Source organism: Cupressus sempervirens, chromosome 3 (assembly GCF_028749045.1).
Source record: "Cupressus sempervirens isolate cs-2001-9-10 chromosome 3, ASM2874904v1, whole genome shotgun sequence".
In the NCBI taxonomy this organism is placed as follows: Eukaryota; Viridiplantae; Streptophyta; class Pinopsida; order Cupressales; family Cupressaceae; genus Cupressus; species Cupressus sempervirens.
In genome coordinates this window covers 1,080,732,561-1,080,876,739 of record NC_143120.1, presented here as the reverse complement: position 1 = coordinate 1,080,876,739, position 144,179 = coordinate 1,080,732,561, and the positions used below count along the sequence as shown (strand labels likewise).

At 35.7% G+C, this 144,179-nt stretch overlaps 1 protein-coding gene and 1 pseudogene across 1 annotated transcript; both read right to left on the bottom strand.

The window, feature by feature from the left end:
- Nucleotides 1-44,578: 44,578 nt before the first annotated feature.
- Nucleotides 44,579-103,821, bottom strand: LOC149570514 (mitotic checkpoint protein BUB3.1-like). Its single transcript, XM_089823112.1, has 9 exons — nucleotides 103,389-103,821; nucleotides 103,121-103,251; nucleotides 77,858-77,940; nucleotides 66,678-66,944; nucleotides 47,370-47,445; nucleotides 46,829-46,909; nucleotides 46,657-46,735; nucleotides 45,438-45,538; nucleotides 44,579-45,202 (listed from the first exon to the last, which is right to left on the bottom strand). Exons 1-9 carry the CDS (start codon nucleotides 103,527-103,529, stop codon nucleotides 45,118-45,120), a joined length of 1,044 nt encoding a protein of 347 aa, XP_089679238.1. The 5' UTR covers nucleotides 103,530-103,821; the 3' UTR covers nucleotides 44,579-45,117.
- Nucleotides 103,822-107,964: 4,143 nt separating this feature from the next.
- LOC149570513 (cellulose synthase-like protein H1) lies at nucleotides 107,965-142,424 on the bottom strand (annotated as a pseudogene).
- Nucleotides 142,425-144,179: the final 1,755 nt, after the last annotated feature.

Below are 144,179 nucleotides of genomic sequence, written 5' to 3'. Positions count from 1 at the left end.
TTTGTTCTATATCTGGTGATGATTAAATATTGAGGCTTGGTAACCAGACCTAGGGTTGCATTTAACATAGTCTCGCATTGCATACTTCACTTGTATAAGCATGCGATTCAATTACGAATCTACTTTCACCTTCTTTGATGAGGGATTGTTGATCTCTTCAAAGTATCATGTTCTTCACGACTGCACAAATGATCGATTAATCACTCTTTTGGCTACTTTGGCTACTTAGAAGCCATTTTTTTCGGGATCGAATTCGAAATCTGACACACTTAAGTGGCTCAAAAATGCATTGTAGAATTTTGGGCAATCCAAATTCTTTTGATACTTTGCAATTCTTGGAATATTTTCAAATCAAACTTGGACTTTTGGACCTCAAAATCACTTCGGATCAACTTCCACATTTCTTCAGATCATTCTGATCTCTTCAATTTCTTCTGATCATTCTGATCTCCTCATCTTTTCTTTAGATCGTTCTAATTTCTTCTACATTCTGTTGAATCTGAAAATTGATATACTGTTTCACATCATATTTTTGGTGTGTCATCTTTCAATTTCGCTCCTGAGGGGGCAAGATGATTACATCATTGAATACTTATTGCTCAGGGCATCTCGTTCCCATCTTATGTCCTCGTCACTTGGGGCATCTCATCACTCGGGGCATCTTGTTCCCTTCTATCTAGCATCTTTGCTATCTATCTTATTTTTTTCATCAATTGATCAACCTTATAATAGCTCCTCTCAGAGTTTGAAGGACAGGTATTGGGATAGTCTAAACCCTGACTCCTAAGGATCAAGCCTCGTTCTGGGGATGATCCTATGACTCATGATTGGACTTTGTTATCTTTTAGCAATCTCGGGTATCTAGGTGTTCTATCTAGATCCTTGAAGGTTAAGCTTCGTTCTAGAGATAATCTTCTAAATGCTTTCAATCTCAGGTATCTAGGTGTTCTATCTGGATCTTTGAAGGTTAAGCTCCGTTTTGGAGATAATCTTCTAAATGCTTTCAATCTTAGGTATCTAGGTGTTCTATCTGGATCCTTAAAGGTTAAGCTCCGTTCTGGAGATATTCTTCTAAATGCTTTCAATCTCAGGTATCTAGGTGTTCTATCTGGATCCTTGAAGGTTAACCTCCATTCTGGAGATAATCTTCTAAATGCTTTCAATCTCAAGTATCTAGGTGTTCTATCTGGATCCTTGAAGGTTAAGCTCCGTTCGAGAGATAATCTTCTAAATGGTTTCAATCTCAGGTATCTAGGTGTTCTATCTAGATCCTTGAAGGTTAAGCTCCATTCTGGAGATAATCTTCTAAATGCTTTCAATCTCAGGTATCTAGGTGTTCTATCTGGATCCTTGAAGGTTAAGCTCCGTTCTGGAGATAATCTTCTAAATGCTTTCAATCTTAGGTATCTAGGTGCTCTGCCTAGATTCCTTGGGATTAAACTCTGTTCTAGAGATAGTCCTTAAAAGCTTAGCAATTGGTCTTCGTATCATCAACTTCAAAACCAATCCTTAAATTAAATCACTTTTAATAAATACGCCTATCTTGATTAATTAAATGTAATTATTTAATTAAATGAGAAAGGTATCTTTATAGTTGCACTTGTGACTAGTGATGATTGTGTGATTTTTTTGATGTCCGTTAATAATGGCCCAATGATGAAAATAAGTTCTTTACATTCTCTAATGAATGATGAACACAAAATCCTATGTTATAGTTGCTCTTTTGCAATAATTATTAACTTCAATCTTTGATTCAATTTATTCCTTTGACTACATGTGTTCCCAAATCGATCACAAATTGGTCAAAGAGGGGAAAATGTATACACCCTAAAATGGTCACCTAGACTATGGGCCCCCATTATTCAATTTATCAATTTATCAAATTTCTTGAATCAATGGTTTGCAATATTTTATTAAATCAATTCAAATCAATCAAATTCGATTATTTTATTTTTAAGGTTGATCATTTTATCCTAAGTCTTATTTAATTAAAAGAAATCTCCTCTTTTAATTAAATAAAATAAGTCCCCATTTAATCAAAAGGAAACCTCTCTTTTAATTAAATAATTCATCCGCATTTAATTAATTAAGAGAAAAACCCCTCTTTTAATTTAATTAAATATCTCCTATTTAATTAAAAGAACTTGCTCCCTTTTAATTAAATAAAAATCCCACTTAAATATCTCTTGTTGATGAAAGGGAAATAAAATAAATTCTTTTATTTAATTTCTACACTTAAATGCACATATTTCTAAGTGGGACTTATCTTTTCACTTTCTTCTCAACCACTCCTCTTTTCTCATTGGTGGAATTTCGTCTCACATGGATCAAACTCTATTATCTCATATTGGTTGTGAGAAGCCTCTCACCTCCATAATTTCCTTTATAAGGGAGAGCCCTCTCCTCATTTTAGACACGGATGATGTTATTGTTATGTTGCAGGTTTGGAGAGCAATTTTTGAAGGATTTTTTGAATGCTAAAGCTTTTTGTGGAGAACTTCTATCTTCTTGTCTCATTCTCTCTTGAACCCATGGCTTTCATCATGGACTTTTATCATTGCATTTGCATGTTAGTTTAGAGTCATATTTGCTTTCATAAGATTAGATCTTGCTTTCATAGATTTGATTTTGCATTGTTATCATATAGATTAGTTTTCATCTCCATTTGCATGCATTTTGGATCTTTGAATCTCTCATTTCATGGTGTACTTGCATGGGCATGAACTAGGTCAAACTGAGGGCCTCCATTGCAAAACTCTTGCACTCCATGACTAGAGAGCTATGAGTCACCATTTGAGACCTCATTCTTGAGTAATCTTGAATATAATGATTCATAGAAGTGTGCTCACATTTTAGGCATACAAAAGGCACCAAGTTGTAAGTTCAACAAAGGAAAAGGAAAGGCATATATTTAAAATGTCAAAGATGAGATTAACAATACATGGAAGAGAAAGGAAGATTGTAGACATCAAGTGTAGATGGGATCACTTCACCCAAAGGGTCAAGTGATCACACCTCATAAAATTAAGCAATCAAGAGGTATGTGGGACTAATATTTAAAATATATACCATACATTAGCTGCAAGGGTTTAGTTTTGAAAATATTACATATGCATCAACAAAGATGCAAAGTGTTGTTAGAAATCAAGGATAAAAAAATTTGTCAATTTTTCGTGTTATTGTCGAGCATGAAAAAGTTGTATATGGTTACCGATTCAAATGTTAGGGGATGTCAAGCTAGAAAATTTGTTAGTTAATATCAAGCTCGTAGTGATTGTCAAGCATATGGAAATACACATGGATGCCAAGTGAGCCATAAATTCAATTGATGTTGAGCTTACGGATGTATAAGCACTTAGCATTAAATACAGTGTTTTAAGGGCTATTTGATTGATTTCTTGTTTATTTGACATGATTCAAATTTGAAGAACATGAAGAGCTAAAGGAAATCTGGAAAATTTGATTTGAACATTTTTAGGAAATTTAAATGGTTGTTTGACAACATTTTAGCTGAATTTATAAGGTATTTACCATGTGCCGAGCTACACAATTTCAATTTTTGCAAACCCTAGGTACATGAAATGGTGTCTAGTTCTTCTAAAGAAAAATATGTAGAGGGAAAAGAGGTTTTAAATGTCTAATTTATTAGCAATGAAATCAAACAACCTATTTTCAAGGCTATCCTAGATATAGCTTATAAGCAGGATCCCTCTGATATGTTGTCTATGATACCACCACAAGTCTTGATGATTCAAGATATTAGGAATTGTTAGACATGCAAGATTGGAAGCATAGGAGACATGGAAATCAGAGCAGTATATGGGAAACTATGCAAAAATGGAGTGTTGAAGGAATAATTAAAAATTGTCGAGAAGAAAGGGTTAACTCTTGCCCTAGATTTCCCCAACGTCTTCAAAACATAGTGGATTAAGATTGTTTTAAGAAAAATTCATGATAGGTCTATATGGTTAGAAAATAGGCCAGCAAAAATCACAAAGAAGATTGTTCACAGGGTAATAGGGTATCCAACCCTAGATCGGCCAAAGACTATGAGAAGTGAATCAAAGGAAATCATTTAAAAGAACACAGGAGTTGTATGGAGTAAAACGCGAATGACAATTGATACTATCATAGATCCTTTGATAGTTTTTGCAATGAGAGTAATAGCACACAAGTTTTATCAATCTAGCAGATTAAACAATGTACCTTGCATTGTAGTAGATATGGGCTACAAAATTGTGAAGAAGGATCATACTTATGATCTTATCGAGTTGTAGTTGTAATAATTGATTGAGAATTTGGGAGCCATAAGGAAAACCAAGATTGCACAGTGTAAACTTGGATCTATTTTGGTATGTATTTTCTTTTATGTGCAAAATACATTTCCTACATTTGGTAAGGTTACATGGAAGGTGAATAGATAAATTGTAGTTCAAATAGGAGAATTTATTGAGCAATTAGGTGATAACTTTGAGTCAATGATGACTAGTTATTTTGAAAATTTTAAGCAATCAATGAAGAGATTAAGGATACCAATCTCACTAGTGGAGGAACATTTTGATTATGTCTGCTTCCTAGTTGATACTAATTTCACTTATGTAGAAGTATCAATTCCCAGGGTGAGATGGCTAATGGGTTATGAAATCAATGTTGATGAGACCTCAACAATAATCACAACATTACTTGCAGAAGAAGTGGATAAGGAAGCCAAAGTATTTGGTAATTATGACTTGGTAAAATCAAAGATCACTATAGAATTGAAGATTGCTTCTATGATTAGAAAGAAGAACAAATTGGTGAAGAAATTAAAAGAAAAATTTGGTGAAGGAGCCAAGGAAGAAGAAGAGGAAGATGGTGAAGAAGGAGAGGACACATAGGCTCAAGCACCATTGGCACTAACACAAGGTCAGAGAAAAGATCAACAAGAGGAGGAAGTAGAAACTGTAGAAGGTGCCAAGGAAGAAAAAGCCGGTGAAGCACCTATAATTATTGATAAGAAGAAAAGAAAGGAAAATACTCAATCAGTGAGCAACTCAAAGTAGGTTGCAAAACCTAATCAGCCCAAACCAACAGCACCTACCACAAGGGCTAGTACAAGAGTCACTGCACAAAAGGCTAAAGGAGTAGCCAAGCCTAAATAGAAGGAAGCTAGAGTACAGAAGAGACCAAGGAGAAAGTATGTTGCCCAAGATGAATCTGATGAGGAGATGACTTAATTAGATGACAACAGCCAATTCCAAGTGGTGACTCACAATCCCTCAGATCTAGAAAATTTAATTGAGAATGTTAGAAACAATGTTGATTTATTAGGTTTTTCTCACATTGAGTTTGATAACCTTGGAAAGATTTAGACGAACCAAGTAGAAGAGGCATTATATGCCATGATGGCTATATTTAAAAAGACTCCTCTAGAACTTGCCAACTCCATACGTAAAAATTTATATGATAGAGTTGAGCAGAAATAGCATTATTGTTTAGACACTAAGAGACAAATTAGAGAGACAACACTTGCTCAAGTTATGCTAGAAATTAGTAAGGTTGAAATGTCTAAAGCCATTAAGAAATATGTTCTAAGATATTATACCAAAGTATAGGGCATTTAGCATATTGCAAAACAATATAGAGGATGTTGTACATAAGTCCAAACAAATGTGGAAGATAACATATGGACTGCCAACATCAAAAGAAGATGACCAGATACATATTGAGGTAGGAGAAGATGAAGAAGATGTTAATGAACAAGGCACAATTGAGAGAGGCATTGATATGAATTTTGATAACTAGGAATTTTTATAATTAGACACCAATTGAGGAAGAACAGCAAATAGAACATAGTGTACAAGATACACAAATTCTAAGTGTCAACCCTCCATAGGTGACAAGTGTAAACACTGAAACTATCAAAGTAAACGATGTTTATGATATTACTGCTCAGAATATCAATCCTCTTATAGAGGAATATTTGAAAAAGATACTTATCCAATTCACTTTCTAGGCTAAATTATGTGACAACCCTATACTGGCTAGTGTGGATGAAATTTAGAAGATAGAGATTATAACTATAGGAGAGGAACTAAAAACACAAGAAACACCTATAATCACTCCTCAAGTCACAAGTGTACAACCTTCACAACCCATAGTTGTATATCAAAGGAAGTAGATAGCAGGTTTCACTATCAATACACTCATGCAAGACACTCTAGTCTCAAGAAATGAACAAGAAACTAAAAAAGATAAGGTTGAGATAGTTGGAGAAGACAAGGTGGAAACACCAGAAAATGATGGGACTCAAAGCCAAATAGGTCAAGTAGATACACTTGCACCTCCAACACAAGATCAAGGTGTAATTGAAACCATAGAGGCAGAAAAGGACAAGTCAAAAGAGACAAATTTGACACCCAAGCCGAAGGACCTACTAGCAATCCAAGCACTGGTGACATTACCAAAATATGGTACTCCTTCCAGTCAAGCTCTTCAAAGGCCAACCGCAGATGCTACACCATTGCAATTCTCAAGGCTGAGTCCTAGCTCATCTAAGGTAGAAGAGGTAACTACTTATGGAGATGTTAGCTTAGATGAAGATATTGTATTGCCTAAATTTGATTATGTGGAAATCATAATTGAATAGATGGTTATATTACAAGAGGCCCTAGAAAAGAAGAAAAATCAAGAACTACTCAGAAGGGAGCATAGGCAGAAGCAAGCTTTGATTGACATCAAAGAGATTTTCTTAGATGCATTTAGTCTACCTACTCTAGATGAAACAAAGCCTATAATTGAACGATTGACCAATATAGTAGAAAGAGATAGTGACACAAACTTGGATAGTAATGTCAAACTATTAGAATGGTCTTGTAATGTCCCCTTTTAGGACAATCGATAATTTCCTCTTGAATTGTGTAAATCTGATAATATTTTGTATGATATATTCCTCATTGTTTGAAATTATAAATATTATTTATATCCAATATTTCAAAGGGTCGTGTCTTTTTATTAATATTAATTATATATGATTATATATTATATATTAATATTAATTGTATACGATTATTATAATAATATATGATTATATATTATATATTGTATTAATTATATATGATTTTATAATATATATGAGTCATTTTAATTAATTATAATTATTTAATATAGATATAATTGTCATATACTATAGTACATAAAATAGTTTATACATACATACATATATATATATAATTAATATTTATAATTATATAATAAATAACGATTTATATTTGTAACTTAGTATAATTATAATTTATTTTATATAAATTATCAATTATTATTATTATTATACTCTTTATGTATAATACTTATGTTAGAATTCTTTAGAATAACTAAGAGGGGGGGTGAATCAGTTATCCAAGGTCCAATAATGTCCAATACAACTTTTTCTACAAATCCTTAATGGTACATAACTGAAAGTATCATGCATCCAATTGAACATTAAACAATCATGAAAAGTAAACATGCATCACACCATAACACTAAGGATTTGATAACCCAGAAACCCTCCAGGAATAAGAAGGTAAAACTAGAGTGGGGATGATACCCACAAAATAACTGCGCAATTGCTTTCAACCACTTCTGATGGTCTGCCCTGTTAAAGGCTACAGCACATTCTTAAATGTGACCTTGTTAAAGGATTTAAGAACATTCAACTTGGAATGTCACCTTGTTAAAGGATTTACATAGAGCTATTAGGCTCACTCAAGTCCATGGGATTTACAGTCACCTAGTCAAAAGAATATTTCATCACTCACTAAGGATCTCCTATCCTCCTCCTAAGGATCTCTTTATCCTTCTCCTGAGGATCTCTTTGTCCTTCTCCTGGGGATCTCTTTATCATTTTTCTGAGGCTTATCCACTTAGCTATTAAGCTAACCTAGCAATGTAGGGTTTTCAATATCTAATACAATGGTAAGAAAGTATTAGAAGGGTTTTGACCTGATATAGTTTTGCAAACCTCACTGTGCAAATTTTAGATCACTTCTTCAGTTCTCTTCTTTGCTTGGCTTTCCTCCTTTGCAGTGCAGACAGCTTGTTCACCCTTCAAGATCTATCTCCTTGAGTTCTTCCACTCGTTATGCCAATGCTCTCCCTGGTCACTCGATCATTTCAAAGTCTTGATGCTCTGTTCTTACTCCTCTAGGCTTCTTCGCATGATTACACTTATGACCAACTCCCTCTTATGCATGTGCATTTGATCTCTGACCTGTAACTCCTTATATAGAAGTTCTATTCTTGATTTCCCACTCAAATATCCCTTTCCAACTTTAGGGTTTCAATATATTAGGTAGGATACAATGTATCTATCCCATATCTTGTTTCTATCTAGAAACTTCATGATAAATCCATTAGCATTCGCCAAAAAAATGTTTTACATAGTGTTCTGTGCCACCAGCTCATCATTCTTATCTTCTATCTAGTTCACAAAATTCTAGATAACTACCATTTCGGCTTAGATCTGGAAAATCTTTGACTTTTCAAAATAATGCAATAACTCGGCACTATTGGTTTACTGATGCTCGGCACCTTCTATGTTACTCGGCATCTTAATAGTATTTACTGGTGCTCGGCACCTAATCTTCACTCGGCACGCACTAAGTTGAACTTGCTCGGCTTCAACTAAGAATCTGTTCAGTACTGACTAGAACATAGTTAATCCTTACATCATGTGTCTCAGTGTGTCCATCCTTTGTGTCTTAGAGTATGTCATCAATACACTATTTCATCAATGGCTTAGCTAATCCTTGTACTTCATTACAACATCATAACTTCAACCTTTCTCTAGGTATTCTAGTTACATCTTATTGATTACCACCTCCTTGTCAATCAACTAATTGATAGTATTTGGATCACTAAAGCAATTGTCATTCCTGCAAATAGAAAGTTTGACATCAATGAAAAAACAATGATTGAAACATTCTTTACCAATTTCATTTTTCTTCATTCATGATCTTTTCAATCATTTTCAACAATCTCCCTCTTTAGCATTGATGGCAAACCAAACCGATCAAATTATTAAGCTAATCAACTTAGTTACCACAAAATCTAAATCCTTTATTTTGCTTCTCCCTCTGGGTTGTTGCATCCTTCCTCTGTATTCTTGATCCTTCATATATATCTTCCTCTTACTTTTTATTGATCAGTATTGATCAGTTTCTCCTATATCTCCCTCTTTCACATAAATGCCAAAGATGTAGCATTTTTAACATGCTAAATAGAGGCTTTGCATCTTCATGGTTTTCTCCCTCTGTCACCATGCTTGTGACTGATCTAGAGTTTCTATTCCCGTTGTCATCCTCTACATCACACTTCTGATATTTCAATGATCTACTTCTGTTGATGTAGGGCAGCTTCTATGTTTCTTTAGACTGCTTGGGTTAGGGGCATTACCCCCAACTTGCCTCTAAGATATTCATAAGCATCCTTGGGCAATGGTTTGGTGAAGATGTCTGCAATTTGTTCATTTGTTTGAATGTACTCCATCTTCACTTGTTTGTCTTCCACCAATTCTCTGACATAGTGATACTTGATTGCAATATGCTTGATTTTTGCATTCATTACTGGATTCTTGGATATGTTTATAGCACTTGTATTATCACAATACAGTATCACAGGTTTGGTTACCTCTTCTTTCATTCCTTTCAATAGATGTTTAAGCCACACATTGTTTGTGCAATTGATTGCTGCTGCCACATATTCTGCTTCTGCAGTGGACTGAGATGTGCATGTTTGTTTCCTTCTAGTCCAAGTAACTAGCTTTTTACCTAAGAATAATGCTCCTCCACTTGTACTTTTCCTATCATCAATGTTTTCTCCACAATCTGCATATGTGTATGCATTGAGCTCAAAATTCTCATTCTTTTTGTAATATAGGCCAAAATCATCAGTCCCTTTGAGATATCGCATTATCCTTTTTACTACCATGAGATGATTTTCTCTAGGATTGGCAGAGAATCTAGCCACTATTCCAACTGCTAGTGCTATGTCTGATCTACTATGTACAACATATTGTAGTTTTCCAATCATGGATCTATACATTGTTTGATTGACTTCAACTGATTCATCATTTTTAGATAGCTTATGTCATATTGCCATTGGTGTGCTGACAGGTTTGGAGTCTTCTAATCCAAACTTCTTGAGTATCTCCTTGATGTATTTTGATTGTGTCAAAAATATACCATGTTTTAGTTGATGCACCTGCAATCCTACAAAGAACTTGATTTCTCCAAACATAGACATCTCAAACTCATGTTTCATTTTGTCAGCAAAACTTTTGCACAATACTTCCTTTCCTCCAAAAACTATATCATCCACAAATATTTTAGATATAATAATATCCTTACCTTCTTCTGATTTGATGTACATGTTGTTGTTATCATCAGTTCTTTCAAATCCTATTTGCACCAAATACTTGTGAAGTCTCTCATACCAAGCTCTAGGAGCTTGCTTCAATCCATATAGAGCCTTATGTAGTTTACATACCTTATTTTTGTTCTTTTCATCAACAAAACCTTCTACTTTCTCTATGTAGACTTCCTCTTCAAGTATACCATTCAGAAATGCGGACTTATCATCCATTTGATAGACTTTAAATCCTTTGAAGGCTGAATATTCCAGTAAGGTCCGAGCGAAAGTTTCTCCATAATCTAGTCCTTCTTCTTGTGCATATCCTTTGCAGACTAATCTTGCCTTGTTCTTTGTGATTTCACCATTCTCATCTAACTTGTTTCTGAACACCCACTTGGTTCCAATCACATTCTTATCAACTAGTCTTGAGATTAAAGTCCATGTCTTGTTCTTCTCAATTTGTTCTATTTCTTCTTTCATAGCATTATACCAGTCATCATCTGTTATGGCTTCACTTATTATTTTTGGTTCCATTTTGCTGAGTAGACATGTTTCACTTCTGAGTCTATTCTTTTTCATTGGTCCTACCTCTTTGTTTCCAATAATTTGATCTGTAGGATGATGTCTTTTCACATACTTTGCCAATACAAGTTATTTCCTTGTTTGCATGTTGCCTCTTTCAAAATCTGTATCCTCATGCATATTGTCATTAGGTATTTGTTCATTTTCTTCTTGTTGGCTATTCTCAAAATCTAAATGAACATTTTTTGTATTCTGCAGCTCGGCTTCTGAATGTGTTTGTTGTTCAGCATTCACTATCTGTGACTTGGCAGATACTGGATTATATTGCTGATTGTCATTCTAAGTTGCAACTTCACCATTATCAGGTATTCCTTCATAAAAGTATACAAAGGTCTTGTATTCTTCTGCTTTCTTGGTGTTCTCAACACTTTGAACTTCTGCAAGCTCATCAAATTTCACATTTGTGCTTTCTACTACTTTGTTAGTGTTACCATTCAAGCACTTATAAGCTTTGCTTCTAGTAGAATAACCAAGAAATGTGCCTTCCTCACTCTTTGCATCAAACTTTCCATTCCTAAACTCTTTATATATATATAGCATTTGCATCCAAATATTTTGAAATGTTTTACATTAGGAGAATTCCCATACCATAATTCAAAAGGTGTTGCATTTGTACCTTTCTTGACTTGAACTCTGTTGAGTGTGTAGACTGCAGTACTTATAGCTTCTCTCCAGTATTTGAGTGCAACATTTTTCTACATCATTAAGGTCTGGGCATAGTCAATAATTGATCTATTCCTTCTCTCTATTATACCATTCTGAGGTGGAGTTCTGGGTGTTGATGTCTTCTTTTTAATTCCTCTATCATTGCAGAACTCTTCAAATTCTCTTGATGTGAATTCACCTCCTCTATCAGATCTGAGACATTTTAGGCTCTTTTCAGTTTCTTTCTCAACTCTAGCCAACTACCATTTGAACATTTGGAATGCATCTGATTTTTTTTTCAGGAACATGACTGTCATCATTCTTGAATAGTCATCTACAAATAGCATTATGTATTTGTCACCTTTGTAGATTTGTACTTCAATAGGACCACACAAGTCAGTATGAACTAGCTCTAATACTTCTTTTGAAGTATAAGTCTTTCTTTTGAAAGTTGACTTGGTCATCTTTCCTAATTGGCATTGTTTGCACATAGTGTTATCAAGCTTCTTCGACTTTGGTAGACCTCTGACTTTCTTCATTTTGCTGATGCTTATCAGATTGTCAAAATTTGCATGACATAGCCTCTTGTGCCATAACCATACATCATCAGTTTGAACAATAAGACAAGAAGCATCTTCCATGTCTAGACAAAACAAATTACTCTTAGTCTGATCACCTTTTCCTAATAGTCTTCCTTGGGAATCATAAATCTTAGCAACTCCTTTTTCAAATTCAACCTTACACCCTATGTTGCCTAACTGTGAGACACTTAACAAGTTATAATTCAGTCCTTCAACATAGTATGCATTATCACATGATATATTTTCAGTAAGCTTGATACTACCTTTCCCTTTGATCTGACATGGTGCATTGTTACCAAATCTAACACTATTTCTTTCATATAGAATAAAGGTAATGAATTTACTTTTGTCTCTAGTCATGTGATGAGAGCATCCGTTGTCTATGATCCATCTATCATTCTTGTTCATGTAGGTTACCAGGGCAGTTGCTTCATCTTCATCTGATTCATCTTTCATAGCCACATAGACTACTTCATCATCATTCTCGTTAGAGTCTTCTTCAACAATATAGCATATTTTTCCTTTACCTTTGTAGTCCTTGTTTTCCTCTTTCTTGTTCTTGAAGTTTCCACCATCCTTGTAATTTTTCTTTTGTGTGCATTTGGCTGCAATGTGACCAACTTCATTACAATTGAAACAAATGATTGGTAGCTTACCTTTGAATTTTCCTCTTCCTCTATGAAATCTTCTTGCTAGTAATGCCTTCAATTGGTCCACATCATCTTCATCAGTGTTGCTATCACTAGATACATACTTTCCTTTTCCATTCTTTTTCTTTGTTTGAACCTCCTCATTGTCTTTCATTGTCATCTTAGCTTTGAATGCAGTTCAAAAAAAATTGGCTTGTAGTTGTCAAAGTTGGATAGCTCAAAGGCAGTGAGTGTTCCAATTATTCCTTCAAATGTCATTGTGTTGCTTGGTACACACCTTAGCTCTTGGATGGTTGATACTCTTATAGCATAGATGGGAAGCAAAGTTCTCAAGTATTTGTTGCATATTGTTTCTTCTACTAAATTTCCTCCTAGGCTTCTTATGGCACTGACTACTTCCTTCATTCTTACACCATATTGAGCAGCATTCTCTCCTTCTTCCATTTTCATATCATCAAATGTTCTTCTTAGGCTTTCTCTTTTGGCTCTCTTGATATTGTCATCTCCTTCATAGATTCTTGATAATGTATTCCACATCTAATGTGAAGTATCACATCCTTTGATGTCATCATACTCAGCATAGCTTAGTGCTAAAGCAATATCTAACATTGCTTGATTGTGCTCCTTCTTCAGCTTGCTCATATCATATGCAGTGAGGGGTCCTGCAGGGTCTACATGATCAACTGTAATTGAGGTCTGTGCATAGTCACCTATTGATCTGAGGTGTAGCTTCATCAGAATTTTCCATGCAACAAATTTGTCTTTGTTTAGCTTGGGAACTTATCTCTTGGACATCTTGATCTTCCTACTGCTAGTACCTTGAAACAAGTCAGCAGACAACTCTGATACCAATTGTTAGAATTCTTTAGAATAACTGAGAGGGGGGGTGAATCAGTTATCCAAGGTCCAATGATGTCCAATACAACTTTTTCTACAAATCCTTAATGGCACATAACTGAAATTATCATGCATGCAATTGAACATTAAACAATTATGAAAAGTAAACATGCATCACACCATAACACTAAGGATTTGATAACCCAAAAACCCTCCAGGAATAAGAAGGTAAAACTGGAGTGGGGATGATACCCACAAAATAATTGCACAATTGCTTTCAACCACTTTTGATGGTCTACCTTGTTAAAGGCTACAGCACATTGTTAAATGTGACCTTGTTAAAGGATTTAAGAACATTCAACTTGGAATGTCACCCTGTTAAAGGATTTGCATAGAGTTGTTAGGCTCACCCAAGTCCATGGGATTTACAGTCACCTACTCAAAATAATCTTTCATCCCTCACTGAGGATCTCCTATCCTCCTCCTGAGGATCTCTTTGTCCTTCTCCTGGGGATCTCTTTATCCTTTTCCTGAGGCTTATCCACCTAGCTGTTAAGTTAACCTAGCAATGTAGGGTTTTCAATATCTAATACAATGGTAAGAAAGTATTAGAAGGGTTTTGACTTGATACAAATTTGCAACCCTCACTGTGAGATTTCAGATCACTTCTTCAGTTTTCTTCTTTGCTTGGCTTTCCTCCTTTGCAGTGCAGACAGCTTGTTCACCCTTCAAGATCTGTCTCCTTGAGTTCTTCCACTCATTTTGCCAATGCTCTCCCTGGTCACTCGATCATTTCAAATTCTTGATGCTCTGTTCTTACTCCTCTAGGCTTGTTTGCATGATTACACTTATGACCAACTCCCTCTTATGCATGCGCATTTGATCTCTGACCTATAACTCCTTATATAGAAGTTTTGTTATTGATTTCCCACTCAAATTCCAGCTTTCCAACTTTAGGGTTTCAATGGATTAGGTAGGATACAATGTATCTATCCCATATCTTATTTCTATCTCGAAACTTCATGATAAATCCATTAGCATTCACCAAAAAAATGTTTTACATAGTGTTCTATGCAACCAGCTCATCATTCTTATCTTCTATCTGGTTCACAAAATTCTAGATAACTACCATGTCGGCTTAGATCTGGTGAATCTTCGACTTTTCAAAATAATGCAGCAACTCGGCACTATTGGTTTACTGATGCTCAACACCTTCTATGTTACTCAGCATCTTAATAGTATTTACTGGTGCTCGGCACCTGATCTTCACTTGGCACACACTAAGTTGAACTTGCTCGGCTTTAACTGAGAATCTATTTGACACTAACTAGAACTTAGTTAATCCTTACATCATGTGTCTCAGTGTGTCCATCCTCTGTGTCTTAGAGTATGTCATCAATACACTATTTCATCAATGGCTTAGTTGATCCTTGTACTTCATTACAACATCATAACTTCAACCTTTCTCTAGGTGTTCTAGTTACATCTTATTGATTTCCACCTCCTTGTCAATCAACTAATTGATAGTATTTGGATCACTAAAGCAATTGTCATTCCTGCAAATAGAAAGTTTGACATAATTGACAAAAAAATGATTGAAACATTCTTTACCAATTCCATTTTTCTTCATTCATGATCTTTTCAATCATTTCCAACAACTTATTATTAGTTGATTTATATACTGAAATGTGGATATCACAGTCCTCCCCTCTTGAATTTGCTTGTCCTCAAGAAAAATCATTCATACATAAACTCCTTCACAAATACAAACATATTTGTATACAAAAGTCTTAAAAGATTTATGAAATATACATCTTAATGAATGAAAACATGAAGCAAACACAGTGCAGACAAATGAAAACATGATGCAGACAGATGAAAACATGAAGCAAACATGATGCAGATAGATGAAAACACACATTATGCAATTCCTTGATTGTGAATCTACAACCATAAAATCATTAGTATACATTATATATAAATCAATCTCCTAGCAAGGTGTTTATAGTCTTAATTTACTAAAAAAGTATATGTTCGTTATAATATTAACTCATCAATTCATGTGTATGGGAGGAGAAACTATAATAGGGTGCCCTATTACCCAATCATGGGCCTCATCGTTCTCCCTCATTATTGTTATCTCTCTCCGATCACCATTCCCAAGATGGTGCCCTTGTATGATGTACCATGGGATATTCACTCCACCGTAGGCCTTACCCAGTACCCATAAGCTTTACCTAGTACCTTCCAGTGGTGTCACCCAACCCATTCCACCGTAGGCCTTATCTAATCTTTCTCTTTCTGATCATCATTCTCAAGATGGTTCCCTCGTATGATGTACCCTAGGACATTCACTTCACCATAGGCCTTACCCAGTACCCATAAGCTTTACCCAGTACCTTCAAGTGGTGTCACCCAGCCCATTCCACCATAGGCCTTATCTAATCTTTCTCTTTTCGATCATCATTCTCAAGATGGTTCCCTTGTATGATGTACCCTAGGACATTCACTTCACTATAGGCCTTACCCAGTACCTGTAGGCTTTACCCAATACCTCTGAGTGGTGTCATCCAGCCCATTCCACTACAGGCCTTATCTAATCTTTCTCTTTCTGATCATCATTCCCAAGATGGTGCACTTGTATGATGTACTCTAGGATATTCGCTCCACCGTAGGCCTTACCCAATACCCATAGGCTTTACCCAATACCTCCGAGTGGTGTCACCCAACCCATTCCACCACAGGCCTTATCTCGTCTTGGAGAATTATGATCTTATTAATTTTAAGTTTATTCAATTATTATCCCCATACATTCCTTTGGTAGAGAAATTTATCTTAATCACCATTACTCAATTATCATCCTAATGTATTCTTTTTAGTTGAGAAATCAATATTAATTCCCTTTATTCAACTATCATCTTAATATATTTCTTTTTGCAAGAAACTAACATTAATTCTCTTTTATTCCATTATTATCTTAATATATTGTTTAGTAAGAAATTAATGTGAATTCTCTTTATTCAATTATTATTTCTTAATGTATTTTTTTTAGTGAGAATTTAATATTGATCTCCCTTGAATACTAAATGGTACCAATGCATAGCTTGAACTTATTGTACTGTTGCCTGTTGGGATGAAAAGGTAACTGCAAAGGCTTCTGATTTGCAATCAGAAATCAATAGAGAACTAATAGAATGGCTTTGAATTTAAATCTTGGGATAACATATTTACTGCACATTATCCTCAATTAGAGTTTCATGATTATCTTTTAAAGCCACATGCAATTACAATCCATCCAACCGACATCGCTAAAAAGTCAGTAAACATGTTTTTTATTAAAATCTCATTTCCTATTTTTTGATTTCTGATAATTAAGCATCGCATCTTGAGCCAAAATATGTCGTTTGTTTTTTCTATTGGATTTGAAATCTCATGGTGTCCAATAACTTGATAGTGATGAGTTTCCTGATACAATTAGTGCCTATTCTCTCCTTGATATCCAAAGAACATTAACTGCTAGAGTTCTACCAAGCACCCTCTGATGATCTCCTAATGCAATGAATGATGAAAAACCTCGGTATTTCCCTTTTCTCCTTGTACCTCAATTACTTTGATGAGGCCTAAAACATCAAAAGAGAGTATTCTGAGTGGAGGGCAGCCTGGGCAGTTGTGGATTGGATTCTTTTAGGGTTTGAGATGGTTTTACCCATAATGTATTTTCTTAGGGTTTATTAGGATTGTCTCCAACCTCTGCAACCATTAGTGTCAAACCTTAAGATTCTATAGCAAAAGAGCTACATTTAACTGGGCATTTTGATCCTATAGAGTTACTAATTCATCTATCGATCAACCTAATAGAGAAGATGTGATATATGTTGTGCATGAAGCATTCTTGGTATTTCCTTTTATACTATTGGTTCATGAGGAAGGATCAGAAGACATTGGGTATGGTTTGCGCAGATGTGAATGGATCTTTAATTTTCAACAGTGGAATTTCATACATAGATTGACAACAACAACTTCCATATTAGATGCCTAATCCATAGATGAATAGCTTTGTGTTTTGCAGTGGGAAAATTAGGTTGCATAGAATGGATCCTTTTACTAATAGATAAATTCCACATTATTAAGTTTCTTGTCATGTCAAAAATGAAGATTCTTCAAAGTGCACATGTCTCCTATTTTAAAAAATAGACTTATGATACTAGTACCAGTCTCGTGTAACAAAACTAGTATTGGTTCCCTAGGCAACCTTGGTTGCTCCATCTATATCTAGAATAAGGGTTTGCATTTTATGAGTTTGTTATATTGTTTCTCCATTATTGTGAGGCTATAAGGAAATTAGGTAGCAATCTCTTATCCATTGATGTGACCTGTAGTTGAAAGAGACATTTTTATACCCTCTGGCTGGCAAGACCAAGGCTCTGATACCACTTGTAATGTCTCCTTTTAGGACAATTGATAATTTCCTCTTGAATTGTGTAAATTTGATAATATTTTTTATGATATATTCCCCAATGTTTGAAATTCTAAATATATTTATATCCAGTATTTCAAAGGGTTGTGTCTTTTTATTAATATTAATTATATATGATTATATATTATATATTAATAGTATATATTAATATTAATTGTATATGATTATATATTATATATCATATTAATTATATATGATTGTATATTATATATGAATCATTTTAATTATTTATAATTATTTAATATAGATATAATTGTCATATACTATAGTACATAAAATAGTTGATATATATATATATATATATATATATATATATATATATATATAGCATGACAATTAAATATCTAATTATATATATTGATAATAATATTCATATATTCATATATATTCATATATATATATATATATATATATATATATATATATATATATATATATATATATATATATATACATATATATATATATACATATATATATATATATATGTATATATATATATACATATATATATATATACATATATAGATATATATGTATATATATATATATAATATATAACGATTTATATTTGTAACTTAGTATAATTATAATTTATTTTATATAAATTATCAATTATTATTATTATACTCTTTATGTATAACACTTATTATTAGCTAATTTATATATTGAAATGGGGATATCACAAGTCTGAAAAGAAGTTTCAAAACAAGGTAAATGAGAAGATATCCAGTGGTATTGCACTAATACGGGTTGAGCTAGAAACCAAGATAGATAGTGTGAAGAAGGTACTAGAGAACATTTTCTCTTTGTACACCAAATTGTGTAATCCTACATTCTTCACACAAGAGGTAAGGAATCACATCCTTAGTTTGGAAAGCCAAATGTAGTCATCTAGTGTAACATTTCCCAAGTCTCCAACTCAAAGTGAGAAACACTTTAGGAACCTCTTGCAATTCTAGAGTCAGTTAGCATCATTACAAGTAAATGAAGCCAACATCAGGGCTAAACTGATCAGCATCCAATCGACGTTGACTCCTCACATGGAGATTTTATACAAGGAACTAGGCTTTGCAGAAACACTTATGAAGAAAGACTCCAATCTTTCTATATTGGACGGCTTAGTCCACCTTGCTGTCAAGCTGGCCATCCAAATTAAGTCTTTGAAGGTAGCTTGTGATTATTGGGATGTCACTCTTAAAATTATAATTGAGGTCCATAAATCCTTTTTAGACAAATACACTATAGGTGTATAACCCATTAGCATCAATGTTAGAAAGGGGGAGTAAGAGCAATGGGGGAGCAAGCAAGTTGAACAAAGAGATATCTATACCCAAGGGGGAGTAAGAAACAAAGAAGGAGTAAGAGAACATTAGTTCAGAAAAGAATAGAGAAAGAGTATCAATTGATGCAAATCTACTCAGCAGGAGAAAGATTTTGATACAGAGTATAGTACAAAACAAATTAAAACAACTCAGGCGGAGTTATGAAATTTTGAGGTATAAGTCATGTTGCAAAATTTTGATATTTTGAAATTTTGTATAGAGGTTGAATAGACATCTATGTATTCTCGTAAGAATAAGATTATTAGTGTATGACCAAGTATTTTTAACATTCATGTCAAAGGGGGAGATTGTAATCTCAAATTGGTTTTGACGAGTTTTTATACACTTAATTCATTTACTTAGTTCATGTCAAACAAGTAACATATGCCAAGCACAACATATAAGTTAGAGCATGTCGAGTAAACAGTGAATGTTGAGTCACTCATATGTTGAGTCACTCAAGTGTCGAGTAAATAGTATATGCCGAGTGATTTAAGTGTCAAGCAAGCAGTGCATGTCAAGTCATTCAGATGTCGAGTGAAAGCATTGAGGTCACAGTTAGTGTTGAGCACCAAGGACTTCAGATGTCGACTAACACAATTTTGACATAGTTGTTTGTATTGGAACAAACTACTATGTAAACCATTTTTCAGTCGACTTAAGGATTGGATTATGCTCTTTTGTTGATAAGGACGAATCTTATATGTGAATTACTATGTATTACATGCATCCAATTAGATAAAGGGAAGGTTTAAGCGACAATATGGATGAATCACAACCATTGATTCATACTTAATCCTAAGTCACCTAGGTTTTTTTAAGGAGGACAAAGCCCTAAATGTTTTATGTGTAGAGAAGGAAAAAGAATTAGAGTTTTCATGTGCAAATAGGACATTCATGGTGACCAAGGTATTATGATCTAAATCACATTGCAGAATCAGTTAAAGGAGAATAGAGGAAGGAAACAGTGAACATCAGAGAGACATCTGATCAAGAAGGATCAAGTACACATCAATATAGAGGTGATCTGATATCAAGTAACAGAGTGCAAATCATAGGATCATTGCTGAGACATTCTAACAGGTGAATTATTCAAATCTCTTAATAGAGTAGTCCTAACAACTTGTATTGAAATCCTCTAACAATGTGCTTACTTAATTGTGAGTTGAAGTCCTTTAATCAAGCACACTTCTAATAGGGTGTTAAAATCCTTTAACAGGATAAGACATAACATTCTTTGTAAGCTTTTAATAGGGGAGACCTTTCATAGGGTAGATCATATTTCATGATCAAACATTGTAACCTTCATTGGATACACTTCATTACTGCAGTAGTGAAGATTTTTGGGTGTCATCCCCACCCTAGTTTTACGTTCTCATTGGAGGGTTTTTGGGTAATCATATCTTCTGTCATATATGTGTGAATGCTTACTTGTTTACATACTTTAGATGTATATGTTTTACATGGTATTTTAGTTTACTTATTGAATTGTGAGATGGATGTATAGTGAATGTTTTTATGGGTTAAAGTTTAAAGAATTAATTCACCCCCCCAACCTCTCCCCCCCCCCCTTTTTAGAGTTTACTTTTCCTATTGTAATTCCAACAATATATGTATATATATATGTATGTATGTATGTATGTATGTATGTATGTAGATACATACATACATACATACATACATATATACATACATTTATTTATTTATTTATTTTATTTTGAGACAGAGGTCATGACCTCTCCCATCCCCATGTTACCTCATCACAGTTTGGCTATGAAGGCAACCAAGGCTGTCGTAAGCAGCCAAAGCTGCCACGACAACTGAGGTTGCCTAAACATCCAAGGTTGAGGTGAGTAGATGTAGCTGCTATGGTAGCTGACCCTAATGGCAGTTTATTTTTTAAAATAAAATTATATATTTTTTAATTTTTATTATTAATATTTTAATAAATATAATTTTTTTGATTAAATTTAATAATAATAAATATTATTTTATTAATAATTTTATTATTATTATTAATTAGTATTATGAAATTTTAATAATAGTTAATTAAAGTTTTTGTTATATAGTTTAAATATTAATTTATATTAAAAATAAATAAATAATTTTTAATTAAGATTAATTTAATGAAAAAAAATTATTTATTGTTTAATAGTATTTCATTTTATTTTAATGAAAATGGTATTATGTATTAAGGTTTTTTTTTATTGAATTGTTGGGTCATTTGAAATATTTATAAATGGGTTTTATTGGGGAATTTTAGAAGAAAGATATTTTCCCATATAAACTATCATTGGGTTGATTTAAAACATATATTTATTTGGAAAATACAAACAATTAGGATATGAACTTGATACTTCCTAGTTTGATCAACCCATTTTGGAAAGCTTTATCGAATGTGACTATTTGAAAACAAAAACTCAAAACTTTATTTTAAATCAATTTGGTTATGAGATTATGTCAAAATAATTAATGATTGTATAATTACACTTGTGTTATATGCTATTTTAGATTTGTGTTTTACCTTGCAGTAGTATTGGGAAGACCTAGTACCTTGACCAATTAGGTATGTTTACCAAAGGCTTGGGAGGTATTGTTTTATGATGTATGAAATGTCATGATTTATGTGATTTAACCTTTGAGGTATTGGTCAATATTTATTGTGATTTCTTGTTGCTTGTATAGGACTGATGTGGTCATTGTCACTTTAAGAGTTTCTTTGTTATGAGCGTAGGACAGATTATCTTTATGTATGTTGGTAAGTGGCTTGCAATGGAGGTCGAGCCCCTTAAGAGGTTGCCTCAATAACCCATTGTATGTAGTATTAATAAGTGATAACATTTCATTAATAGGGTTAAAATGAATTAACAAGAGTTGGTATATTGTCTCACCCGTGCCTTGAGTGCTAGTACATGCTAAGGTGGGAGTAGAGAGGATGTTCAGTTGCGACCTTGCCATAGTAGTGTGCTTTATCTATAAGAAAGCATGTTGATGTTGCATAGAGTCACTAGGGGGCTAGAGTCTATAGAGATTGTCAGGGTAACCATGGAGTTGGCTCATGCGATGACACTTGCTCACTTGCATAGTAGGTTTCCTATGTGTCTTTGTTGCATCTGGGTTTAGATGTTATTTGTATACTTGATACCTTTGATATAGATTGCTATCAAGATTCCTTGACCTAGATCCTTGTTATGACTTTTGGATTATTATCCATTTGGGGCTTGAGATTATCTCCTCATCACGGTGAGAGTGGGTCATTTAGGTTCCACGAGGTCAGGTGGTAGTGTTTCTTATACCATTGAGATCTAACGACTGGATGTCATTGTTGGATGTACTTGTGCAGTTGGTTTATCCTTCTAATCTTGTGATTCTATTCCATGCTCATATTCTAATTTATTGTACTTTGATTATTTGAGATCATATGAGATGTTGTATCTTATCTTGATGTATATTCTTTTAGCATTTCATACCCTATGACTTGTACAAAGGATGATTATGAATATTGGATTGTGTCATGTGACATCTTATAAACTTTTATATTATTTCTTTTGATTTTGTATGTATGGTTATCTGATGATGTGGAATTTGTTATGTATCAAATTTAATCTTAATAAGACTTAGGTATGTGATTCAACGTCATAGAACCCTTAAGAGATGTAATTGTTAATATGTTGCTTATGTATGTATGTCACTTATTGCTTTCGCTATGTTATCTCTTATTATTTTAATCTTCTTCTTTTTTAATGTTTGACAAGCTTAGTAACATTATATGTTATTTCTCATTGAGTATATCACTCTTGACTCCAAGTTTGATAGGATAAGAATGCACCATTTTGTGTTGCTTAACCACTTTAGGCATGCTATTAAAATTTATTTTCCTTTCTTTTCACCTCCGTGTCTAAGAATATTGAGGGTTTCAAGAGAAAACCCATCACTAATCCTGCCCTCCACGAAGGCCTTCTCCTCTTGGTTTATGAGTTTCTGAAAGCTCAAACAAGAGGAAAAACCCTTGGTGACCCTGGGAATGCTTCGGAGGACACTGCCAGTTCAGACTCTAAGGATGTTCAAGTTGTTAAATCGGAGGTCGAGGATTTTTCCACCAAATCCATCTCTGCTGCCCTCAACCCCCGCTTTCCTAGTAAAAAGAACCCTAGAGGTCTCCCCCCCATTCTTGCCAACCCTGAGCCCCAGGAGGTGAAAGATGACAGTGAAGAGGAAGACGAGACTGAGACTGAGTCGGAGGATGAGGACAAGGCGAAGGGGAAGGACACTGTGAAGGATGAGGAAAAGGGGTGGGGGAGAGATAGGGAGGCCCTTGATACCCTCGTTGCTCCCCCGGATAACCCCAAAAAAAGAAAAGCGTAACAAGCCTTGTTTCAGGAAGACCCCATCACCCTGACCTCCGAGACCCCTAGTCTTGTCTCGCCCTCTTCCCTGCCTAAGGTGAAGACTGTGGTTAAAAGTGGGGAGGTGATAACTAAGGACAGGAGGAGGGCTTGGAGGAATTTTAACATGGATACTGCTAGGTTGGAAATTTTTAGAGAGCCAATGAACATCCAGGTGATGGAGGACCTCAATAGCACAACCCATTATGATGAGATCATCGACCCCACTCTTTTGATCTTGTCTGATAACACGCAGGAATCCTGCTTCGACCTTCTAAACAATGTGAAGAACAACTTGATAGATAACTTTCAATCTATCAAATGGTTGTTTCAGAAAATTGAGGCTCTAAAGGAAAAGATTATCCAGGATAGTAGCCAGAGCCCCCATAGAGTCCAGGAGAACACCGGAAGGATGAATGACCAGGATGACAGCCAGAAGCACTGTAGCGGCCAGGACTCCAGAAATGATCAGGAGGATAGATTTTCCCAGGTTGAACATAAATTCCAAAGGTTAGACAACATCATCCAAATTCTAACTAATCAAATTGTGGACACTCTGCACACTTTGAATGAGAACATTGTCAACCTGGGGGATACTCTTATGAGAATTGGTGTCGGGGGGAACACGGGGAAGCTAACTAGCCAGAACATTGGTAAGGAAGAGGCCGATTTGAGTGCAAGAAGGGACCAGGTGGATCATTTGGACTAGGAGGAAGCCCAGAACATCAACCAGGAAGGAGTGGACAACTAGAAGGATAATGAAGCTGCAGAAACTCTGCAGGATCTGGATAAGGAGAACCATTAGGTTTGGTTTTCCTTGTCAGTCTGGCGATTGGCTTTTGCCTCCTGGCCTTTGGCCTTTTGTTTCTTTTTGGCTGTTGGTTGTTGTTTCGTGTTTTGCTGGACTTTATTGTCTTATCTCTTATGTTGTAAAACTTTCGGGTTTCAGGTCCCTGTAAAACCTGTTGTCCTTAATCAAAAACATTATATGTTATTTTCTTTTAGGTTCCCTGGCGAGGCATTACATTCCATCTCTAAGACACACATTGAAGACATGGACTGAGTTGGAGTTTCTCATAGAAAACTTAGGGCACAAGTCAAATACTGGAAAAAAAAGCCTGCATAGTGTTTCATGTTGAAATTTTAGATATAAAAATTGATGCAAAACTATAATAGTGTAGACTCTTAAGAAAGACAAACTTTTGTATGAGTGATTTCCATTTGGTCTAAAGAGTGATTGTTTTTACTATTTATTGGTCATGTGGGACTGATTTATTATTCATATTTTCATAGAGAGGTATATCATGATATTTTTTGAAGGAAAAAATATTGAATTAAATAAAAAGTATGACATATGAAGTACCCTTACATATTTTTTTTAATTAGTCATACCAGTACTAACCTCCCACATCTCCAAGAGCCCTCATCTCTTAATAATTGTGAGATTTAATTATCATTTTAATTTATTTGTAAGTAGATTTTTCAATGAACAAATCTTTTTCCAAAATAGAATAGAATCATTCACAATTTAGGTAAGATAAAAGTTTATACATTCTAAATTATTATTTAAACCTAATTAATCGTAGATATAGAAGAGTAAGTTGTATAGTTGATGTATTGTGATTTTCAAGATTGTTCTATCTAGTTGGTAAGTCTTAGTAAATGAAAGGGGAGTTCCAACTCTTGTTAGCAAGATCTTCATTTATAGTGCAAATTCAAGGAAAATGAATAGGAGAAATTATAGACTCATTTGTGTTGGCAAGAGACACTACTCTTGAAGGCTGATATGTTGTGATTGATGAAAACTATATGTGTTTCATGTGTTCTCTAAACCTATTTTGATCATATCAATGGATTGATTGCAAAATTAGCTAAGTATGGGAGAGATTGGATAGCGGACTTGTTTCAGAAATTGCTTAGGTATGGACACTTATATTGAGTTTTCACGTGCAAACCTAGGAGGAGTATGGCAAAGATATAATTTATCTCAGTCCATCTTTACAACGCTTGAATTATGTTTTGAGTGAACTACGGAGTTTTGTATACTGGTACACTGGTTAAGAAGATCAAAATCAAATGTTGGTAGATCATTATGCGACCCAATCAATTTGATTTGTTGATTGGCTTATGAGTTCAAGGACATAAATCGGACATAAGAGGAATGGATCAGTGGTCGTCCAACGTAAGCAAGATATTTTTCTTACAGATTTACTTTAGTTACATTAATGAAAAGTTGTCGTTATAACTCATAACCAATGTCGATTATATGTGGTTCATATCATTATCAATGTAAGATCGACACTTATTAAGTGACAGAAATAATCATCAATATTAATTAAATGGAGATTGATAGTTAAACATGTACTTGAAAATCATAATAATAAGGGGCGCATAATAACATGGGGCGCAAGCGCAAAAGTTTCTGCCTTTAGTGTGATGGATTGTGGGATAGGAATTGAGTGAAGTTGTCTAATTAATAGTAAAATAAATGCTATTATATTATAATTTATCAATTTTGACACTAAACCAAATAAATTTAAATTTTTGAAATAGTAGAATGCAACAAAGAGATCAAGTAAGAAATAATTTCAATGTAGAGGCCATTTAAAAAATAACCAATGTTTGAACTCATTTATATTTGTTCAAATGGACATATCATATATAGATGAAAAATAAGAATTTTTATGTCATTTAAAAAAAAAAAATTAATAACGAATATGTCTTTTGACTTAAATCATATAAATCTAAACTCAAAAAATCTAAGAGAAAATTAATGATCCCAATAACATAATCATTTTGACTTATAACAATAGTGCAATAGTTTTAGTTTTTTATGTTGTTACTTAGTATTGGTATGATTGATTGGTGGTACTCTTGACTAAATTAGAGATCATTTAAAAAATGAGTCTCGAAATTAAAAATATTAAACATTTAATAATAACAATGTGATTTCATTAAGCAAGAACCTACAACACAATGGTAAATTGTGAGCCTCTTATCTAATAATTAATAATAATACATAATAATTAATCTTGGCTCCAGCGTCTTACCAATCATATTAAAAAAACAATGTGATTTCATTAATAATTATACTTACTAAAAATTTAAAAGCTTGTTATGTATTTTTAAAAGTTAAATAACAATGTTATCTATATTTCATATAATATATACTTTTAAATTAGTAAATAATATTAAAATCAAAATATATAACTATTTTAAATAATTAAGATGATTTAATTTAGTTATATAAATATTGTCAAAAAATTATAATTTTTTTTTTTTGCAAAAAGAGGGGTAAAAATTTATTAAGACAGAAAGGAATACAACAAGGAGAGCTCAACAAGGAGCTCGATCCTGAGCAATAAGATCATCAAATTCTTGCACCATCTCAAAGGACAGTTGCCCCCTATCCCTAATATTCCAACCCGGATCATGACTAGAAGCCCATTTGGCTAAACAATCAGCAGGTCTATTCCATTCTCGCGGAATATACTTGAACCTAATGAACTGAAAAGAGGAAGAGAAGAAAAGAATCTGGTTAACAACAGTGGCCAGCTGCCAACTAACATCCTCAAGCTCTTGTGAAGAAAGCATGTTCACCACCACCTGGGAATCAGACTCACAAATAATCTTACTCCATCCCCACAAGAAACACTGTTCCACAGCATATAAAATAGCTTGAGCTTCCATGAGATTGTTAGTATAATCACCCTTATGAATTGAGAAGAAAAAATTAACATTCCCAGAACTACAATGAGCCACTCCGCCAATACCAGTCGGACCAGGATTCCCACGAGAAGAACCATCAGTGTTAATTTTCAGAACTCCACAGGGAGGAGGAATCCAGTGCCCATCCCGGTTAACCCCACCCTTCCTCTAATGGTGAAGCTGCCTGGACATAGAAGGAAACCTATGAGCCGCAACCCCATCCTGCAGATGAAAATTGAGGCGATTACAGATAGCAAGATCAACCGGATCCATAGCCCCATCAAGCTCACACTTCACAAGAATAGTTTCCTGGAGAGAATGTGATATTTTCCACCAAATATGCAAAACACCAAGCCGAACATCTTGGAATATGCGACGATTCCTCTCCAACCAGATATGCCAAAGCATGAAAGATGGGCCAGCAATCCAAGCAGCATGGAGAGAAGAAGACTTGGAGGGAGCACTACCCAAGCGAGCCCAGAACTCAGGCAAACAGGAAGCATGCCGACAAGAGCAACCCCAAGCGCTCCACCAAAGGTGCCATTTCTGAGTAGAATAGGAGCAATGGAAGAATAGATGGGAGACAGACTCCTCTCCATTACCACACAACACAATAAGAGGGGCCCTGAAATCCACATTTACAAAGATTATCCCAGGTAAGACAACGGTTGTGAGCCACTAGCCACATGAAAAAATTGCACTTGGACCAAGAAACTTTATTCCAGACTTGCTTCCACCAAGGGACCTCAAAAAAAATTATAATTAACTATTAATATGTGTATTACTATTTTATTAAGATCAATGTTAAAATTTGTAAAGTAATAAATGAATTATTTTGAAAGTAAAAATTTATTTGCTTACTAATTAAATTTGGTGGACATATTTTTTAACAATTTCTGGCCAAAAAAACGGTTGGATTCCTAGCTCATAATAGTGGAGAGACATCGAGCAATGTTATATTTGATGCAGAAAACTCTATATTTAATGCGAAAATGTTGAAATACAACATTGTACAAAGAAATTAACTTTATCACCGTAGGAAGGACACCTCATTGATATAATATTAATTATTGTATTAAATGATGCAATAAGCAAACAACAAGGCCGATGGTAAATTTGAATATATTTTTTAATATAAAGGTGTTTTTTACATTGCCTTTTTCCTCACTCACCAATAGAATTTGAAGAAAATTGTATTTTTCAATTTTAAAAATAAAATTAAATGAATAGAACTTTTGCAAACATAGGTAATTCTCTAAAATTTAAAATTTATATGAACTATCAAACTAATATGTGGCATCTAATGATTCCATTAGTTACCTACCTTTGGCAGGAACTAATAATCGATAATCATGACTAATAATTTTGATTTATTGGTTTAATGATGCTTGTTTAACATTTTAATCATGCATGTATGTATATCAATATGGTCATTGTATATTGATACATGTGCATGCATTGAATCATATATCATTATATTGATATTTATCAGTCATGCTCATCTAACCAAAGATATCATTATCAACAGTTTAGGCATAGCATAACCATTTTCTACAAACATCTAAGCATCAATCCCTAGAGAGGCCAAATTTTGTCTCTCTTATACTCCAAAGTGCCTACCTGATGCCATTAAACAACGATGCCTTATTATAAGATCTCTCCTCACAAGTCATGTGCTCTATTCTCAATACAGCGTAGATTGGTTGTATTTTTCAAGTAACTGGCTCTAATACCAATTGAAGAACATAATTTTACTACTAAATGGGGGGTGAATCAATAGTAGATACACAATTTTGCAATTTGAACATTTTTAATCTTCTAACTTAAACTTGACAGCAACAAAAATTGAAACCAAAAGTAATGCAACTGGTGCAAGAGCACCTAGGCTAACTCCTAGTCCTAACTCTACATTTGGGTTTTGGCTTGTACTGACCTTAGCCAAGTCAGTTGGTTATTGTTGGACCTTGGAAGGTCATGTATGTTTACTCTTAGGTGGATTTGACTAGGCTCAGTCCATTCTAGTTAGGTTGGTTGCTTGTGTTTAAGTTGTTAGGGGTTATGGGTCTTATACCCTTAAATTATGAGGAAGGTGTGATTTTGAACCTATCTTGTCCTCTATGATAGTTTTTATATCATTTTGCATAGGTTGGATTTCCTACATTATTAATTTGGAAAAAAAAATTAGAAAGATGTCAAATGTGCCAAAGTTGTCAAATAGGTCAAAATAGTCAAAAAAATGTGAATTGATGCTTTGAAGGCTAAATCATGCCTAGGTATCATAAATGAACCATGTTGGACCTACTTGGAAAGTTCCAAGTGATAAATTCCCAAAAATTACAAAAATGCAAAAGTTGCATGATAACATTTGAGTAAGAATTGAACATGTCATGGATCTGAGCTTAATGGTTATTCTAATTGTCTGAAACCTCTTGGTAAACCTATAAAACCATGAAATGAACCCATTCCCAAGGTTGGGAATTGTAGCAAGTGAAATTTTACAAGTGGATCCACGAAATATGGTCTAGAAGTTGACAATTTTGGATTTCTTGATTGCATGTACGAATCAATGGATTGAAAGGCTCATTTTTGTGTTTGATTCTTGTTTTTCATGTTGTTATGGTACCTTGTGTCAATCTGTGCAAAGTTAGAAAATCTTCTATACATAGATTGTTCATTGTTTTTGCTTTGACATTTTTTTGGAAAAAATGGCTCCCCCATGAATCCTCGCCATGGAATCATCGTGGTTTTTTGGGATATGGAAGCGGAGCCCTTATATAGTGTACATAGTAAAAGAGAGGCCTGAAAAAACTTGGCAACTCTACCAAGTGGAATGTGGCAGATTGAATGTGTCAGATACTTCAATCTAAGTGTTGTAGAAGGAGGAGGGATGTGTGAGGAAGCCTTCTGCCAAAGGAGAAGGTTCCAAGACTAGCTTTACAATATATTTCATTAGACCCTAATGAATGTTGCTTGGGAATGTTAGAAACCCTTGTTTTTTGGCATAAAAACAACAAGGGAGTGTACGGAGAGGTTGGGGACATGAGACCCACAAAATCTTTTAGTATCTCCAAAATGGTATCCATATCTAAGATTGGTTTTCCATGTCGTTGATAAAAATTTGGAATTACAACCCAAAAACCAACTTTGGAGGCCTAATTCTATTAGGACTTTTTGGGACAGTTTTGTCAAGTTTGAGGAAATTGTTAAGGAGACCTATGGAAATTGAATCTATGAAGTTAGGGGTAGTATAAAAACCATCAATTTTCATCTCTCACTCCATGCTGAAGGTAGAAGGACCAACTTTGATGAAATGGTGAGTTTCAAGGACAAAGGAAGATGTTCCTAGGAAGGCAACAAGTTGTGGAAACCTTGGTGTAATTGGATAGTGAAGTGTGGAAGGTAGGCTAGTCATCCTCTTGAGGTTAGGGTGAAAAAGGGGAGCCCTAATAGGATAAGAAGAGCCTAGGTGAGTCCTTAGGGAAGGAAAGGACATAACAATTAATCCAGCTTACATCAGATTGGTATTAGAGCCACTAAAAATTTGGGGCTAGTGGCATGTCTTTGTATACTAAAGAATCAATAGGGCAAGCAGAAATGGCGACTAATGCAAAACTTGCCAAGGAGATGAAAGAGCAAAAAGAAAGGAATAGGCTTCTAGAGGAAGCTTTAGAGGAGATGAAGACCAAATTGGAGGAAGTTGCTAAGGCAACCAAGAAGACAAACAAAGAAGGAGAAACTACTGACAAAGGTGAGGAAAACATTGATGAGGAAGACATCATACCTGATCCCAACCCTTCATTGGCTAAAGAACCCTTCCTAAAATCCATCAAAGCATTGGATGGAAAGGCCCTACAAGGATTTCCTATGTTTAGTGGGAAGATGAAACCTGAACTTGTGATGGAATGGGTTGAAGGGATGGAAAACCACTTTGAGTGTGATAGGGTCACTGAAGCACAAAAGGTCAAGGTAGCCAAATCTATACTAAGAGGATCAACACTAACCTGGTAGAAGTATCTACAAGAAGAAAGTGAAAATATGGGTAAGAAACCAAATGCAAATTGGAAATCCATGGTGACTAAGGTGAAGGAACAATACCTACCTGAAAACTATGACATTCAAATACACAAGAAAAAATAAAGCTTAAATAAAAAAGATATGGATGTAGCAACATAGACTGAGGAATTTCAGAAGTTATGTTTGAGATCAGGGACTCAAGAAGAAGAACCTATTAAGGTGGCTAGGTATCTAGGTGGGTTGAAGTGGAACATCCAAGAAGAAATCTTTTGATTGACACCTACTATAGTTCATAGATGTTTCCAATTGGCATTGAAAATAGAAGAAAAGAACAAGAAGTCTCACACCAACTTTAGAGGTAGAGGTAGAGGCCAAGATGTTAGGAATCAAAGAGGTTATGGTGGCAGAGGTTCAAACTCAAGAAGCCAAGGGGAAAGTAAGTGGACTAAATAGCAAGAAGGGAATTCGAATAGAAGCTCCAACAATGGTGGAAGAGGAAGAAGCGGTAATCAAAGTAAAGGATCCTACTTTGCTACCATGTGTAAAGTTTCTGCAAAATATCCTTGGACTGAATATAGACTAGAATCTTCCTTCTTTTTTTCCTTATAGTTTACTAAGAATAACTTCAGACGATAGCCTTTAATTGAATTAAAAATATAACTCAAAATTTTGTCTTCTTTCTTTGCAATTCGAATGAGAGCTAATGACTAATCAGCAAACTTGTATTTGATCGTGTGTGCTCTTAGACTTCATCCTTAGCCTCTATAAGTATAGGAGTAAGGGGACATGTCCTTATAAAGGACATTTCTCTTCAACAAATCACTTGCATAACCTCTAGAAGTCAGCGAATTTCTAAGGGTAATTAATATTAATTATAAACACAAACAAATGTGGTTAGATTAATACTAAAACAACCTCCTAAGGATAGGCGCCAATCTTGAAGAAGGAAAAGACTTGGTCCTCTACTTATCATGCTATATCAAATCTGATCGATCTGTTATCATATCAGGATGACTAACAAGTTACAGATTTAACACTCCCTTTTAACTTGATAATCATACTGAGAGATCATATCTAGCAACGTCAATAAAGATGAACATGCAAGAAGAATACTCTTTATCTATCTGAATCTCCTCAGCATGAGGTATCATAGAACACATGATACAATGTCATATTACTAAACCTGTAGTACGACAAATCACTACTACTAGTGATAACAGTATTGCAAAGAATACAATGTACAAGATAAATCTGAAAAGTGATATAATTTATTCATTTATCCAAGTTTATAGATACTAGTATTTCTATATCACAACATGATCCCGAGTTTAAGACCTACCAGAATACAGGATAAACCTAGAGAATAATAAAATTCTTCCTTTATCCAAATTGTGACTCATTGACATAGCAATGTCAATATCACAATGTGATCTTAATCTCATCTAGATCTTACAGTAGAACTCTACTGTTTAGCACATTATCTAAGAGATCATCATCTCTCATAATGTATTTTATACAAGTGTTCATTATCTCAAAGATCGTCACCTCTTAAATAATGAATACAAATGGTGGAGCCCATAACAGTCTATAGGCTGAAAAATAAAATTATTTTATTAATAATTTAAAGAGTACAAATGTATTACAACTCAACCATTTCAAGTCTTCTCCTGAAGTGTTATATCTTTAAATAGAGGTTTGGTGAGTATGTTTATTGTCTAATCTACAGTGCAAATGTATTCTAATTTTATAGAATTCCTATCTACCATATCTCTTACATAATGATAAGGAATTTCAATATGCTTGGATCTATCATGAAAAACTGGATTCACTGAAAGCTTGATAGAACTCTGATTATCACAATGAATAATCGTAGGATTCATGGCTTGCCCAAATAATCCCACAACTTCCTTAGCCAAACTACTTCTCGAGAGGCCATCTCTACTACAATGTATTTGGTTTCTATGGAGCTCTAAACTATTGAAGACTGCTTTCTGCATATCCAAGGTATCATCACTGATCCTATATTGAAACAGCATCCTAAAGTACTTTTTTTGTCTTTAACACTTCCACCCCAATCTAAGTCAGTGAATCCATGCAAATCTAGATCAACTTTCTCATATTTGTGTCCAAAATTAAGAGTGCCTTATACGTATCTCATAATGTGTGTTTAACTACAACTAGGTGAATCTCCTTTGGCTCACACATAAACTGGCTTAAGGCATTAACAGCATAGAAAATATCTGGTCTTGTATTTACTAAGCACATAAGAGACCCAAGCATCTGTCTATAGAGAGTAGAATCTATGAAAGGTGATTATGTTGCCGCTTACTTAAGTTTATGTAGATTAGTCTCCATTGGAGAAGAGATAAGACTTGCAATTCCACATTCCAAATCTCTTTAAAATGTCTAATGTATACTTCCCTTGATTAAGTATGATAGTGTCAGAATTCTGTCATACTTCTAGTCCTAGGAATTAATGGAGGAGTCCCAAGTCTTTCATCTCAAAATCTCTAATTAGATCATTCTTGCACTGATCTATAAGATAATCATCACCTATTATTAGTAAATCATCAACATACAATATCAAAATTACCATATCATCTTTATCTCTTTTATAATATAAATTTGGATCGGCTTCATTCTTGGAGAATCCTAAGCCAGTGAGATACTTATCAATTCTTTCATACCAAGCCCTGGGAGCCTATTTAAGCTCATAGAGAGCTTTCTTGAGCTTACAAACATAAGCGTTATGATCATGAGTTTCAAATCCTTCAGGTATCTCCAGATATACTTTTTATATAATCTTTCCATTTAGGAATGTTGTTTTTACATCCATCTGATGTACTTTCCATCCCTGATGCTGCAATTGCTAAGATTGCTCTTACGAAGGTATATCTGCCAATAGGAGCAAAGGTTTCTTCATAATCAATCCCTTCTTTCTGAGAAAATCCTCTAGCTATAGATCTAGCTTTATTCTTCTCAATACTACTATCAGTAGCATGCTTTATTTTAAATATCCACTTGGAAGAAACAAAAAAATTTCCTTTAAGTCTTGGAACAATTTCTCAAACATCATTCTTCATAATAGGTTGGTATTCTTTTGTCATAACTTCTTTCCAAGCTGTATGTTTAATAGCATCAAAAGGATTGGTTGGTTTTGTTTTGGATAAATCACTCATGTTTGTTGTATTACTAGAGAATCTTTTAGGTCTTTTACTTTCCCTGACTTTTTCGGAAGGTGCAACAAAGTCTTGAGCTACCTCGACTGTTTTAATGGCCCAAAGTGGTCTTTTCTTTGAATTTTGAGTTTCTTCAAGATTTAGATTCTGAATTTCATCTTGAATTTCTTCTAAGTTCTCCATCTAGGACCCAAATTCACTATTTCTTTAAGAACAAGATAAAGGATAAGGATCTTCAGAACTTAGGACTCTTTTGAATGCAAGGTCTTCTTTAAAAATCACATCCCTACTAAGTTCAATACTTTTCTATCCAAGTATGAAAATCCAATATGCCTTAGACATTTCGTTATACCCTACAAAAATACTTTTCCTCCCAAAGGGTTCCAACTTGGTTCTCTTTTCTTTTGGAACATGGATATATACGAGGCAACCAAAAATCCTAAGATGAGTTACATTGGGTTTAACCTTAGTAAATACTTCTTCAGGAGTTTTATCTCTAAGGTAAGAGTAAGGGCTTCTATTTTGAATATAGACAGCTATAAGAGGCTTCTACCCAAAGATAATATTCTAGATTTTGATCAAAAATCATAGCTCTAGCTGCTTCTATAATTGTTCTATTCTTTCTTTCTGCTACCCCATTTTGTTCTGGATTATAAAGAACAGTGTAGTCCCTCTTAATCCCTGATTCTTTACAAAACCTTTCAAACAAGTCTGAGGTATATTCCCCTCCGTTATCAGTTCTAAGGGTTTTAATTGTATGTCCTAAAAAAATTTCAGTTAATGTTTTGAATTCTTTAAATCTCTTTAGGATTTCTTCTAATTCTTTGCAATTTAAGAAGTGGATCCATATTTTCCTGGAGAAGTCATCTAGGAACAAAATATAAATGCCAGAACCCTCCAAGAGAAGGAACAGACATAGGTCCACATAAATCTGAGTGAATTAATTCTAATACATTATTTGTTTTTCTAGTGCTATCATGAAATGGACTTTTGGTGTTCTTACCCAAAGCACACCCTTTGCATATGCTTGAGTGGTCTTTACTCAGTTTAGGTAACCCAGTAACCATCTTCTCCGTAGTTGATAAGGTTTTGAAATTTAGATGTCCTAATCTTATGTGTCATATTTCATTTATGTTTGTAGCTTCATGAATTAAGGCTTGAATAGGTCAACTAGATTTTGTATTCAATTCATACAAATATCCTTCTCTCTGACCAATCAACTTCTCTTTCTTGATTGAAGAGTTCTTTGCCCAAGTCATTAATTTGTTGTCCACAAATGCAACATTATGCCCATCATATTCTAGTGTTGTAGTTGAGATTAAATTTCTTTTAATTCCTAGTACGTAGAGTACACCTTTTAGAAGAAGAGAATTCCTAGATTTTAGCTTCAAGGCGCAATTTCCAATTCCTTCAACAGAATGTGTAGAATTATCACCAATGGTGACTTCACCATTAACCTTTTTTGATAAACAGTCTAGTGCTTCTTTGTATCATGTTATGTGTCTAGAAGATCCACTATCAATTACCCATGCTTTGTTTAAAATTTTATTTGATAGTGAGGAGTACAATACACGATTCTCAGGATCATAGGTATCTTTTTCCCTAGTAACATTTGTACAGTTTGCTTGTTGTTTAGAATTTTTAGGACAATTAGATCTGTAGTGTCCAAATTTTTCACATATAAAACACTTTATTTTGGATAGATCTTCCTTGGATTTTCCATTCTTTTGATTCCCCTTTTTCTTCTTGAAATGCTTCTTCTTGCCCTTATAGGAGTTTGTATTAAGAACATGAATTTCTTCATCTTCTATTTTTAGTTTCTCTCCTTTCTTTAGTTTTTTGGATTCTTCTTGAAGACAATCATTCTTAAGTCTGTTGAAGTTAGGAAGATTATCTTTGGTACTTATTCCTTGTGCAAAAGTCTCCCATGAATTTGGTAATCCATTTATAACCATTAGTGTTAATTCTATGTCACTATTAATGGTTCCTATACTTAACAATTCATCTGTAATGTCAGCAACCCTTTGGAAGTAAGAATTCATTGATTCTCCTTTCTTTATCTGAATGTGATTTAGTTGTCATTTCAGTGCAAGAACCCTAGTTGCATTATTGACCTCATATGCATTTCCTAATGCATTCATCATATCAAATGCATTTTGATGTTTTCTAAGCATGGGTACGATATCATTTTTTACTCCATCCAATATGATTTAAATTTCTTTCCTATTTCCTTTGCTCCAGATGGATTTATGAGGTTCAACTAGCGATTGCTTGGATGCTTTATCAACAAATTGTTTTACATCATTCTCTTCAAGAGCCATCATGATTCTGAATTTCCAGGCATCAAAGTGTTCTTTCCCATCAAACTTGTCCTCGGGTCTGATTGTGTATGCCATTGAAGATAGGAGATAGTTGCTAGATATATATAAAGTCTGATTACTAAATTTTGCAAAGCCTAGGTTCGACTACAAGAGCTCTGATACCATGTAAAGTTTCTGCAAAATATCCTTGGATTGAATATAGACTGCAATCTACCTTCTTTATCTTTTGCTGAGAATAACTTCAGATGATAGCCTTTAATTGAATTAGAGATATAACTTAGAATTATGTCTTCTTTATCTACAATTTGAATGAGGGCGGTAATGACTAATGAGCATACTTGTATTTGATCATGTGTGCTCTTAGACTTCATCCTTCCCCTCTATAAGTATAGGAGTCAAGGGACATGTCCTTATAAAAGACATGTCTCTTCAACAAATCACTTGCCTAACCTCTAGAAGTCGACAACTTTCTAAGGGTAATTAATATTAATTATAAATACAAACAAATTTGGTTAGATTAATACTAAAACAACCTCCTAAGGATAGGTGTCGATCTTGAAGAAGGAATAATGCAAAGACTTGGTCCTCTACTTATCATGCTATATTAGATCTGATCGATCTGTTATTAGATCAGGATGATTAACAAGTTACAGATTAACACCATGAAGTGTTACAATTGTAATTAGATGGGACCCCCTACATATAGGTGCCCTTAGAAAGGCTCTACTTCCCAAGGGAGTTAAAAAAGAGTTAACTAGGTGCAAGAAGAATCTAGTAGTAACAAACCATCTAAGGTACCCTTAGAATCAAAAGAAGGGAAAAATCTTATGAGAAGGACATTGATTAAAGAACCTATCAAAGAAGAACCAAGCCAAAGAAGAGCCCTATTTAGAGTGAAGTGCAAGGTGATGGGAAAAGTAGGTAAGGTCATCATAGATTTAGGTTCCACAAATAACATTGTGTCAGAGGAGGCAGCTAACAAATTGAACATGAAAAAAATTCCACATAGCAATCCATACAAGGCTAAATGGCTCAACAAAGGACAACATGTTCTAGTAAGTGAACAAGCATATGTTGAATTCTCAATAGGAAGGTATAAAGACAAGGTGATATGTGACATTCTACCTATGGATGCATGTCACCTTCTATTAGGAAGATCATGGCAATTTGATAGGCAAGCAATGGATGATGGAGCCAAGAATGCATACTCCTTCAAGAAAGATGGTGTGGCATTCAAGATTCAATCCTAAATAGAAGAGGGAGAAGTGAAATCTCCAAGTCCTAATGTACGCATGATGAGCGAGGAGTTCTTGCAAACCTTGGAGGAAGGAAAAGGAGTGGGTTTTTCCCTAGTGTTGAAGCCTAAACAAGAAGTTGTTAATAAGGCAAGGAAGAAAATAGAGCTACCTAAAGAAGTGCAAGAAATGCTTAGGGAATACAAGGATATTGTTAGTGATGGATAGCCTGCTACCCTACCTCCTAAGAGATTTGTTAGCCATCAAGTTGACTTTGTCCCAAGAGCCACCAAAATGACCCCTCAACAAAATGAGGAAATTGCCAAGTAAATCCAAGAACTCTCAGACCAAGGCCTAATTAGGAAAAGTATAAGCCCTTATGTTGTTCCTATTGTTTTAGCACCTAAAAGGGGGGAACTTGGAGACTTTGTATTGATTCAAGAGTCATGAATAGGATAACCATTAGGTATAGGTTCCCAATACCTAGGATTGAAGACCTAATGGACTGTTTATGGGAAGCAAAGGTACTTTACCAAGATAGATTTAAAAAGTGGCTATCACCAAATCAGGATAAGGAAGGAGATGAATGGAAAACAACCTTCAAGACCACAGAAGGTTTGAATGAATGGCTTGTAATGCCATTTGGCTTATCAAATGCTCCATCTACTTTCATGAGTCTAATGGACGAGGTATTGAGGTTGTTGTCTATTTAGATGACATTTTGATTTTTAGTAAAACAAAGTAGCACATCAAACATTTAAAAATTGTTTTCAAGAAATTGCATGAGGAGAAGATAATGATCAATTTGGAGAAGTGTACCTTGGATTTGTTTTGCCTCAAGGGAACCTCAAGATGGATCAAAGTGAGGTGGATGCCATCCTAAACTAGCCTACTCCCAAAGTTGCTACTAAGGTGAGAATTTTTCATAGTTTGGCCCAATAGGATAGAAAATTTATCAACCATTTCAGTGCTATTTGTGCTCCTATGTTAGACACTATCAAGGGTGGAATGAAGACAAGGTTTTATTGGACTTCTCAAGCAAATCATGGGTTTGAGACACTCAAGAACAGGATAGAAACTCAACCTATTCTTGTTCTACCTAGTTTTGATAATCTCTTAACAATGGAGTGTGATGCTAGCAATGTCGCAATAGGGGCAATCCTAAGCTGAGAAGGAAGGTCAGTGGCTTTTCATAGTGAGAAGCTAAATTATGCAAAGAGGAAGTACTCTTCCTATGACTTAGATTTGTAAGCTCTAGTCCAAGACTTAAGGAAGTGGAGGCATTATTTGCTTCCAAAGGAGTTTGTGGTGTATTCTGATAATCAGGTCCTCAGTTTCCTCAACTCCCAAAACAAACTCAACAGAAAACACATGAAATGGGTAGAATATTTGCAAGCTTACACTTTTAACATCAAGCATAAGAAAGGAGTGCAAAATAAGGTAGTTGATGGCCTAAGCAAGATACTCCTAATAGTGCAAAAGGTTCAGTTGCACAACATTGGAATTGATAGCTTCAAGAACCTATATGTTGATGATGCAAATTTTGCAAAGATTTACAAGGTATGTAAGGAGTACAGGAACAATTTCCATAGTAAGTTTTATGATTACACTTTGCAAAATGATTTGTTGTTTATAGGGAGTTAGCTATGTGTTCCTAGGAGATCAATGAGGGAGAATTTGATTCAAGAAAAACATAATGGGGCACTTAGTAGTCACCTTGGAGTCAATAAGACTCAAGAACTAGTTGCTAGGTTCTACTTTTGGCCTAGAATGAATAGAGATATCAGACAATATGTGGAGTGTTGTGTGGTATGTCAAAAGGTAAAAGGTACATCTTCCAATGCAAGTGTATATCAACCCCTTCCAATTCCTAGCAGGCCATGGGAATGTTTAAGCATGGATTTTGTTGTAGGGTTACCACGGACCAAGCAAGGCTTTGATAGCATTTACGTTGTGGTAGACAGATTTAGTAAGATGACACACTTTATTCCTTGTAGGACAGTACATGATGCTTGCCAGATGGCACACTTGTTCTTTAAAGAGGTGGTAAGAATCCATGGTCTACCTTAGAGCGTTATTTCAGACAAGGACACCAAATTCATGAGCCATTTTTCAAAAACCTTATGTCAACGGTTAGGCACCAATCTATCTTTTGGCTCTACATATCACCCTCAGACTGATGGCCAAACTGAAGTGATAAACATGAGTCTTGGCAACTTGTTGAGGTGTCTTACCAAAGAGTATGGATAGGTTTGGGATCAACTCATTGGACAGATTGAATATGCATATGATGATATTGTCTATAGGTCAATGGCTATGAGCCCTTTTCAAATTGTTTATGGGTTGCATCCGAGAGGGGTGTTTGAACTAAGAGAGTTAAAGGATGATGCCAAAGGAAGTGGATATGTTGAGGACTTTGCCCACTCCATGAGGGAAGTCCATGAATTAGTAAGGAAAACCTTAACTAACAATGTTGAGAAACTTGAGCATAAGGTGGATGATAAAAAAAGGGATGTGCAATTCCAAGTTGGGGATCTTGTAATGGTCCATCTGAACAAAGCAAGGTTGTAGAAAGAAGTCCCTCATAAGCTTCAGATGAGGAGGTTGGGATCGTGTCCAATACTAGCCAAGAATGGTAACAAAGCCTACAAGGTCGAACTTCCTAAAGACATTGGGTTATTACCGATTTTCAATGTTGTTGATCCGATTCAGTACAAAGGCCCTACTCCAGATGTTGATCAGGTACTTAAGAAGGCCACTCAAATTGTGGTAGACCTGAATTTGACTCCTCCACCACCTAAGGCAGCTAAAAAGATCCCTGACTCAAGGGTCTACAAGAAGACTAGGACCACAACCTATTGGGAACATCTTGTCAAGTAGTTTAGCCAAGCAGATATAGAGGCTACTTGGATCATGGAAGCAAACTTCAAGAAGTTGGCCATAGACCCCAGCTTGCTCAATCCAAGGGTGGATTAAACTTTTTGTTTTTAGAGGAGTATGGTGTCGAATCACCTAGGCTAACTCCTAGTCCTAACTCTACATTTTGGGTTTTGGCTTGTAGTGACCTTAGCCAAGTCGGTTGTTTTTGGACCTTAGAAGGTCATGTGTGTCTGCTCCTAGGTGGATTTGACTAGGCTCGATCCATTCTAGTTAGGTTGGTTGCTTGTGTTTAAGTTGTTAAGGGTTATGGGTCTTGTACCCTAAAAGAATGAAGAAGGTATGGTTTTGAACCTATCTTGTCTTCTATGATGCGTTTACATCCTTTTGCATAGGCTAAAGGTCCTACATTATCAAATGGGCAAATAGTTGAGAAAGATGTCGAAAGATGTCAATTGTTCCAAAGTTGTCAAATAGGTCAACATGTGAATTAATGCTCTACTAAATCATGCCTAGACATCATAAATGGACCATGTTGGACCTACTTGGAAAGTTCCAAGTGATAAATGCCCAAAAATTGCAAAAATGCAAAAGTTGTCAACAACTTTGAAAAGTTGCATGACAACATTTGAGCAAGAATTAAACATGTCATGGATCTGAGGTTGATGGTTATTCTAACTGTCTAAAGCCTCTTGGTAAACCTATAAAAGCACAAGATGAACCCATTCCAAGGGTTGGGAGTTGTAGCAAGTGAAATTTTATAAGTGCATCCATGAAATATAGTCTGGAAGTTGACAATTTTGGATTTCTTGATTGCATGTACATATCAATGGATTGAAAGGCTCATTTTTTGTTTGATTCTTGTTGTTCATGTTATTACATTACCTTTTGTCTTAGAGTTCAAATTGATTAGAGTCCATTTGTGCATAGTTAGAAAATCATCTGTACATAGATTGTTTGTTGGTTTTGATTTAACATTTTTTGGAAAAACGGCTCTCCCATGAATCCTCACCGTGGAATCATCGCGATTTTTGGAAATGTGGAAGTGGAGCCCTTGTACAACATAGTAAAAGAGAGGCCTGGAAAAACTTGGCAACTATTTTTAAAGTGATGTCATAGGCAAGCTTGTGGTGCATGTCTAGGGGATCATAGTGCTAGCAAGTGGAATGTGGTGGATTGAATATGTTATACTTCAATCTAAGTGTTGTAGAAGGAGTGTGTGAGGAAGCCTTATGCCAAAGGAGAAGGTTCCAAGACTAATTTTGCTATATATTTATCAGACCCTAATGACCGTTGTTTGGGAATGTTAGAAACCCTTGTTTTTAGGCATAAAACCAGCAAGGGAGTGTACGGACAGGTTGGGGACCTCAGACCCACAGAAAAAATTAATATCTCCAAGGGTATCCATATCTAAGATTGGTTTGCCACCTTGTTAAGCAAAATTTGAAAGTATAGCTGAAAAACCAACTTTGGAGGCCTAATTCTATTAGGACCTTTTGGTATAGTTTCGTCAAGTTTGAGGAAACCAATAAGGAGACCTATGGAAATTGACTCTCCACACTTCAACTCTCTTTACAAAGACGATTTAGAAATGATGTCTTAAACTTGATCACCACATCCTTCACAAAAACAACTCCCATACTTCTCATGAATAGCACACACTCAAAATACTTCCATTGAACTTGTACCATAAGTCCTTTTATACAGACTTACAATTCACACATTTTTAACTCATATTTATCAAACAACAGAACGAATAAATAGGTTGTCTCAAGTGTGTACAACACACCTTTCAGCTGTCCCCAGCTACCAACTGCCCCTAAATTCCTTTCCAGCAAAGTTTTATCTTAAAAACTTATATATGTATTTGGTCTGCACAACTCCTACCAATCAATACTTACCAATGAATTATTCTTGACGGCAATCAATGATCCAGATTATAAATTTCTAAAAACATCTTCAAGATTCAATATAATATATCAAGTGAAGAGTGTACAGCCTGCTAAAAATATCTTATCCCAAACCAATTATAGAGACAAATCCATAAATTGTTTCTTCTGTGCAACCCCGTGATGAAAACAAGAAAATTATACATTCTTTAGTAAAAAGCATGCCTTCTAAAACAAGTCATTTCAGGATATTTTACAGCAATTACCAGTAATGGTTATTATGTAGATTTGGGACAAGTTTTCCAATAGTTTTGAATAATGCAGATTGTATTTTTCTTAAACCGCAAACTCAACACACTGATTTGGAAATCTGATCATTATGCATATGTTCAATCTGCAAGATATAGAACTTAGTTAATTGATGCATTCAAACTGAATATTAATTTGACATTAATGACAAGCTAGTGAAACAAAGGTGGTATAGGTATATAAGTTCAACTTTGTAAATTTAGAAGAACACTAATCCTAGATAGCAAATGGTTTGATAAATTGAGCTCCAATTACATATCTGAGATGAGTGAAATCAAGCAATGGAGGAAATCTTCCTATAAGAGGCATCCAAGGAAGTTTACATGTTACGACTTTACTTTCTTTAAATGTATTAGTTTTCCACAATCCATAATAGTTGTTGCTGCTTCTGATTTTGATTGATGTATATTATGCATCAATGTTTTGGATCACGCTCTAATCCATCATCAGGATGATAGATTGCTATTATCCTGATGATGGATCAGGGTGTGATAGAAAATAATGATGCAAAAAATGTGTACCCAATCAAAAGCAGAAGCAGCAACCACAACTCTACCAAATCTTGGTTACCTTCTTATCTCTGGCAATCATATAATTTGAATTATGTACTTCCGTTGTTTTCCAATGGATCTTATTGAGATCCTCCTCATAAATGGTTGACTCTAGCTAAAGATGAAATGAAAATGGATTCACCGTGAGACTTCCTAAATCTATAGATCCAGTGGAGCATATTCTCAAGACTTCACAGAATCTTGGTGCAGAATTCCTTTGTTAGTTAGCCTTGGCATGTTTCTTTAAGTTCTTTCCATATTAATCCCACCATATGCACTAACAATTGTTCACTTTGAATTATATGTTCATTTAACCTGTAGTTAGACAATGATAAGAGGATATCTCATGTGCATATTCAAATGGAAAAAAGAAGAAATTCTACATCAAAAGATACGAAATGTTCTGATACAGATGGATACTGTGACCTTTAAAGCATTCCCATAACAAAATGCAACATATATAAATTCAATAACACAATTACATTAAAAGTCCTCACATAATATTATTCAAAGAACTCACCTATGCCACGAATCACTCCACTCAGTGCTTCAAAATATACACAATTGCATAAACAGTTAAAAGCTATTACATAAGTGAAAACCGAATTCTAAATACCAAATAGAAGACATTGAGTAGTGATATAGAAAAATGATAAGTTGCTAAGCAAAAGACTCATCTATAATTGACCAGTGCATTATGGTTTTACCACAAATTACAATATAATCAATTCACGTGCTCATTAAAATAGCCAAGCTGCAGTGTGTCCAATGATCTTCTATAATTTTGATTTATGAATCATCATGCTTTGTTCTTTGTCTAACTCCAGATGATCTCGAAGATATTCTTTATTGTTTGAGCCACAAGCAATTTAGGCCATTTGAGATGATAAACTGTTATGAAGAATATGAAATCTACCCCAATTAATATAAATGAATCTAACAAGTGTCTTGCTTCACACTAGAATAAAAAGTTGTGAGAGCTTCAGTTGTAAATCAGACTGCTATGGTCATGTTCAAGGTATTTAGCATGGGGTCAGGAAAATGCTCTACAATGCAAAAGATCAATTTTCTTTATCTTTAATTCATTTTTAAAAAAACTTAGCAACTACTTACACCTTGACCAATACGAAGAACTCCAATCCTAGGAGAGCAAACTGCTCAATAATCATATCACTTAGAACTTATGGAGGAGTAGCATAAACTTTGGGCTTTGGTTTCACCTCTGCTTCATTGACACTACGAACAAAAATAGCATCTGGTTCATGTCTGTAAAATAGAAATCATGGAGTAAGCGCTCTTCGAAAAACAATAAAATACCTAAGCTAATTCAATTTATGCAAAATCATCCAGCGTCTCGAATGGTAGAAAAAAACGATAAATGAGGGAAAAAAAACTCACAAAAGTACCTGCTTATCATATTAAGCATTTAAAAAAAAATGAGCTCTTATGTGACAAACAGCTCTATGATTCCTAATTTCAAAAGATGGATATCAGAAATTACAGTTTCTCGCCATCCTCAAAAGTATAGCTTGATGCCACAGCCAGCAAGCGACCATCTCTACTAAATGACAATGCTGCAATGCTCGATGGATATTTTGAGTACTGCCCAAGGCAATCAAAACACAAAACATGTAAGCATCTAAAAGATTTATTTTATTGGATAGAGTCAGTCCAAATACCATGCGAAGTGTTGCATTTCAGCTAAATATAAACTTTACCTAGCAAGGTCATCTTTCAAGTTAAAGTATTGCAACATTCTAAATATGAAGAACAACTCTGAATTGAAAAATTAAAAACTCCAGAGGAATAATATATAAAATACACAATTATAAATCCAACAAATATGAAGATTAATAAAGTGAGCCACAACCTAGAGCAACCACAAGCCCTCAAGGATTCCTGTTTCTCATATTTCATCAAATGTTTTATACACCATTCATTCTCTCTATCCATATACAAACATGGAAGTCAATCCATGAAAGCTACAACTATGTGCCTTCGTATTTTGCCAATTAAAATGCCATTCAAGAATTTAATCCAGGAGAGTGTCCCTGCCACAGTAACAAGTAGTAGGCTGTAGCAATGAAAAATTCCAGAACACAGCTAGCTGTACCCATTACAATGCTGTTTTTGAAGCAGACTGCATTTTCATTTGAGAAATTATTCAAATTTGCCCACAATCTGTGCTATGATTAATGAAATAAACAACTTCAGAAAGTCACTATTGGTCAGTAACTATCTAACATGAAATGATACTGACCATTTGCGTGCTTGCCACTTGGAAATCTAAAAAGACTACTACTACCATGATAAGAAGCAACCAGCATAGCTATCCTAAAAGTAAATAGACAAGGAGCCCATTACTAAAACCTAAAATTTGAATGCTGACTAAAATAAACAGCATAAACCTGATTTCTTGTCAAAAAGTGATAAACAGAGTGACTAATTTACTCTGCCGTAGAAACTTCCAATGATTCTTACAGACACTTTCAACACACCTTTGGGATTATAACTCGCAGTCCTAACTAAAATCCCAATGAAGATAAAAAGATGATAATAGAAATCAAATACCAAATGCAAGTACTGTTATTCTTTTAGTTGTTCATTTGGCTTGCAGAATCAGAGGACCAGATACAATATTCAGGTCACATGGATATAAATGTATATGGTTTGGAGAGCAAATTTATTTTTACTGCCAAAGCAAGAAAGCATGGAAGCACCTGGTATAATCGCTTCTTGTTGTTCCCATCCCATACATTTACATAACCATCACATCCTCCAGTTGCAAAAGTCCCATATCTGTCAAACAATTCCACGACTAAAATTACTGCAAAAATGAAACATAAACAAAAAGCAAACATGCACATAAGTTTCAAGCACTAAGAACCTTACATTGGATGGAAAGCAATTGCATTCACTGGGAATACAGTATCTTTGCCAGCCTCTACCTTGCGGTGACATTTGAAAGCATATCTGAAATGTGAAACCATTTTCTTGTCAGTAACTTATAATGTAAACCTCTGAAACAGTTTCTGATCCTATCATAGAAAAATGCAGTTAGTAAAATTGATTATCCATGCAATACATTTTTCTAATCAAATATTCTTTATGAGACAGTTCATTATTCCAACACGCATTGTCAACAAAAGTGAAATCTTCACTGGTAACTTAGCAGGTAGAAATCATTCTCTCCATAGCAATACCAATGCGAACTTTAGACATAACTTTAAAATATGATCCCAAGAAAATATTTGCTAGTTTGAAGTTGTGATATTACAATTTTATATTTAGCACAACTGATTGCTCAATCATAAAAATGATGTATTTAAGAAGCTTCACTGACAATACCAAATGAAGCTCCACAAAAAAAATTCCAAGAGTATAGAAGTGTGAGCTCTGCACAGAAAACAAACTGAATAGAAAAAATACCTACTTTTTAGCTTGACCAGCATCAGACAAATCAAAAAATTCCATGGCGACACGACCTTCCACAGAACTAAGCGCAAAACCTGTACCATAGCACTCCAGCTCAGTGTTCCAACTTCCTCCCAAAAAAAAAATTATATTCAAGACCCAAAAAAAATAACCCTAAAAATTAACAGGAGGCATTATCATTTGATAAGCAACAGTTATTACAGAAAATATAAAAAATTGATGAGAAGCAAATGAATCTGTAGATAAAATAAAACAAAGGTAAAGATGTGTACACACACACACACACACAGAGGTGGGGAGAGAGAGAGTGTGTGTAATAACCTTGTTCGGTTATGCCTCTAGCAATATCATTTATTCAGACATTTGACATTTCATCAAACACTTGGCAGACAACCCAATTATTACTGAATATATAGTATTTAAAATTCCAAAACACAGTATCGGAAAATGCAACAATTGTTCACAAATTCAATTTACCTTAACCTTATACATTGCTCAAATAAATATCAAGCACTAGTATATAAATCTGCCATGTGAATTTGCACATTTAAATCTGAAACAACAAATGGCTCACAACAAATTCTGAATTTATTCATTAACTTACTGTGATTCAAACAATTCCCGCTTGCAATCACATAAAGATTTTATCACCAGCAAAACCACAAACGTCCAACCTTGAGAAATCCAAATCAGAAATTACTAGAAATCAGAGATATAAATTACCAAACTCTCCAAGATAGAATTGCCCTATCAGCCATAGTCAATACAGTAAGAGAAGATATTGAATTATTCCAACCAAGAATCGCTCCTCAACCAAAGGAAATGCAGTACGAGAAGCCACCATGAAAATCTCATAATTCACAAGAAACCAATCTCCACTATAATTAAGCAATTGAGCAAAAACCTCAGATCAAACACTAATACCTTAGCAAAGGATTTGAAAACTAGAACCTTAGAAAAGCCACAAAGGTAACAAAAGCAAAAAAATATTCAAGTGTGTTTTTCTCAACAAATGAGCTTGTTTTTATAACCTCTAGATTCCCTTTTGTTACCAAAATGTAACTTCAGTCAAGAAGCTTCACCACACAACACTAATTAGAAGCTTTCATTAGATTCTCTCACTTGACTTGGCTTAACTATTTAACAAATGGCTCTTTCCAATGATAACTCAACCTTCAACTTAAGTGAAATTATAAAATTAAATTATAACTTTATAATAAGCCATTTAATTATTTAATAATAATTTGGCCACTAAAAATATAATAACTCCCAAAATACTCATCATTTAAATATGTCGTCTGAAATAGGAGTCATACCTATTATTTCTCCATGTGACCAAATGCACTTTCAAAAATAGAAAGGGTCTATCTCGATCAACATCAACTTACCACAAATAGTAAGTACACAAAACTAAGCCCAAATGAAGTCCAATCTAAGCCAAACAAAGACCAACCTCTAGCTTACTAAATTGTGGAGAAGATAGGACCCTCCCAAGCCAAGCTACTACCACAGAAAACCCTACATCCACAATAATTAGCCTACGAGGATCACAATAATAGGCTAATTTCTCAAATTCCGATGCCGAAAAAAATGGGGACATTACAGAGAGAGAGAGAGAGAGAGATTGTCAAACCATAAACATTTCACATAAATCAAAATGGTTTGCACCGTAGTAGCATTACTTAGAATTGGAATTGACTTGACAAGCCAAAAGTGTAAGTGGAATTCAATTACTCAACATTTCATCAGGAAAAAATTGTGTTAAAATATTCTGCTTTTCCATTTGGTGAAGCCCAAAACATCTTTTATTTTGCTTTTAAAACCAAAGCAGAGGTCTAGGCATAACATCCTCATGTGGGGTTGAGAGATAGAGACCCAAGATGAGCCACAATGCCCAAATAAAGGCCACAAGAGACCTTCATGGCATATCACTTTTCATAATTTTACCTAATTTAACCAAATTCTGCATCCTTCAAAAAATACACTTTAGCATTGATATTTTTTCTGTAAATGCATTTTTTGGGGAAACAATGCAGGCTCTCCTCATGTTCACATAGGCTGAGGCACATGTTTGGCCATTCACTCTCGTTATATATCAGACGTGGCAAAGCCAGGGCCAAGTACAAACCAAACCCAAACCAAGATCAGAAACAATCAGCCAAGGCTTGTCAAGGGTTCCTGGCAACTTGATAATAAAGTTTATGATGTAAAACATGAAATCAGGAATGTGGCAGAACATTATGTGAATTAGAGCATGAACTAAGGTGGAATGTAGTTCAAACAAGGCAGCTAAGTAAAACTCTAAGTTAAAAGGGTTCGCCTCTGGACCAGTCCAAATTCAAACTGGTCCATAGTTCAGGGCTAGTTTGCTGGGTGGTCCAGGCAGGGTTCTTTTCTTTATTTTTTCTGCTGGTTCAAACTTCGTGGAACCCAGTTTGAACCCGAGCGCACCACAACAAAAAATGGGCAAACCAAGTTCGAATGGTATGATTGTTGGGCCCCACAGACAGCAAATAATTTTATTTTTTTTCTTTTTTGCAAAATTTAATAAGTTTTTGGCATCCACAATCCTAAAAGGTTGCTATGAAATGCTTTTGGTGGCCTCTCATTGCCATTTTTTGTTTCCAAACAGGTTATTTTGTCTTAAGCAAGAGCACATAAGTGGTTGACCAAGAGTTTGGTTGCGCAAGGAGTTCGAAGATTGATTTGTGGATGTTCTTCAAGCATTTGTGCCTCATTCATACACATTTGCAAGCTTACAATGGCTGGAAAATGTATAAGTTCTTGTTCCATTTGCTTTTGTTTTTGTTTTTGTTTTTCTATATTTCCATTTTTCTTATGTTCTTCATAAGATCTTTCCATTTTTTTCAGAATTTTTCATTTTCTTGCATACAAATTATTAAATGAATATGTATACAATTTCTTGCCATAGGAAAAGGAACCACAATGGCATCTACCTCTTCATCAATAGGCAATACCAAACAAAGAATAAAACTCCACTCTGATTCTCCTCTATGGAAGTATGTAGATGTAATAAAACCCTTTCCAAGGTGGTGCATTTCATTGGAGATGTCAGGGTTGTGGTGTAGAAAGAAATAGTTCTTATTATTTGTATGGTAGATCATTTGTGTGTATACACTGGAAGAGTGAAGAAAAGTCCTGGCAAAAAAGATGCCCCTATACCAAATGCAACCACGTTAAAACATATTGTGAAGCATGAGGAAGCAGAAGCTAGAAAAGGACATAGGGCAACCAAACTCGGTAACAATAAAAGTAAAAAAAGAGCAAAGGAATGCAACCCCCCACCCTAGATGTTATGGCACAAGACCGCCTATTTTTTAGTACCGCAACGGATATTGAGACTGAAACTGTACCCCTTTTACACAAAAGAAAGGGACCACTAGAAACTACTTTTCAAAATAAGAGTTGAGATATTGCTGACATTAGGGTGGAAAGATGCATGTATGCAAATGGATCATCCTTTAATGTTGTTCACTCTCCATTTTGGAAGAACATGTTGAAGCTTGTGAAGCTCCAAGAGGGTATAGTGGCCCCAAGTTTGAGTGAGAAAGTACGCACCACCTAGTGGGATCAAGAGGTCCCACTAATTGAAGATCAATTGAAGCCCATAAAGGACTTATGGGTTAAGACAAGGGTGACAATTGTTTCAAATAGGTGGAAGGATTCTAGGAATTGTCCCTTGATCAATGTTCTTGTGGTGTCCCCTAAAGGGGGCAATGTTTCTAAAAGCAGTGGATTGTGAGGGGCAAGTAAAAAATGGGTCATTTATTGCTAATATCCTAATTGAGGTCATTGAACAAGTGGGTGCGAGAACATTGTCCAAGTCATAACAGACAATGCAAAAAATTGTAGAGTTGTTGGTTTGTTGGTTGAAGAGTGATACCAGTATATCTTTTGGACACCTTGTGCTGTCCATTCACTCAATCTTATGCTATAAAAGATTGGAAACCAAATTGAATGGATCAAACAGTGTACGAAAAGGTTGAAGGCATCTAGATGTTTGTCACAAACCACCAAATGACTCAATCCCTTTTCAAAACCTACTCAAAATTGGAGCTACTGAAGGTAAATGAACTTGAACTCGAGTTACTAATTTAATTTCTAATATTTGACAATTTCTGAATTTTCATATTTTGCATGTGCAAAGTATAAGCTTTTCAAAAATATGTATCTAATAGTTATTTTTTTGCTCTAATTTATGTTGCAGGTTGTTGAGACTTGTTTTTCATCAAATATAATCATTTTGAGACGACTTGTGCAAGTGAAACAGGCGCTGCAAGGTATTGGTAATCAGCCACAATTAGGGTATATGGAAGTCAAGGAACACTATAGGGCAAACAAAATAAAGTAAAGGGTATTGGATGACTCATGGTGAGAACGTGTGAAATATCTCCTTAAGTTTACCAAGCCCATTATGACCATGCTTAGGTACACTGACATAAATTAGAAAATCTTGATTAATGAACATGGAATCATGAACTACATTAATAAGAATCATGATTAGTAAATCTTGATTAATGAACACTGAATCATGAACTACATTTTGATTTTGTAATTGTAATGTTTTTCTTATTTGCATTGGAATCGTGAACATAGATGTATTTGATATGGCTTATTAGTAATTTCAATTTGAATATTTGTGAACTATCAATTGGCATGTAATATCTATCTCGATCAATGATTAAGTATCATACTATCAAATAATTTAATTTTGTATATTTCTTGCATATGTACATATGCTGAGTCACAAGGTTCAAGTTCGTGTTCAAGTTCGACGACTATGAAGTTTGGATGAAGTTTGAGAAGTCAAGAAAATAGAAAAAAATTGCCATTAAATTTGCCTAATGTAATTTTTTTTAAATATAAGTATACGCTATTTTTATTACTAATTCATAAAAATATAAAATAAAATAAGTATTGACATGTTTAATTTTAAGTATATGCTATTTATTTTTATATAATAATAAAAATAATATTGACATGTTTTAATATTTGATAAATAATATAAAATTAAAAAACAATAATAAATTAATAATAACAAAACATACAATAATAACAATTATTAACTAAACCTAGAATTCAACAATCTCAAAATGTGAAACATACTAGAATAAAAAAATTAAACTTTTAACTAAACCTACTAAATAATCTCTAAAAGTTAAAATCAATATATCATGCCCTAAACCACTGACAAAGAGGAATTGAAGCGGAGTTTTGTTCAGACGTTGTTACCAATGAAGAGGATTGGAAGCCAAGTTTTCTTCAGACGTTGTTCGTTGCAGGGCATTCAGGAGACGCTGAAAGCAAACGGCAAAGCAAAGAGGTTAATGCCCTGAAAGCAGACAATAGAATATGCAACCAGACAGGAGAATTTGTAACCCACAACCTGCTACATACACTCATGGTTTCGGAAACGAAGACTTGCAACCCTTTTCAGACAAATTTGGGATGAATTTATTCAAATTTTTAATATTTTTTTAGGTGGAGCCGAAAATTTGGCAAATCTTGTGACACAGTACATGTTTATGTTTATGTTTATGGCTATGTCTATGTCTATGTCTATGTTTAGATAGATAAATGCATCCGAATCCCCAAAAATATTTTGCACATCTACACACCCAATTCCTGTACACACATCTGCACTGGAACCAGAAACTTGGATTTCAAAACAAAAATAGAAAATTTGAGGCCTGATACAGAACCCAAGGATCACATTCATTTGTTCATCTCAAAGACCAGTCTATTGTTGCTTGAATTGCCAAGTATAAAGCCATAGGTTGATAAGTTTCAAGAAGTGTAAAAGACACCATAGAATACTAGATGATGGCTCCAAACTACGCAAGAAAAGAAGCCCAAATGTAAGTCTAGAAGTCCAAAATGATGCAAAGGCAACTTATTCAATGACTTGTATTATTGTTTCAAAGTTATGCCAAGCTGTCACAATGATTCCTCATCGGTAAGTGAGAAAGTAAAATGGGCAAAGCGAATTACATTATGTTGTAAATTTATAACCAACTTTAGTTTCTTTTAGAAATCTAAGGTCCCCCATTTCAAAAAAATTCATGATTTCTTATTGATTGTTAAGAATTCTATTTCAGTTGTTGTCTTCATTTATCTATATGTTTCTCACTTAGAATGAACTTTTAGTCCCCCCAAGTTTCCAGGATGTAGATGTTAAGGGATGTGGGGAGCACATTTGCAGGACGCACTTTTTAAAGCCAAGTTCTCTCTTCCTAGCAACATAAATCATTGGCTACATCAATTTTTCTAGTAACTTTTACTCAATTTGTAGGTTGACTTTGTACAAAGTAGATTGTAAATGAAATTTTGAAAACTAGTAGCTTCTGGTTAATATTCATTGGTGTAAATACGTACTTACTATTTACACTTACTTAAGTTTACTTAGGTTAATGCATTATTTTATTATTTTGCATTATTTTATTATTTTTATTTGTGAGACACTTAGGAGTTTGCGCACCTTTTTGAGTTGTCATGTAGACAACACAGGAGCACGCAACTCTATTTTAGCACATGGTGTCTACAACACTGATTTGCATATCACACCTTTCTAGGCTTATCCTCTCATCATCGCACATACTTTCATGCTTAATAAAGGATAACCCATATCTGGTGGACATGTGCCTAGTTGTATGACATATCATTGTGTTGGTTACGAGGCATTCTAGATGTATCTCAGAGGCCTTTATATACAAGCACTCCTAGTGTACTCTTATCATGGCATATTGAATATATCGTCATTTTGATCATTCTCTCTTGGTCTAAAGTTGTGCTTGTGTTTGATTTCTTAGTTCCTAGGTGAATTATACCCTTAGGAAAATTCTTACATGGTATCAGAGCAACTTGGAGATTTTCTCATCACATAGCTGTTCGAGACCACACTTGCTTCAACACCTCAACCTGAATCCGGAGTGCTACAGAAATTGGGAGCGTCTAGAGTCAGATCTGACCTCGCCATTGCGTCCGGAACGCTGCACCGGTGGAAATCAACTATAAACACGGCTACTTTAGCCCAAAGTCGACCGTGAGGCAAAAAAAATTTGCAAATCGGAACCCGAAGGCCCCGATTTGCAAATCGGGTATGATCATTTGCAGATCTCATTTATTATTTTCGGATCTGTAATTTTTATTTTCTCTGCAATTTTATTGTATTTTCGCCAAAAATTTTGCCCTTCAAGCATCCAGCAAAGAAAAAAAAATTGCAGAACCGAGTTGTCAGATCCCAGCTCTGCAATATATTTTATTAGTTGGTCGCAAGGAATTTTTTTTAAGCGGGCTACATATTTTTCGGCTAGCACATAGTTGCAGGTCGTACCAGTAATCCGGCCACGACATAATTTGAAAGCGGCCTCAGATTTCCGACGACCACTCAACAATACACCGGCGGCAAGCAACACTCCAGACCAGCCAAAGCCCCACATAGTTAGTGAACTATTTACTTTTCCATTCGGCCGTTGTACTTTTAAATAAGTGCGAAACCCTTCCCACCTTGAATGTGGGACTAACCCACCAAGGTTCCAACATCGGCATCATTGCTTTTCCCGGCACAGCAGAACAGTCAGCGACTCCGTCTATTTTCCCAGCGTTAAGATCTATCGCAGCAACAATCTCATATATCGCAGCGACTGTTTTAATTCTTCCCGCGTTGGAGTTTCCCAAGCACTACAGTTTACCGGTGACTACAATGACCCTTGCTCTATTTGAGCCAAAATATTATGGCGGATATTTTTAAAAGGCAGCAACTATGCATAAATATTTCCGGCTGCGGTTTTAATTTCTTCCACCCGCGTTTAAGTTCTTCGACATTACTTGCACTTTCCGATGTTGAAAGCAGAGTTCCAAGAGGATTTCAAGGGAGTTCGTGCACTTCTTGGCCACGCGAACGGAGGGCACTGCTCACTGTATTCCTGGCAACAGACTTTTTTTTTAGCGTGTTTAAAACTCCCGCCCGCGGACTTTTGACTCTGCGCAATGTACTGTTTGCCACGCTTATAGCCTAAGACACATGGACCGCACATTCCGCTACGTGGACCCTGTAAAAAATTTCCTGCCCGTTCAACACAGAAGTTTCGACAGACATTGTTTGATACCAACGGTGCACTTTACTTTCTGGCCACTCTATGACTAAGTCCACGTGGACTTGCCACGTGTTCTAACCCGTTACCATCTACCACGTGGCGTCTTCCGCCAAGCAGACCTTGTAGAGTCCTGTCAGCACTTTCCGACACGTCAAACATTTGTCAACTCATCCCAGACTGCCACATCACCCGTGGAACCTGGCTTGCAGTGCCATGTCAACAATACGGTTGTTGCTCCGCCATTTGACCATACAGTACGAACATCTGCGTCGCCTGCCACATCAACCCAAACGCTTATTTTTTTGTTGACGTCAACCAGTCACTAGTTTAAATTTGACGGCCGTTTGACCGTCAAATTTAAACTCGCAATTTTTGCTCCAGACCCCTCTCCAAATTGTTTTTCAATTTGACAACCTGACTTCACAAGCCCATAACTTAGACATCCGAACTCCAATTCAGGTGCAATTTTTTTTGAAATTGGGTAGAATTTCCTAAATTTTCTAGTGGTGTTGTTTTCTGATTTTGGTGCACAGATTTTGTAGAAATTGCGATTTTTGGCGAATGTACCTGCATAATCTTGCATTTTGCAACTTCAAACGCTCCATACGAGCACATCCGGTCACTTTTTCAAATTTCATTTTTTATGAAAGTGCGTATTTTTTCGTCTAATTTCCAAATCTGAAGTCAGATTCTAGGGTTGTGTGGACCAATTTCTCACATTTAGAATTAGGCCTTTTTTGGCATTGTAAAGCTTTGATTCTTTTTCAAAATTGTTGTAAATTTGAGCTACAATGCTTAAGTAACAAATTTAAGCCTCATAAGGCAGTAGTAAAAGCAAAATCAGAAAGTCTGCTTTGTTCATTTTGACAAGTGGCCCATTGTAAACGCACTACTTATAAAGTGTCAAAAGCATCTTTTTTGGGGGGGTCTTTTGATTAAGTGAAAAGGGGGGGTTTGCACTATGTTCTTGTGTCTCTATTTTGTGCTCTTTTCATTTCTGCATCATGGGTTGTAAATGTCCTCCTCTAACTTCACGCAACTATTCTACATGGAAAGATATTACATGGAGTAGATTAATGGAAAAAGGATATAGTCTTTATGTTGATGGTACAATCACCAAACCTACTAATGCTAAAGAACTCATTGATTGGCAAACTCAAGACCGGCAAGCTTTAAGAGTTATCAAAAGTTGTGTACATGGGGATCTTCTCTTTCACATTAAAAATTGTTCAGAATCTAAAGAAGCTTGGGATAAACTTGAATAGTTGTATGGTAAAGTGGATGAAGAAAAGGGATTTCAAATTGAGGATGATCTACTTCTCTTGGATCCTAAGAATTTTGACACAATTCAAGAGTACATCATTAAAGTCAAGGAGTATAGGGCACTTCTGAAAGATTGTGGAAATCCCATGAAGGATGGCAGGTTGATTCATCACATCCTGAAGAGGCTACCTTCTGAATACACTAATTTTGTTTTGAGTTTTAATATTCACAGGTTGACCATGGGATCTGCTTACCACAAGCCTTCAAGCCTTCCTTTGATGCATTTGCAAAGATGTTGATTGTTGAACAATCTCATTTGATGGATTTTGGACTTCTCAAGTCATCAAAGACCAAAGCCTTGGTGGCTAGTGATGAGCACAAATCTAGTCAAGGAGGGAAAAGCAATAACAAGAAGAAGCAAAAATCACAATCTGAGACACAACAATCCTCCTCTCAACAAGGCAATTCTTCTTCCAACAAGAAGGGAAGTAATGAAAAGAAGGACAAACTCTTTTGTGCATATTGCAAAAAGCCAAATCATGACGAGCATCATTGCAAGACAAAAAGAATCGATGAGTTAGAAAATCTACTCAAGAAGAACAAGATTCAAGTGCCAGGTATTTCCAAGGATTCAACTCCAACCTCTTCAAAGGGTAAAGGTCAAGCTCTTATGACAAACACAAGTTCTTCTTAGGAATGGGTACTTGACTCAGGTGCCTCTTACCATATGGGTTCTTCAAAGGAAGACTTTTCTTCATTGAAGCAGTCAAAGGTACCATACATCTTCGTGGGAGATGATACTAAAATAGAAGTTAAAGGGAAAGGACATGTGAAAATAGAAAATGGGGAATTCAAAGATGTTCTCTACGTTCCAAACCTTAGCTCCAATCTCCTATCAGTTTACCAAATCACTCACCTTGGAGATGGTCATAAAGTTGAGTTCCTTCGAGATTCAGTGATGGTGCGAAGTCTTAGAGATTGGTTGCAGTTGGGAAAGTCAATGATGACAAGAGGCTTTATTCCTTCTCCCACTTTGTGCCTAAGAGTCCTTCTCAAGCCTTGTTGAATCACTCGCCTTCACACATCAATTTATGGCATGGGCGGTTTGGTCACCTTGACTTCCGCTCTCTTCAGCAACTTTGCTCTAAACATATGGTCAAAGGTCTACCTAGTATCAACTTTTCTAAGGGAGAATGTTCAGCTTGTTCAGTGGATATGAATCTCAAGGAGAAGTATGACAAAGGGAAGTCTTCTCGAGCTCCAGTTATTCTTCAGCTAGTTCACATGGTTTTAGCAAGACCCTTTGCAGTGACTTCAGTCAGCCAAGGCCGCTACATCCTCACATTTGTTGATGATTTTTCGAGATTCACTTGGGTCTACTTCCTTCATCATAAGAATGAATTGGTTCATAAGCTTCAAGATTTCAAGACTCATGTTGAACACAAGTCAAGGAAAGCCATCAAGGTACTAAGGGTGGTCAATGAGAACAAATATGTAGACAAAAGACTTAAGAACTTTTGCAGAATTGAGAGGATTGATCTTCAGAACTCGCCAACATTCAGTCCGCACAAGACAGATGTTGCAGCTATGAGTATTAAGACTCTCAAGACCATGGCAAGTTGCATGATCAAGGCCAAGTCTCTCGATCCTACATTAGAAGTTGAAGCCATTAGCAGTGCTACTCACATACTTAATAGATCTCCTCATCCATCCTTAGATGGCAAGACTCCTTTTGAGGCATGGTGCGGCAGAAAACCAATTGTCACCTTAGAGTCTTCAGTTGTCCAACATGGGCAAACCTTTCTTCCAAGAATTGCAAGGCACTGATACCTAGTCCTTTTACTTTCATCAGTTATGAAGACAATGCAAAGGCTTACAAACTTATGGATCCAAAGACTCATGAGATCTTTGTGGAGAAGGATGTTCATTTTGAGGAAAGTTCTCCCAGCTTGTCCTCTACTCCTCTCTGCACATCATATACAGTGGAAACTAATAGTGACACCAGCGATAATGCTTCAACAAGTTCAAACACGTGGAGTTCTATCAACAATTGTAGTGAGAGGTCACATCAGTCCAGTCCACATGCTTATATTGCCACAGTGAAAGCTCCATCACAACATGGTACATCTCGTCTTCCAGCTCCAACTTCAATTGACTAGGGAGACAGACTTGAGGACTTACATCTTCTCATTGATGAAGGTGATCCTTCTCAACAATTGTAGTGAGAGGTCACATCAGTCCAGTCCACATGCTTATATTGCCACAGTGAAAGATCCATCACAACATGGTACATCTCGTCTTCCAGCTCCAACTTCAGTTGACTAGGGAGACAGACTTGAGGACTTACATCTTCTCATTGATGAAGGTGATCCTTCTACAGTTGTTGCGAGGGCTCACTCTGACCCTCATGTCCATTCTCTACATGATCAATCTGAACAGGTTGACATGATTGTGGATCCTTATGAACAGCAATTAGTGGAGGTCTCTTTGTCAGTAGAGTAGACAGATGGTTCAGTGGAACATGTTCAACAGACATCCTTGCCTGATTTGCATTCATTCTTTTCAGCACAGTTGGAAGGGGCGAGCATCAGCATCAGCATCAACATTAGCACAGGGATACTTGAGCAGATTTCAAGGCCACCATACATCTTTAGGAGTGTACTTTTGCCTTTGTTTCTTCCTAAGGGGAGGAACACCATTCTGTATTCTTGGACCAGCTTCTTCCCTGGAGCGGCTTTCACTTGTAGGCATTCTTCTTTGGGGGGGAGCCTCTTCTGTCTCTCTTCCTCCTCTCATCATTCTCTTATGTATATACTGGATGTATGTCGTAATGGGAGGGGGTCTTGATTACTCCATCCATCCATGCATTCATATTTATCTCTCTTTTTGAGGGAGGGTTTTTCCCATGAAGTTTTCCCTCTTTCTCCGCTTTATTAGAGATTGCATTTTCATTATGTACATGGGTACCTAATATGGCCTAGTAGCCAGGACCCATCTTGCATTTCATCCTAGTTTTGTAAGCTTAAGGGCATTCCTCTAAGTTGCACTTAAGGGCGGGTGTTGGTGTAAATACATACTTACTATTTACACTTACTTAAGTTTACTTAAGGTAATGCATTATTTTTTTTTTTTTATTTATGAAACACTTAGGAGTTTGTGCACCTTTTTGAGTTGTCATGTAGACAACATAGGAGTTCGCAACTCTATTTTAGCACATGGTGTCTACAACACTGATTTGTGTGTCACACCTTTGTAGGCTTATCCTCTCATCATCGCACACACTTTCGTGCTTAATGGAGGATAACCCATATCTGGTGGACATGTGCCTAGTTGTATGACATATCATTGTGTTGGTTACGAGGCATTCTAGATGTATCTCAGAGGCCTTTATATACAGGCACTCCTAGTGTACTCTTATGTAATGACCCTAGCTATAAAGGTCACTAATCCCAATATTGTACTGTGGCAATTCGTCAAATAATTTGCAAGCACTGAAATAACCCCGACCAAAATACTAAACTTCAAGGGTTTGACATTTCGTCAAACAATTAGCAATCAAGCTCTTACTATAAAAGTCACTAAAGAACCAATGCTAAACTGAGACAATTTGTAAAAACACCTGTCTCATACTATGAAGATATAATGTACTATGAAATTTGTCGAAACAAAACAGGCAACTAGTAAAAGATTAAGAGTGTAATGTCTCAAATAATTCACCAAATGAGCTGACTGCAATGTGACAATGGTAGTGCCAACAGTATTCAAGAGAATCTATTATTGAGTTTGCCCACCTACCAATACTTGCTAGAGTGGTGTGGTTTGTAATATAATTGTCCCCTTTTCAAATAATGTCCAACCCGAATATAATGTCGACTGGGATAATTTTTGAAGCTACTGAGGTTTCCCTATGAATCATCAAAGCCACGAGAGCACTCCTTCAAATATGACTGCAACCCGCTGATGAAATCATTGGCGGATTTAGATCCATCCCCGACAGAAATCGTGCTGAATGCCGTCTCAAATCCAGATATAGGGGCGAACTGGTCGGCTGAGTCGCAATGGTATCTGAGGATTATTTCCAACTATCCGTGAATCACCCAAAGTCTGATTATTAAATTCGTCTCCCGAGATGCCGACCTTGGATGCAATGTTTCCCTGCGGTGTGAAATGAATCGACCCCAGCTGCCTCCCAACCTCTCCTTGCTCCTAAAACTTTAACTCGACCCCCGAAATGGATACAGGTCGAACTGCCTATCACTCTCGCCTATTTTCGACTTCTACAGGCTTGCGATTACTTAACAACCTTACTGCTGTCGCTGAGTCCGCTTAGTATGGGCAAGAAAAAACATGCTAGGTCGTATTGCAATGAAAACCTACGAATTTAATTATTAATTCTATATACTCCACAAAAATGATCTCAATGAAATACGGAAACTCTGCTAGACAAAAAAATAGCCCTGGAACTCGTTCTTCTACCCTGATCTGTTTATACTGCGACCTCCCTATCATAGATTCAAATCTTCCACCGAAAAATGCCTAACTTGGTGTGGACTGAGCTGTCTGGGTTCTGGTAAGACCAGGTGGCAATACAAATTTAACTGGGCAAATGCGCTTCCAGTTTCCTTCAAGTACCTCCAATCCGACAATAGTTAACTCCTTTCAACGAACCACAAATTTGGCCTTAGGCCACCAAATCTCTGCCCCGATGAAATGACTGAATGTCATCTCCAATCTGCAATAATTCAGATGATATTTCACACCCTCAAAATTGCGTACCAATTGAGAGTTATCGTTCTCAATGGCCAACTGTGACAATTGCGAAAACCCTAGGTTCCACAATGCACCTGTGTTTGAATCACAATCTGAAAAATCAAAGAGAGATAATCAACTGCTTGATTCGAATGGAGCCCCGGGGTGCCTATTTATTCTTTTCTCTCCATCCTCTCCAGAGACTTCTAGAACATTTTTTATCTTATCCCTCAAGTGACTTTATTAAATATTTTTATAATCCAAGTCACTTTATTAAATATAAAGTTATCTTTTAATATTTATTCATTTAATTAAAATAATTAATTAGTCGTCCTTAAAATATTCATTATTTTAGACAACCAGATTAATTAAATTAATTAAATCGAACTGTCACCAAAAATGGGGACATGACATCTTATCATGGCATATTGAATATATCGTCATTCTGATCATACTCTCTCTCTTGATCTACAGTTGCGTTTGTGTTTGAGTTCTTAATTTCTGGGTGAATTTTGCCCTTAGGCAAATTCTTACAATATTTATGCACTTTACAATATACTTTGTGCAATGCAAAGCGACGTAAACATCAATATGAACCTTGAATGACAAAAATATATATTCCACAATTCATGGGCTGAACTCCCAAGTTGATATGTTCTCTAAATCTCTGTGCTAATAAAATGCCTTCATTTTTTTTTAAGTATCAAAATTTTCTCCTTTTTCTATTTCAAATTTTTTTTCTAAAATCCAAGTTTTTTCAGCTACAGTTCCTGTAGAACAGCAAGCATAATTAACAATATGAGAATCATATATGTTTATCATGTTGTTGATTGGCATTGAAATATATAAGCTAACTTCAGATCACAATAGATTTATTATAATATTAAATATTGTAATATAATTTCTAAGAAAAAGTTTCTATTTGCCTACTTGAAACAAGAAAGCTGATACAAAGCTAAGTGACCATATGATTTATGTCCCATACAAAATAGTATACAGAAATAACTGTGGAGCTTTTTTATTGAGCCATTACTATTTATTATTTAATATTGTCAAAAACTAAAAGCATATGAGCCCCACAGATATACTATCTGTTGGTTAATAAATTGGTACTTCAAGAATAGTATGAAAAATGACTCAGAATGCCCGGGAGGGAGGGGACTAATAGCACAAACAGTTGGAGAGATCGTCATGGAATTGATGATCTTCCTCTGAATTTTAGAGGTACAGCTCCCTCCTATGATCTGATTTAGCCTTTAGGTTTCAAGGGTATGCTTTTAACCGAAAAGTAGGTAAGGATTACCAACATCTAGACATCACCATGCTGCAGATGGAATTAGGGATTCAACTCAAAGGGAACAGAAATAAATGACTCAAAGATCATCTACCCAGAACCCACAAAAGAATGATTGTCAAATAAACAGCAATATCCTTAGATGGTATGAAGTTTGAACAGACTTATGATTCAAAGATAATATAGCTGACACATCAATAATCTGATATTACAGGTGATTGCAAAACACAAAGGAAATTGACAATCAAAAGAAAAAATAGAGAGGCACAAAGAAAGATTTTCTTTGTTCACTTGATAAAACCAGAGAGCTCAAAGGCTATCTTCTATACTAATAATAAAACAGAATGTCTTCCTAGAAAATCACTGTTGTCTCCCTTCAGAAATTAATGTAAATAGCCCCTCTCTATTCTCCACCTTTTACATATTTATAGATTTTTCCTTCTCCACCTTTACAATTCTGTAACTGCCTGCATTTGGAAGAATTGGTTGTAAAATTAAGAACTCTTTTTTCCCACAAACATACAAATTGTAAAAAGGTAGATCCTAAACATATATTGATGTGTCTTCTCTCAATATGATTGTAGGAAATAACTGCAATGCATTACCAGCAGGACTAAGCCAAACCTGCCAGGCTGTTGCCAATTAATACAATAGAAAAAGTTACAACTAGCAAATAAAGGACCTCTGCAACAGCCGAAGAGAAGCAATAGAAAATGGGTGCATAAATCCTGTTTTTTTCTTGAAATACAACAAACATTCTGTTCCAAACTGGGGTATAACACGGTTGAAAGAACACCAATGAGAATGATTTGCATATAGATTTGAAGTGTGTAAGAAGTAGACCATCAAATTCAATCCAAAAGTACAGAGAACCCATCAAGAAATCTATCAGTATGCATCCTCTCAATCTCCCAAGTATGTAATTTGAATTTGCCCAAAGGAATCTCTGCATCCTCAAGAAAACCATTACAGACTTCCATTGGTAAGATGCTGGATATGGGGGACAGATAACAAATTTGAACACTTTTCTTTTGGACTGATACTACAGTCTCTTCAGTCCCTCTGTATTGCAGAGTACCAATTTACTTGAATGGTATATTTTAATATTTGGCAAACTTTGCAGTTACTAAATGTTATTTCTTAATACCTGCCCTCACAACATCTAGAACAAAGCTGGGGTTTTCAAGGACACAGGGATTCAAGGACAAATTCCATGAAAGATTTTGCAAAACAGAAGATTGTTTCCAAATTCCCTGTGTGGTCTTCCCTGAACAAATTGCATGGTATACTATTTTGTATCTACCCACTATAGAGGATTTAAATACAAAAGACATTTTCAGTATGCAGGAATATTTTTTAGATAGGTCACATACCCACTGAGCAAGAGAAAGAATAAATTATTAATCTCAAAGAACATAACAACCCGATTTCTCTGACATTCCATAAAGGGAGTAAATACACAGAGTATATACAAGTGCTTCAATTAACATTTCAGAATCTTTGTAGAAGACTGGTCATTGTAGCATGTTAACATGTAGCAAGACTGCTCTTCAGACAACAGTGACAAAGGCTGCTATCGTTACATCAAGGCTTGTAAGAAATCTAATGGGCATTGTAAATGTTCTAACAGAATTCCTGTAGTCTATGATAATTGTTAAGAATATTAACCAGATAACCTACAGTGCTGATAGTACAGACCATACTTCCTCTTCTTATTATAATATATCTCTAAACTGGCATTAAATTATATATAACTCTTCCTATAGGAGCCGGTGACCTCTCATGAAGCAACAGTATGATGCTTAACTAAACTAACACATAGTTAGGTGTTACTAAATTTGTCTTCCCAGATCGCCGACTTAGAGAGAGTTTAGCTAGTGCTAGTTTAGGAAGGGTTATGTCCCTTTGAGGGACATAGCCTTTAGGAAGGATATATAGGGAGGTTATAGATGCAGATTAAGGACACACAGCTACAAAAAAGTCTGCTCCTCTAAGCATCTATATCCTGTGAATTATATCAGAGATACTCCCTCACAATCAAAGGTCAAACATTCATTATTGGATCTGCATCAAAATAGGCATTAACTTCATCAATATTCAGAATTCTTAGAAGACCATTCCCAGCATTTAAAGACTGGATTAAAAGTCTGATTCAGAGATAAGGAATTAGCAGAAACTTTACAATCATTGGTTGCATAGTCACGAAAATCTTATGAGCGCAATTTACATACGGCTGTTGCATAAAATGTTCACCTGCTCTTCATTATGATATAGATACTGAAGGGCCTATGGTTGATGAAAATTAATCAAGTTCTTGATTAGATTTATTGAATAATCCGATGCAAACATTACTAGTACAACACCAATTTTGATGGCATTCCAAATATCAAACTTCTTTTCCCTCGACAGATCAATGCATTTCGCATGGCATTTCCCTTCAATGTTAGAGATGCCATTTTCACTCTAGAAACGCTAGGCATTTCCTATCAGGTACCTTTTATGATCTGTGGACAAACAAAGTGGTCTTAACTGTGATCTCACTCTGTACACACGTCTCACAGTCTCATCATGCTTGCCTTGAACCTATTTTCATGTGGACCAAACATAGTGTCATTGATATTTCACAAATACCACAAGCTCATGCATTGTTGTATTACCTTAGGACCCATCCCTCTGTCATCATCTCAAATGAGTAAAGAAGCATTGCTATCTCAAGGGCATGCTAAATCGCCCATATTGACAAACGTAGGTCCATTGTTTATCTCAAAGCGCCCACTTATTAAAAGTGGCATTCGGTTCCGGAACTATTTGAAGTCCCCGACAATACTTTGTTGTTTACGTGATGTTGGACTTCGAGGCTTGTTCCAAAACTCAATGTCGGACTACAAGGCTTGATTCAGAACTGCATGTTGTCAGCACCTTCAAACTTTTAACTTTGCTTTTTCTCAATAACATGTCAGGCCAAAAAGTTCCAGAATCCCTTTCAGGTTCATAAGGCCAATTCATAACTGATAAGACAATACCAATGATCTTATGAACACTCGCTTTCTCTTCTTATTGATTGGCTCAAGCCAAAGTGTCAGGGCCCACTGATTGGACAAGATTTATCCTCTTTGTTTTCTTTTTTTGATTGGTTTTTATCATAGTTCTAATTAGTGAGTCGGGCTCCAATGCTCAATTAGGAACCAGTGAAATATTTGACTGCTCCTTAAGATGTAGTTCCAATCAACATGTTGGGTCCTGATGACAAATTTAGAACTCACATCATATATCGATAAGAAAGACTTCAAGATAATAAAAAAAATAGAGGAGCAACACATCTCCACATTCCTTCATGCCAATCTTCATTAACAACACCACTTTTCCAATGAACAGTGAGTTTTCCTGGTTGCCTCTGATATCATCAAGAGTGTATGAGACCACATATTGCTGGAGAGCAAGGATGGGCGTGAATAGGAGATTACACTGGGTAAGTATGGGAGAATAGAACTATAAATTGATGAAGCATAGAATGATGTGAGGGTAAAATTTGGAAAAATTAATAGATTTCAAATTATAGGCAACACTATCCAAAGCCATGCATAATTTACTGCGATTGAACTAAAGGATACTGATGATCATGGCTTCACCATTTTCCATTTGAATAATCTGGCTTCATAACAACAATTCCACTATAAACCAGTACTTGGAGATGACTTTCACAAACTTATCTGTGATGTAATTGACTATGACATTATCATCAACATACAACTCTAATAATTAGATCATGTGCCTTGACAGAGAAATGCTTGCAAGAATGAAAAAAACTACAGTTTTTATCTTTAGAAAATAATGAAGCATACAAGTTTAAATCTCAAAACTCTTCCAAACAACAAAAACATACCTGTTCCATTTGGATAGCAACGAACACATCTGGTTTGATATTTCAGAGAGGATTCCCTTCGTTGTTCAGGTTGCGACATGTTACGAAGATCATAAACATTTATGTGTCTCCCAGCTGTGGCTACCACCAAACGGTGACCAACTAGTGACATAGAATACACTCGCTCAGGTTGCGGATATGTGCCAACCAGAGTTTTCTCCTGGCCACTTGCACCTCTAGGGTCCCAGCATTTTAATGATTTGTCCCAACTCCCAGATATCACTTGACCTATAACAGACTATTATAATTTAAAGCATATAAACAATATAATGAAACATTTATCATAGTATCCTTAAAGGCATGCAGTAATGTCCATATTTCCATATTCAAATAAGACAAAGTCACAAACAACCTCAAGACTTGCGACCCAAATGGAGGGATCAGAATAAGCAGAAAACAAATTTGATGGCAAAGTAGACATGAAAATAAGGGATTAATCTCAGAAATTCAACATTGAGAATATTTCAGCAGGTTTGGGAGTGGTTGAAAATATATTTCCTTCAAAAATTCTTTACCAGATTCTAAATCAACATCTCATTTTCCTGAAAAGTGAAAACCAATGATGATAAGTTTTGTCATCTTTCTTCTAACCACCCACATTCCTTGTTTTCTTTATATCTATTGCTTCCATGGTCATTCATAACGGTAGTGCTGTAATCTATGATTTTATTCTCACAGAAGTCATTAAGTCGGTCTCCTGGATTTGATCATAGTGACACTTGATCACTATTGAAACCTACAATTTTAACTTCTCTTTCACACCAGCATTTATCTTTTGTTATATTAAATTCCAAACTACGATATTCAGTTTCTGAGAAGAGTCTTCATTGTTTCAATTTTATGGTTATATACAATGAAAAAAAAATGTTGTTCTACAATTTGCATGTGGCCTGGTCATGGTAAGAAAAAAAAAGTAGTTCCTTAAACTCAGCCTCCTGTTATAATAATTTTTAGGTACATCAATACTTTTCCCAAGCTTTATTCTAATTTCTTTGCTAGGTTTTTATTGGCACCTTTTTAAGCCTGTAAAGCTAGAAAATCCCTTCTATTTTATATTTTTGCTTTAGAATTCATTACTTATTCATATTTTAAGTTAATAACAATGAGATTAATAAGTTCATAAAAAACGAATGTCGATAAATACTCTAGAGATGAAATCATTATGAAGCTTTATATAATAGAAGCTAGCATTAACCATCGGCTGGAAGATTGGTAGTGACAAGTAACACTGTTAGGCCAAGACTAACAAAGGCTCAATAAGAACAAGACAACAAAAGTGAAAAGATAGCGAAGGACCCTTTTTCAGATAAAAGGGAAAGTTACTTTCTTCTATGAAAATGGGAGAAATATATCTGGCTTAAGGATTTGGACCAACACAACAAAGCATTGGGCAATAAATTGGTGTAGTATTTCCTTATTGAATGAGAGGCAGCAATGTAAGATTCTAAAATTCTGGCTTCTATAAGTGTCTTCTCTCTTCAATGCTAATGAATTTAAGGTTAAATCGGTACTGTATTTCTTAGTTGATTGAGATCAAAAGTGGTAAGATTCTTAGAAGCAAATGTCTGGCTTCTACTGAGGTGCCTTCTCTCTTCAAGCTAACGTAAAGGCTCAGTAGTACGGAATTTTCTCTCTTCTTCCAAGGATTTGATGGATAAAGATTTGTCTTCGGATTTATGTAATGGAGTGGAAGTCATGTTTTGGGATGATACTTGGGTGTGTTGTCCACCACGTGGCTTTTTTCCAGTATAAGAGGAAGCCAAGTCTTCGTCATCTTCTTTGAGTGGTTGTTCTGTTAAATATTACTGGAGGGTGAGTTGCAGTGATGGATTAGGAAGCAAGTTTCTCAGAAAAGAATGTATCCACAATTGGCTTATGCCTATAAAGTTAACGTATTTAATCAAGGATAACTCTATGATTTGGTCTGGAAATTGCATAAGTTCCTATTTGGCTATATGAGGCTACACTATTCTTAGAAAAAGTGCTCTTCCCTCTCTTCAAAACTGGCATATCAAACATATTTGGAAGAGTGAAGCTCCTCCAAAGTACAATGGCTTTCTATGGTTAGCTGGTTCTAGTAGAATTGCATCTTATGATAATTGAGAAAGAGAAGATTTCATAGTAGAGCCCATCCCCTTCCAACATTTTATCCGCCATCTCCCTTAAATTTTTCTAAACTCACTCTTCTCAATAATGTAAGACATTTTTTGAAGCTGTTGAATCTTGGTACCTTAGTCATTTCCCAAGGACACCAAACTCAATGTTTGTCATGTGTAGTTCCCTATTTATCAACAGTTAATCCCCCAAATTCTCTATTCTATTTGTTCGACTCGTTCTGCCTTTGTTTTGGTATGAGAATGGAGTTTGGTTGCTAGCAGGGACAGTGCACAGTTAAAGCCTATAGGTGGTTTCTTTGCTTGTGATCGGGATTACTGGGAGATGCATCTCTGGACCCCATGGAAGTCTCAGGTAGTGGAATGAGACACTGATACTGGATTTGTGGGCACATAAGTCTCTGGTAGGAGGAGATACCACATTCGAGTTTTCCTGAATCTCCAATGCTGCTGTGCAAGACAAACAAATAAAACCTAAACTTTAACATTTTTGTGCCCAGAAATAGCCAAAGTAACATCACCAGTTGAAGAAAACTATAGAAAAGGAAGAAGCATGGCACAACCAGAAGGAAAAATGTTTAATCCACAACTAGAGGGCAGGAGCTGTAAATAATCCACACAGGTCCAAATAGGAGACTAAAAATCATTGAAAGAATTGAAAGAGCTACGCACTGGTTCCAACTAGGTTGATCAAATTTCTAATTTTTACACAGAAAGTAATGCATCTAATAAATATTTTAACTATATGCTTAGGAAGTTTTTGCGGAGTGAGTAGTGCGTCCATTAGATATTTTAACTATATGCTTAAGAAGTAATTGCCTCATGTAATTACAAACTTAATGACTTTTACTCAAAAAAAAAAAATCAAAGATTTCATTAGTATCTTATTCAGATCAAAGCAGAAAAACAAAAAGGTTCAAGAAAAAAGGGGCACAGAAATAGCCTAGTTGGTGTGAAGGTGTGTTGTGGGTGTAGTGTTGGGCTAATGATCCTGGTAGTACACATCAACCTCAGTTCGAGTCTCACATCATACTTTGCACTGGTTACCCCAAACCCCTTGGCAAAACTGGTGTAGCGGTTATATACAAGGCCAGATCTGCTATGGATTTGTGTCTTGAGAGCAAAGTACCAAGATAGCTAGGAGGATAGTAGGATTCTTTCAGTTTGTAACTCCCCTCGGGGATCTGCAATATGGAACTTTATCCTTGAGTGCAAAGAGGTGGTCACCAAGCATATCACAGGCAGGTTAGTAAGGGACAGCAGGCCAAATTTTGGGAGGACTCTTGGAATGGGCACAAAGTGCTGAAGGGCGATATAGAACTTGAAGAGTTAAGACAAATTATAAAACACAAATGGGGCAGTAAGGTGTGTGATTATATGGAAGCATGCCCGACACCCTTTGGGTGGAATGGAGGTGGAGGCAGCTCCAAAGTCTTAATTTCTCAGATCCCTTGAAAGAGAAAATTGACTAATATTTTGAGTCACGACCGATTTTTAGATCAAATAAACATGATAAACTCATTTGGTGTGCAGCAAAAAAGTGGAGCCTATTTGGTGAAAATTGGTTTAACAAATGTTGCAGATTTTACAAGGGGAGAATAGGCCCATTAAACTTTTTTAGGGAAAGGAATGTTTGTCAAAAGCTGGGCCTTTTGCATGGCTGGCTGCCAAAGGTAGGATCTTGACAGATGATAGAAGAAGGAAATTCGGCGTGGTTGTTCCTTCGAGATGCAGCCTTTGTGAGGAGGACAAAGAGACAGCTGATCATTTGCTTTTAAATTGCAAGTTTGCCATGGAAGCATGGAGGATGGTACAAAGTAAATTAGGTCGGCATGGCCCACTTCCTAACACACTCAAAGATCTTTTTTACTGCTGCCCCTCTAGAATGCCTCATTCTATCTTCTCTTGCTTATGGATCCTTTGTCCTTCGGTCATAATCTGGGAAGTGTGGAAAGAGAGGAATAGATGGATCTTTAAAGAGAGGAAGGAACCCCTGGATAGATTCCTCAGCAGAGTTGATCTGGCTATTGAGGTAGTTACCAATGCTACCTCATATAAATTGACCATGGAGGTGTCATTCTCTAAGTGGGACCAATGGTGCCAATCACAATGGAAGGGATGGAAGTTCCGAAGGTGGGACAAACCAACTCATGGGTTAAAGAAGATTGATCAGCTAGTGTAAGATGGAGGGAAAAGTTGGAGGGATGGATCAAAGTGAATTTCGACAAGGCTACTCTAAGTGACGGAGGTGCTTTAGGCCTCGAGGTGATTTATAGAGACCATGAGGGCAACAAAGTAGTCATGGGTGCAATGAAACTCCAAGGAAGTACAAAAAATATCACAAAAGGGAAGGCGGCTTTGATTGCAACTCACCTTACAGTTCATCTAGGTTTCAAGTGTGTGCATTTAGAGGGTGACTCGTTGGTTATTGTTAGGACTGTCCAGAAAACAGGGGATCAAGGCTTGGCATCTTCAACCAATTATTTAGGCTGTTTCGGATGAGCTTAAGCACTTAGATGATTCTATGCTCTCTCATATTTGCAGGGAGGGGAATCGAAAGGCTAATAAACTATCAAAATGGACTTTATCTTTACATAATGAAGGGGAGTTTATTCTTGAAGACCTAAGGCACCCTCACTCTCCTAAATGATTAATTTATTTCAGCATATTTACCATGAAGGGGATTGTTTGAAAGTGGGCAGGTTGTTTTAATTGGGGTGGTGATGTAGCAATGATTAGCTGGACAAAGGACTAGATTGATGTCGTTTTATGCTTATATCCTTCGCACGAATGGGTTTCTAAAATTCCCATCCTCTCTCAGCAGTTGGTGTTGGTTAATCATTAATGACTGGGGCGGAGATGTGTGCAGGATGTCATGTCTTAATTTAATGTCATCCTACATTGATAACCATCTTTGGGGATCCTTGATTCTCATTATTCATATGAGCTTGTTAAGCAGTTTGTAAATCAAATTTCGCATTTGTAGCCTGCAGAGTTGAGGATAACGAAAGCTAGAAGAGTTTTTGCGTGTCTACATGCCAGCAGCAGAAGGGGTTGCCAAGTCCAGTTAAGAAAGAGCGGATGGCTGTGCTCATCAAACTAAGGCCAGTCAAGAAAGAGTGGATCGCTGCACTCATCAAATTCAAGTCCCCACAGGTGGTCGACATCCTTCTTAATCTTCTAGGAGAGAAATTCCAAAACCATTGGCATTGAAGGCAAATAGACATTGTGTCTATGACAATTGCATGAGGGTTGGAATTATGGGACAACACGGCGACGGTGAAATGGGTTGCCGAGTCTTTGTTCGACAAAGAGATGTTGTTGGGTCTAAATTCAATTCTTGAATGGGTCGAACCAGGATTGGGCACCAATATAACAGAACGCTTTGCTAGCAATAAGGATGCCAAGAATTACGACATTATTTCATTTATAAGGTGGATAGGAAAGAATGAAGACATTGAGGACTATTTTAGACAAGAGGTGGGATGCCTGGTAGTGGCTTAAAATTGAACTCCAAAAGAGAGATAAGGGGATTGTGGAAATTTTCCTTGTTGTGGTGCAGAGGAAGGTCTGGTCTGCACGGAGGCATCAAGTCCGAGTTTTCCAACATTTTTTATTGAACCAGGGTGGATGGAGGGAAGGTTGTTTTGGAACCATGTTTTGGGTTTTGATAAACAACGCTGTTTGTGGTAAATGATGGCAGGGATAAGCTTCGTTGTAGTTGCAATAGCAACAAGGATCTACAATGGTGGACATCGTGGGGGGTTTTTGGTTTTTGCGTGGAGGTGAAGATTGACTGGAAGCAAAAGTGGATAATGTAGATCTTCAGCGCACCAAATGGAAGACATAATAGCACCCATTTGAGGAATGGAGGTCTGCAAATACGTGAAAGGCGAAAGCTGGATGGAGAGCAAACCAGTGATTTTTTGGCAAGTGGTTTTGACTAGCAGTTTTGGAACCCACACAATGACCAGGCTGGTAACTTCAGAGATTAAGGGTGGGTCCGGGTGCTCCTTCAAGGGTGTGATAATTGATTTGTGATGATTAATATGTCAAAGGGTAGTATTTTGAGGGGAGGAGGCGTGTTTAGTTTGGTAGTTAATCTTATGTCCTAAGCGACTGTCGTAATGGGGTTTGGCCAACCTATATAGGCCTTATATGTAAATACTTCCTATATAGACCTTATCTGTAAATACTTTATCTTAATTCATAAAATATAATATGTTACCAACCCCCAATAAAAGGTTCAAGAAAATACGAAATTCCAAAAAAGCATAACAAATGCTTGGTATATGAGTTTCTATTATATTTATTCTTAGCTCTATCAAAATATTTCTCTGCCAGTTTTTTGTTTCTTTCTAAACCGCTAAAACAAAAAGGCAAAATATACATGGTTTAGCCAACTGAAAGAAGTTGTAACATTAAATTGCTAAACCACTGAAACAGAAACAATGCTATTAATAATAAATTGGTGATTTACCTAAGAATTTCCTAGACCTATTCATAGTCTAACCTGTGCAAGGAAGCTATTTTGACCCAATTCAGAGTTTGACCTGTGCAGGGACGCAATTTTAAACTTTGAAGACATTATAACTGCAATAAATCTAGGACCAATAACTGAAACTCTAAACTTGTTCTAATATGTAAAGAACAGTACACTAAAAGAGAAAAATACGCCCCCAACCTTAAGGAGAGAAATCACAAAATAAGTTTGATATTCAATTTACTAGGTTTAGCACCAAAACACCAAACTAGCCACCTGCTGATTTCAAATTTTCAAGAAATTAATTGAATTTAAACTGTTTTGGATGTTGAATGTTGTTGTTTGCATCTTGTTTTTTTTGTGTAGAATGACAAGAGGGGGAAAAAGTTTGTACCCATGGTGGAAGTATTGTGATTGTGATCTAGAGCCAGAAGGTTAAGATGGAACAGCCAGGATCATGTGTAAGCTTCGCCCAATGTCATGGTAAGGTACTTACAAAAGGATGAGGAGTCATTTCCTTCACATACTTGAACAAAGTGTTGATCCTTGTCCAAATGAGATAGAACAATATGATATTGTGAGGAACCAAGAAAGGACTGATAAGAAAGTTTCTAATATGAGCTTCTCTTATGCTTTAATGAAGGGGGCAGCTGCTGCAACTGAGGGAGTTTGTCTTCTAGAGATGTACCAGCACAACATTCACATAAGAGACCACACATTGGCAACTCAAACCCCATTAGAAGACTACTAGATGAGCAAGATTGAGAAGCAATGGATGCGGCAATTGCACGCTTAAATTATGCAAATGAAATACCTTTAATGTCGCTCGCTCACCTTTCTATAAAAAAATGGTGAAAGCTATCAATAGTGGACCAGCTGGATATAAATCACTAGAATCTCAAAATCTTGACAAATTTGTAATTGATAAAGAAATAATTTGACTAGAGCAACAAATTGAACCAATGAAAATAGGGTAGGCTACAAAAGGAAGCAGTATTATGATGGATGGGTGAACAAATACAGGAAATCATCCACTACTTAATATTATGGTAACATGTAGCAAAGGGTCTTATTTTCCGAAGTCAACAAACTATTGAGGGCAAGAAAAAAATAGAGTTTCTTCACAATTAGCTATGTGGCAGCATAAAGGAGATGAAGGCAACACGTAGTCCAAATTGTTCAAGGTATTGCCCCTGCTCATAAAGTAACAGGCGTGTTGGTACATATATTTTGAACACCATGTTGTGTGCATTTGTTGTAAACTGTACCAGAAGATATTGGCAAATTCTGGTGGATTTCAAATCCCACTGAAAAGTGCAAAAAATATAGATGTACAAATGCAACCATCACACCACACAAGTCATTTATCACAAGTTTACGAAAGTGGAATTTTTGAAAACTATTGATACATGGTTTGCATCTTATTTTATTTTCTGACTCTCTTGTGAAGTCAAAGAAGCTTTGTTTTCCATAAAAGTTAATAATGCATGGGCAGCTTGGAGACAATCTACATCAAACATTGCAATTGTGAGAGGTTTGGTACTTGATGACTGTTTTTGCACTCATGGTAAATTCGTTGTGGAATTTATCAGGCCCATATGTGAGGTGACTAAATTGCAAATTCAGACAAGCCATGTTTGGGAGAAATCTATGAAGAAAAAGATTCCACCTATGAAGGAGTCCAGAAAATAACAGATGCAAAAGATCTTACTTTACATACTTCGATAGAAATAAAGTTACATGGAAGCTGGAACAAACTTAACAATCTCCTATAATGTGTTGCCTATAGCTTAAATCCTAAATAACATAATGTGAAAGAGGTCAATAAGAAGGCTCCGTACAATGATAAAGAAGTAATCGGGGATTTTGGGCAGCAGTAAAAAAAAATTATGGTTTGGATAAGGATGCATCAATCATGAGGAATCTGTGGAATAAGTTTGTGGGCATCGTGATTTATTTTTCAGCGTAAGCTTTCTATGATATGCAAGTAAAGAAAGACCCTATAGAATAGTGGTGAAAACAAGGAGGTGAAAGCCCTCAATTGCAATCATTTGCCATAAGATTTCTCTCACAAGCAGCTAGCTCTTCACCTTGTGAGAGAAATTGGAGAGGAACAGATTAGGGCCAAACAAAGCAAAGAACCTGATGTACATTCATAGCTCACTTTGCAGTTCTCTCTTGTGTTAATCATGTGCACATGGAGGGTCCTACAGTGAAATGGGACCAAATTGCACCTGAAGGAGAAGCTGCAGCCAAGTGGATGTGTCAGTTAAACCAGATGGCCTTAATGAATCACCCTCAATTCTAGTACCACCAAAGGAACCTGGGTGTGAGAGGGATGAATATATGAAGAGCATCAGCATCAAGCTGAGGACCTTGGTATGGATGATCAAAATGTAGAAGAGAAACCAAAAGATTTCTGATTTCAATAAGTAATGATAATCTAAATGAAATATTTAGTGAACTTTGAACTATTTGACATGTTGACATTTACATTTATGTATTTAAATTTTAAAGTCAACATTAAACTTAATCAATGTTCTTGTCATCAAAGTTCTGTGGCATGATATTTTCTGGGAATTATTAAAACATATTAAAAAATTGGTGTCTCCAAGTATCCCCACCCCCTATTTCTGAAAATTAGTCCTCCCCATACCAGTACTGGTCTCCAGAGTCTCCATTCTGTAACCTTGGTTGTTGTTCACCCTACAACAGTGTTATGTCAAACATGCCTATCAATCACAACGTCTGTATTTCAAACATGGCTTCAGTCAAATTTGTGAAGGTGCTCATGTGGGAAGGCACACTCTGCAACTATGTTGTGCAGTGAACTAAAGAGTTGATAGTAATGGACTTTATTGGTTGGACACTTGTGTTGCAAACTCTGTTCCTTGAGAATGGATTCTTAACAAGATCATTTCTTCAGAGGATGTTTTTCCTGTCACAAAATGTGCAGAAATATCAGTTGCAGGATTCCGGGGAAGTAGCAAACTCCATTGCAAGGAGAGAAATTGGCTGACCTCAAGCCCTCCACTCATTCTCTTTATAAGTGGCATGAAATCACCCTTCAAGATAGCTATTTTGGAATTTCCAGCCTGTTCATTTTCCCTGCTATTTCAAAGCCTGGCATTAGCAAAGGTACTTGGAAGGAATACTCTGGAGCATTGGTAAAGGAGTTAGATGAGGATGTAAGTGCCCATCTAGGTCTCTCTACTTGCTAAAAAATTGTGACAGTCAGGCTATTTTTATTAAGTCCTAGCTGAAAAAGTGTAGCTAGCTTTTGTAGTGGGAGTCTTTTATACTACCTATTCGAATTTTCTCAACGTTTTGGCCTTTATGTTTTCTTATGGGTTGTTCCTATAGAACACACACTTAACCTATCAAATAAATATACTTATTTACCATTTCTATTTGGTTTGCAACAAATCTAATGAAACCAGGTGGCCAATACTTGTAGTACTGAAGTTGTCTTACATGTATGTCTAGAGGATTTTATTGTGGATCTAAACCTGCTCTTGTTTTGGGAGCTACTTTGGTTATTTAACTAGATTTGGTATATTGATTTACTACATTCAGAGTATCAGTTAGTTTTGCAACTTCATGTCCATCATGGGGATATGAGTTATCCAAACATTATGTGCAATATACTTTATAAAAAAAATTTAAACGCGCCCTAAACATTACTTAATGATATAATTAACAACAATATTTTCATAAAAGCCTCTGGTAATTGAGAATTAACAATCAATAAAGTAATCTTTGTGGTATTAGAAAGAAATGGCATAAGAAGTTATAAACCAGAAGGCAGCATGTACTAAACTGTAAACACCCCTAGAAAAACAAAATTTACTACAACATATAGCATTATATTTCACATTCAATATCATCGTAAAAATGCAATTTTCATACCACAATGATGACATATGTTCACCTTAATCCAAGGATATTTTGTGACTGTGTAGAGAAATTGAGAAATATATAGAATTAAATGCATTAAATAAATTTAAAACAAAATATTAAGAGTGTTGCTGGTAAGAGTATTTATGATAGAACGAAAAATCTGAAAAGGATCATTCAACACCAGGGTATGAAATGGCACCACAACATTGAAAAGGGAACAAATCTAGACAGTAATGAGTCCATAAATATGTTGGTACATATGAATCTAACTCCTTGTAACTGAGACCATTCAGGTCATCACTTCATTCGTTTGTCAGTGGCTATTTCTACAAGGAAGTCTGCATAATGTTTACTAGAAATGAGGTATCACATGATAATCTGCAGGCACTATTCTGAGAATGCAAACTATACTGCACTTGTCAACTAGTCATCCTTGAATATTAGCAGTACAATACTTCTGTTCAATCCTAATAGACATGGCTACTTTTATCTAGACTACTAAAGGTTTTTTCGTTCAATCGTCCAAGTTTTAGAAGTGTGTGGTTATTTTTTAAATCTGAGAACTTGAAAGTAAAGCCAGAGAATACACCTAACATACAGACCCAAAAGCTTTAATCCAAATATAGGAGATGTTACTCCCCTACCTGCTGCATACGAGTACTCGACACAACGGACAGGTGCCTCATGTCTGCCCAAAATATCTTCCTTGCCGGTGCTGAAATCATACCTGATCACATAAAGAAATTAATTAAAATAAAACTATAATTCTCCACATTTAGATGAAATATCAGCTACCAAACAGTCAATGAAGGAAATAAAAATGGAAGGCAATGGAAAAATTAAACAATACAATAAAAGAAATTAGAAGGGATAAGAAAGTTCGAAACAATAAGTTTTTGCTGATGCTTTGAGCATTAAATAGTTTTTTGCAATGTTCCTGTCTCGCAGCTAATCAATTTTGCCTTGTGTTAGCCTACTCAGTTCTTGTAGGCTATCCAGCTTTGAGGTCATGGTTCTGTAGGGAGCTCGCTTTTCAGTTTCAATGGGCTTCAATAACAACACTATTCTTAGTAAGTGCTATTTTGGGTGCTTGGCATTCACAACAAATTCAATTCTGCTTCAAAGCAAAGTGGTTTCTTTTTTGCTGCCTTGGCATGTTGTCTAAGGTAATGGAAATTATTTCAATATTTCACCTAAGTATTTTAAAGGCACAGTCACCAAGGGTCAGTGGTACTTAGAGATGTCAGAGACTGGTACTAATATGGCTAATGTTCAAAAATAGGAAATGAGCTATTTGGAAACACCGGAGACTAGTACTGGTATGGCTAATTTTTAAAAATGGAAGATGAGTACTTGGAGGAAGCAATTTGTCAATATAATTTAATAATTTTCAGAAAATATCATGACATCAGATTTTGGAAACAAAATAGCAAATCAGTCACACAAGAACAGTAAATTGCACAGGTAATTTCTTTTTGGATCATAACAAGTACAGGAAATCAGTCAAACAACTATTCATGTCCCTCTCAAAAAGTCTTATCCATCAATAGATCCCATCACTAAAGCGTTGCATGGTTTTTTTATCATCCAAAATATCAGCATGAAACAAAATGTAGGCTCATTTTATTTATTCGCCTTCCTTTTTTGCATTTTCACATGTTTCTCCCTAAGTTTATTGGCAAGAGATACCAATTTCTCATTCAGAGACTTCAGAGACAGCTGAGATGAGAGTCGAAAGGACCCGTACATGTGGAAGTTTACAGAGACATCCCTGGTACTGAAGACGCATCTCCATCTCCAATATGTGTCTCAGGGGATGGAAGATGGGTGTTCAAGTACCCAAGTTTAAAAGTGACTTCAAATATTTAACTGTTATATACTTCATAAAGTTGTCACTCCAAGTTGGATGTCTAGGTTGTGGCTGTACAAAAGTTGTTTTTAGAAAGTTTAAATGGGAGCCCTTTTCAAGGGAATAAAATTTTCAGATGTTTAAATTGTGATGTTCCCCTTTCTAAAGAAAAGTAATAAAATAATAGTAATATTTAAATACAAATAAATAAATAAACAAAAATATAATACAAAATAATAATATAAACTATAAATGTTAAACTGTATATAATAAAGTAACAAACAAACGAACAATAAATGATGATTCAGTACAATATTTAAATATAAAAATAAATATAATAACAAATCTGTATGAGGGTCAGCCCCTTTCTTTAAGGATAAAGTCACACCTTTTCACAAAGAGCTCTGGGGACAGGGGGAAGTCAAGACGGGTGGACAGAGGGACTTCAATTTGAACACGCCAGGGGAAAAACGACTGGGGGTTACATGCTAAATAGTATACACATGGTACTTAAAATGCTAGTTATGCAAAGATGTATAATAATATAAGACATAAAGATGTAAAATGTTGATTTACTAAAATTTAAATACTTGAACATTGAACATGAAAGTGGAGCATTGAACATTGAATGATAATTATTAAAATTTTAAATACTCAAATTGGAAGAGTTCTATCTTCTACTATATAAATTTTAAATAATAATAGTCAAAGAATATCAAAACTATGAGTATCTCATCATGAAGATGATTACATTGAGCAAAATGATATGATATTCAATACAACCAATAGAATATTAAAAAATGTTTTATTTATTTTTAAACTTTACTTTTTTGGTACGACAGAGGATGCCTAGCCATCCCCTGGAAGGTTCAAGGGACTCGTTCCCATCCCCTCAGGGGACCCTGGAACGTCCCCCATCTCCTCAGGGGATGCCAAGATGTCCCCCAGTTACCCCCAAAATGGCAGCAGACTGGTGGTGTAACTGGAGATGCTGGAACAGCGTCCCCCAGTCTCCCCCAGAATAGTGGCGGACTGGTGCTGCCACTGGAGATGCCAGAACAGCATCCCCCGTCCCCTGTACATCCTCATCACAGAGACATTGGGTATTTTGGGGGGGGACACATCCCTGTGTTAATATGTTTATATGAATTGAAAGGATTTTACCTGGGGAAGGAGTCAATTAGAATCCAAAACAATAACAGGCAAAAAATCAGAGGAGATGAGGAGCAGATAAGGCCAAATTCCAGATCTAGAAGATGATTCAAATCAGAAACTTGAGCAACGACCAATCTACCCCAGAGGTACAAAGGTATATCAGACAAGCACAGGAGATATTTAATATACAGTTAGCAATATATAGTTCAAACAGCCAGCAGCCTACAGTTGATAGCACCAAACAATCAGAGAAAGACACAAGAGATATGCACGGTTGATGACCCATGGTAAGAAAGGTAATACCAAGCAACAGGAAAAACTATATTGGGCATGCACAGTTGGCGGTAGACAAGGAACGATAGAGAAAGGATTGAGAAGACAAAAATGGCAGGAAAGGTATCACACTAGGAAAGCAACAATTAGTATCCATTGCAGCCACCAAATAAACCAAAGAAATAGAGGGTTTCAATCCACTATGCAGGAATTTATGCAACACAAAACCTATAAGCAAGAGGAAATTGAATGGAACCAGGGAGTAAGCGAACTCTGATTACAATTAGATTTCAGAGGTAAGTATTCTACAATATATTTCTGACGTATATGCATCTGCAGATTTTTAATAAATAACCAGGTAGTTACTGCATACAGTCTGATATAAATATACATCCATTCTGGAAACATATAAGCATTTATAGAATCACACATTAAATAATTTAAATCATTTAAGCATTAAGCATTTACAGAATTAAGGATTTGTATGAATTACAAATGACTAATCTACATTGAACTCTTACACATAAGAGAAAGTCATCAAACACTGTCACCCTAATTAGACTCTGAAAGTTCTGCTGCAATATATGTTTGTATGATGAAGACAGCACTCATAAGTCTGTAATGATTAAACATATGAAATATTTTAAACTATTTCCTCACAAGATAGATAAGCCCTGAAGTGGAATGGGCTGCGCTACATCATACAAAGACTTAGAGTCCTACGGTGGAATGGGCATTGGCTAAATCATACGAAGGCACTAATTCTGTGGGATGGCCCATATAGGTATTAAATACTACAAGTGAACTTCATTCATATGCATTGTTAGGGTTTGCGTATCTCTTTTATCATTCATAAAGCTTAATATCAATTTTATCATGCTACAAATATAATTAGTTTATCTATGTGTACTTGTTCCTTATTTAGGGATTGCAGTACCTAAATTAGTGTAGAATGGTAATAATACCCAAGTTCACAGAATAACAAAATACATAGAACATACCTTGTTACTACAATACCGATATGGCGAGGAAATGATTCACTTTATTCAAACCAAAACATCATCAATACATTATCAATATTCCAAATTGCTTATAAAAGGGCCGGTTGGTTGGGAAGACCAACCAACACATTCCCTCACCTCCTAACTACCCAACCCGCTCAAGCTTAACAAATGCTATATACAATATTACTTTCTTCTCTACTACATCTATCCCCCCAAAAAACAATTCATCTTCTAGATGACTACCAAAAAAACTAGAACAAAAACTTGACTTCAAGAAAAGGGTTGGGAAGACATCCCTGTACTCGGAGCTCCCCGGAGTCGTTGCAGATCGCGTTCAGTTGCCTTCTGTTTTGCCCAAACTCCCTATAGCACACACAAGGCATCCATCTTCTTTGCCTCTATTGTGGTGATCCTATTCTCCAAAGTGCCTTTTTCCATTTTCCAAGTCTCTTCCATGGCAGCTTTCTTAGCCTTCCACTTATCTTGAAGAGTAATCCTTTCCAACTCCCACTCCTTAGCCAAGCATTTTCCCTGTTGGAGTTCCAAGTAGGTCCTACAAAAAGCAACTTCTATGTCTATAAGAGTCTCCATGAGAGGTGGTTGTTCTCAAGCAAGGAGTGCTTGTTCTCGAGCAAAAGGAATGGTGTACCTCTTTGTCCACTCCACGGCCAATTCCTCCTGTGCATATCCACTCTACTATAACAATTCTCAATCTATATGGCAGTCGTTATGCATAAATATTGCCAATGATTCCACTACTTTTACTGCGGCTTCTATATTCTGAGATCTAGCCTATTTCATGACATCCCTGGTGGAATGCTCCATAGCTTGCAACTCAGTGAGAAATAATTTTGTCTTGGCTGTAAATGAGAATGTACCAGATGATTCCACCCTCTTGCTCTGTATCTGTATTGGATCCTCATTGTCTACAGCTAGGAGGGTCGATGAAGATACCATCCCTTCTTCCTCGAGCAATTTGTCGACCTCCTCAAGGACTGTATCTTCCATTGGCATATCCTCCCTAGCATGAATCTCTCCCTCTTGCTGGTAGCAAGTATCCACTGTTTCTATCGATTGTACTACTAGAGCAACCAGGTGAACTACTTCAGGGCCTAATGGTGTTTGCAACCTCACCTTATGTGCACACTTTGTTTGGCATCTCAAGTCTATCACCTTAGTGCAGGTGTGTTGATCTAAGGGGATCAATTGTGCTATCCTCAGTAATGACAATCTGGAAGCTGCCCATTGTGGAATTTGTTGCCAGCACATATTGTTATCCCCTTCTACTGGCCCACCCTCCTGGGTTTGCTTGAGGACAACCTTATGCATTACTACCATCGTACTAGAACCATGGGCTACCTCCCCCACCCCCAGAGATGGAGCAACCCTTTCTATGCCATGAGTCATACTTTAATCTCCAATCATGGCTCCTATGCTACTCTCATTATGGTAAATCTCAACAAATTTTGATATTCCTATTGGTAGTGGCCTATCCGTGGGTGGTAGGAAGGTGACTTCCCTTGGAGTTCCCTTAAGTGACTTAGGCAAATTTTCGCTTCTTGGAAGTCTGAAGAAGATGAATATGTATCACTCCGGTCCCCTTTGAAAGTCTCTCCCTCATCCTCTTCCTAACTACCAACCGATGCTTCTTGTTGCTGCTCCTCAACTATAGCTACCTGTTTTGGTTTTTTTTCCAAGGTTCTCTGTTGTGGGATCCTACTCCCATAGTGTTCATGTGGAGCCATTATGTCATGGCGGACTTGTCAGGTTCCACCCTATTAGCTAGAATAAATGCCCCTCTATGCTCACTATCCACCTCAATTTGTACTACTTCCAAAAATCAGGCCACTGCATGGTGGGGCAAGTAGAATACTTTGTGCTTTAACTCCATGAATTCCTGAAGTCTGTCTGAAAGGAACTATGCCCAATTGTACACCTGCCCTTCATACAATCCATCAACCACGAGCAACATCCAAAGGGCAATATCTAAGGTGTGGCTTCTGGCTATGAGTTTAGTTTTCACAAAGTCTATAATGCATTGCCATTCATAATTGGCAATGAAAACTTTCTTGAGAGCCCTACTATTCTTCAAAATACCCTTCCCATTCCTATTTTGTGAGGTCCTTCCTACATATTAACCGCAACCATTTCTTCTTTTCTTCCATTGACATTAGGGGTTTTTCCAATTCCTGTCCTTTGTTGGGGATCCCAAAAACCTTATTTATTTCCTTAGCCAGGTAAGAAATTGTCATCGGATGCTAGAAATACTGGACTACAAATTTATGGCATTATTTATCTTAACCTGTCACCATGTTCCATAATATGGGTTCAAACTCCTTCAAATCAAACATTGGCATGAAAATTATTTTATCTACCTCGACTTTGCACGATGTTTCTTTCAGGGCCTGATTACATTCTATTTTTTCCCACTAGGCCTGGCATTCACTCCCCATTACACTTTCAAAAGTTATATCCTTGGCACTAGTCTTTTGTGCAATTTTGGCCTTGCCTTTTGACATCTTCTTCACCTCCTCCTTTGCCTTTAGCAATGGATTTGTCTTTTTGAATCAATGATTTTCCCTTTTCTCGAGTTGCCCGTGATTATTTTTAGCATTTCATGGTGATGCCTCAATTCCCGAGTTGTTTCAATTGGTTGTGTACACCAACTGCACCAACCATTTCCTATTGTCACCTGTGTTAGTATGGCAGGATTGAGTTGTCTTTGTACGCCAAATATTGGTTCCTTTGGATGCCCTTGTACTAGAATGATCAAATCCCATGTTTCGCAGCGAGAGATTTCTTTGTACCAAGATGGATGTGCACGTACGGCAAGGGACTCTAGTATGGAATTGCCCACTCGTACGACAAGGAACTCTGCTATGGAATGGACAACTCTTCGTATGGCGATACTACCCGTTCGTACAACAATATTGGCCCTTCGTACGACGACCCCTCCGTACAGTAATCCCTTCATACGGCAACTCTGTACGACAACCTCTTCGTACTCTGGCAATGTTAATTTCATTCCAACGTATAGCTATGATGGCAATGGCTTGTACAACTATGCTGGTAGTAGTGGCTCATGCGGTTATGGTCTTCTTACCTCTTGTTTGAATCAGTCCTCCTTTAGTAGAACGTGTGTGTGTTATGTCTCCATGTCGTTGTATGATTTCTTTAGAGGCCGCAAGTGCTTCATGTACCGCAAATGCTTTACATAAGTTAAGGGGGGAGATTTTTATTGTGTCGCTTTTTGCTCTTATTTTTTCCTTACCACTTTCTCCTTCCATACTTATGAAATAGCTAGGGACCAACTTTTTTCTTTCTTCATATGTTTTTAATTTAGACCCATTTACTAGGTCTTCCACCGATTTATTATCCAAGGTAGATAATTTTATGGCCCCATTTTCCTTGACTTCTAATATTCTATGTGGCCCTAACCATTGGACTTTAAATTTTCCTGGCTTTATTTGAAATTATTTCATTTTTCCGTTATACTTGAGTACCATTTGTCCTAGTTTGAAATTCATTTTTTTAAGTGTTTGTCATGCCAAAATTTCCACCTTTACTAGGCTACTTCTACAGCCCATTGAACAAGTGTCCTCGTTTTGTCCAACTTTAGTAGAGTGTGGAGTCTTTCTTTCAACCTCTCCTCATCTCCTAACCTACTTTGAATTGCTACTCATAGGCTGGCTACTATATGTTTCATTGGCATTACTACTTCCTGCCCGTACATTAGATGAAATGGGGTGTGTCCAATAGTAGCCTTATAAGTAGTTTTGTACACCCATATCATCGGTGGAAGTCGTTCTTCCCAATCCTATCCTTCGAATCCACAAGCTTTTTAAAGTATTGTTACTAATATTTTATTTGTGGACTGTGCTTGGCCATTTGCCCTTGGGCAATGGGGACTGGAAAAGGAATGGAAAATTTTGTACTCACTTGTCATTACCCTGATGCTGTGCTTGACAAAATGCACCCCTCTATCACTCGTCAACTGGAGCGAAATCCCAAATCTGGTTACTATTTGTTCATATAGAAATCTGGCCATACTGAGAGTTATGTTATCTGGTAGAGCCCGTACTTCCACTCGTCTTGTAAGATACTCTATTGCCACTACTATGTACTTACACCGATGGGTATTGCTTACAGGTAAGGGTCCCACAAAGTCTAGCCCCCAACATTCAAATAATTCTTGTAATTGAGTCACAAATAGTGGCATGAAATCTCTTTTTAGGGGTTTGCCACCTCTCTGACAAGTGTCACAACTCAACACCCATTTCCTAGCATCTGAATGCGATGTGCGCCACTAGAGTCCCGCCAATAAAACCTTCCTTACGATTGTATCGGGTCCCATGTGACCTCCTACCAATCCTTCATGGGACTCTTTCAATACTCTTGGAATTTCTTCCTCCATGACACATCTTCTTAAAACCCCATCCGGTCACAATTTGTACAATAATCCTTCGATCCACTGGAATGTGTTGCTTCTAAGCACAAGCTTTCTCCTTTCTGCTACTGATATCTCTTTGGGGAAGGTAATTGTTGACAAGTATTGTCCAATCTTTTCATACCATTAAGGTAGCACCGCAATGTGGAATAGGTGTGCATCTAGGAAATCTTCATTTACTCTGCTGCCAGAGGCTTCTCTAGACTTGATTCTCAACAATTGATTGGCAATTACATGAGCTTTTCCTAGTCAAACTATGATCTTAAAGGTAAACTCTTGCAACAGGAGTAACCACCTACTTACTCTTCCTTGAATCACTGGCTTGTTTACCAGGTACATTAGTGCTTGATGGTCAACAAAAAATGTAAAGGGCATAGCTAGTAAGTAATGTCTGAATTTCTGCACAGCATAAACCATACCTAGAGCTTCCCTTTCGATGGTACTGTAGTTGCACTCTGCTTTTGATAAAAGCCTGCTTGCAAAATACACCAGGTGATCTAGTCCTTCCTCTCCAATTTGTGCCAAAGTGGTGCCTATTGCATAGTTGGACGTGTCCACATGGACATGGAACTCTTTATTCCAATCAAGGTATATGAGGATCGGGGTTTCGACTACTCTCTTCTTTAATTCTTGGAAAGTGTCCTCCTATTCTTCCTCCCAACCAAACCGCTCTCCTTTTCTCATTAGCTTTTCCAAGGCTAAAGGTACTTCCTCAAATGCTTTTATAAAACTCCTATAGTACCCTACATGCCCCAAGAAGGATTTGACACTGTTACGTACGATGGAGCCTCCATCTCAAGAATGACTCTAATCTTGTCAAGATCTGTCTTCAATCCTTCCTTGCATACAATATGACCAAGAAGTCTACCTTGTGGAACCATAAATCTGCATTTCGTCAGATTTAGGGCCAACCTTGCTCTTCGACATATATCTATGCATTCACCAATAATTTTGAGGTGGTGCTCCTTCCCACTATAAACGGACTAGACATCCAAAAAGGCTTTAAAGTTTCCTACCGACATACCATCGAAGATGTGTAGTATGATTCTTTAGAACGTGGTCGATGCATTGCACAGCCCAAACAACATCCTGTTATAGGCATATACACCATCTTCAACAACAAATGTCGTCTTTAGTTTATCTTCCTCCACAATCCTAATCTGATTATATCCTGAAAATCCATCCATGGAGTATATTTCATGGCCAACCACTTCTTCTAAGACACTATCAATAAAGGGGATGGGGAATGGATCTTTTATAGTTACCGCATTCAAACATCTGAAGTCAACACATATCCGAATTTAATTATTGTCTTTCTTCAATGATATGACTATAGGAGATACCCATTCACTCATTTGTACTTTGAATATTATCCCTGCTTCCAGCATTTTTGTGATTTCTTCATGGACCTTGGTTGCATAGTTTTTATTCATTCTGTAAGGTCGTTTTTGTATTGGTCTTGCTCCAAATGGTATTCGATGGACATAGAGCTCCGCGGGCACTCCTTTCAAGTCCTTGTATGTCCAAACAAAGATGTCCTTGTACTCCAGAAAGATTCTAAAAGTTGTTGCCTTCAACACAGAGTCCCAGTCATCCCCTATCAGAATCTCCTTGGGTTGATCCTCTTCCCCAAGGTTTATAGTCTGAAGTTTGGCCTCCTTGTATCCTACCTCTTTCTCAAATATGTGTGTTGGTGTCCTGCTAAGGGTTGTCGTACCCTCTTTGTATTCCTTATACTCCTCCAGGTACCTTTCTTCAGACTCTGATTTGCAACATATTACATTCTGGCTAGAAAACTTCATAGTCTCCCATCTACCAATGAAATAATCCATTGAGAGAGCTCGTTTCATCTTCTGGGCATTCCCCAAGTCTGAGCACCACTTCCTTATCTGGTTCCACCCCTTCATGGTCTTCTCCCTCTGCTTTTGAAGCCGGTCCCGTGTCCCAACTTACCCACTGGTTCCTCAGGTCTGTGGTGTACAATCTGCCCTTTGACTCTATGGATAGAGTGTTTTGTTTCCAATTATGGGTTTTCATTGTAACCAGCCATCCTCTTCCCAATAAAGCATCATACCCCTTTTTCTCTACAAAATCAAGGAAAATTTGTTGTGTACGGATAACTACCTTTTGTCCCATCAAGGTTCCTATTGACTTAATTCTATGCTAGTCTTCTCCCACCAGTCGAAATGTAGGTGGCTAGAGTGTGGGTTTCCCTATTGCCTTCCATGTTTCTTCAGTTAAAACATTTACACCAAAACCTCCATCAACAATAGTATTCGAGAGTTTATACCCCAATCTTTTCATTTCTACTACTATTGGTGTCCTCCCCATTCCTATAGTAAATAGGGTGTGGTTTTCTTTCTCGACATGTGCTTCTTCTTTCTTCTCATCCTTGGAGGGTATTCCTCTCATGCTTGCCCCTTGTGTTAATGCTACCTATAATTGAGGTAACTGTTTCCAGTAAATCAGCAATTTTCATCAGGATGGTGGTCTCCATTACTTGCCTCACAATATTCGGTACAACCCTATCTGTAGGAAGTTTTTCCAGCCTTGTGTTCCCTTCCATTGGCATGTTATCTTCAACGTCTTCCCTCGCTTCATGAAATCTTTCCTTCTCCATAGTAGCATCTAGGTATACAAGTTTCTTGGCTTCCATCCTTGTAATGGCAAGGATTTCACATTATGGTTCTTCAATGTCTAACATGTTCACCCCCTTTTGTTTGGGCAACTTGCATCCTCATGATTGTCAAGTCCACACCATTTACACGGCATTCCTCCATTTTATCCCCCTCCATTTTGACAATCTCGTGCGAAGTTCCATACCATTTACACAGCATTCCTCCATTCTGTCCCCCTCCATTTTGACAATCTCCTGCAAAATGTCCCCATTCGTTGCACCGCCTACATTGGATCATAGGTCTTCCCTTAGAATCGTACCGGATTGCTCACCAAGATGTGTTGTTGATGTTGTTGTTACAATTATTATTACTCCCTCTACTATTATTCTTATATCCTCCTGGTGAAGCTTTTGTATTTGTGTTCATTGGAAGGGTGGAGGGTGGTGTGGATTGCTCTCCCTGGGTGAAGAATACTCGTGCGTTCCATGTTTTTAGATTGTAGGAACAATCTTTGATTGCGTGTCCCAACACCTAACAAATCTCACAAAATGCTTTCCTCAGGCATGTCCCTTTTGTATGACCCTCCTTTTTAGTCTGTGCACCATAGCTCCCTCCCTTTTTCTTTTTTCCTTACTTTCCATTACCTCCATTAATCGCCTCATGTCCTTTCTCAGGGCTTGGATGGTTTTGGATTTATCCTCACTTTCTTTTGAACTTTCACTTGTGCTTCCATGTCTTCTTGCCTTGGAGATTTTGTTCTCACTTTCTATGTCTATTGTGCAATTACACACATCCACAAAGGTTGATGGTGGAACTATTTTCATCGTTTTCATTAGGGACAGTATCAATCCTTCAACGAGCCACCTTTTCTTAGGTCCATCCGCGAGCTTGTTGTCAAATTTTCCTATTGGCTCCTTCAACCTCCTACTATAGGCTTTAACCAATTCATTCTTTGCTTGCCTTGTATTAGAAGGCTCTATCACTATTTCATCATCGTCCCTCAAGAGTCTGAATTCTTCTTCAAAGGCTGTCGGAGATTATTCCATGTGTTCTTGTTGCCTGCCTTCAAATTTGCATACCAACCGATGGTTATACCTCTTACTGTGGCTGGAAATGCTTTTAGCCACTCGTTGCATCATTCTCTCTGTTAGCTTGCCATATGGTTATGCATGTTTTACAGTGACTAGCGGGGACCTCTAAATCATCCCCAATGAATCTAGACAAATTTTGTTTTTCCATTGCCATTATTTTGCCCTTTTCCCCACTCGGTGGAACACCCCCTCATGATGATATGCTTCCTCTTAACAGAATGCTCCCTCCTAATGGAACACTTCCTCTCAATGGAACACTCCTCCCAACAGAACACTCCTTCCTGACAAAACACTTACTCCTGACTGGAAGCTCCCTCTCAACGAACTCGATTCTTGATTGCTCGACCTAAGAGTATCTCCTCCTCCTGTGCTTAGGTTTAGTTCCTGTCAAAGTTCTCTGCATGCAGGGGCCCCCAAGTTTCTGCACCCTAACTTTCTAGCGTCTCAAAGATAGCCAAATTGACTTCCTTCAATTGTATGCTCGAGCAACCCTTCTTGGATTCAGGTGGGGTCCCCCTATCCCCTTAAATTATGATGTCTCTCCTCTTGTTGTTGGAGACATAATGTCCTCAAGGCGACTTCCTCCTCAATTTCTTCCTCTGGTACCCGCCTCGGATAATTGTTTGGAATCAGGGGCATGAATTGGTTTAGTGTTTATTTCCCTTCCTAGGATTATCACACTCATCTAAGTTGCATTCCCGTATCCTTCTTTCAATAAACTGCTGGAGTACTTGTTGCCTCCTTCGTTCCTTTTCTGTTTCGGCTTTCTTCCTCAACACGTACCAAGTTTCTTGCCAACAGGCGAGGAATTTGTACAAGTAGATCGTACACCGCTAAAGACACCGAAAGTTCGTTTTGTACTATGCTCTCAGGAACCATTCTCTCACAAGCTTCCCTTTGCACGTACTAATCAACCACAACTTCCCAAGCCGTCACTAAATCGCATGTCAATTGATCTTCTCTAGTTATTCCTCCTCTTCTCTGTCACTATTTGTTACTTGTATATGTGGTAGGAAGGGTTTTCCCATTACTCTATCCTGTCTTGCCAACAACCTCAAGATTTGGACTTAGGCAACGACACCAAAATGTAAAATGGTAATAATACCCAAGTTCACAGAATAACAAAATATATAGAACATACCTTGTTACCACAATACAAATATGGCAAGGAAATGATTCACTTTATTCATACCAAAACATCATCAGTACATTATCAATATTCCAAAGTGTTTATAAAAGAGCCGGTTGGTTGGGAAGACCAACCAACGCATTCCCTCACTTCCTAACTACCCAACCTGCTCAAGCTTAACAAGTGCTAAATACAATATTACTTTCTTCTCTACTACAATTATGATGTACCTTGTTAAAACGCATTTTAAGTGGCAAAGTTATGTCTCTAATCCCCTTATAATTCTTAATCTAATGGAAATTGTGATTCTAGGGTAAAATTTATGGCAAACCTATATAGGGGACATTACAGAAATGCCCTAATTTTCCCATCTAAGCTCTATAAATGGAGTTGGGGCTCTCATTTCTGCATTTTGGGTTCGCACTCATACAGAGATTTTGTTGCATTGGGCTCTGCAGTTCTTCATGGAGTTGTTGAGGACATCAGCTCACTGCCATTAGTCTGGTTTCAGTGGTGAAAGACTCAACCTGGCTGATTCATTGTTTCAGCCCAAGAAAATGTTACAGAATTTTTTATGATTTTGGATTGCAAAGATGATGACTTCTAAGGTATTTTGATTTGGACTTGAGGATTTTTTATGTTTTTGGTGATTAGGGAGTTCTGGTTGCATTTACAAGTTTTGGGGTAAAAGTACTGACGTGGCCATACACCCTGGCCATAGTTGGAACCACATTTTCTCGCATGTGTCCTTAGACATTACACATTTGTTTCTGGGTATTGATCCAATGTGTTTCCTCAATTCTTGGGCGATCAATCTTCACAAGTCATTTGAAGGGTTTTCTGTCCTTGATTTCTAAAGTGAAAATGCCCTTCTAGACAAGTCGCTCACACTTTGTATAGGGATATGGGTAATGTGGCGGTGGAAACCACCATGGGACTGCTAGTCTCACCTTTAGCTGGCCTTGAAAAGGCGTCTCATTGCTGCATGTCCTTTAAGGGACCTTTTGATGCCACTTCAAAGTGATCTTGGATAAGTCGCAGTCATATTGGATTGGTAATAGTCTTTGGCAAAAGGCTTCTATTGCTGGGAAGGCCACTGGTATGATTTAGTTACATACAAGTACTTGGCAGATCTTTCTGTGGGAGATCGAACTGTTGGAAGTGACTTCAATGATGGTGAATGATATGGACAATGCCATATAACAACAGAGATATTTTATGATGCTTTTAAGCTGTAGCTGAACTTAAATTTATTGACTCGGAGCTATTCTATCCTTCTATGTGGATCAGACTTTCAAGAACAGTCAATGCAGCTTATAAAGTATGTTCAGTTTTAAAATTGTTCCATTTCCAGTTAATATGTAATATGGACAGTGAAGAGTTAATGTTATCATTGATTGTTATTATGCGCACTAGTATTGTAATTTCCTACACGTTATAACCTGCAAATGTTCGAGAAAAGTAAATGAATGAAGTCTCAAACTATTTATATCAACCAGACATATGTTACTTCCATTGCATGTTATCACCCAAATTCGCAAACAATTCCAAAAAAAATCAGGGGAACTCGTTACATTTTCAACAGTCTTACAAGTGTTTGCTACAACTGTGCAAATTAAAGATAAAGAGCAACTCTCCTTTGGAAGATTAAACGAATATAATGTTACAAAGCAATTAAATAAATTTGCTTTCAGTTCACTGCAAAATAATGTTGGTGAAAATTTCAGGACACAGAACAAATATATCTTTTGTAAATTAAGCCACCTGGTTGTGCAAGACAATCCAAAAAACAAGGACTCCTACAAGGAGAAAGAAACTAAAAGTGCATTTGCAATGAAGCTGAATGCCAAGGAAGAAACAAATCAAAGTCACAAGGACCAAAGGTCAATATGGCTCATCAATACATCCTACTGCAATAGAAAATTTCTAAAATAGAAAAGAACCCTAGAAGCTAAAATAATGACTAAGATAAAAATTAAATCATTCTTACAACAAATCAAACAATGAAGTAGAATAATATCGGCAATCACATTCACCATAAAGTGACTTGAAGTGTACATTTGGTTACAATAGACAAATAGCATGATAAGAAAGATCCATGTTATGAAAAGTAATGCAATCAAGGGAAGAAAACCTCCGAAGGATAAGTCTAACGATGCAGCTAGATATGCCACAATGGAAATACCCAAACTAACTAACAAGAAATGAACATCAAAGGAAGAAATATTCCTGGAATATTATCTAGTTGGCCTGCAAATGCATATATTACATCACCATTGTCAAGATACAATTGCTACAAGACAGATACATTCACTACCTTTAGGGACCTACTTTCAGCAAATCATCCTAAAAAATTAAGATACTTCAACAGACCCTGGCAATCCAAGTTACATCTACCCAATCCCTCTCGTTGCTTCCACGGATTCTTCCCCTTAAACAAGAACTGCTACCCTACTTATATACAAGATCATTACCCACAAATCAGCTTATCTAATCATTGAGTTCCAAGACAAAGAAAATGTATTACAAACAGATAGGTCAGGACCCAAATCCATAAGAACAACCCCAAATAAATATAATAAGCCATGCAAACACGCAAGAGGGTCAATCAAACATATAACAACATAGAACAATGCATCATTACGCATCACATGTTGTGAATCTTCATCGCAAGCCGCAACTCGCCACCCTAACCATTAGAATAGGAAGCCAACATAGGACGAACCAAGCATAAGGTAACTTCATTTGGAAACGTCAAAACAAGATCCAAAGCTAGACATAAGATCTCCATGATGCCTAGACCACGGCATAAGGATCGCATAAAAAAGCAAGCCAACTAGATCAATCACAACCTAAAACAACAAGAAAATTGTCCAAATGAATATTAAACAGATAAATTTGAAAGGCAATATTTTTGGGTGATACAAGATTGCCAACGACCCAAGGATGCTCCTACATATGACACCTTAAGTGAATATAAGATGAAGAACTTATGAACATCTAGAAGGATTCATAAACATAAATTTCATGTCCATTCTTGACACACATATCCTCTTCATCAAGAAGCAAATAAATGTGCCAACACTATCAATCCACAAAACCAAAAGAATATCTTCCACCATCAAGTTCTTCTATGCTATTGCTTTTGTAAACTTTGTTCTAATCAATCTCACCACATTAATTGCTACAACATTTGTCACTTCGGTACCCAATAACCACTATCTACTTCATCTATTGTTGTTCAATTCCACCTCTGACATCATTCAACAAGTCTTCATCTTCTAATTCACTTACAAGATTTTGTTGCTCATTTGGTATTAGTCATCCTTTAACATGGTGTAGTATCATCATTTAGTCATCACCAGTCTCCAAATTCACCAATTCACATTCAGCCATTAGATCCCTAAACAACTATACAACCTCATTAATCTTTTCAAACACCTATTGTAAACCCATCCCCTTTTGATCCAAAGTAGTTTGATCTCCTAAGGTGTAAAGTCTCATCATAATAATTCTTAGATTTCATTACTTCCTCCTTTAAAGGAAGTAAAGTAAATCTTCTACCATCTTCCACAATAGAAATAACATTCCTTTGGCAATCATGAATAGCACTAATACCACATTGCTAAGGTCTACCCAACAAAACAAGGCAAGCACTCATATTAACCACATCACACAATATCTCATCTCAATATGGTCCAATGTTGAAATTAACCCAACATTGTTCATTCACTTCCACCATATGATTATCTTGAAACCAACTTATTCCATAAGGACAAGGATGTTTGAGTCTCCTCAATCCTAACTTTTGTACCATTTCTTCTGATACAAGGTTATCAATACTTCCACCATCCATTATCACTTTGCAACATTTACCTCCTTATATAAAAAATGTTTAGAACAACTACCTTCTTCGCATAGACTTTGGTTCCTTCTTGCTCAACATAATAATTCTACACATTATAGATTCTCCCATCTTAGGTGCAACTTCCCTTTCAACAAGTTCATCTTTCTCTGCTTGTTCTTCATGTGCCACTAAATTTCAATTTCCCTTACTAGAATCAACCAAACATTGGAAGCTATGTCCAACATTCCCACATTTGAAACAAGTACCTTTGAACTCTTCGTCACGTCTGTCCTTTCCATGAATCTTCTAATCAAGTTTATCTTTGTCCTTATCAACAACTGGTTTATCCTATCCTTAGAAGTAATATGTCCTCTCTTCAACTTATCTTCTACCTTTAGAGCATATTGATAAGCATCCTCAATTGTACGAATCCTTAACATACTTAACTCATCTTGAATGTTAAGCCTAGCGAACTTCTCCTTAGATGACTCTCAGTATCTGGATCTAATTGTCATCTTGTAGAATTCCTCTATACACTCCTTAACTGTCAAATCTTTTTGCTTCAAGTTATGTTATCTTTTACACAATTCCAATTCATAATCCTCCAGTATCAACTTGTCCTTTGTTGGCATAATGATGCAATGATGGAAGGAGATGTTTGGAGTCATCAAGATATAGATTTAGTTGCATGGTGTTTTTGTTATTGTGTTCTCATTGATGCCAAGTATTGACCTAGTGTGCCTCGCATGTTATTGAGTATAATTGTGATGAATGAGAAGTTGCAATCAATGTAGTGAGTCAGTCAGTCAATGCAATAAAGCAATACAAATAAGTGAAGTCGCTTTAAAGCAATCAAGGGTTTGTAGGTACATGGCTAGTCAAAAGTATTTGGCACCGTTGGAATTGTTTTCAAAGGGGGAGAGAAAGAAGAAGACAGTAAGCAGGAAGATAAAGAGAAGAAAACAAGCAAAGCAAAAAAAGAGGAAGAAAGCAGATAGAGCAATGGGTGCATGAGCAAGAGAAGAATAAAAAAGACAGGAAAGAAAATGTGAAACGAGAATGTGCAGTGAAGAAGACAGTACGAAGACAAAAGATCAGTGTAAGGGATAAAAACTTTGAATGCCAAAGTTTGAGTGTTGGTGACTGATTAAGATATAAGCAGATGTTTAGAGGTGTTGCCATCAATATCAAAGGGGAAGATTATTGGCATAACTAGTGCAATGATGGAAGGAGATGTCTAAAGTCATCATGACAAAGAGTTGGTTGCATGATGAACAATTATTGTATTTTCATTGATGTCAAGTGTTGACCTAGTGTTCCTAGCATGTTGTTGAGTATAATTGTAATAATAATGTGTTGCAGTGAACGTTAGTTGGGAGACTTAGTGGTGTCTCTGCTAGTCAAATGTGTGACCGCTACTCTTGATGTAAAGATTTGAGTAAGTTATCATTTGATGAAAGGCTAACAGTGCAACTGCTAGAACAGTTAGTGATAGGCAATAAGGTGATATGATTGTTTTGTCAAATCTATGAAGAGTCACATGGATTGGTCACAGGACAAGATGAAATTTGGTTTATAGATGTTGTGGTAATGATTGCAACTCATTTAAATGATCGGTAAGCAAGTACTGGATAAGTTGTGTGAGTCTTGAGCTATCAATAGTAGATTGAGGATTAGTGACCAATATGGATGATACAGTGAATTTAGTCGAGCTTGACACAAAGTGGTGATATGTCTCAATGATTGTAGATGATGATCTAGCATTCTAAGGATCAATGCAAGTGTGTTGTGAAGATCAAGAAGAAGGGTTTGTTTGGTCAAAACACATTTGACTATTCTTCGTGAATTCGAATGTCAAGTTAATTGTGGGATAAGGGAGTATAGGAAATTTGTTGTATGCATCGAGATGTGTGTTTGGGCTCGTGATATGCAACTAATGTGCTTGAAATTCAAAGTGAAACGTATTAGGGCAAGTTTAAGGCAGTAGAACATTTAGGGCTTTAAGAAAATTATATATTTGATGAAAGTGCAATAATTGTGTATTGATCATTGTGTGGTTCTAAGTGCAAAGGTGTAATCAAGAAAGAAGATAATCAAAAAGGAAGTGAAGAATTTGTGTGCACTACATTGGATTAGATAAGGCAATTGAGGTGTTGTTCTTCAAATCATTCTACATTCTGGTCCACTACAGTTGCATCAGTAGAATCCCTTAACTAAGTGGATCCTAACAAGTCCTTCATTGTAAATCCTTTAACAAGGTGGCACTTTAGTTAGTGATCTAAGTCCTCTAACAAGGATACTCTTCACAGGTTAAAACTCCTAACAAGGTTAGAGGTAAATCCCTTAACTAAGTGGCACTTGATATTGTTTTTGTAACTCCTAACAAGATTAAGCTCCTAACATAGAGTACATCAGAAGAGTGCACAATTTGTGGTTACTAATTCCCACCGTGGTTTTCACCTAAGTTGGGTTTCCACGAGACCAAATTATTTGTGTCAAGTGTTGTGTTATTTTGTGGATGTGCCTATATGTATGATATTTCCATTTGTTGTCATTAAGCTTATATTGTGATAAGGGTTTCAGTGGTTGAAAAGTTGTTTAATCGGTTGATTATTGATTCATCCACCCTCTTAGTAATCTGACCCCTTAAGACTAACATCCTAAAGTCTAGAAACTATAACTATGTCTAGTGATCTTAGGTTCTCCATTATCTTCCCTATCTTTGTACAACTCTTTCCACAATAATGCAACATGACTCTTCAACTTAGTTTTTGTGCCATCCTAACTTTCTGTGGATCTCTAACATCTTCAAACTCAAAGTACTCCTCTAGTTCATTAATCCATTCTATCAATTCCTTTGGATGTAATGAACCAGAAAAGCAAGAAACGTCTATCCTATGACACTTTCCCATTGGTGTCATAGCTCTCAACAATCTTTCTTCTTTGGTCAAAAAATCAACTTCAGTTGTCTCAAGATTTTCAATAGCTTCCCTAAATTCAGCTTCAACCAAAAGATTTCTCCTAGCCCCACTCAAAGCATTCTAGATCTCAGCCTTTATCTCATTTTTGAAATCCTCCATCATTTGCTCTAACCTTCTAGGATTCATCCTTCTAGGCAACATGTTTACAAAGAATGTTAATCTTTAATTTCCTCAAGTTAGGCTATCTAATTACAAGTGTTCATTGCCCTAACTGATCCAGCAATCTGCCTGAAGCAGCTAGGTTTGTTCAATAACTAGAAAGCTATCAATCAACTAACCCTCCTTGTGCAACCCTGAACAATTGTAGGTTAGACCCAATCTTTTCTCACCCCACAAACATGTTCACAAGTGTGATTTCCAATTTCTTCCAAGCAACTAATCCTTCTCTAGCAACCTTGCACTAACCTTCGGTTGATTTCAGATCCTCAGATTTTGCCACTCCAAGACAACAAGGCATGCAAGCAAGAAACATCAAATTCCAAGTGCTTGTTTTGCTTTGTTGTAGAATTGTTCTTTGATACCAGTTGGCGCAGTCAAGGGAAGAAAACCATTGAAGGAGATGACTAACCTCATAGCTAGATATGCTACAGTAGTAATGCCCAAACAAACTAACAAGAAATGAACATAAAAGGAATATATATCACTAGATTATCATCAAGTTGGCTTGCAGATATAGATATTACATCACCATTGTCAATATACAATTGCTGCAAGACACATACATCTAGTGCCTTTGGCAATCTACTTATAATTGATCATCCCACAAAATTAAGATACTTCAACAAATCCTAGCTATCTCGGTTACATCTACCCAATCCCTCTCGTTGCTTCCATCAATTCTTCCCCTTAAACAAGAACCATTACCCTACTTATATACAAGATCGCCAGCCACAAGTCCACTTATCCAATCATTGAATTCCAAGACAAAGGAAATATATTACAGACAGATAGGTCAAGACCCAAATCCATAAGAACAACCCCCAAAAAATATGAGTCGTGTGAACATGCAAGAGGGTTGGTCAAACATATTAAAATATTAAACAATGCTCCATTAAGCATCGCATGTCATAAATCTTCATCGCAAACTGCAACTCGCCACCTTGACCATTAGAACAAGAAAGTCAATATAAGACCAAACCAAATTTAAGATAACTTTATTTGGAAACACCAAAACAAGATGTGAAGCTAGATGTAGGATCTCCATGATGCCTAGACCAAACCATAAGGATTGCATAAGAAAACAAGCCAACCAGATCGATCACAACCGAAGGCAACAAGAAAAGTGTAGATATGAACAGTATAGAGATAAACCAAACGGAAACATTTTTAGGTATACAAAATTGCCAACAACCCAAGGATTCTCCTACATCAAAAGCAAACAAACGCAAAGCCGTTAGAGAAACATTCTAGATAATTGGTGCTTCCAAAATGTTTTGAGTTGCTCCTACCTCTGCAAATTCACTCCCTTCTTTTGGTGTTGATGGCTACTTTGATGTAAGTGAGAGTTCTTTGGTTGGCCCTTGCAAGCTACCTTGTCCAAGGAAGAATAACCTCGCAATGCATGTGCATGGTGAGGATGGGACTTGCAAAGCTACAGAGTATCCTTCTTTGTCATCCTCCCTTTGGAATTTTCAAGCATAGCTCACACCCTAGGGTTTCGACTAGGGTTTACCTTCGACAAGTTATCCAACCTGATTCGAGGCTTTAAAAATGGGAAGAATGAGCTTTTGAAGGCATGAGGCAAAAATCTCCCTAATCATCTTGTGGTCGTCCCTACTAAAGATTTTTGAAGGTAGAGTTAGGTGTGGATGTTCTTCAAATGTGAATGAAATTGTTGCCTTTTATGCCAAACATGATTTGATTGGGGGGTTTAGAGGTCATTGGTCAAGTTTAGCAAAAATGCATCAATGGATCTTAGATACTTGGCACCCCATTCTAACTGGTGATGTTCAAATCTACCCTTGTGCGCAAGTATTCTTTGTTGTAGTTTTTTATAAAGTCAAGGATTGTCAAAAGTTTTTGTGTGACTGCCAATGGGACTACGATGATAACTTGCTAAGGTTGAAGTCATGGCACACTTCTTTCGACCCTACTACTGAAGCCTTCTCTGATGTATTGATCTAGTAAGATCGTTTATAATTTCCCTTTGCATTTTTGCCTTGATTCTTGTTTTAAAGTCATTGCCAATTCTTTGAAGAAATTTATGGGGGTCGCTAAAGATTCTTAAAGTATCTACACAACACCTATGCTCACATACTAGTTGATATTGACATTTCTAAGAATCTCCCTACTAAGATCTATATCAACACTAAATGTCATAATTACATCACCCTGGGGAATGGAGGGACAAGTTTTTGGGACTGAGGGGCAAAGGAGTCTTAATTTGGGGATGGCGGGGGTACGACGGAGGGACAGTGGCAAGGGACAAGGGGTTGTATATAATGCAATATTAGATAGTTCTTATTTACTCTCTCTTTTGTCTTTTTCTAACAGTCACTCTTTTTGTAATGTTTCCATATAATCCTTTTGTTCGTTATGGAAACCTTCTCTTTCTCTCTTCAGAATGTTTCTATTTCCTCTATCTTGTTCATTATAGAAACATTCTCTTGAATCTTGTATACATAGATAATTCACAATCTTTGTTTAATAACACATTCATTATTCTATCGTAATAGTATATACTATACATATGGTACTTAAAATGATAGTTATGCAAAGATGTATTGCACTATAAGATATAAAGATGTAAAAGAGTAAATACTTGAACGTTGCATTGAATTGGAACCTTGAACATTGAAAATAAATAGTCGAATCAGCAAATAGTTAGCACTAGTACATCCCCCCCATCCTTGGCAAAATCTGGCATCGTCGTTGGGGAAGGGGGGAAAACGAGTCCCTGTCTTTGAGACATGGGGCAAAAGATTGGGGAGGGGGGGCATGTCTCCGTGTTACTATGCTAAATATTGGGTTTGGGACCAAATTATAGATTATAAGGGTTTGCCCAATATTCTCACTCATGTCACTTTCAATTGCACAAAAGGAAAGGAACCATTATAAAAGATGAAACAATTGCTCTTTCACAACAGACTCAATTTCTTGTGTTTAATGATCAAGTCATATCATGATGTAACAATTGAACTAACCTGTGCAACACCACCCTTCATCATATGTGACACCAAGTTTCGAAGGCAAGAACACCAAAGAGAAAGCTATTAAAAAATATGAGAAATTTTGAATATTCGTATTAGTTTGTTGATGAGACATTCAGTATATATATTATAGAAAGAAAACTTAATGTATTACATTAGAGTTTTGAACCGAGATGTATTGAGCTAGGTAAGATTGTCTATAATCTTCCTTTGCATTTTTGGCTTGATTCTTGTTTTGAAGTCATTGGCAATTCTTTGGGAAAATTTATGGGGGTCACTGAAGATTCTTAGAGTATCTACACACCACCTATGCTCGCATACTAGTTGATATTGACATTTCTAAGAATCTTCGTACTAAGATCTATATCAACACTAAATATCATAGTTACACCGCCCTGGGGAATGGGGGGACAAGTTTCTGGGACTAATGGACAGAGGAGTCTTAATTTGGGGATGGCAGGGGTATGACGGAGGGACAGTGGCAAGGGGGGTTGTATATAATACAATATTAGATAGTTCCTATTTACTCTCTCTTCCATCTTTTTCTAATGGTCACTTTTTTTGTAATGTTTACATAAAATCCTTTTGTTCGTTATGGAAACTTTCTCTTTCTCTCTTCAGTATGTTTCTATTTCCTCTCTCTTGTTCCTTATAGAAACATTGTCTTGTATCTTGGATATATAGATTAGTCAAGATCTTTGTTTAATAGCACATTCATTATTGTATCACAATAGTATATACTATACATATGCTACTTAAAATTCTAGTTATGCAAAGATGTATTGCAATATAAGATATAAAGATGTAAAAGAGTAAATCCTTGAACATTGCATTGAATTGGAACCTTGAACATTGAACATAAATAGTTGAATCAGAAAATAGTTAGCAATAGGACGTCCTCCCATCCTCGGCAAAATCTAGTGGCGTTGTTGGGGAATGGGGAAACCGAGTCCCTGTCGTCGAGACATGGGACAAAAGAGGTATGGTAGGGGTCTTTGTGTTACTATGCTAAATATTGGGTTTGGGACCAAATCATAGATTATGAGGGTTTGCCCAATATTCTCATTCCCTATCCCCCATGTCCCTTTCAATTGCACAAAAGGAAAGGAACCATTATAAAAGATGAAACAATTGCTCTTTCACAACAGACTCAATGTCTTTTGTTTAATGATCACGTCATATCATGATGTAACAACTGAACTAGCCCATGCAACACCACCCTTCATCATATGTTTTTGATATACACCCTTCAACATATGTTACATCAAGTTTCGAAGACAAAGACACCAAAGAGAAAGCTATTAAAAATATGAGAAATTTTAAAATATAGGAAATTTTGAATATTTGTATTAGTTTATTGATGAGGCATTCAGTTTATATATTATAGAAAGTTAAAACTTAATGCATAACATTAGAGTTTTGAACTGAGATTTTACATGAGAGACAGTTGACACACAAATTAACAAAATTTTGTAACTTTCAGTCTCAAAGTCCACATATATATTTTATAAAAATTACAGCAAATGCCCAATCACTACAAGTTTCAACTCCAAATATAATCAAACCCAAAAGAAACAAAAAATAACCAGCAACATAGACAGATTGTTATGCAGTGTCAAGAATATAACATATTTTTTATTTTATCTTCTTTATAATCAGCATATTCTACATTCGAACAACAGAAATTACATCCTTTAAAAATGATTAGCAGCCTATGTTCCACAAAAGCAAGGCTATGTTACTGGGTTCTCTAATCAATAGCACATCATATTGTGATTAAATCTAGGCTCCAAGAAGATTCAGATAAGAATATTCTCGTGTCGAACCCCTTGAATATGCAAAACCCAAAGCATCAAATGGCTTTTCTATAAGCAGAATATGTAACTCCTCGAATCTTTATAAATACATCAAGTCCACCTACGTGTTTGACTTTCTAAATACATCAACCGGTGACAACATACCTTGTCTTGTCACACAACCTCTGCTGTCTTGCATACGTGGCATCATTCATTTTCACAAATAACACTTTGCCTTGCATTGTGTGGTCAAGCCGCCAGTAATCAAGGGGAACCTCGTGACTAACAAGGACTCTAAACTTAGCCATTTCGACCCTAAATTCGGCTAATTGAAGATCTAAAATCCTGGATTCGATTATTTGAAAACTTCAAATTATGAATTCAGAATTCAAAAACCTCGTATCATTAATTCAGCTACTTGGAGATGTAAAACCCTACATTCGGGTTTTTGAAGACGTGATCATGAGGACCTCAAATGCGGAGGTTCAGAGTATTCAGAATCCAAAGCATTAAATGAGACTAAAACAATATAGGAGCAACGAAAAAAGGAAAAGTAAACACAGCATACCTTCTAACAGTGTGGTCGGCGCTTCCGCTAAATCCAGAGGCATCGTCATGGAAGCAGCAATCCAGAACAGCGCCCCCGTGTTGAAACTGTCCCTTCAACAAATTTGTACTGGCATCGTATAACCTTACCCTCTGTTTCAACAGAGAAAAGTCACCATACCAAACAGTTTTGCAGAACCTAAAACATAAATCACCCTCACTCTCGGGACTCGAAACTTCTAAAGTTTTCAAACAGAATTTTCTAGAACTTTTCAGAAACATGGGGTTACCCTATCCCACGAGGACACAAGCAAGTGATCGCTGTGGTTGGAAAAGCGCAGATTTGAGATGCCGTCTGTGGGAGGATTCGACAGCTCACGTCCAGAACCGGCTACCACTCCTGCAGGGGCTGCAGCCGTTGCTCCCATCATTGTGTTGCTCAGGTTATGAGTGACCCTGCGTTCTTCCGACCAATACTTTTCTTCTTTTGTTCTGGAAGCGATTCGATACTTCGACCGTTGAATAAAATGTAACGAGATTGGAACGAACGAATAGATATTTACAACAGCAGAGCGTTGGAATTTAAACAACACTCGTGCTGATAAGGAAATTCAAAGATAGATCGGCACAAATGGCGGGGCAGAAAGCGATTTGAACTGCTCCCAGCAACATATCAAACGTTAAACGTAATTTAACGAGGGAATTTGATGGTCTTATTCGCCTTTTAAAAAATTAATTTATAAACTAGCACTTGTACATGTAGGTCTAAGGTTATGTGATTGTTAAATCATAAATATTTATGGTCTTATTCGCCTTTTAAATAAATTTATAAACTAGCACTTGTACATGTAGGTCTAAGGTTATGCTGATTGTTAAATCATAAATATTTAGACATGACAATATTTTTTCAAAAAGATCGCAATATGACATGTGAGTTGATTCATACTGGTCCTTTCCTCTTTGGATTCAAAGGGAGAGTATTTTGTTCGTCATTGTTGTTTTTGTTTTCATCGTCTATTACTTATCTTATCTTGATCACTATATGAATTTTTCAGCTACATATCAAATATTTACCTGTAATATTTTATTTGCAAAAATGACTGAGTTACAACCAGAATGGCGGAGGTACAAACCAAGACCTATTATCAAGAATAATCTAAATACAAGTATATTGAGCATTTAGGCTTGCAATTAGTTCAATGAACTTTTGTGTCTAATCATTCTTGTCTGGATGTCTTCAACCACTGTAGACTATGGAGGGAGGTATCATCATAAGAAATTGCCTTAAATCTTGACTTTTAGAGAAAGCAAATAAGCTTTAGTAACAACCTAACTCATTTCACCAGCGTAAACTACTAGCCTTTTTTTTTTTGTTAGCTTTCTAGCCTTCCAAACCATTAGAATAGTAGGGACATTGTATTTACTATGCCACTTATTGCATGCTTTCATTCGGATGGCTTGCCAAATTGAAGCCCTCTTCCTAGTGAGCCCTACTAAGTAGTGTAAGGAATTGTCGTAAGGCCTATAGACCACTTCTTTTGGTGAAATAGTTTTCCAAAAATAGGGTCTACTTCGAAATAGCTCTGACAAGTCGCTTATGAGTGCTCTTTACTTTGGATGTATTTGCAACGAAGTGAAAATTAATTATGTACTCCACTGATTCCATCAACTTGAGCTTGCATTAATTGTGTACTTTATAAACATGAAAAATTTGTCAATTACATTATGTAATCAAATGACTACGCAAGATCATCTATCCAATCTTTAGATGCCACCCAAGATTTACTATAGCCTCCTTTCATCATGACAATGCTCCACAAAACTTCACTTCATGAAATTCTCTACAAACTTTAGTCACCAACTGAATATTATTTCTTACTTTAAACCATACATACAAAGTAATAAAGTAATGTTGAACAATAACAATAACCATACACAAAGATAACTCATAACACCATATTTTGTTAACTAGGGAAACCTTGGCCAAGGGAAAACCCTAGTGGGATGATAGGCACTAGATAATATATTGATATATAAGTTCCTTGTTAGAGGATGGACCCTATTACGAGTCAATGAGAAATTCAGTATAAGGAGTCCCTATTAGGAGACTTTGAATCCCTATTAGGAGATTCCAAATATCTTAGCAATTGTGGTACAGTAAATGCAAGATAAGCCCACTACCCAAACATGTACTTCTAATTACAAGAAGAGCTCAATGCCCAAACAAGTAATCAGACTTCTAGAATATGGAAATTTGATGCAGGAGCATCTTGCATGGAAAAATTTATAAATAAATAAATAAATAAATAAAATAAAATAAAATAAAATTCTGGAGGAGAGAGAAAAGTGACGAAAATTAGAGGAGAAATAAAAAAAAAATTTTAAAAGGGAAAAAGGAGAAAAGAAAGGAAAAGAGGATTTTTATTTTCGAGGTGCATAGGTGGCATAATAGAAAAAATAAAAAATAAATGGTTGTCATTCCATTTATCGAGGTGTGTGGGAAGAATTCTAGAAAGTTATGAATATTGTAGAAAGTTTTGGAAGCTGTAGAAAGTTGTGGAAGATGTAGAAGGTTGTGGAAGTTGTAAAAGGTTGTGGAGGAATTCTAGAAGGTTGTGGATAAGTCATGCATGAGGTGGTAAGTGCCTATTTAAGCAAGGCATATGAGCATTTCTAAATCAAGCTCAAAGGGAAGCTCGAGGAGTAGAAGCTCAAGGAGTAGCTTGAGAAGTGGAAGCTCAAGAAGGAGCTCAAGAAATAGAAGCTCAAGGAGTAGAAGCTTGAGAAGTGGAAGCTTGAGAAGTGGAAGCTCAAGAAGAAGGAGAAGCTCAAGGAGAAGCTTTGGAAGGTGTGAAGGCTTCAAGGTGTGAAAGAGAAGGAGAAAGCGAAGAGTGAGTTTTCCTGAGTCTGTAGACAGAGTGTCGAATGTGAAGCAGTTTACAGCAGGATTGTGGTGGAATTGTGAGTGTGTAGACAGAGCGCCGAATGTGAGGCAGTTTACACTTGGATCTTGGATTAAGTTTGTGAGAAGAGCTAGTGACTGCGGTTTAGAAACAAGGAGGTTGCTTGGTGGCTTGCGAGCACAAGTTGAGATCTCAGAGGTTTTTACCAGAGTGTGGATCTGGACTAGCTTAGGGTGGTGTGTACCATCATCAGTGGTATCAAAGCCGTACCTTCATCAAAATTTTCTCAATTTGATCTCGAATCTTGAAATAACTTCACAAACTTCACACTTTCATAAAAGTTTGCATACAATTGCTCAACATAACTTCTTCAAGATAACATGATTACACCCTTAAGTTTGCAAGATGTCCTTTGCATAAATACCATGCCTTTACACAAATTTTTGCTAGGTCGGCTAAGAACAAAATACACTTTTCTAGCTTATAGTAAACATCTAAGATGTCAGCCCTAATTGGACAAGTAATTATTTTGTAAACAAAATAATCCTTTCCTTCAATTATGTTGTCTTGTTTCATCAAAACATGAATATCTCTATTATGTACAGTTTGTACGAACTCTCGAGGTTATGCGTGTCATCATATACATGTATACAATCTCCATCTAACTTTTCTAATCATAATATGGTGTCAGCAACAAGTTATAAACAAAATAATAACCAAATTATATACTTAGACAATTTTTCTATTACCAAAAGCTAAGTATCTTTATTTCTAAGGTTTCCTGTAAAAATGTACATCATGTGTTGGCATAAATGACAATAATTACATATCTCCATTAGCTAATTGTTGACAAAGATGCACCAACTCAACGAATAAAATGGGTGGCTTGAACATCACACACTAAGGTCTAATTGTTAAATAGTCAAAATTGACTTCCTTTTTCAAAGCTTATCTTGTCCTAAAGATGATCTAAATCAAAACACAAAATATATTGTTCATGTCACAACCATATGATGATACCACTAGCTAATAGGTTAATAGTGTGTTTCAATTTGGACAGATAAGATGATATTAATATAAAATGAAATTTAATTAACCTTGGATAGGAATGATTTATGATCTAGAAGACTCATTGCAGGAAGTAAGGCATAGCAAATAACTAGTACTGACCAAACAATCCATAGATATAAATAAGCATAAAGCATCCTTTGCCTCAAGCTAATACCTCTTCTAAGTCCAATGAAAGGACAAAGTTTTCTTACAAATATTTTAAGTAGTCTTGTTGCCTATCTCTTATGTTGAACAAGGGTATTTAGACTAGTGGTTGTTGCACATCTCATGAAAATTGGTTCCCCTGGTTGGACACTAATGGAATGCCAACCTAGATTATGAATCTTCATTTCTATCGTAAAATCCTCAACTGTATATCCATAAATCCATCCCGCCTGCAACTAGTGAAAAGTGAGTTAGCATTTATGCTATAGAAGATTTTTGTGGGTTGCATCAAATATCAAATATATAAGGTGATATGTAAATTTTTGTGTTTGGATTTGATTGTGTATGTTTTCTTAGTATCAATGTTTTGGATCGCGCTTCATGATCCATCATTAGGGTGAGAGAATGCATTGAAAAGTGAAATGAAAAGTGAAATGTATAGACCAAGCGCAACAAAAGGGAAAAAAAAAAGAGGATTAGTCTTCATATTTCACTTTTCCATTCTTGCTTTCTCTTATCCTGACAATGGAATACAAAGTGTGATCCAAAAAATTGATCCTAAAAAAAATACACAATCAAATCCAAAAACAAATATTCACATTTCAAATGGATAGTGGACATCCAATAAGATTAATATAAGATGATGGGCAATCTTTCAGTAGGAATTGTTTTTAAGAAAAAAACAAGGTTATGCATCTTCTACCACTTTGCCCCAAGCAATTTTGGTTTCATAGTAGCAACTAGCAACCTATAAATATTCCTTTGTAATGAGGGAAGGAAGGGTGTAGCTATTGCATGGAATGTCACTTAGTATAACTTGAGCTACTTCAACTAGGGCATGGGATTCTCCAAATGCTTTCCTCAATGCCTCAAATGAACAAGATGATGCAAAGTCTAGAATCTCTGCTTAGGCAACATCATACATGTTATTGATTGAATATTTAAAGGGTTTATTAAAAAAGAAATTATAAGCCTTTTATGAATCACTATTCCAACCACATGTCAACATGCCATATACTGAACCTCAATCTCTAAACCAATTTAATGCCAAAGATTTTTTATTACCTCGTCTTTTCCTTTCACTTCCTTTCCTATGGTGTTGATCAATCTTAGGTGGCAACCCATACAAGCCTTTTCTTCTATGAAAGCAATTGGTTCCTCCATAAAGAGGGCCTTGGAGTGCATTTGATCCTTTCCCAATAGTCTTCGCACACCCAACATCTCCAGTGTTACATCTATGATCATGTAATAACTTAGCCAAAAATGTTATAAAGCTCTTTAATAATCAATTCATAAAAGATAGTAAATTATTTTTTACTTCTGCGAGTATTTTCAACTAGTTTCCAAAGGGATCATCCTTGAGACTTCCATGGAACACTTGATGGAATTGAACAAAACCACATCCTTTCTTTGATTTATATTCAAGGAAAAAACACATAGCATGTTGTATAGCTCTACAATCACTGACATGCATATCACTGTCCAGATTTAGTGTGAAAGGAGCATTTTTCATCAATGTTGAGACTCTTGCCTGAAAACCCAACACCACATCTGATCAGTAAAAAACATGCTAAGAAACAATATATTTTTTCAATACCATCAAAACCTATCATATTTGATAGTACAATATTATATATTCATGTTATTCTTCATAGTTGACATTACTATTAAAATTTGCAAACAACTATTCAAAAACTTTTGCAATCACAATTTATACTAGAAACTCTGTAAATAAGTTCTAGAAAGATAAATAACAAAAATCTACTAACCATGACATTCATGGCACCAGCCTTATAATGATGGCTGACCTTGGGGCGTTTCTCTCTAGCAACATATATCAAGTGGGGTAGAGCATCAACTTTCTTGTCATGAACCATTTTATTTTCATGAATAATTGTACATATAAAGAATTAATAATGTGAGATATTCATCCTTTATAGAAGCTCTTACTATCTTGATTAAAGTGTATACTACCAAAACATAATAAAAATCAATTTAACTTCATACTCTCCTTATTACTTGTACTATACTTCTATGGTTTCTAACATCCAAGCTTCTATACACAAAACCATCAACATTGTGATGAGAAGTGAAATTAGGTGGAACTTGTTTTTCTTCCAATGTTCTACTTATCCTTTTCTTGAAACCTTCATACTCATCCTATGAAATATCATTTAACAATGTTAAGGAGGCATGATGATTTAATAAAACAAGAACTATTGATTTCTGCATTTTAATCAAATCATCATCACCTTCATATCTTGTTATTTTCAGACAAAATCAAGATCATATGACTCATTTTCTTTGGAGAAATACATAAAGGGTGCCCTATTCTTTATTTTGAACTTTCTGCATAATGGTACCCATTTTTTTGGCAAAGCTCAAAGTTTCTACAAGAGAGTAGAAAGTGATGGAAGATGCACCATCACTTGAGATATAACAATTAGATTTTTCTATTGGATAATCAAGTGCAAGAACAGAACTAACTGTATTGGCAGTTATCAATGCAAGCTCCTTGAATGGATATGTTGTAGTGACGATAACATCCACAATAGGAAGCTTGGAAATAGATTCTCCACTATATCTACAAGATAGAAACATAACACAACACCCAAGTTTTTGTAGTGTTTCAAAGAGGAATGAGCATATAAGACCTTCACTCGTAGAGAAATAAGCATATAAGACCTCCACTTTTATGATAATAAAACAAATGTGTAAATGAAAAACATTTATTTCTACCTCTCTGCAAGCCTCTCTGGGTATGTATTATACACAACAAACTTCCATTCCATGTTATGATAGGGCATCCACATGAAAGCAAACCAAAACTCACATGCAAAAGCTATCATCCAAAAATTCTAAGAAAATTTAGAAAATGTTTTGACTCTCAAAGTCACGAGGACAGAGAAGGAGATAATCAATGATCTCATAATTCTTATAGAACAACGAGGAAGATGAAAAACATTTGAAGAATGGAATTGAAGTTTAGAGATGAATTAAGATAATTCCTTAAGGGATGACAAGATGAATCAATCCTCCCTCATGCTCAAATTCTGCCCCATGAAGAAGAGGACCAAGGAAGAAAAGGGATATGCTTTGATAGATCAAAAGATAAAAACATGCCTTCAGTTCACTATAAAAATAAGTCGATCTTGATATAGGATGAATAAAATGATTAAATAAAATATTTTTATTGGCTTAAATAGAATTGTGTACAATTATCATTCGCAACTTAAACATACAACAATAATGTGTAAGCACTATAACAAACCAAAAATATGTGACCTTAACAATATAACATACCGCAAATATGACCTAGCCTAGGGGCATCATGTATTGTCCCTACAAGCATTACATGGAAATGAAATTTTATTTATCTTATTGTTCTAGAGATATCACACATAGTGATTCCATTCCATAACTTTAACAACTTGTTAATAAGGGGCTCAATATACACGTTCATATCTTTAACTTGGTACTTACCTAGTAATTGAATGAACATAAATATTAAATAATTATTATGACCATTTTGATGCACTATTTATAAATTAATTTAGATAAATATTAAATGAAAAAAATACCTGGTACAATCATTGACAACATCATGTGCTCCCTCTTTATGGACATCCAAGGAGGAATGTTATTGTTAATAACAAAACCAGGCCATACTGAGTAAACAGATCTCATATCTCCAAATGGATTGACATCGTCTGTTGCTAATGAAAGCTTGAGATTATGGGATTCTTATTTAAAGTGTGGTCATGTTTTTTCTATGTCTTCAAATGCAGAACCATTCACGGGAATTCACATAATGTCATCTTGACTTATATTACATGCATTGTAATCTATAAATTGTGCCAAGCTAGTGCACCTGAATAATCATTCAAGATGTAGAATAATGAGAATGTGTCAAAGAACCTTGTGAGGTACCTTTTTTTTTATTTGATCTTACTGATATCTGCTAATATGATAATCAGGGCATTCTATTGCAAATTCATGTTGTTTGTGATATAGAATGTGATCATTGGGACATGCATGTATTGAATGATACTTCATTCCAATTTGATTCATAATGGTAGATAATTATCAGTACGAATGAGGTAGAATATTTGATAGTGGTAACAAAAACTCACCTATCAACCTAAAAAAACAAATATGAATTGTTAATATAATGAATAGTAATGGTACGCTAACATTGAAGATGACAAAAATGGTATATCTTAGCATACCTGACATTTCTACATTGGATAAACCATTCATAACCTTCAAGTTCTCCAACAACACTATAGCAGAGAGAAGAATTGTTTGGGAGTCTTGGTATAGGGGCTTGTATGCCTTCTCAAGTATAGGTATATCAAGCCCATCTTCATCATCATTATCAGATGCACTAGTACCATCATCATGATCATCTTCATCAGTTATGCCAATACCATCTTCTTCAATCATGTCCTCTGACACATTATCATTTTCTTTCAAGGGAGCATTATTCCTAGCTTGGATTTTCACACCTCCATGTTCTTCCAATTGGAAATCCACATTCACCAATTGATTAAAATCATGTCCCCCTTCAATGTGACCATGTTGTCTACAACGAATCTGGACTGTTGTTATTAGAATTCTTCAATTCTTTAAGCCCTTACACTTTTTGCAAGGATAATTAAATTGATCAAATTTTCTTCAGAACTAAGATGACAATCTAGTAATTGTCTTGTTATTTTGTTTTGGGTTCTTATTGCCAAGTGTGGTCTTTCTTCACAGGAAATTATATCTAAAAAATTATTGGACATGTCGTACTTAATGTTTATATTTGCACATATGGTTTTGAAAGAAAAAATTGGTATAATTAATGTGTATATATACAAAAATATTGGACATAGTTTACTTAATGTTTATATCTGCACATATCCTTTTGAAAGAAAAATTTGGTTCAATTAATGTGTATATCTACAAAAATATTGGACATGTTGTACCTAATGTTTATATCTACACATATGGTTTTGAAAGAAAAATTTGATCACCTCACTCAAATTCACCCATATTACAATTAATTAAAAGTTGTCTTCTTACAATGCTCTTTGTTAATACCCTCCTTTGTGTCACTTCATTCTTAATTATTCTTGAAGATGTAAATTCTTAAATATTTTTTATTTCATTGGTTTATGAACTTCATCAATAAAACACCTAATTCTTGGTTTTATAGTGTTTTAGTGTTCAATAATGGAAAACATATTTGTTTCACCTTATATTTTCATTTTGTACCATTCCTAAAGGTTTGGTATCAGTTGGTGTTCGTTAAGATTCAAAATGCAAAAAGTTGTCATATTTGACAAGAAATTGTAACTCAAATATCAAGCATTTGTTGTAATGAAGTATAAACAAATATTTTATTTTCTATGAATTACCTATTTACATTATGATAAGACTCATTTCATACCTAATATGTTATTCTTTTTTTTTTGTTTAGCAAGACTTTTAGTGTATGTAAGGAAATGACTCCTATATTTTAGAGTGGTTAATTATATTCTTGCTTTGCAGAAGTGAGACTGCAGAACAAAGTGGAGAGATCCTACTAAAGCCTTCTAATGCACATGTGCCAAGGTATATTAGTAATTGTGGTTTTGGCTAATGAAGAATGCATTTATTGTTTTTGACTCCTTGAGTGAATATTTTTGTTGATGTCTTTTTTATCAAGATTCAACTTGTAGTTTTTTAAGATTATGATTTGATATCTGTAGAAATATTCTAATTTTAGTTGATTTATGATTTTTTTTGTTATAGTGTAGGGGTTGATAGTATCCATTTTGAGTCATCTAGGGAGTCTCACATGCTCACAAGCTCTCAAGCATTGTCAATTATAGAGAGATCATGCTCATAGGCTGTAGTTTTTTTTTTAAATGGAGACAAGCAAACTTGTACAATTGGCTTATATGAGCTCTACTGCATAACCCAACTTTATCCATAGGTAAGCTTCGTGAGTGTTTTTATGTGGCATTCATTTTTTTAATTTTCATCAATGCATAGAATGATGAACATGTGTTTCTATACAACTTTAAGATTAGCGAATGAATTGTCAATTATAATGACATTTGTTTCTAAATAAGAAAATTTATAACTCTGCTTATAAGTGACAAGCTATTGTAGGTAGACATCTTCTCATAGCTTCATAATGCAAGTGAATCATTTCAAACATACATCAGAGATGGGCTAACACAAGTATGATTTGTCACTGATAATTTCACCTAAATAGTTATTTTGATCTGTGAATGCATAGTTTTTCTTGAACTTATTTTTCCTTGATTTTTCTTCTATATAGGTAGAAAAAAATGCAGTAGCTAGAAGGACACACTCAATTATGCCTGTTTCAACACCACCTCATGTAGCATCTAATATATCTTCTCCAAAGTTTCCTCCTCCCTCTCCTCTTAATCCTAAACTATAAATAGCCAAGTTAGAGAAAACACATTCCAACTTGTCTCCTTTTCTAGATAATATTTACAGCAATGGTAGACCTCCATAAGTAACTCTAGATTAGTTAGATATAAAATGGCTTCCCCATTTACGGTCTTGATAAGAAAGAAATGAAAATAATGCTATGTTAGGAGGTATTCTATGCTGAAATTTTTCTTTGATGCAAATGCTTCATTTCTGGTCTAACATGTAGACTTTGTCAAACTAATGTCTTCAACAATGTGCTTTGAAGGCAATATGGCACCTCTTGGAACTTTGGATGCTATTAGAGAGAGAATGAAAGGTATATAGGCAACTGTTGCTACTGGTGTAAATGTAAAAAATGTAACACTGATGTCTTGCTCAAATGGAGCCCTTCCCCCATATTCCTAAACTATTGTATCTCATAAAATAAAATTTCATTTTCAAGAAATGTTTCCTTGGTCTGGGAGTGTTCCTCGGATGGATGAAATATCTTTATCTAGTTTACAAGCTCAAATGGAAAGGCTTAAGAGCGGGGCAATGGAAATGAGTTATGAATGATATAAAGCACAAACATGTTATGAATGTTTCTTGTAAAAAGAGTTCAAAATATTTCAAGTGCTATCGTGGTTATGAAAATGAGTTCATTGCAGTGTATACATGGTGTACACTTGAAAAATATAAATACATAGTAATCAAATTTAAATCTCACTCTATATTGGGGGGTTTGGGCTCAATTTTTTTAATCAGCGAGAGCACTAGAAATGGTACTTATTTGTAAGTTGAGTAATTTGATAGTCCCGTGTGTTTCCAATGGAATATGTAGATCAACAATTTTTTTATTACTTTCCACCTTAGAGTGTTGATCCTACAAGGTTGGGAAGGTTGTATAACAGAGATAATGGTTGAGTTAGAACCTTATGGCAGATGGTAACAACTAAAGTTTGAAATTAATAGGTATACAAATTCATAGATGACGCAATGGGGAATTACTAATTAGTAGTGTGTGTAAACATACTAGGACCACTTGACAAGAAAATCAGTTCTGGCCATGACAATCTATGGCAAACATTATTTGATAGTGACAATGTAATCATGACTTTGAGTCTAAGTAAAAATTAGAAGCAATTTAAATTTCAAAATTAGAGTATCTTTAGGAAATATGATCCATGCTTACAAAAAATCTTTTGATTTAAAACCAAATGAATATATAAACTATTACTATTTTATAGTTGGGGAGTTAAATTTGTGATAATGAAATTAGCCAATAAAAGTAGATAGGAATCTTAAACCAAAGCACTTGGAATGTTGTTTAGGTCCATTAAACACTCCTTCAATCATGTCATCCTCGTGGAAATTCTTATATGAAGAAAATGTCAACCAATTCAAATTACTTAAAGTCGCATATATGAAAAAAGGTCTACCAATCACACTACGGCTGGGTAGTTCTCACTCCACACAAAATCATTTGATCTTAAACCAAATTCAATCAAAGATACTTCAAAATTATAGAATAATATGGGAATTTTGGTGTAAATAAGTATTCACTATTTACACTTTACTTAAGTTTACTTAGGTTAATGCATTATTTTATTATTTATTAGTTTGATACCTAGGAGTTTGCGTACTTTTATGAGTTGTCAAATTGACAACACAGAAGTAAGAAACTCTAATTCAGAACATGGTGTCTACAACATTATTTTTCATGCTACACCTTTGTAGGCTTATCCTCTCATCATCGCACTTACTTCTATGCTTAATAGAGGATAATCCACTTCTGGTGGACATGTGTTTGGTTATAAGACTTATCAGTATGCTAACTCCTAGACATTTTAAAAGCATTCTAGAGGCCTTTATATACAAGCACTCCTAGTGTAATTGTACATGAATTGAATACTATATTGTTATTCTGATCATACTCTAGTTTATTTTGTGCTTGTGCTTGAGTTCCTTGATCTTGGGTGATTTTTCCCTAAGGCAAATTCTTACATGGTATTAGAGCTGAGGGAGATTCTCTTCACATAGCTATTGGAGACCTTGTTGCTTCACCTCTCGAAGGACCCGATTCAGATTCGGAGCATCTGCAAACATTGGGAGCATCTAGAGCCAAAGCAGACCTTGCCATTGTGTCTAGAGCATCAATTCGGTAAAAAATGACTATAAATATGCCTACCTAAGGCTATACTCAAATTTGAGGCCATTTTTTTTTGCAAACCAGAACCTAAAGGCCCGATTTGCAAATTCAGAATGGTCATTTTCAAATCTACTTTATTATTTTTTGGATATGTCATTTTAATTTTCTTTGTATTAATTAGCTATTTTGGAAAAAAAATTCTGGCCTATTAGGCCTGTAGAGAATTTTTTTTGTAGAAACCAAGCAGTGAAACCTTGACACCCGCAGAAAATATTCAGTCACAATGCATTAGAATATTCCTTCCTTCTTACACCACAATTCGACAACTCCACAAAATTCTTGGCAAGCGGACCAACTTTGGGTCAATAACCCAAACCTCGACAGACAGATCACATCACACAATGAATTTACATTCTCCACTGTGGCAGTTGGTTTATAAACTCACAAAAGAGTGAAATTGCACTAATGTGGGATAATTCACCCCTTTGCCGACAACTTTTTAAAACTTTGTAAGCACCGACAATCCCTTTTCCAACTCTAGCAACATGAGCAATGTCATAAATGGTTTCGACTGCCAGAATTCCAAACTTGGTCGCTAACGATCTTGTGCTTCCCATCGGCAAAACTTCAGTGCCATGAAATAGACCCTTTTGCTGGGGATATTTTCTGGCTACCACTGTGATAACTCTAATATTGCTAATTTAAAACCCTCCACTAGTGGACAACAAAGTCCATGTGGACATGGAGTGAGCCCCATTAGCGGTGCCAATGCAACATCTGAGTCAGCAATGCCATGCAATCAAAGGACACAATCTTTGCCATGTCAGATTTGTACTTTTCGAGTTAGCCTGACACATCAGGTGCATTTGTACAATTTGTACGAGTGTTGATATCACCCCAGCAGCCATTTTTTGTTGACGTAATCATTTTACAAGCCTAAATTTGATAGTCATCTAACTATCATTCTTAGGTCTAATTGAACTGCTACAATGATTGTTTGACCATCAAATTTAACATAGTATTTTCCTCTCTAGACCCCCCTCTAGATTTAGTTTTGATATGACAATTTGATTTTGGGGGCCATATCTTAATCATCTGGCTCCAAATCAAGTGTAATTTTTATTTTTTGATTTTGGTTAGAATTTTCTAAACTTTTTAGTGGTACAATTCTTTTTTGGTTTTGGTGCACGGATTTATCAGAAATAACATTTTTTAGCGACTGTACCTATCCAATTCTGCATTTTGCAACTTCAAATGGTTCGTACAAGCTCATATGGACTCCAAAATAGGTTCTATTTTTTTTAAAAGTGCATATTTTTCAACTACTTTCCAGATCTACAATCAAATTATAGGCCTGTGTGGACAAAAATAACAATTTCATAAATAGGTCCTATTTTGCATTATATTGCTTCAAAATTGTTGTATTTTTTAGCTACATTGTAAAGTTCTAGATTTGAACTCCAAGAGGAGGTTGTAAAAAGCAAAATTAGAAGCCCACTTTGTCCATTTTGACAAGTGGTCTATTGTAAGTGCACTACATATAAAGTGTCGAAATCTTTCATTTGAGGGTGGGGATTTTTTTGTTGAGTGAAAAGGGGGTGTGTGTATTGTGTTTTGTGTCTCCTTGATATTGTGCTCTTGCATTATGGGTTCTTTTTCAAAGTTAACTCCACATAATTATGCTACTTGGGAAGAAAACATAAAGGAACCATTGGTTGAAAACGGTTTGTTGTGTTATGTAACTGGTGTAGCAAAGAAACCTTCAGCTAATGTTGATGAAACTAGAAAAGAAGATTGGGAATCCAAACAAGAAATGGCCCTAGGAACCTTGCTCAAGAATATCTCAGATCCTGTCAAATATCATGTTAGGAAACTTACCAATCTAATAGAAGTCTGGGCTAAACTTGAAGCATTGTATGGGACCGTAGATGAAGACATGGCCTACACCATTGAGTACAAACTTCTCAAGTTGGATCCTAGGAATTTTGACACCATCAAAGATTATCTTACCCAAGTAGACATGTATAGGGCACAAACTAAGGATTGTGGTGAACCCATCAAGGATGGAAATATGATCAAACATATAATGACTCATCTTCCACCTGAATATGCTCCTTTTGTTTACAAATTACAATACTCACAAATTAATGATGGGTGGTGCCTACACTAAGCCTGCATTCAAGAAATTTTTAGAAATGCTGGTCTTAGAACATCACAATTTATTGAGTATGGGAATTCTCCAGTCTTCAAAGACCAAAGCCTTGGTAGCTAATGAAGGGAATTCAAGTGTTAAAAATTCCAACATGAAGCATAAGCAATGAAAGGTTAAGCCACAAGATGACACACAACAATCCTTCTCTAAACAACAATTTTCGTCTCATCAATCTTCTTCCACTCAACAATCTTCCTCACAACAAGGCAAGTCTTTTTCCAAAAACAATCACAAGGGGAATAACTCCAACAAAAGGGAGAAGAAAACATGTGCCTATTATAAGAAGAATGGTCATGATGAACATGAGTGTAAGGATAAGCAAATTGATGAATTGGTAAACTTAATGAGGAAACACAAAATTGATGTACTAAATGTCTATAAGGATAAGGGATCTTCAACCACTTCAAAGGGTAAGGGACAAGCTTTGGTAGCAAGTACAAACAATGTTGAGGAACAGATTCTTGATTAAGGACCTACACATCATATGTGCGCTTCAAGGGAGCATTTTTCCTCTTTTAAACCATCAAATTTACCCTACATCTATGTGGGCAATGACACTCAAGTGGAATTTGGAGGGAAAGGGGATGTTGAGTTGGACAATGGCATCTTCAAGGATGTTCTGCATGTTCCTAACCTTAGCACCAACCTTCTTTCCATCTACCAAATAACTCACTATGGATGTGGTAACAAAGTGGAGTTCCTCCTTGATACAGTTGTGGTGAAAAATCTCAAGGATGATTTTGTGGCGACAGTTGGAAAGGCTAATCATGAGACAAGACTTTACTCTTTTTTCTCATTTTGTGCCTAAGTCCACTTCTCTTGCCTCATTGGCTCATTCAAATTTACAAAGTAAACTATGGCATGAGAGATTTGGACATCTCAATTATCACTACCTTCAACAACTTAGCAGCTAGGATATGGTCATTGGTCTACCTCAAGTCAAGTATTCAAAGGGTGTATGTCCAGGTTGTGAAGCAGGCAAGCATCCCAAAGATAAATATGACAAGGGGAAGTCTTGGAAGGCTACTATTCTTCTTGAATTGGTTCACAATGATGTAGCTGGCCCATTTTCAGTACCATCATTTGGCAAGGCTCGCTATGTTCTTAGCTTTATTGATGACTTTTCACACCACACTTGGATCTTCTTTCTTGCTCATAAGAGTGAAGTATTTGATAAGTTTATCACTTTCAAAGATCAAGCTGAGAAGCAATCGAGGAAAGCCATCAAGATTCTACGAACAGATAATGGCAGGGAATATGTCAACTCTAGGCTTATAGACTTGTGCACTCATGAGGGTATTGATCTTCAATATTCAGTTGCCTACATGCCACAACATAACGATGTTGCTAAAAGGAAGAATAAAACCCTTAAGGAGATGACCTCTTGTTTGCTTCAACAAAAGTCTCTACATCAAGTGTTTTGGGCAAAAGCCATGTGTTGTGCTAATTACATCCAAAACAGAAGTCCCCATAAGGCCTTAGATGGAATTACACCTTTTGAGGTGTGGTGTGGCAGAAAACAAAGTGTAAAGCACTTTAAAGTTTTTGGTTGTCTAGCATGGGCAAGGATACCTCCATAAAAGCAAAAGGCATTGGACCCTCAAAGAAAACCCTATATATTTGTTGGATATCCTGACCATCTTAAGTCATACAAAATCTTAGATCCAAAGACACATGAAATATTTTTTGAGAGGAGTGTTCACTTTGAAGAAAATTGTCCAAGTTTGGCTTCTTCAACTCCTCCTTCCTCCTTCATGGAAAGTGATAATAGTGGTGATAGTGACTTGGAAGATGACATTTCTTCAACTTTGACTCGCATGACACCACCTCCGTAGGGTCCAGAAACAATTGAGGACATTCCTTCTTCTTCCACTAAACCTTGTTGGGCACAACAAACCCTTGATTTAGTAAGTTCATTGGTGGGGAATCCTTCAGACACTCAGAGGACAAGGTCACAACACAAATCATTTCCACATGCTTATATTGCCATTGCTTCAGATCCACAGTCATTTAAGGAAGCATCAGGAATTCTAGAATGGGACAAGGCTATGAAGGAAGAATATAACTTTTTAATAAAAAATAACACTTGGGACTTAGTTCCCCTTGCTAAGGGAAGAAAGTCAGTTCAATGTAAGGGGATCTATCGAACCAAATTTGTAGCAGATGGAAGTGCGGATAAGCATAAGGCCAGACTAGTTGGCAAATGTTTCTCATAAGTTCTTGGTATTGACTATACTGAGACATTTGCACCAGTTGCCAAAATGAACTCCATTCGCTTGACACTAGCTATTGCTGCAGCTCATGGTTGGGTTGTACATCAGATGGATGTAAAGAGTGCCTTTTTGAATGGTGATTTTCACGATGAGATTTATATGGAGCAGCCATAGCGGTTCATACAAGATTCTACTATGGTTTGCAGATTGAAGAAGTCAAGCTATGGTCTTAAGCGAGCTCCTTGGGCTTGGTATGCCAAGATGGATTCCTTCTTACTCTCAGTAGGATTCACCAGGTGTCATTCTAATTTGAATGTCTACATTCTTCAGAGGGATGACTCACACTTGATACTTGTACTTTATGTAGATGACTTGATCATTACAGGAAGTGCTTCATCCATCATTGCCAGTGTTAAGACCTCTTTGCAAGATAGATTTGCTATGACAGACTTGGGTTTACTACATTATTTCCTTGGTATTGAGATCACATAGTCTTCAGCAGGGATCACACTTTCTCAACCCAAGTATGCTCTCGATTTGCTTTCTCAATTTCACACAAGTGACTACAAGATTGCTCCTACTCCCTTTCTTTCAAGTGTCAAGTTAGAGGCCAAGTGTACCTCTCCACTTGTTGATGCTACATTATACATAAAGTTGGTTGGGAGTCTCATCTACTTGACACATACACGCCCTAATATAGCTTTTGTAGTTGGCATGGTTTCTCGTTTCATGCAAGAGCCACATGAGCTTCATTAGAAGGCTACCAAGTGTATCTTGCACTACATATAGGGTACAAATTCACATGGGATACACTATGCAACAGGTATAGGACTTCAGTTAGTTGGATATATAGACTCAGACTATGTAGGGGACCTTGATTCTCGCATGTCTACTTTAGGTTACATGTTCCACCTTGGTTCCAACCCTATTTGTTGGCAGAGTAAGAAGCAAAATAATGTTGCTCTTTCTTCAACTGAGACTGAGTATCGAGGAGTTGTCAATGCAACTATAGAGGCTCTTTGGTTATGGCACATCCTGAAAGAGTTTGGATTTGATCTATCTAAACCTACATTCATACATTGTGACAATTAGAGTGCTATTAAGATCTCTAAACATCCAGTTCAACATTAGCAGACTAAACACATTGAGGTTCATATACACCACAACAAAGAGTTGATCCATGAGTAGATCATTGCATTACAATATTGTCCTACAACATAGCAGGTCACATATATCTTCACAAAACCCTTCACTGAGGTCAAGTATATTCATTTGCGAGATCTCTGGGGGTGCGGGATGTTGTAGAAAGGGGAGTCCCTTGACTTCTCTCTTCTTTCTTCTAGGAGGGATCTTTTCCTCATTTGACGTCTTCTTCTCTCTCATTTTCTTCATTGTACTTATCTCTCTTTTTGGAGGAGGGATTTTTCCATGAGGTTTGCCCTCTTTCTTTGCTTTATGAAAGATTGTATTGCATCACATTGCTTCTGTACATGGGTATCTAACATGGCCTCATAGCTAGGACCCTTCATGCATTTGTGATCTTAAGTACATTCCCCTAAGCTATACTTAAGAGGGGGTATTGGTGTAAATAAGTATTCAATATTTACACTTTACTTACGTTTACTTAGGTTAATGCATTATTTTATTATTTATTAGTTTGACACCTAGGAGTTTGCATACTTTTATGAGTTGTCATGTTGACAATGCAGAAGTAAGCAACTCTAATTCAACACATGGTGTCTACAACACTGGAGTTTGTATAATTAATCGAGTTTTCATTTAGACAACATAGTTATTTGCATTCTTAATTAAGCACATGGTGTCTACAACATTATTTTTCCTACTACACCTTTGTAGGCTTATCTTCTCATCATCATACTTACTCTTGTGCTTAATGGAGGATAGTCCACTCCTGGTGGACATGTGCTTGGTTGTAAGACTTATCAGTGTGCTAACTCCAAGACATTCTAGAAGCATTCCAGAGGCCTTTATATACAAGCACTCCTAGTCTACTTGTACTTGAATTGAATACTATATTGTTATTCTGATCATACTTTGGTCTATTATGTGCTTGTGCTTGAGTTCCTCGATCTTGGGTGATTTTTCCCTAAGGTAAATTCTTACAAGGAGATTAGATTTTTTAAATTGTGGAAACACAAGATATTAAAAAAATTCTATGAGAACCCTTGGAAGTGAGAGATTGAAGACTATTTTGAAAAAAATGGATCAATTTCTTTGATCAACAACTAGTCTTCCAACCTACATCAAATGAAAGTATATCTTCAATATTTACTTCCAAAATTGGTTTGAAACCAAATTAGTCACTTTATATGAAAATAATGTGACTAATCAATAACTTTTGTAGAAAAATGATTGTAAAATGCAATGCTTTATTGGATAGTTTGATTCATGCTCCTTCATATGTACACCCTCAACCCTAAGAGGAATATTTAAGTGACTATAAATTGATTTCAACTTATATTCAACCAATTTTAAAAACATAGAAATTGATAAGTAGGAGATATTTTCCACAACAAGTCAAATTGGTATATGGCTATCTAGATTTAACTGTGTAGTTTTTGAGTCAAACTCATTGACCCATGTTTCATTAGTAGTGCTTCACACAAATCCATCTCTCATAAATTCTTTCTCTTTAAAAGTGGATAAGTCTAAATGACCATTTTATTTGACATCAATGCTAGGTTTTTTTGTTTTGACCCTAAATGGTCGTGGTAAACATTACATCTAAGTTATCATTTTGTCAATAATTTAGTTACAATAAATTTACATAAATTATCTATCTACTACCTTTTTCAAGAAAAAAAAAGTTAAAATTATGATTGTGAAAGTGATTTAAAAGCCTTCGATTGAATCCCTTTATTACCATGTCAATATTCAAAGTATTTAGTTAAAAGACTACATAATAGTTAATTAACAACTGATACAACCAATCAAAGTTCAAATAGCTTTGTTAACACTACTACCTCAAGCTCCAAAGTGATTACTTAAAAGTTAAATATATTGTATATTCTTGACAACTAACATACATACATACATATCTATGTACATATATATATATATATATATATATATATATATATATATATATATATATATATATATATATATATATATATATATATAAAACACTCAATTGCATTACCTGGGTATGTAGGTACTAATAGGATAAATCAACTAAAGTACTTATAGTTACTTTGATTTAATTTTAATATAAATTTGATAATTTCTTCGAAAGTCTAAATATAAAATTTAAGGTCATATATAGTTAAGCTTGTAGATATTTAAGTCATTCTATATATAATTATTAAAAAATTATACATGTTGTCCCTAAAACTTAAGGTATATAGAATTTCGATAAATAAACAATTTGGAACGTTTTGTAAAATATAAGAAACAAACTATTCCAATCTTTTCTAGGAAATATTTACATAGTGTTCTTAAATGGCCTGCTACAAAAAAACAAAGAATACCTAGAAATTGAGCCCAAGGTGTTGTGATGTGGAGCCTAATCAAACTTATAGGTTTATTCGAAATGATTTTTCTCCACATAGTATTTATGCGGGGGTTTGGGGGAAGCACCCCCAAGACAAGGTCAAGAGATAATGCCCCAAGTTTGCTCCTTGTTGCAAAACAAGGTAGGGTAGAGGGACAAAGCCCCCATGGGAGGTTTTAGGGGCAGCGCCCTTGAAGCCAAAAAAGACTTCATATTGTAAAAGGCATCAAGTGCTATTTTCTCTATTGGATGACTTATTGTAGCCCTAAATTTTTAAGTGGAAAAAGATCATATAAAAAGGCTTAGGGTTTCAGATTTCGTAATGTAATGGTGTATTGTAGCTTCTTGCGACAATATTGAGTTGTAAGGGATTGTAGATTGTAATCACTAGATAATAATAATATTGCAGCTGTTGTTGCTCGATGTAGCCTAGGGATTAGGTGAACCACATTAAATCTTTGTGTCTTGTGATCTCTTCTATACAATCTATTATTTTCTGATATTGGTTATATTTGCATGTAATTGTTATTTCCATTTGAGGTTAATCCTAACAAGTGGTATCAGAGCCAAATAGTTGTCATATTATTATTATTATTTTAGCCAGACCATCATCATTTTTTTTGAGTGATCCTTTGTAGTAAGTTCTCATGGTTGAGTGGGAGTCTCACAGTTGAGTAGGAGCAATGGCAGACGAGGGTAAGCTACAGGTTGACAATTTTAATGGCCAAACTTTTAGCTACGAAAGATGCAAATGGAGGACTATCTTTATTAGAAGGATTTATGGAAGTCATTGGAAGGAAAAGCAAAGAAACATGGAACTATGACAGATGAGGAATGGGAGATTTTAGACAGAAAGGCACTTGGAAGCATTTTATTATGCTTGGTACCATTAGTGACATTTAACACTATAAAAGAGAAAATGACAGAAGAGTTGATATAAACCCTAGCAAAACTGTATGAAAATCCCTCTACTTCAAACAAGGTGTTTCTCATGAAGTGTTTATTTAATATGAAGATGATAGAATGTGGATCTATTGAAGATCATTTAAATGTCTTTAATACTACTACTAGTCAGTTATATTTTTTGAATACCAATTTTGATGAAGAAATTAGGGCTCTCTTGATTTTGTGTTATTTTCTTGAAAGATGGAATGACTTGGTAATGGTTGTGAGTAATTATTTTTCTAGATCTAATACCCTAAAATTTGATGATGTGATTGGTGTCATTTTGAGTGAGGAATCTCATAGGAAAACCTCAGGTGGATCTACACTAGGAAGTTCTTTGATTGCACAAAGCAGAGGTAGAACAACCAAGAGAGGAAATAATTATGGAAATCGTGGGAAATCAAGATGAAAATCAAAGGGGAAGAGGTTTCAATCCAGAGGACCAAGAGATTTTTGGTACTATGGTAAACCAAGGCATAAGAAGAAAGATTGTTCGACTCAAAATAAAAAAGGAGATAAACCAAATGGTAACAAGGAGGCAAATGTAGTAAATAAAAAATCCAAAGAGAATGCTTTGCTTCTTTCTTTAGAAAGTGTTCATGTTACTTGGGTTTTAGATTCTGGGGCTTCATTTCATACTACACCCCATAGAAGTTATTTTATTGATTATGTCTAATGGGATTTTGGGCTTGATTATATTTGGGGGATAATAAACCCAGTCAGATTGTTGGATAGGGAAAAGTTAAAATTAAGTTGAAAAATAGGAATCATTGGCTACTACATGAGGTTAGATTGTTCCAAGGATTAGTAGGAATTTAATTTCAGTAGGGCAACTCAGTGATGAGGGTTATGTAGTTACTTTTAATGGTAAAAATTGGAAGGTTTCAAAAGGTTCCCTTGTAGTAGCAAAAGGTGTGAAAGTAGGCACCTTATATCTTTGTATAGGTCATATTTTTCCTTCTACTTTGATTATTTCAGAGAAAAATGAATGTTCAGGAATAGTTGCTGCAATTGAGCAAAGAGAACAAACAAATGTTGTAGATTCTGATACAACACTATGGCACCATAGACTTGGGCACATAAGTGAGAAAGGTATGAAATTAATTCATTCAAGGAAAGTTTTACTAGGTCTAAAATGTGTTAATATGGATTTATGTGAAAGTTGTGTGTATGGAAAACAAAAGAGAGTGAGTTTTGTGAAGAGTGGGAAAGAAAAGAAAAGTGAAAAATTAGAGATTTTGCATACATATGTATAGAGACTAGATTAGGTATCTTTCCTTGGTGGCTCTCATTATTATGTTATATTTATTGATGATGCAACTAGAAAAAGTATGGGTTTGTTTCTTTAAACATAAATATGATGTATTTCAAACTTTTAAGAAATGGAAATGCTTGGTTGATAATGAGATTGGTAAGAAATTAAAATGTCTTAGATTTGATAATGGTGGTTAGTATTGTAGTCATGAATTTGAATATTATTGCTCCACTAATGGTATTCATAGACATAAAATTGTTCCAAGGATTCCACAAGAAAATGGAGTGGTTGAACGCATGAATAGGACTATAATGGAGCATGCAAGGAGCATGAGGTTACATGCAAGGTTGCCCTTACACATGTGGGTGGAAGCTATTAATACTGCTATATATTTGATTAATAGAGGTCCCTCTACTCCTTTGGGTTGTGGTATTCTAGAGGAACCATGGACTGGTAAGAATGTGAGTTATTATTTTCTCAAAACCTTTAGTTGTGAAGCATTTTCTCATATAGATTAAGAAAATAGAACCAAGCTAGAAGCTAAGTCAAATAAATATGGACAAAGATCCGTTGCAACAACATGAGAAGAAAGAAATAATTATGTAGTGTTGGATGATACTCCAAAGATGATGTTCGAACAGTTCCTCATGATTTGTAACAACCACAACAACAAATACCATGCATCCCAGTGAATGTTAGATGGTCAATGAGGCTAATTAGACCTATAGAAAGATTTTCTCCTTCTTTGTATTCTATTTACATAGTGATGCTAATGAATCTGAATGTTATGATGAAGTTGTGAAGATGGATACAAAGATTTTGTGGGAATTTGCAATGAAAGAAGAAATTGACTCTTTCCTGAAAAATAAGACATGGGATTTATGCAAGTTGTCTGCAAATAAAAGGGCTTTATAGAATAAATGGGTTTATAGGTTGAAAGAAGAAAATGGAGGTAAGAAACATTTTAAAGCTAGGTTAGTGGTAAGAGAATTTGCATAGAAAAAGGGCATTGATTTTGATGAGATATTTTCTCTTGTTTTTAAAATGACTTCTATTCACATTGTTTTAAGTATTGTGGTTCCTGAAGATTTGCATTTGGAGCGGCATGATGTTAAAAAAAACTTTCTTTATGGTGATTTGGATGAAGAGATATAGGCAAAGCCACAGGGATTTGAGGTCAAAGGTAAGGAGAACTTAGTGTGCAAATTGTAGAAATGTTTATATGGCTTGAAGCAAGAACCTTGGGCAATGGTATCTGAAATTTGACAGGTTTATGCATGGGCATGGATATAGTAGGTGTCATTCAGATCATTATGTTTATTTTAAGAGGTTGGATGACGACATCTACATTATTTTATGTTTATATGTTGATGATATGCTTGTAGATGGGTCTAACATGGATCACATTAAGGGGTTAAAGGAATAGTGATCACATTCATTTGCTATGAAGGATTTGGGGGCAAAAAAAAAATGCTTGGTATGAAAATTTGGAGAGTTAGCAAAAATAAAAAATTGACATTATCTTAGGTTGATTGTATTACGAAGGTGTTGCAACGTTTCTCTATGGAGAATGTTAAAGCTGTCAGCACACCTTTGCTTGGTCATTTGAAATTGATTAAGGAGATGTATCCAAAGAAACAAAAATAGGAGGATAAGATATCCAAGGTACCTTATGTTTTAGCTCTAGGACACTTTATATATGCTATGGTATGTACAAGGCCAGAAATTGCACATGTAGTGGGAGCTGTTAGTAGGTATATGAGTCATCTAGGAAGTGAGCATTAGAATGCAATTAAATGGATTCTAGGATATTTGAGAGGAATATCCATTAAGTTTTTACATTTTGGGGGCTCTACTACTAATTTACAGGGCTAGTCAACCTAGATTTTGTAGGGGATATTGATACTAGGTAGAGTACTATAGGTCATGTATTTACTTTTGGTGGGGCAATAGTGAGCTGGGTTTCTCAATTACAGAAGGTTAATGCTTTATCTAAAGAGATGATATGGCTTTAGTTCTTCATGGAAGAATTGTGACACCCATAGAAGGATAATTAAATTTTCACAGATAGCTAGAATGCCATTCATCTTGCAAATAATTCAACTTTGCATTCAAAGAAAAAATACATACAATTGTGGTACTATTTCATTTGGTCAGTTTTGGATGATGAACAGTTAATGTTGGAGACGATACATATAGATGATAATCTAGTAGATATTTTTACCAAGGTAGTAACAAGGGAGAAGTTGAACTTCTCTTTAGATTTGATTGGTCTTATAGACTAAATAGAATAAAAGAACAATAAAGTCTAGGGTGCTTTGATATTCCAGTCAGAGCTCCAGGTTTTGTAGTGCTATGATTAGTCTCCAAGTGGGAGGTTATTGTTGTGGATTCTGATTAGTCTACAAGTTGTAGGTTATTGTTTTGGAGTTTGATATCCCCATATTATTTCTATGACGGTTTGAGGGCAATGCTCCCAAAATGCGCTCAAGAGGCAATGCCCCTACAGGGTCCTAGGGCAACACTCTAGGGGCACTCCCTATCATAGTACAACTTATTCTAGCCCTAATTTTGTAAGCGAAAAAAGCTTGTATAAAAATGCTTAGGGTTAGAGATTTCATAATGTAATGGGGTAATGTAGCTGCTTGCGACAATATTGAGTTGTAAGGTATTGTAGATTGTAATCACTAGATAATAATAATATTGGACTTGTTGTTTGTGGACCTAGCCCAAGGATTGGGTGAACCACGTTAAGTCTTTGTGTTTTGTGTTCACTTCTATGCAATTTATTTATTTTTATTGGTTATATTTGTATGTAATTGTTATTTCTATCTAAGGTTAATCCAGGGATTGGGTGAACCACATTAAGTCTTTGTGTTTTGTGTTCACTTCTATGCGATTTTTTTTTTTTTGATATTGGTTATATTTGTATGTAATTGTTATTTGTATCTGAGGTTAATCCTAACACAAGGTACCTTAGAGATGTTTAACTTACATATAGAATTGCCCAATCATGATTTCTTTATAAAGGAGGTCATACATTTGAAACAGTCTGATATCGATACAATAGTACATCCCTGAGAAAATGTTAACACAAAACCTAACAATGGCAATCTTGATGCCAGAAAAACCATAAAATATTACACATAAACATGGACTTACTACAAGTTTGATACCCAATACAAAGAGCGACTAAGTACTCCAAAGCTTGAAACTTGTCAGTATTAAACTTCTCACAAGTATGATATCTTGACATAAATAACTAAAATATTGAGTGATAAAAAGACACTAGTATAAAACTTCTTGCAAATCTAATGCCCTAACAAGGGATATCACTAAAAAATGGTACACATCAATCAATGTTGCAAAAATAATAGTTTCTTTAGTAGTTCAAAACAACCTACTGGAGAACTATATTGAATGGAAAGACATGTCTAGTGTTGAATCTACACAATACAAGATTAATTGAGTCAAAATCGTTAGTCGAGCCATTGACACTAACATGAAATGGCTCCCACACAGACTGCCACCAAACAATGCCAAATAACAAATGATGAAATCATAATTTTCTATTTTTCATTATGAACTTGATTTGGTTAAAATTTTGACCAAATTGGGAAACCCTAATTTGGTCAAGATTTTAACCAACTCGGGCATATAAACAAAAAAGAAGAAGAAATCATAGGCCAATATGGCCTTTGGTAAAAAAAAAAGGGGAAATGTACTAGCAAAGGGTCAAGTGAGTGAACTTCATACACTCTCTACAAGGTTACAATTACCTGAGGCCAGTATTGAAGATTCTGCATTTGCAATTAAGAGGATACATAATGCAATCAAAGGCATAGAGGCTAATAAGCAAAAGGTAATCAAAAGGTTCTCTACTCTTAGGGAGATTTTGTCACCTAAGATCAACATTTTGTAAAGGCAATTAGAGGAGTGTCTAGTAGCTAAGGCCTCCTATGATAAATTTTCCTATACTGACTTGAGCGTAGTTGAAGTGGCATCTTATGCACTTTGTGCACTCATTATTATGAAGTATGTACATAACTTCCCTAATAAATCACCATAAAGTAACACATAGTTAACTAGCTACTTAGTGCAAATCAGAAGATCGAGAGAAATACAAAAGAAATTGTTGAACTAAAATCTACGAATGAAAAGATAAAGAATGAAGTGACATGTGAGAAGGAAGCCAATGAAAGGATAAAGAGATGAGAAGAAAGTATAAGAACACTAAATAAACAACTAAGAGGATAGAGGCGACCGAGAGACACTTAAGGACTATGCTATACCAAGAATTCAACCACTAAGCAAGGAGAATCATCTAAGAAAGTTGAATAAAGGAATGCCCATACAAATCCCAAGCCAAATAAGCCTACATGCTATCATTGTGGAAAACCTCAACACACTACAAATGTCTGTAGGAGAAAAACTCATAGTTTTAATGTTACTCCTAAATTTGAGGGTTATTGCTATCATTGCAACAAGCATGGCCATCAAGCATATGAATGTAGATCCAGGTTTAGTTAGTCCCCTAAGAAATATAAGTTGAAAGGTTATTTCTACTCTTGTAATAAGTTTGGGCACAAGTCATATGACTATATATCACAAAATAACTCTAAAAAGGTAATGCATTCGATTTAGATCATAATACATTGTATAATTGTATTACATCTGGAAAATATGATAATGATCTTGATGAGCTTGAAGCATTAATGGCTAGAAGACTTCCAAGAGCCAAAGGAAAATCCAAAGGTAAGCTTCCTATAATATTATTTTCATGTAAAAAAATTGGTCATATTGTTGTAATGTGTCCTAACAGAGAAGACAAGGATGAAAGGAAAGAAAGCCAGTATAAAGCTAGAAGAGATGATAGAGACAATAGAAGAAACAAGGACTACAAAGACAAAGGCAAGAAAACTTGTTATAAAGCTAAGGAAGAAACTAACAATGAGTCTGATAGTAGTGATGAAGAAGTTTTCTATGTTTCTATGAAAGAGGATTTTGACCAAGATGAGAAAACTACATTAATTTCATATGTGAGTAAAGGTGATAGATGGATAATTGATATTGGTTGTTCACATCACATGACTGGTGATAAAAGTAAGTTTGAAACCATGAAACAATATAAAGGTAGTTGTGTCAAGTTTGGTAATGATGCACACATGTCTTATGGATGGTAAAGGATCAATCAAATTGATAGATAAGATAAAAGGTAACAATGTTTATTGAGTTGAAGGACTTAACTATAACTTGTTGAGTGTTGCATAGTTAAAAAAATTCGAATACAAAGTTGCATTTCATCACAAGAAGGACAAGATATTTGATGCAAATGGTGAACTAATTTGAAGTGGAGAACAAATGAGAGGTAACTTATTCTATCTAGACTTATCTAATGAAACTTACTTGTTTGCACAATTTGACAATAAATGGCTATGACATAATAGGTTATGTCATGTGAACTTTGACAAATTGGTAAGCATTAGCAAAATGAAAAGAGTAAGAGGATTACCAAGATTGAGAAAACCTGATAATACTATGTATAAACAATGTTAGTTGGGAAAAATGACAAAGTATAGTTTCAATAGCAAAACCTATTCACCTAATGATGATTTGGAGTTGGTTCATACCGACCTTTGTAGACCTATTGGAGTGTAAAGCTACTATGGAGAGAAATATTTTATTCTATTTGCCAATAACTATTCTAGAGTGATGACTGTGATATTTATTAAAGCAAAATCAGATGCTTTTTAATTGTTTAAGTGGTATTTAGCAAGAGTTGAAAAGGAAGAAAATAAAAGTAAGAAGTGCTTGAGATTAGATAGAGGAGGATATTTTATCTTTAATGAATTCAACATAGTCTACAATGATAGAGGAATCAAGAGATAGATGTCAACACCCAGAACCCCTCTACAAAATTGAATAACTAAAAGAAGGAACAAATCAATCATGGATTGTGCTACAATATTGATAATGGAGAAGAATGTATCACAAAAATACTAGAGAGAAGGTATAAATACAACAGTCTATGCTTTGAATTGAGTACAAGTCAAGAAAGGTACAAATATTACACCCTTTGAGTCATGGTGTCGGTATACACCTAATGTGAAATATTTTAAAGTATTTGGAAGAAAATGATATATACTAAATGTCAATAGAAATGGAAAAATTGATGCTAAAAGTGATGAAGGCATATTCCTAGGATATTCCACTAAGAGAAAAGCTTATAAGTGTTTAAACTCTAACACTAACAAAGTTGTGGAACGTGGAAATGTGAAAGTTGATGAATATGTAAAAAAAGAATGATATTGAATGCATAATAAAACCTAAAGATTATAACACATTCACATATATCAATGAAGGTGTTCCCTGTACCTTACCTAATCTAGAGAATAAGGCTACTGAGCAATAATAAACTGTGAATGTCAAGTTGTAGCAACAAGCTACTATGCAATAGATTGTAGGTGTTGAGCACTAGCAAAATGATGCTAAGATACAAGAAGAAGTTGCGGAACCCTAGGAAGCTAGTGGTGAGAAATTAGAAGCAGAAGTAGAGATACAAAATGAACTTGAAATAAATTTTCAAGATGAACCTAAAGAACAAGAATGAAGAAAAGAACCTACACTGGCAAAATATGTGAGAAGACATCATGCACTTGAAAATATAATTGGAGACAAGGGCTTTGTAGTCATGACAAGGAGATGATTAAGAAGTGACACATGCTTACTTTTCCACTTTCAGATCATTCTTCATTCTCTTGCTCCAGTCTTTGATTTTCTACTTGTAGTTGTAGGTTCATGTCACCAACATCTTCTAGCATTTCATTTTGTAACTTGGATCTCTTTTCTTTGTTTTTGCAGGAGTAAGTCTTTATCTCTGATTATTTCTTCAACATTTCTCTTCTTTATTTCAAGGTTTTGTTTGGCATTCTCAACAATTCTCATTATTTCCAATACTTCTATCATTGTCAGGCATTGACCTTCCTACTCCCTCTTAATTTGATTAATATTTTCAAATACTTCATTGTTCTGTCATAAAAAAATCTGTGATAACAACATCTGCTTCTTTTGAATGGACACTTCCTTCAAATAATTGTTCAAGATCATCAAGGATAATTTGTAACTTTTCTGAAAATTATTTCCTTTCGGAAATTTAAATCTTCAGTTTATTCTCCATGTCTTGTATCTGATCATTAGAATGATCTAGGGCTTCCTCTAGTATCTTTTGATACTTGTAACTTTCCATTATCCTAGATCTACTCTCAAGTTGTTAAATATTTTTCTAAAGAACTTGCTCTGATACCAATTGTTGAAAGATTTAGGTAGGATAGTGGTGGTGGTGAGGGAATGAATCAGTACCACACAAATTTCATATTTATTCAACTTTCTAATCATAAACTGATAGACTGTATTATACATTTTTTACCTGATTAAGGTATTTGCAATTAGTTCTTAACTAGAACTTCTAAGTCCTATGTTGGTGAATAGATTATCTTTTCCAATTAAACAATAATTGACTCTATGCCCAAAACTTGGAAAATCCAATAATATTTACAATAGTTGGGAAAACACAATACTTATTTGTTTCCCTCTGCATTTATAGGTACAACTCCCTTTACAAAGATTTATCAATAAGCTCAAAAGAAACCAACAATAACTGAATACACACTTTTACTATAAAGTGCACAAGGATCACTCATGTACTCTTAGGTACTGAGGTAACGATTTACATACTCATTTATAGAAAATAAATGAATAGCTCACAGTCTTTTCACCAACAATAATCTAACTGGAATCTAAACACCACCATAGTTCAAATTAATCATGCAAGAAAATAAATGAGAATGGACCACAAATAAATAGTAGTAGATATTACATGTGACTGATTATCATAGCTCACAATTAAACATGATCAAATTGCTTCAAAAACCAAGTTTTAAAGCACAGTAAAAAGTTATATATATATATATATATATATATATATATATATATATATATATATATATATATATATATATATATATATATTCAAAAACTTCCTTCAGCACAAAGTCTTTTGAAAAGCATTTGTATATATATTCTATCTTTCACTATCTCTATCTAATTAACTTAAAGTAGTACTAACTTTGTCAAAATGTATCTTTGTCGTCTAATAATCTAACCCCTAGTAGTTAAATGCTCTAGCATTTATAGTTCTTACATATCCAAAAAGGCCTCCATTAAAGCCTAGCCTTTTGGTCAAGAATAGTTATGAGTAGCAAAGACAATTTTTAAAAAAGTTGCAAAAAAAAGAAAAAAAGTAACTGATTTAACTAAACTTCATCGCCAGTTTTCTCTTTGTTAGCTATGGTTTGCTTTACTAGCTTCCAACTCCTAAAGGCATTCGTGAATTCCTGCATTGCATGGGAGTATGGGTTTTTTAGGCTCAATAATTTGGACCTACAAGTGTCATTCTGCTATTTGAGTTCTTTAATTCTTTGGCTTTGCCGTGGCATGAGGTTCTTATTTAGATACAACATCAATTCAATGTTTGCTAGTGTAGTGAAGTCACTAGGAGTAGGTGTATCATTATCCTTGATTTTTGTTACAGTGTCATTGAAACTTCTGGTTAAGACCTCAGAGTCCATATTGCCATCTTTGAATTATGGAATCCCTATGGGATTAACAACATGCATATCTTTTAGGATCTCTTTGTGCATCCCAGTGATCTCCATCTCCACTGATCACATTTCCTCAATGGATTTTCTGTAAATGGACTCCTTCCAACCCATATTACTTTTCAAGATGAATAGCATGCATGAGTCCACAATTTTCATGGGATTTTCACTGAAAAAATTAGTACTCTGTATTTTTCAACCTCATTAACCCGAATCATGATGGCTTAGCATCAATTCTGATCGGATTCCCATACTGTCACAAGGGTTTGAATCTCACCCAATAGTGTCTCTCCCTCTACATATGTGGTAGTGAAATCTAGGATGAATTTACTACCTTCTTTTATTATGGGGGTCACCCATTCCTATACTGCGTCTGAGAGTAGTTTCCCCTTTGCATCTATTTGACTAATTGTTGGCTATCCGAGGAGTTGGGATCAAAAGATTGTGGGGTCTGAACTAGTGGGAGAGCACCTAAATTCATTAATGAATCTATATAGGAAACCATGGTAATTATCAGTGTCTTGAGCTCTTTCTTTTCTTTGCTATCTTTCTCTGATTGGGTTAGCATGTGATCTGTAGAGAATTTGAAAAAGCGGTTACCTGTGTCTCTATTAATGGTTCCTAACTCCACAATATTGACCTTAAAGCCTTCAACATCAATTTCTCCATATTTATTCTTCTATTTTTTTGTGGCCACTTCCATTGTTACTTTTCCCGTTACTGGATCTTTGATCAAATGTGCATCACTTTTTAATTTCTTATTCTTAGAGCCATGTGTTACATACTTGGTAATGATATCCTTAACAAGTGTAGACACATGTTGTAGATTCCTCTTTTTGCTGACCAAATTAGGCAACCAAGATGGGATAACAGGAGTAGTGGAAATTCCTTGAGCTTCCTTGGTGGGAGTCATGAACTTGGGTTGATCCAGTTTAGGAGCTTCAATTAGTTGTACATCACCATCAGGATTATCCAAAAAATAGAGTTCTTCACCTAGACCTTGTCCCTAAGCCATCATCTTCTCTTTTCAAAATTCTTGCTACATGAGTGCCTCAAATTTGGTCTTGGACCTAGTTCTAGGGGCCATGGTTTATGTAGGAGATGGTGTTCTTTTCTACTTATTAGGAATTGACGAACTACCTACAACATGAGATGAAATTGGAATGTCAGAAGCTAGTGGTTTAGAAAAAGAAACTATCTTTGGAGATTTTCTAGTTTGCTTTTCATTGAGAATTCCCATGTTTCTTCTCCTTAGCCAATTATCTATGTGAGTAAGGATAGATATAGTCCTCAAGTTTATATCATCCTCTTCTCCTTGGCTCCATTCTACTTCCAATTGTTTCAACTCACTTGCCTCTTCTCATCCTAATCACTCCTTCTATTTGAAATTTCAGCTTGAGAGAACTAATTTGTGGAAGTGTTAACCTTGAGTGATCTCTTCTTAACACTTCTTCTTCATCATTGCAATCCTACCATAAGCCTTCTAAATGTGCAACTGTAGGTGATAGACCTTTTAAACCAAGAACTTGGGCTGTGAAACCTTTGTTGTCAAAATCCCTCCTCCCTTGATAGGATCCAAAATTGAAACTAAGTAAAATTGCTTCTGATGACTGAGGCATTAATCATGCTATTGTAGGTTAAATGGCCAAGCTTGATAGGAAAAACTAATTCCCAATTTTCTTGAGGTAGTTTGTCCTTAATCACTAAAAATAATTGTCTACATACTTCAGGTAAGACAAAACAATCTAGTGCATAGCGAGGTAGTTTCATTGGTTCTTCTTCAAATCCACCTACTCTCAAATAAGTGAATTTAGGAAACTGAATAAAATAGCTCCCATAATTTTGAATCAACTTTTGTGCTTCTAAGGATAACCTTGGCATTGGTGCCTTTTTTAAGCTCAAATGTACACTCTCTATTAGCACGTCATGCACTTTCCTAAAATCTTCTAATACCTTATCTCTTTGGAGCATAGGGCAATACTAGTAGACAATTACATCTTCACTCCAAGTTTTGTGCGAAAGAGAGGTAATATTACTAACGCAAGAAATAGAATAGGTCAAATAGGAAGCCATATAAAACTTTTCTCTAGATTCCTTAGCATGCCTAAGTTGGCTTCTCAATGAACTGGCGATTAACTCAGCCCAATCCAAACATTGTTCTCCTTTCAAAATGATTTCTACATAGTGATACATCCAATCTTCAAAAAGAAAAACATCCACCAAACCTTTAACCTAGTGTAACAAGACCATGAGGTTGTGAACATGAGGTTTCATATGGTCTTTGGTAACTACTTTGGGCAACCTTGAACCACCTCGATAGTTTATTTCTGTCCACTTTCTAGCTATGGTATTATGGTACTTGTTTGGACTTTCTTGATACTCCACTAAAGACTGAGTAGGACTAAAGGTAGCAAAGGTACATTCAGATAGATGTAAGACTAAGGAAATGGTTTCCCTAGAAATAGATAACACAAATTCGCCATCTTTGTTCAAAATGCTTTTGGTTCTTACATCGTAGTGGTCAATGCATAGTTGAAGTAACCCGAGACTCAAAAGGGCACGGTGAAAAGCCACAACTTCAACTAGACCATTTGTCAAAATTTCCATACAACCATTAACTTCATCTGCTCATTCAAGGAAATTTTCTCGTAATTTCTCAACCTTAACACCCTCTAAGTTAGTATCAGTAATAATAGGCTTCCTACACTCCATACTGGAAATATTTTTGAATAAATGTAGAACAGACTTCATTTCAAAAAAGGAAAAAAAAGCCTAACACTGATTCTTTCTTTGAAATGCAAAGGATAAAGCAAAGGGGGAGAGGTTTCTTGTATTCTCACCTATAGTTTGCTAAGAAAAACCAAACTTTTTCTCTTCGCTTTTTGCCACTTCTCCTTCAATTCATCCTTTTGCACAATAAACAATAAAATGGGAAGCTTGTGTTCTTTTAAAGGGAAAGGAGAACATACAGGTGAAAGTATAGCCTCGTAATGAGGCATTCACGATGAATTAGTTGTAGCCTAATTCACACAATTGAAATCCATGAAAAGACCTCTTTATTTAATAATTCCCCCTTGTGGCTATCTTTGCAATGATCACCTTTTCCTGACAAACAATCTATCTTTTGGGTGAAAGATTTCCCCCTTCCGAGTCATGATGACTACCATTCTTGTATTTGAAATGAAATTAATTACATGACCTCCAATCATTGCTTCTTGACACCTCAATTAATGCTTTAGGAACTAGGAATCCTTAGGGAATCGTGAGTACTTTTTGCCCAAAAACTTTCAGTAGTAGAACCACTTTGAATTGCTTTGAATTGAGATTCAAAGGGATTCAAAACAGTTCAAAAGAATATCCTTATAATGCTTAGTAGGTGCCAAAAATGGTCAATATCAAATCCTTTGGTTGAACTTCTTTAAACTACTTTGAACCGAGGTTCAAAGGGGTTCAAAGAGGTTCAAGGCATAAGAGACGTGATGGACAACACAAGGTAAATCTCCATACGCAAGGCTTGATGATATTCGAGAAATATGAAACTGAGGAAGGTTGGATCAACAACTAACTTGGGTATTCCAAAAGAAAACAGAGAGAAACCAAATAATGGCGACTCAAAAAAAGACTAACAAGAGCTCTGATTGGGGACTATGCATGCAAAGTACACTGAGAACTAAAAATACTAGAAACAAAACTAGCACAAGGAAACACCTAAGTAGAGAATGACAAAAAAACAAGGAAAACAAGACAAAAAACTAGAAATAGGGAATATACATGATTAAGGCTCCTTTGATGAATTTCACTTTCAATAATTTTAGGTCCCGCTCATTGTAGGTAAAGGGCAAACCCATGCCATCTAGGTAACTCAAGTGGAAAGCATTTGGACCAACAGCTTCTATAATGATAAATGGTCCCTTCCATAAAGAATCAAATTTGCCATGTATTACTTTAGGCTCTCTCCTTTTGTCCCATAAAATAATTTCATCCCCCTTTAGGAAGTTGCGAGGTTTGGCTCTTGTGTCAAAAATCTTTTTTTACCTTCATTTGATGCTTAGTAATATGTTCAACAAGTTTATTTCTTTCTTCTTCCAACTTGTTCAAATACATCACCCTTTTTTCTAAAGAGTCTTGGAAGAAGCCATCCTCGATTACAAAGTACAACTTTGCGGCGAACAATTCCAGAGGCAAGGACACTTGGGCACCTAATTAGTACACCAATTCAACTAGGGCCATGCCAATGGCTCTTTTAGGAGTGATCTGATCAGCCCATAATGCTTCATATAGCTTTTTGTGCCAATTATCAGCTACCAATTTCTTAATTATGGAAATTAAGACCTTGTTAATAGATTCTTCCTGCTTGTTTCCCTAAGGAAAATAATCTGAGGAGTGAGCTAATGATATGTCATGTTCATAACAAAAAAGGGAGATCTCTTCAGATGAAAAATAGGTTGCATTGTCAGTCACTATCTTTTGAGGAACCCCAAACCTAGCAAATATGTATTCAACTAAGAATTCACACACCACCTACAAGTTGGCCCTCTTAGTTGGTATGGCCTCCACCCATTTGGTGAAGTAATATGTGGTTGTCAATATGTATATATGACTATTGCTAGATGGAGGATTTAATGGCCCTATGAAGTTGATACCCCATTGTTGGAAAGGTTCATCAATTACTACCGGCCTTAGTGGAAAACCTACTAACTGAGGGTGGCAGTAAAAAGTTTACATTTTTCACAGATTTTCATGAAAGAATACACATCCTTAAACATACCCAACTAGTAGAAGTAGTTTCTAAGGATTTTGAAAGTAGTTACAGTAGATGAAAAGTGTCCTCCAAAAACATCTGAATGATGTAATTCAATAATTTTTTCTATTGCTCATCATCCACACATCTCAAAAAGGTTCCATCCACTCCTCTTTTATATCACACACCATTAGAAATTACATATTTTGTTGCCTTTAGTCTAAGATTACATTTCTCTTTATAACTCATATTCACAGGGCATTCACCATATGTCAAAAAGTACACTACATTAGAGAATCAGGGATATGTTGAACTTACCAACAAAACGAAGGGTGTTGCTTCGGTGCTCTCAGGGGATGATTCTTTATTCTTAGCAATTAATATACATAAACCTCATCCTCTTATCAAAGATGTAGGTTTGATGGTTAAATCATATTCTTGAACCTTTGTTACCGATACTACTCTTTTATTTACCCCGATCTCTTGTTAAGTTAGTATACTTTTCACTACTATCTCAGGTACCTAGATAGTTAAATGAGAATGCAAGATGTAATACCTAAACTATGTTACAACCTTCACCATAGTGAACACATGCTTCTCCATTTGAGTGTAATTCAATTCATGTTTCTTTAGGAAAATGCTCATGAAAGCAATCGGGGCCTCATTTTCATTATCATCTCTCTGAGTTAAGATGCTTGACAAATTGTGTTTTGAAGCATAGTAGTAAATAATAAAATCCTTTTTAGAATTAGGGCTTACCAAAATGGGGGCATTTGAAATAGCTATTTTAATATCTTCAAAAGCTTTCTTACCTTCCTCTTGCCATCTGAAAGGATGTTTCTCACTCATCATACTCAACATATGTCTCACCTTTTCAGAGAATTCGGGGACAAAACTTCTTAAGAAATTAATTTGACCAAAGAAGGATTTCAATTCACTTCTATTGGTGGGCAAGGATAATTTTTGTATCACTTTCACTCTATCTGGGTCAATTTTTATGCCTCTCTTTGAAACAATGCGCCCAAGCAATTTGCCTTCTTCCACAAAGAATACAAACTTTTTAGGATTGAGAGATATACTGTGCTGTCTACATTGGCTCAACACTGTCTCTAAATCTCTCAAGTGATTTTTCCTCCTTTTGGAATGTACAATCAAATCATCAAGGTATATTACAATTATTTTATCTCACAAATCTTTAAAGGAAGAACTCATTGCTCTTTGAAAAGTTGCCCCTACATTGATCAGGTCAAACAACATTCGATTATAAGCAAAGGTGCCCCAGGGAGTTATGAAGGTTTTTTTGTGTTGATCTTTAGGTGCAATGCTAATTTGATTATATCCAAAGTATTCGTCAAGCATTGACATAACTTCAGACCCAACAACTATTTGCAGAACAAGATCCATAATGGGGAGTGCCTTAATTGTCCTTGAGACTAGCCTGATTCAAATTTCTAAAGTCCACACAAATTCTTATTTTTCCATTTTACTTTCTCATAGGGACAATATTCACTATCCAAGTCGAGTGATGAGTTAGATATATTATACGAGCCTTTAACATTTTCTCCACTTCTTTGTAAATTGCCTTAGACACATTAGGGTTATAATTTCTAAGCTTTTGCCTGAATGTGGCTGCCCCAGGTTTTAGAGGTATGTGGTGTCTAAACTCTCCACTTCTAAAGTTCTTCAAATCTTCGTATCCCCATGCAAAGATGTCTTGGTACTTGGCGAGAAGTTTAAGCAAACCATCCTTTTCCTTTTTCAAGCATGTCTGGTCAATGAAAATCCATTTGTGATTTTCTTCATTGCCAATGTTTACCTTGTCATGTTCCTTCATATTCTTATTGAGATCATTCTCTCTTGAGATGCCACTATCATCTTTCCTTTCAAATAGATGTTCCAAAGAAATTAACCCCTTTGGAGTTTTTTTTCCCTCTAGCTGAATAACTTCCCCTGATTCAGCCAAATCCTCTCTGACTAACTTGCCACTCTTTTCTGAACCTTCAAAGAAAATGTCAGCGAAGTTCCCAACACATTCAATAAAATCTCTTAACTGCGCATCATTATCAAAAACCTATCAATGATTTACATTACCTGAGACTCTAGGTCTGTAAATCATTTCAATTCTGTAAGTGTCACTTTTGAACTCTGGGTCTGGTAATAACAAAGAGGCCAAAACAACTAAAGAATCAGGTTTTGTATTTTGAGAGTGGGGTACAAATTCTATAGAGAAAGCATCAAAAGGTTCAATCTCATCCCACACTAAATTTCTATAGTGTCTCAACTTATCATTTTTCACTAAAAATTGTTTTTTACCTATTTTACAATAAGTTCAGCATCACCTCTTGCTATCAGTTGCTTTATCTTCCTTGCTTTGGTTTCCTCCAGTCTTAGGATTAGGGCTTCATATTCTGAATATTATTTGTATTGTGGAAATCTAATTTAAATGAGAAAGGAAACACTTCTCTTGAGGGGGAAATAAAAACAACTCTTGCCCCTAACCCTAAACTAAAGCAACTGCCATCAAATTCCAAAATCCACAAGGTGTCCTTCAACTTTTTTGTATCATCCTCCTTGGATTTATCATCAAGAAAAATGACATAATTTCCAAACTAACATTCTTGATATAATATTTGGGCTTTTGGATTGTTTGAGGGCACCACTGTGTATTTATTCTTAGGTTCTGGTTCTAGTTTTATCTTCTTTTTTTCCCACTGGGATATAAGCCTCAGACCAATCCATCTTGATCTCTCCACCCATATCCTTGCATAAGGTTCTACTGAGTAACATCCCATAACTAGCTGGTATGTCAGCTACTAAGATGGTTAGTTTCAGCCTTTTATCCGGGCAAGCATAAAGAACTTCTTGTACATCTTTCACTTGGCCAACAAGGGGGACTTGCTTTCCATCCATGGAATACCAACACCCATAAGTTTTAGTAAGATCCAAGCCAAGGGCCTTAGCAACATGGGTTGGCATACTGTTGTCAGAGGCTCCCAAGTCTATAATACAATTACTGAGCTTTTTTCCATTTAGCAACAAAGACACATAAAAAGGATTAAATTTCCTTTCTTCTACTTCTCCTTCTACAACGTTAACTACTGGCTCCATATTGGGGGAACACTCTATATATTTTTGGATACAAAAACTTGTTTCTCCAGAGATATTTGATTTTCAATCATCTAGTCAACAAATTGACCATTAGTAACAGGTCCTCCTTTCACATACTGGACTAACTTATCCAACTCTTTAGGATTCATTCTTAAATATTCAGTCAGGGAGATGGATATGTAAGAGGATTTACAAAAATCTACAATGTCAAAGGCAAATATACTAGTGACTGATTCCATCTTGGATAATATTTTGAAATTTGCATTCCTCGCTGAATCACTGTGCATATGTTCCTTTCCTTTAGAACTGGAAGTGGTTGTGTTAGTCCCTAGATAAGACTTATGATTTCTTTTATTCTTGGTCAATACAATGCAGTAGGATCTTGAAGCATCACAAAAGAATCACCTCCTCTTTCTAAATTAGAGTCCTATTAAACAAAATAAGTGTTTGTATCCTCATTTTCTCCCTTTTTAGTTACAACCGGTGATTCGACACTAAGAGCATCTTTTGCCAACTAAACACATCTTAATCAATCCGTGTAAGTTTTCCCATCACAATCCATAGTCAAATGGAAGGAACACATAGTCTCCTTAGGCACTCCTTCAATTTGCAACCCTAGCTGAGGAGCTATCAAGGATGAGGCTTTGCCATGACCTTGATGTTGTTGACGTCTATTAACATCTTGATAGGGGGATTGATAAGGGCCATGAGGTCAATTTTATTATCTTTTCAACATAGCTATTTCATTTATTAACCTTTGCGTGAAAGGGTCTATGGGGGTAGAGGTAGAAGTACACCCAGAGGATTGAACATCCCTTCTCCATTTACTAGCAGTAATGAATGCATCTTCTAACTAGATAGATAGTCTTTGAGCAAAGCGGTTACTAAGTTAGAAACTGCATCCTTAATGAGGTGAAAACTCACATCTGGGGGAACTACAGAGGCAGTTGGGATCCTCTTGATCAACCTATTGAATTTTGCTACAAATTCCCTCATGGGTTTGTGCATTTCCTTCTTCAATTAACTCAACTGAAGTAACAAGGAACATTTGTTGTTAGGGATTTTGAATCTACTTTTGAACACTGTTTTCATGTCATCCCAACTAGTTATGGAATGTTGGGGTAGATGGTTGAACCAATCAACGACATCATCAGTCAATGTTTGAACAAACAACCTAACTGTGATTTCTTGGGTAGGAACACTTATAACTCCACAGACCATTTGAAAGGTACTCAGGTGATTGTTTGTAGAAATTTTTCCATCCTCACTGAACTTGGGTGAAATTTTGTTTGCTCCTTTGGGCAATGTGAGAGGATTGACCCCAAGATTCAATGGGACTATATTTTCCCCCCATGGTTGGTTAACATCCATGTTTGGTAGTACAAATTGCAAAGGTCAGATGTTCAAATGAGAAGGGACTAAAGCTTTCAATGGAAGCAAAGATTGTACAAAAGGTGAGAGAGGGGAATGTTTGGGGGGAGAACTAGGTCTGCTACAGGATTTAGTTTTCTTCTTCTTTGGGTCGTTAAAGTCAGGCAGAAAAATTAAGTTCTTTAAAGGTTCAAAATTTTCATCTAAAATGCCCCTTTCTCTTTCTCCTCTCATGTGCCTCCTTTTAGCCAAGTCTACTTCTTGTTTAAGGTCTTACAAGGGGTTGAGTGAGTCTGTTGACTACCACTTCTTCTTTAACTTCTGGCACACCTCTTAAAAGTTTAGCATGCTCTTCCTCTCTTTCAAGCACATTCAATGCTTGTT

Excerpts from the sequence above, each read along its gene's own strand:
- LOC149570514 (XM_089823112.1), bottom strand. The coding sequence starts at position 103,529 with ATGATGGGAGCAACGGCTGCAGCCCCTGCAGGAGTGGTAGCCGGTTCT. Across the intron at positions 77,941-103,120 it reads GCCGACCACACTGTTAGAAG|GTATGATTTCAGCACCGGCA; the intron begins GTATGCTGTGTT and ends TTATGTGATCAG. Across the intron at positions 46,736-46,828 it reads GCAATTGCTTTCCATCCAAT|ATATGGGACTTTTGCAACTG; the intron begins GTAAGGTTCTTA and ends ATTGTTTGACAG.